This window comes from Vipera ursinii (genome assembly GCF_947247035.1).
Source record: "Vipera ursinii genome assembly, chromosome: 12".
NCBI lineage: Eukaryota > Metazoa > Chordata > Lepidosauria > Squamata > Viperidae > Vipera > Vipera ursinii.
Genome location: NC_139525.1, coordinates 8,683,730 through 8,804,997, shown reverse-complemented (window position 1 = coordinate 8,804,997; position 121,268 = coordinate 8,683,730). Strand labels below are relative to the sequence as shown.

Sequence of the window (121,268 nt, the reverse complement as noted above, 5' to 3'; positions counted from 1 at the left end):
TAGGTGGCTAGCTTGTGGCTTAGTCTGACACAGCATCTCATGCCAGCACAGTCAGGGAGCACACATCTGGTTAAATGGACCACCAGTACACCTTTGACCACAAATGGACCACAGGTACCAGCATGGGCTTTGAGGGGATCACCACAAAGCCCATGCTGGCTTTTGTGCAGCAGTCCTCCACTTAACGGCCACAATTGGGAATGGAATTTCCATTGCGGTCAGACTATGTGCTTTGCTTAACAAGTGTTGTGAAATTATGTCTAATTTTACAACAGTTGTTAAGCAAAGAGCATCATCGTTAACCAAACGCTGCTTCCCCCTGGGTGGGGTTTGGGTTTTTTTGCGGGAAACTGGCAAAAAAGGTAAGAAATTGCAATTCTGCGGCCTCGGGACGCTGCAAGCTGGTTGCCAAGCACCCAAATTGCGATCAAATGACTGGTCCAACAGTCGGGTGTGAGTGCAGGTTATAGATCACATTTCCCAAGGCCATTTTATAACTGAATCACCGTTAAAACGGTCGTAAGTTGAGAACTACCCATATGCTAGAGGCTGCCTTTCAAAAGTGGGCTTGGCCCTTAATTCCCCCCCACACACACTTTCCCTTTCATTTTGTGGTTTAGTTAAATAAGTGTGTTACTTTTCAGGGGTGGGATTGTCATAGCCACTGGCCCTACATGGTTGTTGTCGTCTCCTTTGCCATCCTTCCAAACAGAAGGTTTAAACGGGTGATTTAAATCTGTAGCCAGACAGATTGCAAGTGATCCTTGACTCCAATGTCTCGTCCCCCCTCTCTGCCCCCCCACCCCGTCTAAATCTGTTCAGACCTCTGATAAATCTACTGCAGCTGGCTACTCAAAAGCCTGATGACCACACCGCCTCCCCCCCCCTTACTTGTTCCTGTCTCATCCACCAGGAATTATCTCGACTGAAAAATGGACGTTGACCTAATTGCTTACATCTCACCCAGATCCATTTGGGGCAGTCTCTCTCTCTCTCTCTCTCTCTCTCTCTCTCTCTCCCTCCCTCCCTCCCTCCCTCCCTCTCTCTCTCTCTCTCTCTCTCTCTCTTCCCCCCCTTGCTTTGATCTGGGGGTAGCCCTGCCTGGCGGTCACTGCTGCTGTTGAATTGCAAGGGCAGAAATGTTGTGCTCAGTTGTGGCCGTAAATTGAGGACTACCTATAGTTTTAAATCGCCCAACGATTTCAGAGGATTAGATCCAAAAAGGGTTGGATCTGCTCATCGGTCAGAGGAGGGAGACTCTGGAAAGAGTGCAGAGAAGAGCTACAAAGATGATCAGGGGATTGGAGGCTAAAACATATAAAGAGCGGTTGCTGGAACTGGGGATGTCTAGTTTAGCGAAGAGAAGGACGAGGGGGGACAGGATAGCAACCTTCCAATATCTCGGGGGTTGCCCCAGAAAAGGGGGAGTCAAGCTATTCTCCAAAGCCCCTGAAGGCGGGACAAGAAGCAAAATGGACGGGAACTAACCCAAAAGGGAAAGGCAGCTGGGAAGCTTCACTTTACCAATGCGCTACGGGTAGTCCTGAATTTACGACCACAACTTTAGCCCAAAATTTCTGGTTCCTAAGCAAAAACGGTTAAGTGAGTTTTGTCCCATTTCACGATCATTCTTGCCACGGTTATTAAGCGAATAGTTTAATAACTAGACTGGAAGGCTGGACTAGAAGACCTCCAAGGTCCCTTCCAGCTCTATTCCGATTGAATCACTGCGGTTGTTAAGTTAGTCACCCGGTTGTTAAGTGAATCCGGCTTCCCTATTGACTTTGCTTGTCAGAAGGTCGCAAAAGGGGATCACGGGACCGCAGGGAACGCGGCGGCCGTCGTAGGTATGAACCGGTTGCCAAGCATCGCGTGATCGTGGGAGTGCGACGACGGTCATACGAAAATCGGTCACTGAACTTTTTCTCAACGCTGTCATAACTTCCAACGGTCGCTGAATGGACGCTTTAACTCGAGGACCACCTCTGGAGGGAGCGTGATGCGAATCCGAGCAAGCTGGCTAGCGCATGGCTTAATGCACTGAACGGGAAGCTGTTGCCCCTTGCCCCACTCTTCCGCCGAAGAGCAGTTCCGAGGTAGACTGTTGCAAGCTAGGGAAGCTCCCCTCATCTAAACAGCCCTAATAATAGCCCGCAATACAGGGGCCGACTTCGTCTCTTCCAGAGGTTGAGAGTTGCAACACATCCAGCCCCAAGCATCAATCCTCATCTGGACGGTATATGGTGGTTGAAAAAGGATGGGACTGGGTCCCACGCACCTTATGACTGGGTATGGCTCTTTCCTCCCCCCACGTGCAAGGAAGATACCCCCAAACACCGTTTTGTTCTACCTGCCCGAAGGTATTTTAGAATTAAAGGTTCCATTTTTTTCTGGATTCGGGGTTTTTTTTCCCTTTCTATGCCACCTTTCCTGCAGGAGAAGCCGGCCTCAACTTCTCAACGGAACTGGCCCGGCTAAGGCTGGGCCAGAGGCTGTATCCCCCAGGGCTCTAACCACTACACCACCCGGCCTCTCCCAAGATCGGGATTTCCGGAGCCCGTGACGTCGCTTCCAAGTTTTTTCCCCCTCGCCTTCGCCCAGGCGGGCTCTATTGCGCCGGAGCTCCAAATGCGGAGCTCGCCTTTGGCACCGTCGCGGCCCGGAGCGAGCCAAAGGCGGCGGCCGCGGCTCCGGCCTCTTCCCCCGCTTGCTTTTCAACGGTGCCGGGAGCCGAGCGGGGCTTTCGGCGTCACGAGCCTCCTTCCTTCCCCGGTGCGAAGACCGGAGCGGCGGGCGCCCTGCAGCCGGCGACGACGGAGGCAGAGGCCAGCGGGCCGGCCAGGAGGCGAGTGGCCGGAGCGGCGCCTTTCGCGCCGGCCGGCCTACTTTCCGCCAGCCAGGTGGGGCTGCCCAACGCCGCCGAGCAGCGCCGGGGAAGCGAGAGGCGGCCAGCGCTGGCTCCCGGGCCAAGCCGAAGGACGCGCCTCCACGACTTATTAGGGACATTCGCCCGACACGCGTCTCCCCAACCCGGGTCTCTGCCTTCACACGTGCACTCTCGTCCAGCCAAGCGGCCTCTTGGCTGCTGCAAAGGAAAAAGGGAGTGTGTGTGGGGGGGTGGGGGTGAAACCCGCGTTCTGGACGCCAGCTTTGCAACGCGCGGGGAGGGTAGTGGTGGTAATGGTGATCAAAGTGACCGTTCCGAAGACCATCTCTCTCTCTCTCTCTCTCTCTCCCTTGCCCGAAGGGGTCTCCTCCCACTGGGTGGTCAGAAAGCCGTGCGAATCAGCTCTCCGCCCCCGCCCCCCCATCTCCCCTCCCCCGGTTCTTCCTGTCTTCAGGCCTGGCCTGGCCGCTTCCTCGATTATACACGTGTCTGGGGAGGAAAAGGCTTCCAACGTGCACGTGCAGGCGCGGATCGCCAGAGCTTGGCGCCAACACGCAAGGGGAGGGAAGTTTTCCACCCGCCGGGTGGGCTTAACCCCCGCTCGGGGAGATTCCCCGGAGCGTCTGAAGAGCGTTACGGCCACTTCCGGGATGAGGCTGTCGGAGGCGAGGAAATCGCAACAGCCCTCGTGCGTCGAGCAGGCTCGGTCTGGGTGGGGAGCCGAACACGCGTCGGTTTCCTCCCAGGCCGGCTCGGCTCCCTTAGCGGCGGCGGCGGCGTCTCCAGCAGGTCGAGCGAGCCGCTCATCCGCCTTTGGAATCTGGCGGCCTCTTTCTTGTCCCGCGAGCGCTTAGCGAGCGAATGTCGAACGTGTGAAAGCAACCCCGGTTCTCTAAATAGGGTCAAACTCCGGAATGGGGGGGGGGGAATGGAAACCAAACCTCATTTGGCGACGAGTGTCCCAAATCGGGACGATCGACGTGCATGAAACGCCTGTGTTTTCCAAGGATGATTATGGCGTGGCTGGCTGCTTTGAAATTGCTGGAGCAGGGTAGGATGTAAATATTCATGCGTATGTAAATAAATCAGCTAATAAATAAATGAAAACCGAGCAAGCAGATGGAAGGGTTTGGGATTTTTTTTTAAATTTATTTTTTTTAAAGAGCTGCATCGAAGAGCCCTTCCTGTCTCATAAACTCATCCGTGGCCCCAATCGGTTGTGTGAACTGAGAAAAAAAAGATGTTAGAACTGCTTGTGAGCTTGGTAGATCTTCTGTACCTGCCTAGACAGATACAGGTTGTCTGGGAGGAGGCAACTAATAAATAAAAGCAAGGGCTGAGTACTTCTGGCCTTGTCATATTGGGGGGTGTTGCATGCTGGCACCGCCCCACTTCAACCAGTAAGGCGTTCCCCGGAGAATATTCTGTCTGGACTCTGCCATCTATCTACCTGTTTTCTAACTTCTTTGCAAAATATTTCCAAGCAAAGCAAGCCTCTTTTAAGAAAATGGCTTTGGAGTTGCTGTTGTTTAAAAAAAGAGAAAAAAAGTGGTTTGTCGCTGCTTTAGAAGAAGAAACACACATGCCTAACACATATACGCTGCTTATTTCTGCTGGTTATGACCACAAGGGGAAAAATAATTCTGTCTGCAACATATTTTAGAGGCTAGTCCAGATAGAACACCAAATCATCCTTGTTGCTATAAAGGTCTGGACCTGGAAATTATGAATGAGAGAATCTGGAAGTTTCTCTCTGGATAAATTAGCCTTCCCCTCCCCCCCTCCCCCCAAATTGTGCCTGCTTGAAGAAGGACAGTGAATGCTCAAGTTAGGGGGTATTAAGGTCCTCCTTAGATCTTATTTCCTGTGCCTCTGACGGCTTGAGAACTGATGATGGCTTTCTAAAACGCCTCTTTTCTAACTGGACGCCTTTCCTCGTTTGCAGCCAAAATAGCCACGGATGGCAGCCATCTTCCCAGGTACTCTGGAAACACTTATTTAAGTCTTTCGGACTTAAATCTGTTTAATCTCCTGGAGCGTTGGCCTCGCTTTTCAACGTTCTCCAGTTCAAGGTCTGTGACAATTGAGGAAGGTGATAACTAGGGCCAAACACACCTGGGAGGCCATTGGCTAGAGGAGACGGTATTGAACTGAATACTTGATTAGACGCACAAGGAATTTGTCTCCCGGTACAAAAGCACTCCGTGCGCACGCAAAGCAACAGAATAATCATTGTTATTGTTGATCATCGCACAGTCAGCCAGATGTTCAGATGGGCTTTGGCATTTTTGTCTACCTATCGAGCCCCTACCAAGGACCCGGGATAGGCAGATCCGGAGGTTTGGGGTATTACAGATATCGTCACAGGATGGAAGCTGTTGCTAGTAAGGCCGCCTTTTGCAATTGACACGTGGTGAATTTGTCAATGCCAATGGTGTTCCAGTGGTGCTCCAGGTGTATTATTATTATTATTATTATTATTATTATTATTATTATTATTATTATTATTATTATTATTATTCATTGCACAGTCAGCCAGATGTTCAGACTGGCATTGGCATTTTTGTCTTCCTACCTTACCAAGGACCTGGGATAGGCAGATGTGGGTGTTTGATGGTATCACAGATATCGTCGCAGGATGGAAGCAGTTCCTAGTAAGGCCGCCTTTTGCAATTGACTAATGGCGAATTTGTCAATGCCAGTTGTGTTCAAGTGGTGCTCCAGTTGTTTTGGGATATTATTATCATTATCATTATTTTACTTCATTACAAACCAAAGATATCCTTGGTCATGATTTCTGACTCCAAAAACCATATGTAAAATCTTCCCCAATCTTCCCTTAGGCTAAAATAATTGAGAGTCATCCACAATCTGAAGAAGATTGAATACAGACTTTCCAACTGTGAGATTCTTAGCCTGGAGTAGGGGCCATAATTCCAGCCGTTATAGGCCAGATGTTTTTAGCAAGTAGTGCTTTGAAGAGGGAATAGTCCTATCAGAGTCCAGATTCTTCTTTCTTAACTTCTCCATGAGCACATGAAGTTCTAGCTGCAGACCTGTCCATCTAGTAGTTCATCATCAGCCACATTAATCTTCTCCAGGTTGGTGTGTAGGAACTTTTCGACTCCCAGGCAAAGAGACAGGATGTGCAGATTTATTTATTTTTGATCAATATAACAACCATGTGAGATGGGCACAGCTGAGAACAAGTGGGCCAAATCACTCAGAAAGCTCCATACTCAGGTAGAGATCTGAATCTGCATCTCCCTTAATCACTACACTGTATTGGTTCTGCAGACCTACACTGCAAGGAGGGCTAGTCGCTTCTTCTGATCTTGCCTTTATTACCCCCTCAACTGGAAGGCAATGCAACCCACAATGGATAACTGGTCTTGTAGGATTCAGCCTGCAAAAGAGGAGCAAGACGCCACTTGCATTTTAGGATAAATTTCTCTGAACTTTTAGGGAAAGATAGAACAAATCCTTCTCTAGACAAGATGGGCAGCACATAAATCTAATGAATAAATTCAATAAGGGAAGCATTTTTGCAGAAAAGTATCTTCCGCAATATACTTTTTAAGAGACTCCTGAGAGCTCTCCATGGATTATGGTTGCGTCTCTGGAGTTTCCTGCATTGGACGGAAAGGCTGTGATGCTTACAAGATCGCCTTGGATATAGATTCTACAGAACTGATCTGCCTTCCATGATTCTATTAGATCATGTTGCGTGCTAATCATGCCTGCTAGTGAGGCTGCAGAAATATTTCAAAAGCAAGGTGTTTGGAGTTGTGTAAATTTATTTTTATTTATTTTTAAATTTATTTGTCTTCTCAAAACTCCTGCCGGGTCTGATGCACATAATTTCAGTGGGGAAAGCAACCACTGTTTATAAAACCTTTCTTTTTAAAAAAAATATACTTTGCATGAAAGTAGTCATAATCAGTAAACCAAATTCAGGATTCCCCTGCTAAATGAATTTTGCACATTTTGCAGATGTGATACAAAGCTAAATGGCTTATCAAAACCACGGAATGAATCATTCTGAGGCTGGATTACATGTTGTGGGTCTTAAGGAACTGAAATTCAACAGATGCTGTTTTTAACCTAGTGGCAACACTTTCAAGACAACACCAGTTGAATTTCTCTCTCTCTCTGGCCACAGCTAAAGGCCCAGCCCTCTGACCTCCTGTGAGAACAGCTGAAGATATATATTGTGGTCCCTCAATAGATAAAAGGTGTCTTTGCATAGGTTCCCAACAACCCTGTTTAGTTATAACCCCGATTATCCTGATCAACTCACCTTGGCCAAGGCTGTGCACCTTGCTGTGTGAAATTAATCTTCTGCGCCTAAGGATGCTGTTTATGTGGCACTTGGACGTTCAGTCAGATTTTCTCAATTATTGCATACTCTTGCAGGTAGGCAGGATGCTCACCTGCAGAATCACCTGTCATTTAGCTGCTAAAGCAAGAATGGGCAGTCTTGAACCCTTAGGTTGCTCAAAGTCCCCATGCTAACTGCAGAATCTTTCTGCAAGTCATCTGTTCATCTATCCGACATCTTTCCATTCCTTAATACCTGCTGTGTTGAAGGTATTAAGGAAGGAAAAATGGACACCAAGTGTCCAAAAGAAGGGGGTGGGAAGGAGATGTGAAGGAGAAAGGAGGTTTGAATCCATTTGACTCCAGCCTCACCCACTGCTTGCTTCAGCACGGCTCATGGATACAGACGTGTGCCCCCTCCCCATAATTAATCCAGGAAGGAATGGCCTGAACCGGACCAGGTTGCCCCCTTTTCAAGAAGGAGGACCCATAGCTGTAAACTGGTGGTGTGTGAAGCCCCTTTTCTGCACTAGGGACATCCCTGGTTGTGTGGTGATTACGAACGTTTGCAGAATGGTGGTTATGGGTGGCCACGATTTGATTGTTGGCATCCCAAGCAGGCCAAGAATGCTCTTCGGTATCTCGCAAGGTGGCTTGGCCAAGGAGATGCTGACACAGAGAAGACAACCTGGAAAAGGTGGCTGTAACTCAAAGCCCACCCTGGTTCCCTCTTGGGTGCCACCAGTGTGTGTGTTTGTGTGTGTGAGGGGGGGGAGGAGTTTCGTTTTTTAAAAGGCCTTTCCTTCCCAGAGATTTCAACTTCTGACAGTGTTAGCCCATCCTTCCGGACTTGTCACCTCGCGTTCCTCCGAGAATGCCTTCCCACGGCCTTGGGTCTTCAAAGTAGCCTTTCACTCCGCCCTCCCGCCTCCCCCTTTGAATCTTGGTGCGGGCGGGGGGAAGGGAGTCAATTTAAAATGAGGGACTCTCCCTTTTTAAATCTGCATTTCCAAAGCCGAGGCGACAGGGGGGGGGGGGGGGACGGTGGATCAAGCTTGCTTGTCCTGGAGCCCAGCTGAGCAAAAAGATCCCTGGCCAGGAAGGGAGGCGTCCCTTGCCGGGGACGATGGGCGCGGTAGTCCAACGCCTCTTTAAAAGAGCACCGGCTGGGCGGAAGGCCACCTCGAAGCGCTCCTCTGGCGGGGGGGGGGGGCCGCAGGAAAGGCTGGCCGTCTCCACGCTCCTCTTCTTCTTCTTCTTCTTCTTCTTCTTCTTCTTCTTCTTCTTCTTCTTCTTCTTCTTCTTCTTCTTCTTCTTCTTCTTCTTCTTCTTCTTCTTCTTCTTCTTCGTCTTCGTCTTCTTCGTCTTCGTCTTCGTCTTCGTCTTCGTCTTCGTCTTCGTCTTCGTCTTCTTCTTCTTCTTCTTCTTCTTCTTCTTCTTCTTCTTCTCCTCCTCCTTCTCCTTCTTCTTCTTCTTCTCCTCCTTCTCCTTCTTCTTCTTCTTCTCCTCCTTCTCCTTCTCCTTCTCCTCCTTCTCCTTCTCCTTCTCCTCCTCCTCCTCCTCCTCCTCCTCCCCTTCCCCTCCCGCAGCGGTGTAACTTGAGAACTAGCGCCTTGGATCCCCTTCGGCTCTGTCCGGCCGTCCTTTTGTTCCCTACCCTGGGCTCCAGGAGCGGCAGCCGAACCGGGCGCCCACCCACCCACCCCCGGGGCTCGGGAGAACTTCGCAGGCTGGCCGGGCGACCCTGGGGAGGGGGGGGCGGAGAGAGAGCCCCGGCCAGGCTCGCCGCCTCCAGCCGGAGCCGGCCGTGCAGCCCAGCCCAGCCTCTCCGGTGGCAGCTGCCCCCGCGGCTCTTCTCGGCCTCCCGAGGGGGGGGGGGGACGTCAAAGGCCCCGCGGCTCTTTCCCCCCCCCGCGCCCTCCTTTCACACGTTGCCTCGGTCCGCAGACCCCTCCCCGGCCGTCGTCCCCCGATCTCCCACAATCCTTTCTCGGAAAGCCAATCGCGCGGAGCTTGCTTGCGTACAAGGCTGCCCCAAACTCCGCCTCCTTCCCGCTTCGTGCTCCGAGCCTTACTGGCGTCCGGGATGCCGCCGAGCCCGGCGGAGCTCGCCCCAGGGGCGCCTTCCCGTGTCAGCGGCGGGCCAGCCTGAGAGGACACGTGTCGGAGCCTCCGCTCGCCCTGCGCCGCGCCAGGTAGAAGCCCCGCTCGACCGCCTCCGCCCGCCCGCCTGCTCGCTCGCTCCGCGGGCATCGGCTGGGCTGGGGACCCCGCTCGGCGTCCTCCCGAGCAAGCCGAGGCAACTTTGCGGGGTTGGACGGGGCGGGGGACGGGAAGGCAGGAGGAAAAGTTTCCGGGCACGGGGGGCGCAAAGCAGAGCCGAGCGATCCAACCCTCTCGTCCCGCGTTCGCGCTAAGCCGGGCTTTTCTCAAGCCGGGCTTTGGTGGGGAAGGTAGTCGTGACCCGCGGAGCCCCCGGCCGGGGCTGCGGTTTTGCTAGCCCCCCGCGGGGAGCTTTGAGTTCACACAAACGATACGGCCAAGCCGAAGCGCGTTACGTTTCTTGGGGCGCCGTCTTAGAGGGCTCCCCCCCCCCCGCCCCAGCCCTAGTCTGGATCGCTTGAGTGGGCTTTAGCTGAGCTTCAACCCGACGGGCTGGAGAAATGAGGTGGTGCCTTCTAATTATATACCGTAGCAGGATCTGATATGCCTGCCCACTGGAAAGTAAAACTCGCTAAGCTTAATGAGATGCATTTTTTTTTTTAAAAAAAAAAGTGTGTGTGTGTTCGGACTGCAGCCTGCCAGGGCAAGCCTGGCAGGGTTGTTGTTGTTGTTGTTGTTGTTGTTTTTTACAAGAGAATAAGCCCCCTTGGACTCTCCCCGTTTTAACCTGGGGCGGGGTGCTGGGCAAACCAAAGGCGTTTGGATGCCAGGTCATGTTATGCGCAGAGTGGCCCTCTTTCCTTTCATTCCCTTTACAAGCCTTTCTCTCTGGCCTGGCTGGGAGAAGCGTGCTTGGGTTTTCGTTCCTGTCTCTGGGAATGCAGGGCTCAGAAAACTGTGCTGGAGAGGGATGGATTTGAGAGAGAGAGAGAGAGAGAGAGACAGACAGACAGACAGACAGACAGACAGACAGACAGACAGACATCCCAGCGGGAGGGAAGCAAAACCTGTCAGGGTCGGCCAGCTTTCACAGATTCTGCTTCAAAGGCTTTCGCCGAGGCAAAGGGGGCTTCTCGGCAAAAATCGAGCCCCGGCAAGTGAGTTGGGGGGAACCACACTGAGAAGGCCCCCCCGGCCCTGCCGATGTGCTGTCCGTTATGAGAGACAGCTGGAATCAAACCTGGCAATTTGGATGCATGGTAAAATTCGGCTTCCTTGCTTCCCCAAGGTGTGTGTGTGTGTGTTTGGGGGGGGGGGGGTCCTCAGTCAGTAGACCGAGATCGACAGAATACACAATCACAGAGTTGGAAGGGACCTTGGAAATTTTCTACTCCAGCCCCCTGCTCAGGCAGGAGACCCTATACCATTCCACACCGCCAAGGTTGGAGCAAAGCACAGCTTCTGGAGGCCAGCCGCTCCACTGTTTAATTGTTCTCACCGTCAGGAAGTTTCTCCTAAAGTTCTAGGTTGGGTCTCTCCTTGATTTCTTTCCGTTACTTCTTGTCCTGCCTTCAGATGCTTTGGAAAATAGGTCAACTCCCCCTTCTCTGTGACAGCCCCTCAAATATTGGAAGAGAGACTCGTGGACTTCAACTCCCAGAATTCCTGAGCCAGCTGGCTGAGGAATTCTGGGAGTTGAAATCCACGAGTCATAAAAGAGCCAAGGTTGCCTACCTCTGGACTAGTCCCTTCTCTTTGTTAGACTAGACCAGGGGTAGGCAACCTCGGCTCTTTTATGACTCGTGGGACTTCAACTCCCAGAATTCCTGAGCCAGCCAAGCTGGCTCAGGAATTCTGGGAGTTGAAGTCCATGAGTCATAAAAGAGCCGAGGTTGCCTACCTCTGGACTAGACATATCTGGTTCCTGCAACCGTTCATCATATACACTTGTGGGAGTAGTGCTGAGAAATTGGTTCAGGTCGTGGGTAGGCAGCAGAAGCAACAGGGCCAGGCATGGGGGTTTCTGGGCCAGGTGTAATGCCCTCTTCCCTCATACATGCATGACCAGAGCCACCCAGTTAATTTCTCCTTTAATAATAGCCAGCAGCATCCATTGCTGAAATGGCCGTCATAATAAATGAAACAGCCATTGGCTTCCGGTTCAAAGCAATCTGCTGCCTGGCTGTGCCTCATTTTCCCCAATGGTAAAGCTAGCCAGGAGAGAAAAGGGTTATTTATCCCAGATTATTTAAATCAGAGGGGCCCAACCTTTTGGGCACCAGGGACTGGTTCCATGGAGAGACGTTTTTCTGCGGACCGGAGACGGTGTCGTTTTGTCTGCTGCCTGCATCCCACAGATGGGGCTTTGCTTGTTTGTGTGGACCGGTTGCTGGCATGCCGGGGGTTGGGGACCCCTGATTTAAATCACCTGTTCACCACTAAAACAGAAATGTTAGCCGAGCAGATCGCATACCTGAGTTTTGTCTCCCTACACAAGCCGGCAATTCATCTTCTTCTTCTTTACAATCTTCTTCGCTCACTCAGGTGGGTGATGCCACTGACTGCTAGTGAGCTGAAACACGCCTGCGGAGGTAGCGCCTTGCACGGACCGGACCGGGATAAATCACCTGGGGAAATTGTGCATCATCATAATTGTAAGTACCAATGAAGGGCGTTCAAAAGGTGAAGGAATGTTGGGAAGAGAGGTCTGGAAAACGGGGTTTAGGAGAAGTTAGACCGTGTGTCTCAGTAGGATCCTGGCCTCTGCGTGGAGATCTGTAATGGATTGAAGCATCTCAGCTGCAAGGAAGCATGGCTGGAACTTTTAACGCGTTTCTATCATCTCTGCTGCTCAGAGCAGTGTTGCTCAACCTTGGCAACTTTCAGATGTGTGGACTTCAAGTCCCAGAATTGCCTACCCAGCCATGCTGGCTTAGAGATTCATGCCAGTTCTGTTTTTCTGGGCCAAACCCATTTGGTGATTGAGGTTTGGAGTTCAAATCCCTAACTACCTAATTCTACTCCTAGCTCAGGTGTATAGTTCCAATCCTGCCCTTCAGCCAGACTACACAACTTCCCAAGATTGGAAGACATAAAATTAGAGAAGGACTATTAGAGACTTTTTATTAACCAACGGAGGAAACAGTAGTTAAAATATCATGAACGGGTTTACCAGATGTCGGCATTTATTTATAGGGATAAAAGTAACACTTGTACATTAAAATCCTCCTCTCTCCAATATTCAGGGGGGAAATTAGCCAAACAAACCAATAAAATAAATAAATGAATAAATAAATAAATAAATGCAACAGTTTTCAGTCCAAGGCTGCTTTGCCTAAATGTGACAATTAACCACCTCTCCACTGAAAATGGGGGAAAAATTAAAGTACTGATGAATTCCCCCCCTCCTCCATGGAGATATGATTTCTATTTGGGTCTTCTTTAGCACTCTACACTTTCATAAACCTGTGACCTCCAGACATGGTGGATTACAACTCCCATCACCCCAGACAGTATGGTGGAAGGGGAGAATGGTTGCTGAAGTCCAACTTATCTTATGGGCCAGGTGATGTTGTGTAGGTCTCTGGTCCATAATCTTTAGCATTTGTTCAAACTCATCAAAATAATTGCTTCTATCCAGGAATGTCTTTTCCCATTTAATGTTTTTTCTTAATGGCTTAGTTGCAATCTCCATAGTGTAGTTTCAGCCATTATTAATATTTGCTACATGTTACTTTTTATTTTGGAAATAAAAACAATAAGAATCTTGTTTTTTAAAAAACAAAACTTCCAATAGTGGCAGGTGCTTCTTTATAATATTAAAGTAAGAATTTAGAACAGGGCAACCCCGAATAGAATAGAATAGAATAGAATAGAATAGAATAGAATAGAATAGAATAGAATAGAATAGAATAGAATAGAATAGAATAGAATAGAATAGACCTTGGAGGTCTTCTAGTCTGGCCCCCTGCTCAAGCAGAAGAACCTATACCATCTCAGTCAAATGATTGTCCAGTCTCTTCTTAAAAATCTCCAGTGATGGATCGCCCACGACTTCTGGAGGCAAGCTGTTCCACTGGTTGATTGTCCTCACTCTCATGAAGTTTCTCCTTAATTCCAGGTTGCTTCTCTCCTTGATCAGTTTCCAACCATTGTTTCTCGTCCTTCCCTCTGGTGCTCTGGTGAACAAAGTGACCCCCTCTTCCTTGTGGCAGCCCCTCAGATACTGGAATACTGCTGTCATGTCTCCCCTATTATTTCTTTTCTTTAGACTAGCGGCTAGCCAAACCCAAGTCCCGCAGCCGTTCTTCATATGTTTTAGCCTCCAGGCCTTTGATCATCATAGTTGCTCTTCTCTGAATTTTTTCCAAACTCTCAACATCTTTTTTCTGATATGGTGACCAAAATTGGCTGTAGTATTCCAGGTGTGGTCTTACTAGGGTTTTATAAAGCGGTACTAATGCTAAAGAGGTTCTTATCTATTGTACTTTCTTACAACATGCAGGCTCCTATTTGCCATAAGAATAAATTCACAAATTCAGTTGGAAATCTTATTCTGGTTGAAAAAGCATTTCCCTATTCACTAGGCAGCAGAGAGAATTTGAAAGAATCAGGTTTTTTCTGAACATGAAAAATGGTTTCCTTGTACAGAGGTAGCACTATGTCTCTAACATGCACGCTGGGGCAATATTTTCTTAAGTCAACTCAAACTTTACACAAACCTTTCATGATCAAACAAGCAAAGCAGAATCAATCTCTGGTACGAAGCATAATTATTTTTTTCTTTTTAGCCCTCTTATTGAGAATGACCTTTTTCAGTGTGTAATTTCCTTCTCAGCAATTGGTAAACCTGCCAAATGAAGAGTGTCTGTCTCCCCACAGTATGCTGGCCTATGTGGTTAATTAAACCATGGTTTATCGAACAAACCCAATTGCTTGGATTTGCAACATGCAGTAAACAAGAAAGTAACAATATTGGGCAGATTTGCCCGGTGAGGTGCAAAATAGCTTACCATATTTTAACATGTTGTGCGAAACTAATCCCAGCGTAAGTATGGAATTCCAGATTCAAGTTCCCACTTTATTTTGGGGCTCTTCCAGCTGCTGTTTCTCCCCCCCAGGTTTATATCCAGAGTGGCTGTTGTGGGAATACCGAATAAGAAAATCATTGCAAATCCCACATTCATATCCAAGAGGAAACACGTTTTATAAACATCGTGTGTCTTTATTTAAAATGTCAGGGATCACATTGGCAAGGTGTAACCCAGCTCCCATTTTTTAAAATATGAGGAATTAATTCAAACTTATTCCTTGGAAATCAAAGCATCTTTGAATAATGTTAAAACTTTTGCTGAAGTGGGTGGTCTGGGACTTCATCTGGCCTTCAGGAGAAGAAAAATGGTTAATTAATTTGTCCTGCAGAGTGGCAGAAACATAATACCCTCAAGGCTGGGGACTTGCAGCTCTGCTGAATTTTGAAATCACCTGAAAGATACCCAGATGATGAAGATGGTCTTCAATATTATTCCTAGTTTTTGACTTTATATTATGTGCATTCTTTGGCTCTGATTCTGCCGCCCCCCCCCAATCTCTTTCATTTCTAAAAAAAAAAAACACACCAAACCCTGTTACGGTACCATGGGCAATTTTCTAGAGTCAACCAGTGTTTCTCAACATTGACAACTTGAAGATGTGTGAACTTTTAACTCCCAGAATTTCTGGGAGTTGAAGTCCACCCATCTGCAAGTTGCCAAGAGAAAGAAACGCTTGTCTAGAATCTGCTGCTAAATATTAAAGCCCGCTTTTAGAACAGTCTGATCTGACTGGTGTTCAATTGCTGTTTTCTTGTAGCAAGATTTAGGGGTTGGGAGATTTCCCTCTGTCTAAATCAGGGGTGTCAAACTCAATTTCATGGAGGGCCGCATCAGCATTGCGGTTGCCCTCAGGGGGCCGGGTGGGTGTGGCCTGGGTGGGCGTGGCCTACTGGGTGGGCGTGGCTAGAGTGCGTATGGCCTGCTGGGTGGGTGTGGTCAGCTCTACATCTTTTGCATCAAGGGTGCCTATGGGGGCCTGGGCAGGAGTGGGACAGATCTGAGGGTCTCTGGCAGGAGGAGGGTCTCTGGGCCAGGGCCAGGCAGTGGGGGCCGTTCCCTCACTGTTTCCAGGATGGCTTCGCGGGCCACATGAAACCACTTCGCGGGCTGGATCCGGCCCCCGGGCCTTGTGTTTGACATGTCTGGTCTAAATGTTAAAGTGGGGGCACTTTGTTTTCTAAACATGCTTTTCTCAGTTTGAGTTTAAGACGCTTCGATTTAACTCTTTAAAAAGCCGCTTGGAGAGGCCCATGAGGCATGCTCTGTGGCATTCTTGCCCTTCGTGCAATTTTAACCTTTTTTGGGGGGGGCTGGGCTTTCATTTTGCATGACGGAAGACCGCAAGCGGAGTCGGCAACCAAATTAATGAAATAGGAACTTTAGCTCCTGTTTCAGTAGATCACGATTCTCATCTCGTTTCTAGCTTCCCCCCCCCCCCCCGCTCTGATTTTGGTCTTATACGATATTGCAAGAAGGAACCGCCGCAAAATATTGCTGTATAGATGTAGCACCTGCGTACCATTTGACTGAAACGGTGAATTGAGACTCACGTGAATTGAGCGTGCCTTCTCGTTATGTGAGGTTTAAGTTCCCATATCCTTTTGTTCTTCCTTTCTGCCCCATATCATCAGCCAGATTCTATGACGACTGGACATCCTCGTTTTTTATTACTTTTACGACTGGCTTTTATGACTATTTTATAACTTTAGGGCTAGCAAAGAGAGCCAGTTTGATGTTGTGGTTAAGGCGTCGGGCTAGAAAACAGGAGACTGTGAATTCTAGTCCTGTCTTAGGCACAGAGCCAACTGGATGACCCTGGGCCAGTCTCTCTCTCTCAGCCCTAGGAAGGAGGCAATGGCAAACCCACTTCTGAAATCTCGCCAAGAAAACAGCAGTGACTGGTGCAGGCAATCTCCATGAGTTAACCTTGACATGGAGACACCCCAAACAATTTATTCTTAGGGGGGGGTTCTACTTCTTTTATTATTTCTGTTATTTCTGAAGCCATCTCCTGTTCTCAGCAAAATGATTGTCCTTCTTTGCCATTCTTTCAAGTTACAGGGAACTATGCTTGAACTTCACAAATAAAATAATAGTGGAATCTGTCCTTCTGACACTTCCGTCCTATTCTTCCTGCAAGGAATCAAAGCAGCTGTCGTGGACCTGTTCATCTGTCTTCATTCACACACAACATCTTTGTCCTAGATTCACTTTATCATGCCAAGCTGTGACATGTCTCGTTTCATCTTAGCATGTTGTAAGAACTCAGCCATTTTATAAACCGTATTTATAAATCAAGCCCTTTGGGACTGATTTATAAATGATTGTTTTTGAAGTCCACTTGTTTAAAGAAAAATCTTCTGTCTTTTAATATATCTAATGCCAGAATCTCTTATTAGATGCTATCTAAAATATATGCAGGGACGTGGTGGCTGAGTGGGTTAGGACGCTGAGCTTGTCGATCAGAAGGCTGGCAGTTTGGCGGGTCGAATCCTGAGTGCTGCGTAACAGAGTGAGCGCCTGTTACTCGTCCCAGCTTCTGCCCACCTAGCAGTTCGAAAGCACGTAAAAATGCAAGTAGAAAAATAGGGACCACTACGGTGGGAAGGTAACAGCGTTCCGTGCGCCTTTGGCGTCCAGTCATGCTGGCCACATGACCACGGAGACGTCCTCGGACAAGCGCTGGCTCTTCGGCTTTGAAACGGAGATGAGCACTGGCCCCTAGAGTTGGAAACGACTAGCACACACGTGCGGGGGAACCTTTACCTTTACCTAAAATATATGCTGATGCACAAAGTTCCTCCAGAAGGATAGAAGAGAAAAATTATTTTTTCCAAGCAGATAAAGTTAAGAGCACATGAAAGATCTTGGCAAGGAGGTCTAGAACTGACACAGTTTAAATTTGGGATATGAGCAAAAATGACGGGATTTCCTCCAATGTACATTTGCTTCTGCTTTTCCTTTAAATGGAAAAACAAAAAAAAACCTTTATATTATTGGAAGCCCAAAGCAGGTATCCATTAGCTTGGTGATGTAGGCAGAGGTTGCCAGAGCTCCAGATAATAGCATGAAAACAAAAAAAATTGTGGCGTCCTTGAGGGCACGTTCTTAGTTTGTCAGAAGGGATGCTTTTCACCTTTCCCACAGTATAAAAGAAATATTTTGGCTCTCCAGACACAAGTATTCTCCTCTCTACTGGTTGCGTATTTTCTTTTCAGCGTCAGAGAAAGTTCCTGGAAGCATAATCTTGCTTTCAAGCTGAGAAAAATTTACTCTGCTTCTTTATAGCCCACAGTAAGATGGGACATGTACCAAATTTGGCTGGTCCCTTGAAATTAACATATTAACAGAGTTGGAAGGAACCTTGGAGGTCTTCTAGTCCAACCCCCTGATCAAGCAGGAAACCCTGTACCCTTCCAGACAAAGGGTTGTCCAATCTCTTCCAGTATTTGAGGGGCTGCCATAAAAGAAGAGGTGGTCACGTTATTCATCAAAGAACCAGAGGGCAGGACAAGAAACAATGTGTTGGAGACTGATCAAAGAGAGCAGCAACCTGGAATTAAGGAGAAACTTCCTACAGTGAGGACAATTAACCAGTGGAACAGCTTTGCCTCCAGAAATCACTGGAGATTTTTAAGAAGGGGCTAGACAGTCACTTGTCCAAAATGGTATAGGTACTCCTGCTTGAGCAGGGGGCTGGACTAGAAGACCTCCAATGTCCCTTCCTATTCTATTCTATTCTATTCTATTCTATTCTATTCTATTCTATTCTATTCTATTCTATTCTATTCTATTCTATTCTATTCTATTCTATTCTTATTTCCTGTTTCTGTTATTCTATTCTATTCTATTCTATTCTATTCTATTCTATTCTATTCTATTTCCTGTTTCTGTTATTCTATTCTATTCTATTCTATTTCCTGTTTCTGTTATTCTATTCTATTCTATTCTATTCTATTCTATTCTATTCTATTCTATTCTATTCTATTATTTCCTGTTTCTGCTATTCTATTCTATTCTATTCTATTCTATTCTATTCTATTCTATTCTATTCTATTCTATTCTTATTTCCTGTTTCTGTTATTCTATTCTATTCTATTCTATTCTATTCTATTCTATTCTATTCTATTCTATTCTATTCTATTCTATTCTATTCTATTCTATTTCCTGTTTCTGTTATTCTATTCTATTCTATTCTATTCTATTCTATTCTATTCTATTCTATTCTATTCTATTCTATTCTATTCTATTTCCTGTTTCTGTTATTCTATTCTATTCTATTCTATTTCCTGTTTCTGTTTATTCTATTCTATTCTATTCTATTCTATTCTATTCTATTCTATTCTATTCTATTCTATTCTATTATTTCCTGTTTCTGCTATTCTATTCTATTCTATTCTATTCTATTCTATTCTATTCTATTCTATTCTATTCTATTCTATTCTATTTCCTGTTTCTGTTATTCTATTCTATTCTATTCTATTCTATTCTATTCTATTCTATTCTATTCTATTCTATTCTATTCTATTATTTCCTGTTTCTGTTATTCTATTCTATTCTATTCTATTCTATTCTATTCTATTCTATTCTATTCTATTTCCTGTTTCTGTTATTCTATTCTATTCTATTCTATTCTATTCTATTCTATTCTATTCTATTCTATTCTTATTCTATTCTTATTCTATTCTATTATTTCCTGTTTCTGCTATTCTATTCTATTCTATTCTATTCTATTCTATTCTATTCTATTCTATTCTATTCTATTCTATTCTATTCTATTCTATTCTATTCTATTCTATTCTATTCTATTTCCTGTTTCTGTTATCCTATCCTATCCTATCCTATTCTATGTGAAACACCTACAGCCTCTGAAGGCAAGCTGTTTTGTTGATTAATTGTTGCAACTGTCAGGAAATTTCTCCTTAGTTCTAGATTGCCCCTCCCCTTGATTCACTTCTATCCGTTTCTTCTTGTCAATTGAGCAAATCCAGATGTGATTTAATACTTGGATGGAAGACCAAGAGGAAATCCTTCAGTTATAGCTCAACTGGGAAGTCCAAACAGACAAGACAGACATAGATACACACACAAACCCCCGTCCTGGAAGAAGACACTTCCTATTCTTAACCAAGTAGCTTTGCCTGGATGTAACTGCGTAATCACCATGAGTCACACTGGAGTCATTTTTACTAACTGGTTACAAGAAGCTCTGGAAGGAGGACAGGCTATAAGTATGGAGTTCATATTACAGGTAGTCCTCGACTGACGGCCACAACGGAGCCCACAATTTTCTGTTGTTAAGTGTGACATTTCTTAAGTGAGTTTTGCTCCATTTTGCGACTTTCCTTGCCACGTTTGTTAAGTGAATCGCTGCAGTTCACAAGTTAGTCATCTAACTGGTTGATAAATCAACCTTGGCTTCCTCCCGTTGACTTTGCTTATCGGGTCACAAAAGGTGATCACGTGATCTTGGGATGCAGCGACGGCCATAAAGATGAAACCGTTCCCAAGCCCGCTGGCTGAGGAATTCTGGGAGTTGAAGTCCACAAGTCATAAAAGGAAGGGCCAGGTTTGAAGACCCCTGCGCTAAACGAACTGTTGTAAGTCAAGGACTGCCTGTGTTTGAAAGAGGAGTGGGGGAAGCATTTGAGGAGAACGGCAACGCCTCTCTTTCCCATTTCAGCTTTGGACGGAGGCTTTGAGAGGCTTTCCGCTTCGCTGGGTTTGAACCCAGGAGCTCAAATCGGCTATCCCCATCGGGATCGAGATGGGTTCTTCCGCTTGGAATAGATCCCCTGGAATAGATCCCCTGTGGTTCCTCAGGGAGTGCTCAACTGGCTCAGGAGGGGCGAAAGTCTTTGGCTGCTCAAGCTCAGGATGCTGCGGAGGCCATGTTGCTAGCCAGCCTTAGGGAAGCAGGCACTGGAGGATGACTTCAGAAATGGGGCGGCAGGAACCCAGCGCATGTCAGAACACGCAGGAGAGCGAGGGACACCTGCAGCGAAGAGCTCCAGCTAGGGCTGATCCCCTGGAGAATGCCAGCCGCTTGCGGTGCCCTCTCTCAGATCACTCCATTCGAGTTGCCTCTTTCTTTTCCTTTCCCTTTCCTTTCCTTTCTTTCTCTTTCCTTTCTTTTCTTCTTTTCCTTTTTTCCTTTCCTCTTTTCCTCTTTTTCTTTTCTTTTCCTTTCCTTTCTTTTCCTCTTTTTTCTTTTCTTTTCCTTTCTTATCCTTTTGCTTTCCTTTCCTTTCCTTTCCTTTCTTTTTATAAAAAAGGTGTCATCTGTTCATTTTCTACTCCGTAGATTGAGCTCTCATTAGGCATTTCAAGTCCCCCCCCCCCCCTCTCTCTCTCTCTCTCTCTCTCTCTCTCTCTCTCTCTGCACACCCCCCGCCCGCCCTTTAGAGAAGCACAACCTGGGTCCTTCGTGTGACTTGAAAACTGACTTCCACCTGTCCGCCGTAGCATCGAGGCCACACTTTCCAACAGTTGTTATGGGGGAACATATTTTAAATGGACAAGTGGAGACTGCAGGTAGTTCTCGATGTACCACAATTGAGCCCCAAATTTCTGTTGCTAAGTGAGGCAGCTGTTGAGTTTTGCTCCATTTTACGACCTTTCTTGCCACCAGTTGTTAAGTGAGCCATTGCATTTGTTAAATTAGTAACACGGCTGTTAAATGAATCTGGCTTCCCCCCCCCCCCCATGACTTTGCTGTTCAGAAGGTCACAAAAGGGGATCCACGTGACCTCGGGACACTGCCACCGTCATAAATACGAGGCAGCCGTCAAGCATATGAATTTCGATCACGTGGCCCTGGGGATGCTGCAGCGGTCTTCAGGGTGAAAAACGGCCGCAGGTCATTTTTTTCCAGTGCCGTTGTAACTTTGGAACAGTCATTAAATGAACTGTTGTTAAGTCAAGGATTACCTGGACTGTAAGCATATTAACCAGATGAAATTTAGCTGTAAATGTGTAACATTGATTGTGGCTGCTGCCCTCATCCCAAACATTGCTTAACCTTCAGCCCGGAAGATTGCACATCCAGGACCCAAAGATAGTCCTCAACTTACGACAGGTTGCTTAGTCACCTTTATGAAGGACCTTCCCTGGGGTATTTATAATCCAGTTGTGAAGTTCTGGTGGTCACCCCCTCCGCGCAGTCACGTGACTGCATTTTGGGTGCTCAGCAACCAGCCTGTGTTTATGGTCATTTGCCCTGTCTTCGGGTCCCTTGAATGCATTTTATGTTTTTTTGCCGAAAACTGGCACTTACTTCCATACCAAAGAATTGTTTCGCCTAACAACTGGGGTGTCACCTAATGACCGCTGCAAAAGAAAGGTTGTCGCATGAGTCACCTGCTTTGTGTCTGTCATAGGCTGGCTCCATTGCATTCGTAAGTCAGTTGTAATTGTATTTCTGCAAAAAGTCAGACTTCCCCAGCTCGGCACCGCTTTGCACCTTGCGTGTGTGAACGGTTCCATCTTGGCAATAGGAGTCATACTTGCCTAATTGATTTTTTGCTGTTACCTTAAAGGATGATGGTCACAATGCACCGGAGGTTATGGGATTCAGATCCTTGCCATCCGGATCTCTGCCAACAAGGAACTGCAGAAAACCATTTCCCTTCCTTTCTCAAATGAACGGTACCCAAAGATGCTTTTTCCAAAAAGTAACTGGGCTTTCTTTCTTGTTTTCTCCCTTTGAAAATGTTTCGCTTCTCATCCAAGAAGCTTCTAGAACTGAAAAGGCTTCTTGGATGAGAAGCGAAATGTTTTTAAAGGGGGGAAAAAAAACCCAAGAGATTTCCACTTGCCTTTTGGGACAACTATGACCTGGATGATGGAGAATCTCCGCAGACTTTCAGAATTCACCTGTTTGAAATCTTGGTCTCCATCTCCCTGGCCTAGACTCTTGGAACCTGTGTAGCACTGTGGGAGAAACTCTTTGCACATGCTCAGAGGCACTTTTCAACTCAGATGAGCCTTAGCTCAAACTCAGCTAAAGGTTTCTTACCACAAACCATGCTGCTCCTCTCCTAAAGGAAATAGTTCTCCAAAATGTCCCTCCCCCAATTCTTTCTTGCTTCCAGCATGCAGAGCCAGATTCCAGCAGCCCTCAATTGGAGACTGACACACACACACAGATCCTTTTTTTTTTTGCCTTTGCGTAGACAGGCAAGGAGCGATGCGAAATGTATGCAGCTTTGTTCTCTGCAAGACTTCGCCTCCATGCCAGGAAGATGGTGCCTTGGTTATCCCGCAGGATAACTAAAAAGGCCGTAACTGGGGTCACACACCCCCAAGGCAGGAGAAGGGGGAAGAGGGAACTTTGTTTCCAACAACAAAAAACCCACAATGCTTTATAAGTCCGCTTCATCCAGTAGCCCTTGAACTGCGAAATTTAAGTGGCATTTTCTGATCAGCTAAAAGTATACATCATCACCAGCAACTCCCCTCTGCTCCAGGTCAGGAAAAGTGCTGCCCTTCGCCAGAATCTAAGAACTGGAAGTAAACCAGGCTAAATGTAAATTTAACAGAAACCCTCCCTTGAAACTCGAAAGAGGATGGGCTGGAATCACCCATGCCCAGTTCTAAAAAGATGCAAAATTTGGAAGAAAATGGTTCTTGATTACACGGTTATGCCGATCATTCAGATCTCTTACAGGGCTGGGTTCGTATCATGTGCTTTGTTAGATTTGGAACGGGTATGCGGTGGGTGAACCTGGTCAGTGGAGCTTGTTAAGCAAACCGTGGCTTGTTGGGATGTTGAACTGAGTTGATCTAATCACCTACCTGGCATCTGCTCTGCTGCCTTAAAAGATGGGCATCTGATGGGAGAAACAGTCTGCGTTTGCATACAGCCTCCCTGTCTGTTCGGCCCTTCTGGAATCGAAATCTAAATGAAAGGCAGGCTTATGAATTGAAAAGCAGTGCCATGGGTTGATAACCCGATCACCCTGCCTGCAAACTGCATGCGCTAATAATTGGATATTGCAGATAGTGAGCCAATGTAATTATTACATACCTGCTAGTTGGTTTTTTTTCTCCTGTCCCTGGCGTCTCCACTTTCAGAGGAAAACTAGGAAAATATTTTCCTGAAAGACCCACTGCCCATTTGGGCACCCTATCGGCCGAGAAACAGTCCTTTTTCAAATGCGTCTCCTACTCCGGATTATTATGATATATATCTTTCCAGAGGCTTTGCATCTTTACATTCTGTTAAAACCATCCGGTTGTCCTGTGTTTTTGGTCTAGATTTTTCCAGCCTCCTGAACCAATCCGGGCAGTGTGATAGGTGAACCAAATCGCCACGTTTTACCTGCTGCTTCTTTTCCAAGTAACGGTGAGTTAACCTTTTTAGCGATGGCAGTTCGTACCTTCAACAGTCCAGTGTGACCTTGTGTTTCTATGCTTTTCGCTTGTCGTCTGGATCCTGCAGTCATAGGAAGCGTCTACCTTAGATACTATGTGTGAGCTCTTAACCAAAGGATACCAGAATTCTGCTGCTGCCATCTGATCCATTGTGCCTATTCACACGTGCAAGCTGATGAGGGGGTGTCATAGATCTCAAGTCGAGTGTAAGATTTTCTCAGCTCAGAAAATCAATTGGAGTATGCCAGTGCAAGGATTTCTACCAAAGAATTCAGTTCTTAAGACACTTGCAGACCTGTCGCTGATGGAAGTTAAATGATCACCTTCCCAGAATCAGAACTATTATTCATCCAGGACACTTTTTAACAACCAGGTGACGTTGCTAATTGGGACCCCTCATTTTCTTTTGCTTGCAACTTATCCATCCTGAGCTGTTCTCACAAACTTAAGCGAGAGGCATACCAAATTGGGGTTTACGTGGGCTGGGCACTTAACAATTTCATTACCTATTGTCCAGTGGCAGAGTGGTCAGGTCTTTTAAAAAACATCTTTCAATGCAGCCAGGGTTTCCTGCATGGAATCTTGCAGACTCTCAGTGAGTAATACAAGTCCCAGGTTGGGATCACTAGGCCAAAACTGTGGACCTCAGATTCTTATATGAACCAGTCCATGCCATTGACTTAAGATTCGGTGCAATTGTGCACATAGTTCATTAACCGATATTATTGAATTAAATGGAATTGTTCGGATCCACATAAATTAATGGTATGGGTTGGATTCACCCAACAGGTTGATGCACAGACTAACCAATGGCAGTTTGGCCTAATAAATTGGGACTCAGTCCATTTTGTGTGTGGTGCAATCAAGGTGAGTTGGGTGTTGGTTTAACGTGTTGAGTTGATCCAGCTGGCTGTAGTCCGTAAACTAACAGTGTGTGTGTCTTAGTGCACTGGAAGTATCCAAACGGCTGTGGGTATATTGTTATAGAATACAAGTTAAAGAGGTTTTGCCTTAATGCACTGTGGGAATTGGGTCAGTCAGTACAAAGAACACAGGAGATATTCTTCACGGTAGGAATCCATAGATAATTAAGTACTTGACTCTTCTTGTGATTTGCAGTAATGGGAAGAAAAAGAAACATTTCTTCTAATAGTTTCGTGTCTATAGCTCTTACAACCACTTGGTGAGGTATATGAAACTACTTCCCTGCAAATGGCATAGGGAAGACAGCAGCAAAAAACGCTTTTGAGTTTTCATGATTCTCACTTTAGACTAAGTTTCTTCCCCCCTCTGTCGTGAATTCAGCCACGCGGTCTGTGAGCCACAGTTGATGGATGAGTGACATGCACAAGGCTGCCAGGGCCTGTTCGCTGGATCGTGGCTTAAAACAAGCCTCCGTCTAGCTAGCCCATGGTGTAAATCCAGATGATGTATGTGGGTGGCGGCCGGGGGGGGGGGGGCAGAAGGGATAGGATTTGGTGTGGAAGTAATCAACCTGTTCTCTGGGGCTTGGCATCGGACATCCCAATCCAACTTATTTAAGGAAGCTGAAAAACACAGTGAAGGGGATATGTCTGAATTGGCCATTCCCTGCCTAAACCAGCTGGCAGCCCACATCCAGGACCAGGAGTCGGAAGCCAGGACTTGCATTTTGACAGCCACGGTTGCTTAGTGCAGCGTTTCCCAACCTTTAGGAACTTGAAGATGCGTGGACTTCAACTCTCAGAATTCCCCAGCCAGCTATGCTGGCTGGGGAATTCTGGGAGTTGAAGTCCACGCATCTTCAAGTTCCTAAGGTTGGGAAACGCTGGCTTAGTGCTCTTTCTTCGGCTCCAGGAAGTAGTTCTGTGCTTTTGAAAGGAGCGGCAAGGAAAGCGTAAAAACCATTTTGAAGACCCCTGGTTCCTCCCCTCCCCTCCCGCCCCGTCCATTAGGAACCTCGACCCAGACTCCAGGTTGGGACTCTTCATGCAAAGCCTTCCCTGGATGGACCGTCTGAAGGGAACCCAGGTAGGATGCTTTCCGATCCAGGCCTGCTGGGTAGCTTAGCGATCTCTTCCTCCAGCACGCACTGCCGGGCTCCCCCCCCCCGCCCCCGCCCGTTACCGTTAAATGGCCGAGCCAGGGTCCCCGAAACCCTCCCCCCTCCCTCCCTCCCCGTTTAGAAAAAGTGCCGCGGGAGAGCGTGGCAGCCCGGGGGGGGGGTGTCCGCGATGTAACCCCCCTCCTTCTTGGTTTCAGGGCCCGCTGGAAGAAGGCAGGAGGCCGAGAAAGTCGCTCTCTTCGAGTCGCCACCGCCTGTAGGAAGTCACGCCGCGTCGAGGTGGTTGATCCGGCGGGGCGGGGAGCGGGAAGGACCGGGCACACACACACACACACACACACTTATATACACAACCCCCCCCCCCACACACACACACAGACACACCGCCGCCACCCCTTCCCCTCGCGCCAGCCTCGGGGCGGAATCGAGGCGGCAGGAAGAACGGCCGCGGGGCGGGCGAGGTCGAGGGGAGCCGCCGGTTGAAAAGCCCCGAGCATCGGCGCGGGGAGGGGGCGGGAAACGCAGCAGGAAAAAGGCGGAGGGCGCCCCCCCGCCCCGTCCTAGACGGTCGGCCAGCCGGAGCCCGAGGGCGGAGGGGGTGGGTGGGCGAGGGCAGGGGGCAAGACGCCGCCCGCGGTCGAGCTGGGCAGGCACCGTGGGGAGAGGGGGGGGGAGAGGAGGGTCCCAGCCCGGCCGAGGGGAGGGCCTTGGGCAGTGGCGAAGACGGGCCCAGGGGAGGGGAAGCCGGACTCGATCGCGGCCGAGACGGCCCACAAGGGGGGCCGGGCTGAGCAGGGCGGCGCGCCGCGGCGTGCTGGGGGCGCTCGGCTTCTGCTCTGCCGCCGCCGCCGCCGCCGCCGCCGCGAGTGGCAGCAGGCCGGGCCGGCGATCGGGGCCTTCGAAGCAACTTCTACGGTGCGGCGTGGCCGCCCTGCCCGGACGGCGTCGGGAGGAACGTGGCCGGCGAGGCGAGGCGGGCGACGGAAACGGCCGGCCGGCCGGCGGGGGGTCAGCCCGAGAGGCGATCCTCCGGCCGAGCTGGGGCGCCTCCCTCCGGCTGCATCCCCGAGAGGAGGCGACGGAAGGCGGTAAGCAGGCCAACCAACCGCTCCCTGGGGAGCGCCGCCGGTGCCGAGCAGGACTCGCGCCGCCTGGAAAGGGCAAGCCATTGGGAGGCAGCCAGGCTCGGGCAGCCGCGCTGCGCCACGGATCCGAGGGTGCGCCCAGACAACGCAGGTGCGGAGCGAAAACCGCGCGCAGCAGCTGCTGCTCCGGCCGGGCCTGGGGGGGGAGGGCGGCGGCAGCGGCGGGAGGGGGGGGAAAGGAAGCGACCTCGGGCCGCGCCAGGTAACGCCGACCCGGGGCTGCCTTGTCCGCGCAGGGCGAGCCCGCGGAGTGCCCGGCGGGCTCCCTCCGTCGGTGCAGCGGGACCTCCGCGCCGGGCTCGGCCGCCCTGCCCTGCGCCAGGCGCTGCGCTGCCGGAGCCCGCGCCGTCCCGTGGGCGAAGGCTCCGGGGCGCGCACCTGGCTGGCTCCTCGCCCGTTTGCCTGCCTGCTCGGCTGCCCTGCGCGCCCCCTCCCCATCTTTTTATTGCCGATCTGCAGCCTTCTCTTTTCACCCCCCACCCGCCCGTGCACGCTCCGGCCCCCTCCCGCTGCCTCCGCTCGGGTCCCGTGACCTTATCGATGGGGAGAAGCCGGCGCCCCGCTTAGGGATGGGTGCGCGACCCCCCCACCCGAGCTTTGCGCCGTGCGTGGGAACAGAGAACCCCCCCACCCCCGGGTCGGGGGGTCGCGCGGAGCCCGAGCGTCACGGCTGCCCCCAGCGCTGATCCCTCGACCCACCCCTTCTTATCGCTCCCTCCCCTCGGGTGGAGGACGGCCCCGCCCTTGCCCGGCCCCTCCCCCTCCCCGGGCAGGGCGCAAAGCCCCTCCTCTCTCCTCTGGCTTCCCCCCTTCTTTCCCTCGCCGGACTCGGCTGGCTCAGAATAACCCCCCCCTTCCCCTTCCCATACGGGCAGGGCCTGCCGCGGTGCAGCCTGGGAGCAGTAGTCCGCAGGGCAGGGCCGGGTGCGGTGTGGGCGTGGGGGGCCTCCGGGCGGCCGGACTACACTTCCCGGCAGGCCCTGCAGCGGCAGCAGCAGCGGCAGCAGCAGGACTCGGCAGCAGCCGTGCCTGGCTTTTCGTCCTCGCACTCTCCGGCTGCCAGTGCTGCCGCCGCCGCCGCGGCTGGAGAGCGAAGAGGAGCCGGCCAGCCCGCTCGCCCGCCGCGCCGTCCGGCCCTCCCGCTCCGGCTCCGCTCGGCTGGCTTCTCCGGGGCTCCACCCGGACGTCGCCGGTCCCTCGGAGGGGGCCCGCCCCGGGAGCAGGTGCGTCTGAACGCTCTCCGCCGCTTCCCTTCCTCAGGCCCGCCGCGCTCGCTCGCCCGCCCGCCCGCCTCCCCCCTCCGCGCCTCCGTCGCCATCGGGGAGGGAGAGGGGGGCCGCGGCGTGTGAGTGAGGTTTCCATGGAAACAGGGAGCGGGCCTTGGACCGCGGCCCTTTCCTCGCGCGCGGCCCCCCCGCCTCGTCTCACCCCCCCCCCTCCCGCCCGTCCGTCCGTCCGTCCTCCCGGCCGGGGAAGGTCCCGTGCAAGACCGACGGGCTGACAGCAGCGCCCGCGACTCTCGGAGGGGGGGGAGAATCGATCCCCGTCCGGGAGGAGTGCGGGGAGCCCCTTCCGTCCAGCAGGAAGCAGGTCGACTTTCCAGCGCGGAGGGGGGGGGGGAGAGCAGCTCTGCCCGGACGGCCCCCCCCCCCCTCGCCCGGCTCTGGCTTCCCTCGACGGGGCGGGCGCAGCGGCGATCCGGGAAGAGCCTCCCCCATCTCTCCCTCTTTGCCCCCCCCACCTCCAGTTTCTCTTCGCTGCCGCCTCCGGCACGTCGAAGGTGCGGAAAGGGGGGGCGGCATTTCTCCCCGGGGGCAGCTGCCCGGACCCAGGTCCTGCGGGGCACGAAGCGCCATCGGAGCCCTCTCCGTCCCTTCTCCTCCCTCCTTCCCAACCCCAGTCCGGGCAGCTTCTCCTCTGCCCCCGTCCCCCCCCCCCCCCAGGAGAGGAAGGAGCCGTCGGAAGGCCCGGGACCGTTTTCCTTTCGTTTCTGGGAGACTTGGCGGCTCGGGCCGAGGAGGGAGAGAAGGGAGGCTCGTTGCCTGGGCCGGCTTTCCCCTCCCTCCCCCCGCCCCCCCAATAGCAGAGACGAGGGCGATGCCCGCGACGGCCCCGAGGGAGCGGGCAGCCGGGCGGGGAGGCGGGCGGGCGAGCGAGCTGGAAGGCAGCGGTCGGTGCGCGCGGGCGGAGGCGGAGCCCATCGGGCCGGAGGCGATGCCGCCGAGCTCCGGCGCAGACCCTGAGCGGGGAGCGTGCGAGGCGGAGGGGAAGGAAGGAGGAGGAGGAGGAGGAGGAGGAGGAGGAGGAGGTGGTTCGCTCCTCCGGGGCCTCCGAGCAGGGCGGGCGAGGCAACTTTGGCTGGCTGGCTGGCTTGGCCGGCCCGGGATGGCCAGGGAGTTGGCGGGGGAGGGCCGCCTGGGCTGGCTGGCGGAGGAAGGTTGCAAGCTGGCCGGCTGCTTTGCGGGAAGAGGGTCCGTTGAGTCGAGGCCTGCCGGGGCTTTGAAAGGAAGCAGCGGGGGGGGGGGGGGAGGAGGAGGAGGAGGAGGAGGAAGCAGCGGCCCTCGGGGAGGGACTGCACAGCGGCGCAAAGGGACCGGGCGCTTGGCGAGTTGCAGAAGCGGCTGGCCGCGCCAGGCGGGGAGGAAAGGTCGGCTGCACGGGCCAGGCTGGAGCCGGAGGTCCCTCCCTGGCAGGTAGGCATTTTCCCTGCCTCCCAGATGCCAGCCTCCGGCTTGTTTACTGGCCTTCCTTGCCCTTCTGCCTGGAGAGCCACAGCCTGGTGGCAGAAGCCAGAGAAAGAAGGGGAGAAACGATGCTCCTTCTGCCAGCCCCCACCCACCACCCCCATCGCTGATGGCCGGAGGCATCCTGGCTTCTCGGGGACAAAGTCAGCCTTCCAAACCCAGAGGCCGGGGAAGGCTGGGGGCAGGTTTGATTTCTCCCCAGTTCTTCCAAAGGGTCTGGGAGAGAGGCTCCCTTCCTCTCTCACCCCCTTTCACCGCCTGTGTTTTTCGAAGCATGATGCTAATTTGCAGCTGCGACAGGTTTCCACAGTGAGGTTCCTGCAGATGGAGAAAGGGACACTAGCTGTGCCCGATTGCAGAGAGAGAGAGAGAGAGAGAGAGAGAGGCCTCGGAGGGCCCGAAAGTTTGTGTGGGGTACTTGCGGGGGAGGGGGGGCACTTTGTGAACGAGAGAAAGGAAACACCCCGCTGCATTTTCTTGGAGTAGGAAGCACGTTGAGCAGGACCTAGCTGGCGTGCAACTGCAAGTGAAGATCAGTCGTTGTGTACACACGGTTGTTGTTGCCTCCTTAGTAGGGAAGGATGGGCTGAACTGGGCAATTCTACCGCTGGAGAGGCCTTGCGGCTGTTAAGCCTGCCTTCCATGACATCTGGCAGATCCCTCGTCCTGCCGCCGCCGCCGTTGTGCTTGCTGAATCGGTTGTTTTCCGGAAGAGAAGTTGGCAACTTCCAAACCTTGGAAACTGGCTTTTTTTATTTGTTGTTATTATTATTATTATTGCAGCAACCTGCCTCGGCTTCTTAAATGTAAAGAGCAATCCGTGCCCTTTCCCCCTTGGTGAGGGCTATGCCTTAGCGCGACTTAAGCTCCCAGCACCCGCCTTTGTGAATCAGTAGAGGAAGTCACATCAGCACATAGGACTGCATTGTCTGCCTTTCGCGTATTCCTAAAGTTTTGGGAGCACGTCAGCTGCTCGATTTATTGCAGCGCTGTGACGACGTGATGTCGCTTTTTTTTCTGGGGGTGGGGAAGAAGGGGGGGCTCCTCTCTCCTTGAGGCTGGTTTATATGCAGCGTGTCTCTGCTTAAGAAATTGTAAATGAGGAATGAACTTGGCTTTAGTGACAGATCTGAAAACTTGCGAAGGACTGTCAGTCTCTAGCTTTCAGCTTGTGTTAAAAAGCTGAGGTATCGTCGATGTCATCTTTTTGGGGGCAGCCATTGAAATTCTCAAGCACCAAAGTATTTCCAGCGGGATCTTTTTCTTTCTCCTTTTAATTTAACATGCTAAAATGCGATTTATTTCCTTACTGAATTTCTAGGCTGCCCAGTTCCAGAATGGCTCGGGGCAGTTTCACAAAATGTAAAAATAAAAAAAAATTAAAACAAGCATTTTATGAAAAGAAAAAAAAAGACAACACTCGTTTGAAGAAACAAACAGCTCTCTGGAAGCACACAGTGCCTAGCAGATGCTCATTTTCATGCATTCAAAGAAAGAGTGTTGGATCGCTGGGAAGAAAATTCTATTCTTCTTGTTGGCTTAAGTTGTTCTTCAAGGGTATGTCCACACTGGCATGCAAGCTGACCTTCCTTTTGGAGACTGCTCCACAGATATCGTCCTACCTGAACTGAATGATCATTTTGGTTGACCTGTTCAGTACCTACCTGTAGTCCTTGACTTTCAACTACAGTGGAGCCCCAAATTTCTGTTGCTCAGTCAGACAGTTGTTAAGTGAATTTTGCCTCATCTTATGACCTTTCTTGTCACAGCTCTTAAGTGAATCGCCACAGTTGCTAAGTTAGCGATGGGGCTGTTAATGAATCTGGCTTCCTCCTTGACTTTGCTTGCCACTGCAACCATCCTAAAGGCATGTGCATTGCAGTGGCCAAACATCCAAATTTTGATCATGGGACTGGGGATGCTGCAGTGGTCATAAGTATGGGGGAAACAGTCATGAGTCATTTTTTTCAGGGCCATTGTAAGTTCGAACAGTCTCTAAACAAACCTGTAAGTCGAGGACCACCTGTGTCACATCCTGTTCATGTCGGTTCTTCCTTCCTTGCTTTGTTTTTCCCTGCCCTTATTGAGGCGAGACCCCCTTGACTTCTGAAGGAAGAGTAAGTGATATTTCTTCACCCACAAAAGGCCACTTGTCTGCCTCTGGAATCCGGGATCCAGAAGACTCAAGCGACATGTGTCAGGTCCTCCTCCACCTGTTTAGCCCGTTCAAAATTTGTCTGGATCCCTTTGATAACAAAGAATCCATGTCAGAATGTGCAAGAAGCCCCTAGGGGGGGAAAAAGCCCCTTTCTCCAAAATTTAGATCAGAGGCATCCACCCAGGTACTTGCAGATACCTTGCCTTGATTGTGAGTCCATAAGTCTTGTCCCTTGGTAGATATGCACGCATTGTTTAGTTGTGTGTGTGTATCCAATTGTGAAGTATAGGATTAAGCCTTTTAAAGATTTCATTATCCAATTTTCAGTAAACACCGCACATATTTGTGCGATAGTTGGGTTAAATACAGCAGGAGCATCTTGATGTTTGAAATAGGTGGCCTGCCAGACTCATTTTAGTCTGTTAGGATGTAGCTAAATGGAACTCAGCATTTGGAAATCTAGCCATGAATGTTGGGTTAGAAGTTTGTGATCTTTTGAACAATGCCTTCAAAAGCTTATCTAAGGATGAGGATTTGTTCGCAATTACCATTTGATCATATGCTGCCTTGACTTGAAGGTATTTGGAGACAAGAACACGAAATTGTCCCATTTCATCTTTCCGGGTTACTTAGAAAGATGCCCAAGATGTTTTGGGGGGCTGATCAAAGATGCCAAGCCCAGATGCCCAGCTATAATAATAATAATAATAATAATAATAATAATAATAATAATAATAATAATAATAATAATAAATTTGGAAGGGACCTTGGAGGCCATCTAGTCCAACCCCCTGCTCAGGCAGGAAACCCTATACCAGACAAATGGCTGTCCAGTCTCTTCTTAAAAACTTCCAGTGTTAGAGCATTCACAGCTTCTGGAGGCAGGTCGTTCCACTGGTTAATTGTTCTAACTGTCAGGAAGTTTCTCCTTAGTTCTAGGTTGCTTCTCTCCTTGATTAGCTTCCATCCGTTGCTTCTTGTCCTGCCTTCAGGCGCTTTGGAGAACAGCTTGACTCCCTCTTCTTTGGGGCAGCCCCTGAGATATTGGAACACTGCTCTCATGTCACCCCTAGTCCTTCTCTTCGTTAAACTAGACATACCCAATTCCAGCAACCGTTCCTTATATGTTTTAGCCTCCAGTCCCCTAATCATCTTTGTTGCTCTTCTCTGTACTCTTTCTAGAGTCTCAACATCTTTTTTACATCGTGGCGACCAAAACTGGGTGCAGCATTCCAAGTGTGGCCTTACCAAGGCATTGTAAAGTGGTATTAATACTTCATGTGATCTTGATTCTATCCCTCTGTTAATGCAGCCTAGCACTATCTTGGCTTTTTTGGCAGCTGCAGCACACGGCTGGCTCATATTGAAGTGATTGTCCACTAGGACTCTAAGATCCCTCCCACAGTTCCTACTATTGAGCAAGGTGCCACCTATACTATACCTGTGCATATAACTGTGGTTAGAACTCTTACAAATCCTCCAGGCCTAGATGACCCATTGAGTTCTTGCTAGTTCTTGGCAAGAATTCTGGCCTTACGGGCCTTTGCCTCCCTGTGGATTATTTCGCTTCGGAAGTGTGGACTTGTGGCCCACCGCAGTTGCGTTTGGAGCCCCCTCTTGAGGAAATGCTTGCTTTAAGAGCATCTTGCTGTTCTGTCAACAACTCACCCAGCCGTGTGGGGTTGCAGAACTGGACTTGGTTGCTCGGCTGGGTGAAATTGGGGCAGGGGGCCCGCTGGGCTATTTGTAGTGCTGTCTGGAATGTGGCTGTAGGAGTGGCTGTATTCAGCAACAACTGGCATGGTAGAGTTTAGGCAGTGTATATGGGCTATATGGGCCTTGGCTAATCCACCAGGAGGATCTTCTAGCCTAACGAGTTGGGAGATCAAAGGTGGAGAAGTTTTCTGGGCTGTGTAGGCATCTCCCCTCGCCCTTCAGACTTTGCTTTCAGACCTGGCGGGAGCAGCTGAAATTAGGTAAAGCGGAGATGTTTCTCCATTCGGCTTTGAAAAATCTATACGTCCATACTGTCTGCACCTCTCCCAGTCTTTCGGAAGAGGGTGGGCGTAATTGCTTTGCTGTGCAGCAAAGCTATCTCCACCTCCCATTCATTAGCCTCAGATAAGCCCATGTGGGGCTGTTGCCTTTCAGTTGGGACTTTGGCAGCCCTTCTTCCATTGAAGTCAGACCCGCGGCCAGCTAGCTCAAGAGCCTCGGTGCCCGCTTTCTCCACCCAGGTGGCTTCTCAGGAATTCTAGGCCCCTTTTCCTCCCTCGTCCCTCCCCACCTGGTGCACTGGGAAGCTCTCGGTTTGAAGTCTGAGCGGCACTTGCAACCCCTTGAAAGAATTTTGAACCAGAGCTTTGCTAAGAAGCATTGCCCTTCTTCGCTGAAGCCAGTCCCTCGCCTTGTTTTTATTTGTTTGTTTGTTTGCCTACCCTGTTTTAAACCTCACCTGTCTGTTCAGCCGGCATTATCCCTTCTGGTGATGTTTGTAAGACAGGCTTCCGGCAGGATGAACTGAACTGTGGCTTGGGAGTTTGTACAACAGGCAGGCTGGCTCCATATATCTGGCACGGCTAATATTGGGAGGCTAGCTAGCTTGTGGTTCCCTCTGTCCTGTCAAAGCAGGCTCTGAGTCACGCCTGGGTGTTCTTCCCCCTGCCTCTCTGGATCAACTACTTCAATCCCTTTTGTTCCTCCCGATCTCTTCCTTGCAAGCGTTTTGCACCAGAGACGTAGCTTAGGTGACGGGCTTGCAGATATTCTTAATAGAACGGCTCTGCCAGCTTACTGTCTAGACCAGGGGGTCTTCAAACCTGACTTGTGGACTTCAACTCCCAGAATTCCTCAGCCAGCCCTGAGGGCTCTGCCAGCTTACTGTCTAGACCAGGGGTCGGCAACCTCGGCTCTTTTATGACTCGTGGACTTCTACTCCCAGAATTCCTGAGCCAGCATAGCTGGCTCAGGAATTCTGGGAGTTGAAGTCCACGAGTCATAAAAGAGCCGAGGTTGCCGACCCCTGGTCTAGACCAGGGGTCTTCAAACCTGGCAACTTCAAGACTTGTGGACTTCAACTCCCAGAATTCCTCAGCCAGCCCTGAGGGCTCTGCCAGCTTACGGTCTAGACCAGGGGTCTTCAAACCTGGCAACTTCAAGACTTGTGGACTTCAACTCCCAGAATTCCTCAGCCAGCCCTGAGGGCTCTGCCAGCTTACGGTCTAGACCAGGGGTCTTCAAACCTGGCAACTTCAAGAGTTGTGGACTTCAACTCCCAGAATTCCTCAGCCAGCCCTGAGGGCTCTGCCAGCTTACGGTCTAGACCAGGGGTCTTCAAACCTGGCAACTTCAAGACTTGTGAACTTCAACTCCCAGAATTCCTCAGCCAGCCCTGAGGGCTCTGCCAGCTTACTGTCTAGACCAGGGGTCTTCAAACCTGGCAACTTCAAGACTTGTGGACTTCAACTCCCAGAATTCCTCAGCCAGCCCTGAAGGCTGGCTCAGGAATTCTGGGAGTTGAAGTCCACAAGTCTTAAAGTTGCCAAGCTTGAGGACCACCCCTGGTCTTAGACTGAAATGGGCAAGGAGAACACTGGGAAAGCCAACTTCCATTGATGATGAGGGATGAGTTAGATGCAGCCTGGTCTGGGGAAAGCCCCTGAAAAAATAAATAAGAAAAATGCACACGGACAACCAGCAAATAATCCTCTGGGTGTGTGTGTGTGTGTGTGTGTGTGTAAGTGTAATCCTGAAGTTCGTAGAATACAGAATTCTAGAGTTGGAAAGGACCTTGGAGGTCTTGGGGACCTTGGAGTCCCACCCACCCCTGCTCAACCCTGCAGGTGATGCTATACCATTCTGGATAACAGGTGGTCTAATTTTTTTTCTTAAAAACCATTTTCTTAAAAATTTCCGAAGGCAAGCCGTTCCACTGACGGGTTCTCATTGACAGAAAATTTCTCCTTCGTTCTAGGTTGGCTCCTCTCTTTAATGATCTTTCACCTATTATTTACGGTCCTGCCCTCAGGTGCTTGGGGAATAGATCGACCCCCTCCTCTCTGTGATGGCCCCTCCAATATTGGAAGGATTAGGTCACCCCTAGCTCTTCCCTCTACTTCTCTTTAGCTTCCCTTTCCTTTCCTTTCCTTTCCCTTCCCTTCCCTTCCCTTCCCTTCCCATCTCTTCCTTTCCTTTCCTTTCCTTTCCTTTCCTTTCCTTTCCTTTCCTTTCCTTTCCTTTCCTTTCCTTTCCTTTCCTTTCCTTTCCTTTCCTTTCCTTTCCTTTCCTCCTTTCCTTTCCTTTCCTTTCCTTTCCTTTCCTTTCCTTTCCTTTCCTTTCCGACTTCAGCTTTGGTTGAAGTCATCTTCTGCATCCTGAAATGAATCTGGCTGAAATCTCCCCAGCCTTGTTCTAACAGGAGAGGTGCCAACTCAAGGGGATTCCTTGCAAAAACCATGATTTGTTCAATTCAGGGGGTGATGTTGACCCTTGCAAAAGAATCAAGGAGTTGGTTCATCCCCCCTCCCCAAGAACAAAGATGTCTTAAACTCATCTTTCCTAGGTCCAAAGCACTTGAGCTCTTCTCTTCTCTTCTCTTCTCTTCTCTTCTCTTCTCTTCTCTTCTCTTCTCTTCTCTTCTCTTCTCTTCTCTTCTCTTCTCTTCTCTCCTCTCCTCTCCTCTCCTCTCCTCTCCTCTCCTCTCCTCTCCTCCCCTCCTCCCCTCCGTTTTTCATGTGGGCACCATCCATGCCTTCCTCCCTGAAAAGATTGGGCAAGGGACATCTGGCTCCTCTGACCTCTTGCTCAGCCATGTGACTGACCCCAGGAAAAGAGGAGGGTCCACAGGTGGTGGGCATTCCCCAGAGGGTCTCCCCCTCTCTCCCAGTTGCGACGAGAGCCTCCCTCTCGTTGGGGTGTCTTCTCAGCGGCCTTGGTCCTCTGCAAATTCCTTTGGGGGAGCCTCCGGGCTGGGCACCTCCCATTCCTGCTGCCCGCTTCCCAGGAAACTCCACCCCCCCACCCCGAGTCTTCTTTAAAACATGCCCTTGTGATGCCATAGCTTTGTGCACCCATGTGCACGCTCTCGGCTGTGTGCGTGTGTGTTCTTCCCTCTCGCCACGGCCCGCCCCCTTTCAGATGTTTGGATTCTGCTCAGCTTGGGAGGGCTGCTGCGCTGCTGCTGCTGCTTCTTTCGCAGCTTCCTGGGAACGCTTCTGTCTGGCTCATTCCCTGGGAGAAACGAAAGAAGAATGCGCTGCTGCTACCATCTCCGTTTTTGGTGCATGCCTTACTAACCCCAACGTGTCTCGGTGCAGCTGGTGAGGCGGCTTCCCTTTTCTGCTTCTAGCGGCCTCTCTTCTTTTCTTTTTTTTTTTTAGGGGGGGGTGTCTGCCAGGGATCCCGCCTTTTGCTGGCCCCCACCACCCCTCTCCAGGCTGTGGGTTAGGGTTCTGCTGGGGCTGGAGCTGTGCCTTCATCTGATGCTGTTCCCCTCTTCCTTCTGGTAAGACCTTGCCTTTCCACGGGGGCCTCGTGAAAGGACTGGGTCATGCGTCAGAGGGAGGGTCTGCCTCGGTTCGCCCTCCCCTCTCCCTGTTTTATTTCTATTTTTGAGGTTTCGTAGTGTCGACCCACCGGTCTCCGGAGGGGCAGAAGGGAGGGCCGAGGAGAGGATTCTCCTGTAAGGTCAGTTGGGCTAAAAGAGGGGTCTCCAAACGTGGCAGTCTTAAGCTGGCTGAGGAATTCTGGGAATTGGAAGTCCACAAGTCTTAAAAGTTGCCAACTTTGGACACACACACACACACACACACACACACACACACACACAGGTTAAAGGAATAGCTGGCCCAAAGCTACCACTGGGATGCCTTTCCCTGGGCCAGTAAAATAGACTGGTTTTCCTTCATTCTTTTATTTACCATAACAATACACACTTCACATCTGTTCCGAACTAATGAAGGAAACATGCCTGATGCTCTCTTTTGTCATTTGGTTTTCTTTTGTAGCAAAATCACCCCACTTATCCCAGCCTCTGCCCCCTTAGCTCCAAGCTGACATCCATAAACCGTCTCTAGCATTTCCCAGCCTGGCGCTCTCCAGACATGTTAAAACCCTCAATGCTGGTTATTCCCAGGCAGGGAAAAAGAAGTACATGTGAAGCCATGCCGGATGTCCCTGGGTCTGAATTCCTTGTGAGTCTTGAAGCAGTGCCAGCTCTCCGTCTCGGGAGAACCAAGTGGCTTTTAATCGGTTCCCAGAGCTGCTCCAAGTTGCAGATTTGACAGCTCAGATCTTGCACAGCTCAAATCTTCAGCTGCTCGGATAGTTTCTTCCCTGAAGTGAATTTCAGTTCAAGAATGTGCGGTCCAAATGCAATTCCTGATTTCCCTGGGCCTGTTTTAGCATTGGAAGAGCCGGGATGCCTTCAGTGTTTGGCTGCACTGCAGATAATCCCCGCCTTAATGACCACAACAGAGCCTCAAATTTCTGTTGTTAAGTGAGACATTTAAGTTGAGTTTTACCACCTTTCTTGCCACGGTCGTGAAGTGAATCGCGGAAGTTCTTTATAATCTGGCTTTCCCCGTTGACTCGGCTTGTCCAAAAAGCGGATCACGTGACCTTGAGACACAGCGACGGTCATAAATATGAGCCGGTCGCCAAGCATCTGAAGTTTGATCACGCAATCCTGGGGACGCTGCAACGGTCGTCCCTTGTGAAGAACGGTCCTACGTCACGTTTTTTCAGTGCCGCCGTAACTTTGAACAGTCGCTAAACCAACGGCTGTAAGCCGAGGACATCCCTGCATTTATATTTCTTCCCGGGCAGTTCACTTGTTTTGCTTCCAGCCTTCTCTGGGTGCAGAGCAGCGTCTCCGCCTAGCTGGCGGGGTGTTGCAAATGGGCTTCCCTTTGCTTTGGGAACTGCCGATCCAGCAGGCAGCAACGCTGGAATCCGAGCCCGACAACGGTGTGTGTTTATTTTGCCATTCCAGGCGGAGCCCCTGACTAAACCGGACGTGCTTGGTGTGGAGCGGTTGTCATGATCTCTGCGGCACCTCTGTACAGCGGGGTGCACAACTGGACGGGTGCCGAGCAGCTTCACACGTGCAGCCTCAACGAAGAAAGGTGGGGCCGGGCGTTCTGCAAAGCACTCGTTTCTCGTTTCTCTTCGGGGATGTTGCCTCCCGTGGCCTCCTCTCCTTCCCGCTGAATTCATCTGTGAATCAGGATCCCAGGGTCTGCGGCAACTCGCCCTGGGACAAGAGTTACACTAATAGCAAAGAAATAGCGGGGGGGGGGGGGGAAATAGAATCATTAAAGAAAGGATGCAGAAGGAGGGACAGAATGAAACGCGAATGGCACAAATTAAAATGATTTTAAATCATTAAATTGAATTGCTGGCCACGGTGAAGATGGCTGCATCGAGTTGTCCCATTCGGGAAATGCCAAATACTGTCAAGCTGCTTGCAAAATATTTGGGGTTTTTCGTTGACGTGTGTGCGCATTGGCCTTCTCAAGCAGAAGCTTTTTAAAACTGGTGGGCAATTAATTTTCCCAAGGAGCTGCATGAGAAACTGGGACTGCGTTGGAAGGCAAAACCAACAGGTCTGTGAAGGTGCGAAGGTGCACATGCACACATATAATGTAAATTGGGGGAAAAAATCCCGGTATAGTAGTCCTCAACTTACGACCACAAATGAGCTCAAAATTTCTGTTGTTAAGCGAATTTTGCCCCATTTTACGACCTTCCTTGCCCAGTTATTCAGTGAAATCACGGCAATTGTTACATTAGTAACATGGTTGTTAAGTGAATCTGGCTTCCCCATTGCTTGTCAGAAGGTCGTAAAAAGGAGATCACCTGATCCCGGGACACTGCCACTGTCATAAATATGAGTCAGATGCCAAGTGGCTGAATATTGATTACGTGGCCATGAGGATGTTGCAACAGTCACTAAGTGTGAAAAATGGTCTTAAAGTCACTTTTTTTCAGTCATGTCGTAACTTCAGATAGTCACTAAGTGAGCTATTGTAAGTTGAGGATTATTTGCAGCCACCCATCTCACTAAAAGCGACGACAATGGTTTTCGTCTGCTCTGTTTCTCTTTCGTTTCCCTTACTCTCACAGCAACCCTGCAATGTAGGCGAAGCTTCAGCTGCCTGGCTGAGTCAGGATTTGAACTAAGGCCACACACACACAGACACACCCCTACCTCCTTTGATGTTCCACCCCACAAGAATCATCACGCTTTAAAGTAACGTTTAATATTCCACTCTTCAAAATGCGTGAGCATCCCTGCCTTCCCAAACGCCTGTGCGCCCCGACAAAATAGCACTTCTAAAATTGGATCTAAACATTGGAAACCCCAAGTGGCCGTCGTGGAGGCTGCAGAAGCGCCAGAGTTTGCGGAAGGTAACTTTTGCGGAGGCAAAGGGAAGTTTTGTGCCTGTTTAAACTCTCCAGGGTGCGGCGAGCTTTTGAGGAATACGTTTCTTTATTTTATGACCCATTTTACAAGCCACATAAGCTCAGGCTGGCTGAAATGACTTTTGAAATGGCCTTCCCTAATCTGTAGCCATTCCCAATCTGGCACACCTTTCAGGAGCCTGAGAAAGTTGTTGGACGCTCTGGCTTAAGAACGGCTTTCTATTCAGAATGGTTTAGTATAAAGGAGGAGGAGGAGGACTGTGGGGTCCTTGGTGCTCTCTGAGCTTGGTGGTTTTCTTGCAGAGGTTTCATGACCCAACTAGGTTTCAATATCAAACCAGTGCACTGAGGATGTTACCTACCGGTAGATAGGTAACGAAACACCTGGAAGCTCAGAGAGCACCATGGACCCCACAGTCTCCATCTCCTCCTCCATTCTATAAATCATATTCCTTTCTAACACTGATGTTACCTATTTGGGTAACGAAACACCTGGAAGCTCAGAGAGCACCATGGACCCCACAGTCTCCATCTCCTCCTCCATTCTATAAATCATATTCCTTTCTAACACTGATGTTACCTATTTGGGTAACGAAACACCTGGAAGCTCAGAGAGCACCATGGACCCCACAGTCTCCATCTCCTCCTCCACCTCCTCCTCTCACAAAGCCCACTCCCTTGTAGCACTGATGATGTTCCCTAGTTGGGTGGTGAAACACCTGCAAGAAAAACACCCAGCTCAGAGGGCACCCAGGATCCCTCATTTCAATCCTGAGCTACAAATATTCTATCAGCCAGAGACTATTTCTTCCTGACTTGATCCCCTTTTAAGATAAGGCGGTTGAAAAGCTTGTGGCTCCGGATGCGGCTTCGGCCCCGGACATACTATACTACACCGGTCAGATCAGTGACTTCAGCCCCACCGCTCTGGATAATTTTTCCAGGTTTCTCTCTTCTTTTTCTTTCTCCCCCTCCCCCCACCGTAGGAGAGCCCCACTTTCTGATGAAGAATCTGACACCAGCAGTTCCCAGCACCTGGGCTCGCCTGAGTTCTGCAACAGTTTTTCCAAGGTGAGATGGTGGGTCGGGGAAGGAGGCTGGGAATGCTCAGAGAATGCCCTCTGCCCTCCTCTACCCGGAGGGGGCTGAACTGCCACGGTCCTCATCCTCTCTCGCCTTCCCAGGTGGAGATCATCACAGCAGTTTCGGGAAGCGGTGGGGGCGCCGAAGGGTTTGAACCGGAGGGCACCGTGGAGGAAGAACCCGGCCCCCAACTTCGGGAGCAGGCTCACGAGCCGGACGGTGCTCAGAAGGCCTTGAAGGGCAGCGATGCCAAGACTGGCAAGCTTCAAGAGCCAGAAGCGCCCCAGCCGGACAACGGCAATAGCCGCAGCCTGGACGGCCCGTGGCCCTCTGCTGGAGAGGCGAGGGAGGTGACCCCGTTTTGCCCCAAAACTCTGGAGAGTGAACAGATGGGAAAAGAGAAGGCTCTGCCAGCGCCTGGTGCCTCCGTCAACCCCATAACTGCTACCAGCACCAGCAGCTGCAGTACGGCGGCCCCGGCTCCCACCACCTGCACCCTGAAGAGCGTCTGTTTTTCGACCTCCCAGGCCCCCCCTATGCAAAAAATGTCCCTCTCTCTGCCCCCAGGAGCCACCGTCCTCGCCCCCAGCCAGCCCCTGGTTTACGTTCCTTCTCTTTCCAACACGCTGGGGGTCTCGCCCGCCCTTGCCCTCCCGGTCTTATCTTCCTTCCAACAAGACCCTTGCCTGCCCGGTCTTCACCCCTATCCGTACGCTTTCTCCGTGAGCAGACCCCTGGCTGCTGACCCCAAAGCGGCCTGTGTCGAGGCTGCTCAGTTAAGCTGCCCTCCATCTTCCGGAGAAAACAGTAGCACCCCTGCGACCCCAGGCTCGGGCCCTCCTGCCAACGGCCCAGAACTGGCCTCCAGCACCTCTGCCTTGGCAGGCCCCTGTGCCACCGCTGCCACTGTGCTGCCCCGCGTCCCTGAGCGTCTTGTGGCGGGGGTCCTGGCGTCCATCTCCCCGCTGAAGTCCCCCCCGCAGCTGGAACGTGAGATGGTCTCTTCCCCGGAATGCAGCGAGATGCCTCTGGATCTGTCCTCCAAGTCGAACCGCCAGAAGCTGCCTCCGCCAAGCCAGCGCAAGACGCCCCCCATGCCCGTGCTGACCCCGGTGCACCCCAGTGGCAAAGCTCTGCTCACGCCGGTCTTCTCCAAGAGCCAACGGGTGGCCCAGGCCGCCACCTCACCCTTTGTCATCTTCCCAGAGCTGCTGCGCAATGGGGAGCAGAGCACGTGGGTGAAGAACCCCACGGCCTTCATTGGCACCATCCCAGGCACCTACATGGGGGTGGCCAACCCAGTGCCAGCGTCGGTCTTGTTGAGCAAGGATTCCGGGGCCGACTTAAGCAGCAGGGACCCCCGCCATCTTCCGAAGCAGGAGCCCATCTGCATTATCGATCAGGGAGAGCCCCGGAGCGCCGGGCTACCTTCTGGGAAAAAAAGTGGGGCAGAGGGACAAGCCGGCTCCATGAGGCGCCCTCTGGCTGCCGCGTTATACTCTTCCAAAGAACTCTCCGTCTGGAATCCCAGCCAAGCAAACATTTACTCTCGGTGTTCGGTCAACAGGAAGCCTGCCAGCCCCCAACTCCTGCCCATCGGGTGGTCCCATTACCACCCGAGCACCCGGCTTTCCTTTGGCTTCTCAATGCCCCCTATTCGGGTCAGGCCCTCTAAGACCCCTGGCCCCAGTGAACCAGCTGTGTGCCCTGCTGGGCAGCTGGCAGAAGCTACCCTGGTGGTCCAGAAGCCCCCCGAAGCCCCCTCCCAGGGCAAGGGCTGTAAGGCAGCCCTGCCCAGCACTGAAAGCCCTTTGTGCGTCTCGCCAGCTCTCCAGGCCAGCCCCCCCGAGACAAAGGGCCTCGACCGACGAGAGGCGGGTTCGGCCGCCGAGAGCGCTCTGCCCCCACCCGAAGCTCTCCCGGAGGGTTGCGCCCACAAGCACTCCGGGGACTCCAAAGCGAAGAGCCCATTCTTGACTGCCCATCTGCCCCATGGCCTGCCCTTAGCTAGCCAGGCAAGCCTCCGGGTCACCACGGAGTCGGCCTCCCCTGCCGAGCAGCAGTGCCGAGAACGGCGAGGCGAGGCTTCCCGCGACCCACTGAGTGCCGAGATGCCCCCCTGCCCCGGGCATCAGGTCGACCTCAGCCGGATCAAGAAGGAGCAGGGGGAGCTTGAGCCCCCCTTTGCCTCGGCCACTTGCCTGCACGCGGGGTCCACCCTGAGGGACCCTCCGAAAGCCAAGCTCAAGGGGATGGCCCACATCAAGGTCGAGGGGGGCTTCCCGTGCAAATCTAAGCGGCACCACGAGGGGCCGGATCGGCCGGCCCACAAGAAGCCGAAGAGCCGCGCGGGAGAAGAACTGGGGCCTCCCTGCAAGGCGAGCAGCCAGAATCAGCACAGCCGCAAGGTGGGTGGCAGGGCTGGGCGCAAGAGGGGAGTCGGAGGCAGTGGGGTTGGGGGCCTGCAGGATGGACTGGGGGCGGGAGTGGGGGGAGAACAATGGCAGGGCCAGAAAGGAAACAGAAGTTCTTGGAAGTTTGGCACCGTTTTTTTCTTAAATGAAAAATGGACACAGTGCTCCTCGCTTGTTCGCCACGCAGCTGGGCTGATGTTTATAGTTCACCGTTCACGCTCAGCTCCTCTACGTTGGGCCATTTAGCCCGTCTTTCCAAGAAGGAGGATCCTCAGGCTGTGATTTAATTAACAGTGTACAGGTAGGCCTCGACTTACGAGCACAACTGAGTCCAGAATTTACGTTGCTGAGCGAGAAATTCGTTATGCAAGTTTTGGGACTTTCCTTGTCAGGTTTGTTAAGGGAATGACTGCAGTTGCCAAATTGGTAACCCCGTTGTTAAGTCAATCTGGATTCCCCCTCTGACTTTGCTGGTCAGAAGGTGGCAGAAAGGGATCACATGACCCCGGGACATTGCAACAGTCATAAGTACGAGCCGGTGGCCAGGCGTCTGAATTTTGATCACACGACCCTGGGGGATGCTGCAATGGTCATAAGTGTGAAAAACGGTCATAGGTTGCATGTTTCAGTGTCCGTTGTAAAATCAAACGGTCAGTAAGCGAACGTTCGTAAGTCAAGGACGGCCTGTATTGCCCTGAGGCGGCATGCAATTCTAAGCATGACCTTAGGGCCCTTGGGGAAGGGTGCCGCTGCGTTGTGCGAAGTTTATTTTATTTTTATTTAATTATTGAATTAGTTTTCTATACCGCCCTATTCCCGAAGGACCCAGGGCGGTTTACAGGGCAGCATATAAAAGACAATATAGAAAGATAATATAAAATTAAAATGAATTAAATTAATTAAAGCCCAACAATTAAAAACAATATTAAAAAGCCAAAACCCCTTCAGTCCAGGCCTGATAGATCGAAAAGCCAGGTTTTCAGGTCCCGGCGAAACGAACGCAGATCGGGGGCGGTCCGGAGTTCCACAGGTAAATCATTCCAAAGGGCAGGCGCTCCCACAGAAAATGCCCTCTCTCTGGGGATCACCCGACGGCACTCCCTAACCGGCGGCATCCTAAGGAGGCCCTCTCTATGGGAGCTCACAGGACGATGGGAAGTTGATGCTGGCAGCAAGTTGTGGGATTTCTGTACAGAATGGGAATGTATAGGTCGGGTAGGCAACCTTGGCTCTTTTATGACTCGTGGACTTCAACTCCCAGAATTCCTGAGCCAGCATGGCTCAGCTTGGAAACCCCTCTCTTTCCCCTCAGCGTAGCTGACTCATGAATTCTGGGAGTTGAAGTCCACCAGTCATAAAAGAGCCAAGGTTGCCTACCCCTGGTATAGGTAATCCTCAACTTAAAACTGTTTATTGACCGTTCAAAGTCACTACAGCATTTAACAACTGTGGCATCCCCCTGGTCACGTGAGCAAAATTCAAGCACTTGGCAGCTGGCTCATGTTTATGACGGTCACAGTGTCCCGCCATCCTGCGACCCCCTTTTGACGCCTTCTGATGAGCAAAGTCCATGGGGAAGCCAGATTATCACTTAACATCCATGTTGCTAACTTAGCACCTGCAGTCATTGACTTAACAACATGTGGCAAGGAAGATGGCAAAAGGAGGCAAAGCTCACTTCCCAACTGTCTCGCTTAGCGACAGAAATATTGGTCGTAAGCCGAGGACCACCTGTAGTTAAAGAACATCCGGGGTGCAAAAGAATTCAAACCGATTTAAAAACCCACAGAGCGAGGAACTTGCCCAGGCTCACAGCTGGCTGGTCTCTTCTGTTTGCACCCACAGTGGCGGAAGCATCACGGGCACCTTCACGAGGTGGCGGATGAGGGCCGGCTGGGCTGTCTGAAGGAGCGGGGGAACCTCCGTGCCAAGCGCAAACGCCGGAAGTTGTCCCCAGGCCACCGGGGGCACATCTGCAAGGAAGGTATGGGGGTCTCAAAAGCTGGGGAGTGGCCGTTCCTTCTCCTATCCAGGCCTGTCCCGTCCATCCGAGGAGCCCCTTGGAAGATCGAGCCAGCTTCTCCAGTAGATTGCTAGAGGGATCCCTTTGGGCACCCGGAGCTCTTTCTTGGGATTTTGGACGGGGCAGAGAATAACTGAACTTTCCAGGTGTGGTGTCGCCAAACGAAGCCCCCTCTCCAGTGGCCATTTCCTGAGACCTCTTGCACTTGTATTCATTTTTTTTAATTATTCCTTCAGCTTACGTGGAGAAGAAAGCCAAGAACAATTTCAGAGACTTCATCCCCATCGTGCTGAGCAGTCGGACACGCAGCCAGTCAGGTTGGTGGCTGACCCAGGAGATGCCCGGGTCAAAGGTCAAGGGATCCCTGGCGACTGTGGAGGAGAGGGAGAAGGGCAGGAGTAGGATTAGGATCCGACCACCCTGACTTGGGGGTTGGTGGAAGGCAACGTTTCGCTTCTCATCCAAGAAGCTGCTTCAGTTCTTCTTTCGCTTCTTGGATGAGGAGCAAAAGGTTTTTGAAGGGGGGAAAAAACAACCCAAGAAAGTTCAGTTGCCTTTTGGAAAAAGCAACTTTGGGACAACCACGACCTGGATGGCAGAGAATCTCCACAGAGATAGGGCCTTGCTTGGTCCCCTGGCAAAGCTACCAAACAAAACAGCCAGTAATGGGATTTAAGCTTGCCCTAAACCGTGGTTTGCTTAAGCATAGTCTGCTGGAGAAACTGCAGTAGTTGTGTTCACGCTTTACAAACCACAGCGGTTATGTTCCCACAAGACACTTGAGTCAAAACCAAGCAAGCGTCATTACAGTTGAGGATGATGTGCAAGCCAGAGAAGTAACTTGATTTGAGGGTCTTTCATTCTTAACTGGAGCACGCTGCCTTTTGAATTGGACATCCTTCCATAGGTTGGATTTCGAAAGAAACCATACATTTTTTTCTCCCTCACCCCCCCCCCCCAGGATTTTAGCCAATTTGTGCGTTTGGGAAGCATGATGGTACCAGAAGAAGAGAATTTTTGTAGCTCAAGGTTGAACTCCGCGCTTGGTTGTTTTCTTGCAGAGGCTTCATGACCCAACTAGGGAACACCATCCATCCTATAAGGGGTTTATGAAGAAGGGGGAGGAGGACTGTGGGGTCCTTGGTGCTCTCTGAGCTTGGTTGTTTCCTTGCAGACATTTCATGGTCCAAGTAGGTAACAACATCAGTGCGTTAAGGGCAGGGGGTTTACAAGTCACTTGTATATAAAGAAAGCAAACCCCTCTCCCTTCTAACACTGATGACGTTACCTAGTTGGGTAGTGAGATGTCTCCAAAGAAACAACCAAGCTCAGAACACCATGGACCCCACAGCCTTTCTCCTCCTCCTCCTCCTCCTCTCCTTCCCTGCACACCTCATTCCCTTCTAACACTGATAATGTTACCTAGTTGGGTAATGAAACGTCTGCAAGGAAACAACCAAGCTCGGGGAGCACTAACAATGCTGTTAGCCAAATAAAGCCGCCCCAGAGTGGAGGAGGGATGAAGCTCGCATCCTCTGGGTGTAGTGTGTGCTTCCAGTTTGACAGAGTTTTTCCTTTTCCCCACCCCACCCCCTGCAGGGAGCATGGGGGGCTCTTCCACCAGCATGCTAGGAGACTGTGACGGAGCCGGGCAGGAGATGCTGGAGGAGGCAAATGACGAAGATGAGGAGTTTTCCCCAAAGCATCACCGGCTACGCAAGTCCCACCGCCTCTCGCCTCACTCCGGCTGCAAGGAGCGCTCTCGGTCGGAAAGGGGCATTTTTCACCCGAGTAAGAATCAGGGACTGCTCTGGCCAGGAGAGGCCAGCAGGCAGGTGTGGAGCCGCAAGGAAGTCGAAGAGGAGAGCAGCCACGTCAAGAGGAAGAAACGGAGGCGGCAGAAAAGCTGGAAGTACCAAAGCGGGGAATATCTGATCGAAAGGGACAAAGGAGATCACTTGAGCTGCTGCCGCCATAAGAGACGGAAATCCAAAGCAGGTGAAGGGGTGGGCCACAGGGGGGGGGGTAGGCGGCCGTGCTCGTTTGCCCATCTGTGCTGGATTGCAGCTCCCATCGTCCCCGGCCTTCCAGCCTCTGGTCCGGCTGGCCAGTCGGAAGAAGAGGGCCAAGCAAGGGATGGTTGGCGGCTCCTAGCTCGCCGCCGGCTGGGGAAGGCACAAGCAGCGGCACAAAGGAGATTCTCTTGGCCAGCTGGAGAACAAAACCATCCACTTCCTGAATTGGCTAAGCTGTGCAGGAGATTGCAACACGCCTCCAGGCCTCAGCGCCCCAGAGATGCCCACCCCAGCTCCCTCTGCAGAGCCTCTCTGGAGGTCGATCTGCCTCAGCAGCCACCAAGGATTGAGGGGGGGCCCCTCCTCCTTCCCTCCCCTTCCCCCTCCACGTTGGAACATTTCATTCTGTCTCAGCCTCCTTCCTGCCGTTGAAAAGCGGCGGCGGCGGCAACAGGGTTTTTAGAAAGTTGAAAAAGAGTCCCCGTTTCCCCCCCCCCAACTCACTCTCTCTCCCTCCCTCCCTTGTGGCGTTGCTGTTCTTATTCTCCTTTTCAAACCGTGAGGATCTTGGGCAGGAGGGAGATGGCGGCTTTTACAGATCGGCTCAGGCAACCCAGGTCCGGGCTTCCGCAGGGCCTGGCTCTGCCGCTTTGCGCTCAGTCCGAAAATAGAAGCCCGCAGCCTCCCGGTTGGCAAGAGCCACCAGGGGGCAGGCTTCTCCCGCACAAGTTCCGCGACAGCCGCAGGCAGAAGAGGCTGCAGCGGGGGAGACAGAGAGGAAGGGCTGCGGGGATTCGGGGGGAGGGGGGGAGAGAGGGAATGGGGAAACGGGGATCCATGGAAGGTGCAAGCTTAGGAAGGTGGAAAATGGGCGGGATGACGTCCGTCTTCTTCATCTTCTGCGCGGGAGACAGATTCCTTGTGTGTCAATCACACCGGGCCAAATGAAGTATTCCGATTCTGATCCTGATTTCTGAAAAGTCCTCGAGGAACTTCTGGGTTGTAGTTTTTCCTCCTTTCTATTTTTTGCAGGGTGCTTTAGTCAGAAGGCAGAAGTTGCTTCCCCCCCCCCCCCCAGAATCCTTTGCTCCTGGGCCTTTACTTGAAGGGAGCATCCCTGTTTTCCCAGAACCCTTTGCTTTGGAATCACATTCCTTTTGCATTCGGTGAATGCAGACGTAAAAGTCTGAAATTTAGCCCTTGACCTACGTGTATGCTATAATTCAACCACTATTTGTGTGTGTGTGTGTGTGTGTGTATAGTATACCAAATGTAGGAGTGTAGATCACAGCACACGGTCAGGGTTCTTCCAAAGATTAGGATTTATTTCACGCCCAAAGTGGGCCGCTATACAAGTCAGCCGCTGAGCCCAAGGAGCAAATTTTCAAAAAAATAAGGCAGCCTGGCCTTTGTTTGCTGCTGTCGTTGCTCCCTTCCTTCTTTTTCTTGACCCTCCCTCTCTCTTTATGAGACAAATTTTGGAGGGCAGAACCTTTTCTTCGAGGGCACCTGTAACCTTTCTCTCTTTGTGGTCTGCCTGTAGACTTCCGGTACAGAAAGCACAAAAGCTCAACTCTGGGCAAAGGCTCTGAGCTCTGCTTGAGGAGCAGGCTCTCCCCGTCTCTCCAAGCCCACCTGGACTTCCAGAATGGCTTCCTGCTGGATCACTCCGACGTGGCTCCAATGCAAGAAGGGCTGGAGAAGCCTTCCGGGAAACGCAAGTGCAAAACCAAACACCTGTCAGGCATTTGCGAAGAGGGGAAGGTAAGGAGAGGTGTCTCTGGAGAGCCTCAGTCAGTCGTCTCCAGGCCATGCTTGTCCCAACGATGCTTTTTCGAAAGGCAACTGGACTTTCTTGGTTTTTGCTTAAAAGATCTTTCGCTTCTCATGCAAGAAGCTTCTTCAGTGCTGGCTGAAAAGTTTCAGAACTGAAGAAGCTTCTTGCATGAGAAGCGAAACGCCTCCACAACCTGTTTTCCTTGTTCCCTTCTGGGAGGAGGCGGCTTCGTGGTACCCGTAGCAGAACATCCAGATTCAGCCACAGTTTCATTCCATACAACATTGACCTTGTGAACTCTCAAGCTTCTTCCTTCTGTTATATATTCAAGATGGACAGTACTTAATATTTATTTGTTACGTATATGTAGGGGTGTGGGTCTGTACATATGCTGTATATAGTATGTTTTAGGTGTGCGTCATGTATGTGTTTCACTTTGAGAGCGGGCAACTAAATTTCATTTTTGAGGTGTGCCGTTGTGCCCACAGTAAAAAAAATGACAATAAAGATTTTTAAAAAAGCACCTTTGAGGTAAAGAGAGGTGTTGGGAGCGGGGCGGTCAGAGGGACCAAGTTGGGGATTGATATCCTTTGAAGGCTGTATTTATTCATTTGCTATATTTCTATATGGCTAGTCTTCCAAATACTTCAGGTTACTTTACCCTATAAATACAGAATAAAAACCATTCCAAAAGACAGCCAGTTTGGTCTAGTAGTGATTAAAGCATCAGGCTAGAAAGTGGGAGACCGTGAGTTCTAGTCCCACCATAGCCAGCTGGGTGACCATGGGCCAGTCTCTCTCTTTCTAAGCTACAGGATTGTGGTTGTGGAAAAATAGGAGGAGAAAGGCATGCTGGATATGTTTGCTGCCTTGATTATTTGTAAAAATAATAAAGGTGGCAAAGAAGAAAAGAGAAAGAAAGAAAGAGAGAGAGAGAGAAGAAAGAAAAAGAAAGAAAGAGAGACAGAAGGAAAGAAAAAATGAAAGAAGAAATATATATCAGAGCAATTAAGAATGTTAACTCAAGTTGTTATTTGCACATGGAAATTGGTTCTCTGAAATGCAGTGACCACTTAGCAAGGCACTGCAAGGAGGACAAGCAGCCTTGACGTACATTTATTTCAGGTTCATAATTTATTCTGCCTGTTACTATTGAGAAGGGATGGTTGGGCACACAAGGCAACATCCTGCTGTTCTTCCTCCGTGAAAGCAAGCCTCTTTTGACTTCTCTGCTCCAACCAAATTCCATGTCTTCCCGTGCCCAGGCCAAGTCCCGCTCTCCAAAGAAGTCCCGGGAGCACAGCCCCTTTGGCAAAGCTCGGCAGCACAACGTGGAGAGGGCCCCCGAGACCCCCGCAAGTCCGCCCGTGCCCCCCGAAGCTCGACGTCTGATCGTGAACAAAAACGCTGGGGAAACATTGCTGCAGAGAGCAGCCCGGCTTGGTTACAAGGTAGGCGCCATGGGGAGATGAAAGCCAACAAGGTGGCAGGGCAGCGTTTACAGGTAGTCCTCGACTTATAACCACTGAAAAAAGTGACTTGCAACTATTCCTCACACTTACGACCATTTCAACATTCCTACCGGTCCTGTGATCAAATTTGGGTGCTTGGCAACCAGCATGCGTTTACGACCGTCATAGCACCCTGAGGCCATTTGCAACTTTTCCGGCCAGTTTCTGACAAGTCACGTCGTATGCGGGAAGCTGGATTCGCTTAACAGCCACAGATTCACTTAACAACGGCAGCCATTTGCTTGACAACTGTGGCCAAAAAAAAAAACCCCTCATAAAATCGGGTGCAATTCACTTGACAGCCATCTAGCCAGGCCGTGGAAATTCTCATCCAGTTATGTCTTTGTGTTTAGCTGTTCAAATGGTGGGTCTTCCATTCCCAGGACGTGGTGATGTACTGCCTGCGGAAACCGAACAACGACGTCAACCACCGAGACAACGCCGGCTACACTGCTCTGCACGAGGCCTGCGCCCGGGGCTGGGTCGACATCCTGCAGATCTTGCTGGAACACGGCGCGAACGTGAACTGCAGTGCACAAGATGGCACCAGGCAAGTTGGCATCCTCCTGGGGGAAGCGGGGGAGGTGGGGAGGTTTTCATTCGTCGGATGGCACCTGAGATCCACGATTGCCACCTTTGAATCTGTAGAGCCCACCCTGGTTAAGCCTATTGAACTTGGGTAGCTGGGAGGAGGTTTTAGTTTGCCTCCAGACCCCTGGGTGAATTTGGTATAATCTGAGAGTGAACATCATCCACGTCTAATCCGTTGTACTGGCCCAATTCTGGAGAACCCATGTGACCGTCAAGGGCAGGAAATCAGGAATCCGGGCAGTTCAGATGAATATATAGGCTTATTGCATGCTAACGCTGTCTGTAAGAATCCGAACTACTAACCATCAAGGCAAACCTGGTGGTAAAACAGAGTCAAAGGAATTCGAGGGGGCAGGGGCTGGACTTAGATCTCTTGTGGGTGTGAAGGTAATTCGAGACGGATGACGTGCTTGACCCCCTCCCCTCGGGCTCAGCCTGGTCATCTCCTACAATGGCACAAAGTTTGCGAGATCGGAGCTTGGCTTGAGAAGACGCAGGTTCAAGTCCCCAGCCGGTCCTGAAGACTGCTGAAAGTCCTTGTTGACGCAAGGATACAGATGCTGCTTTGAATTCTTTTAAGGAACCGCAGGCCGTAGATGGAGCCAAATAAGTCAGCTTCGGAATTATTTCATCCCCAGAGTGTGAACAGTTTCTGCTGAATTGCACCTGCTTAGACTTGAGCTGGATATTTTTTTCTTTCTTTCCTTTATGACACAAACTTTTCAGCCTGTGTTTAGAAGTGGTGTACGCCTGGTTCCTCTGACTCTGGAGACGATGAATGAGAAAGTGTTTCCCAGCAAACCTCAGATCAGGCCACGATCCACGCATGTCACCTCCTTATGTGTAGAAGGAGAGCAACTCCTGTAACTGTTCTTCCTAACTAGCTATTGCTCTCCCCCTCCCCCAAGAGATGGACACGGCTGCTTGAATTCTGATTTCTAAGCCCTGCGTTGAATCTGTGTACAACACCTACTTTTCTCCCAATCCCAATTCATTGTCCTATTATTTTACTTCTGTTTACACTCCGTTCACTTTTCTTCCTTTTTATTATCGCAAACCACCTAGACCAGGGGTAGGCAACCTTGGCTCTTTTATGACTCGTGGACTTCAACTCCCAGAATTCCTGAGCCAGCCATGCTGAGGGGAAAGGGAGAAGTTTCCAAGCTGAGCCAGGCTGGCTCAGGAATTCTGGGAGTTGAAGTCCACGAGTCATAAAAGAGCCAAGGTTGCCTACCTCTGGCCTAGGCCTAGGCCGCTTTATAACTCGTGGACTTCAACTCCCAGAATTCCTGAGCCAGCCATGCTGAGGGGAAAGGCAGAGGTTTCCAAACTGAGCCAGGCTGGCTCAGGAATTCTGGGAGTTGAAGTCCAAGAGTCATAAAAGAGCCAGGGTTGCCTACCCCTGGCCTAGACTAACCTCACAGTGAGATAGGCGGCAAATAAATTTAACAAATAAACAAGTAAACATCCCTGCAACCCAGTATTTCTTAAGAATTCAGCAATTGCTCAATTACCAAAGACAGAATCACATCTCTTTCTTCAGTCAAGAGCAGGAGTCTCCCCTCTTGACAACTAAGACTCGTGGACTTCAGCTCCCAGAATTCCTCATGCTGGCTGGGGAATTCTGGGAGTTGAAATCCACAAGTCTTAAAAGTTGCCAAATTTAGAGAGCTCCCGTGTTAGAAGCAATGTTTAGAAAGGAGTTTTGCCAAAGGAGAACGAAAACCAAGAATATTCAGAATGTGAATTTCTTTCACGGTGTAAAAATGTTAGCCAGAGGGAACCAAGTTGCCGGTGATACTCCGCTACTTGTGCTACAAAAGAGGAGGTCTGCAAAATGTTTGAGCTGTTCTAAGGAGCGGAGGCCATGAAATTTATTTTAAAGTTTTCCCCTGCCACCAGGCCGGTACACGACGCAGTCGCAAACGACAACCTGAAGATTTTGTGGCTGCTTCTCTCCTATGGTGCTGACCCAACCCTGGCCACCTATTCGGGGCAGACGGCCTTGAAGTTGGCCAACAGCGAGGTGATGAAAAGCTTCTTGACTGGTGAGTTGCTTCCTCCTAAAAGCGAAACCCGTCGGTTTTTTTAGCTGTTTATTTATCCACCCTCCGTCCATCCATCCTCCCATCGGGATGGAGAAGGCACCCAGAGACTGCGTTGAAATGGAAAATCTATTTCAATTTTGTGGGAAGGATGACTGATTTCTAGGAGACGAACGCTTGGACTCTGAACTAGCTAGGACGTCTTGTTGTTTTTCTCTCCTAAGAAGGCCTGCGATGGGTTTGAACGCAAAATCTGCGCGGTGGGTTTTGCAGGAAAGCTTCTGGAGCAAGAAACATAAAATCCAGGAAGAAAGCAACTTGCAAAATTGTGCTGGATTTATCATGCCAGCCTGATTTTGTTTTGTTTTGGTTTTGTTTTAAAAATATATATATATAGCTATATTGCAGGGCTCTTTCCCATGGATGGATTCTCCATCCATGGTGGATTCTCGGATCAAGAGAATCCACCTCAGCTTGCTTCTTCCTGTATGGTCTTTCTTGTAGATTATCTCTTGGACCTGCAGGGGCGACTTGATGGGGACCCCCATTTTGCCTGGGATTTTTACAGCAGCTCGGTACTAGGTGAGTAGAACTAGCCCCTGCCTACTTTACCCTGTGGGCAACACAAGTAGTTGTGGTCTGTGTCAATTATCCTTGAGCAAGAGGAGAGGAAGCAAAGATGGGGTTCTCCCCTTTCCTTCCACGACTTCCTAATTGAGGTCGTTTCCTTTCCTTTCCTTCTTTCCTTTCTCCTTCCCTTACCTTACCTTTCCTTTCCTTTCTCCTTCCCTTCCCTTCCCTTCTTTTCTTTCTTCCTTTCCTTTCTCCTTCCCTTCTTCCCTTTCTTCCTTTCCCTTCCCTTCCCTTCCCTTCCCTTCCATTTCCTTACCCTTACCTTCTTTCCTTTCCTTCTTTCCTTTCTTCCTTTCCTTTCCCTTCTTTTCCTTTCCTTTCTCCTTCCCTTCTTCCCTTTCTTCCTTTCCCTTCCCTTCCCTTCCCTTCCCTTCCATTTCCTTACCCTTACCTTCTTTCCTTTCCTTCTTTCCTTTCTTCCTTTCCTTTCCCTTCTTTTCCTTTCCTTTTCCTTCTTTTCCTTTCCTTTCTCCTTCCCTTCTTCCCTTTCTTCCTTTCCCTTCCCTTCCCTTCCCTTCCCTTCCATTTCCTTACCCTTACCTTCTTTCCTTTCCTTCTTTCCTTTCTTCCTTTCCTTTCCCTTCTTTTCCTTTCCTTTCTTCCTTTCTCCTTCCTCTGTCTTCTGCATGCAGACTTCACTGTCCTGCAGAAACACAGATGGGGGCACCTGTGCAAAAATTTCTCTTCCTTCAGTTTCTTGAGCTTTTTTCTTTTTTCATTTACAGATGTTGTTACTAGTATTGCTAGTCGAATAGGAGACTATTCCTCAAGTCCCCCCACCACCACCACCGCAGGGGGGGAAAAAGGGGGGGGGTGTTGCTTGTCCACCCTGCAGCCAGAATTAGGGAATGAGTTGCTTTTCTTTTAAGCCAGCTTCAAAGCAATGTGAGCCTGTAATTTGGGCCCCGCCGGCTTCCTGCCACGGTTCTTGCCGATTCTCACCCTCTGCTTCTGCCTTGTCCGCCGTGGCGCTTCTGCTGCAGCCACTAAGAGTGGTAGTGGGCCAGGCATCTGCAGACTCGCTGCCTTCATCTCCCCCCCCCCCACCGTCCGGCTCTTTTTTTTTTCAGAGACGAAAGAGGAACTCAGCTGCGACCTTTTGCTCGACCCTCCTGGGGGCTCTGATCAGGACGAGGAGGAGTGGGACTCGGACCACTTAATGTTTGAGTTCTCGGAGAAGCCTCTGCTTCCCTGCTACAACCTGCAAGTTTCTGTCTCCCAAGGGTAAGTCTGGGGCACGAAGGTGGAGACGCACGCTCTGCTGGTTTGAAAGCGGAGCCGCGTCTAGCGAGGACGCTCCGGAAACAAAGAAGAGCCGCTGAGAGCATCTTTGGAGAAGGTCGCGTATTCGAGAGCCATTTCTCTCCCTCTGCCCGATTTCTGAGCTTTCGGGCAGAGCCGGTTGGGGCTTGCCAGCTGCTCTTGAGAGGGAAAAGGCTGCCGGGCAACCTGCTGTGGTAAATGACAGGCTGGCAAAAACCTGACACAAAAGAGTGGGATTGATTGGGGGTGGGCGACGGAGGCCCGTTCTTACGCACTGAGGGAAAGCGGTACAGCGATTCCCAAAGGCCTTTAGCGGGGCTTGGGGAGATTAAGGCAGGCAGGGCAAATCCACAGCCGGATCCAAGCTCTGAGTCTTACGCCCTTAGCCACAACCTGCACGTGTCTTTTGAACCTCGGACACCCGCCCACCCACCCCGTTCATTTAGCTTAGCCTGCCAGATGCATTTAACTTCCCGAATCTTCCAGCTGGCATCTCAATGAAGAGGAAAGACCAAGCCATAGCTGGGGAGAGGTGGGCCCCACCACCCCCAACAGGTGAAGTTGTGAAGGTAACAGCCTCAGTGTCATCTCAGAGGGAGCTTGGCAGCTGTTTGCTGTCTGCATTGGCAGGGTCAGAGATGGGAGACAAGGGGGGGCGGCTGAGGGGGGTCTAACAAAGTAGGCACCAAAGTCCCATAGTTCTCTGACGAAAGGATTTGCACGGTGAGCACTAGAAACACAGGTAGTCCTTGGCTTTACAGCAGTTCGTTTAAGAAATGTAAGAGTGGTGCTAAAAAGTAGTGCTAAAAAGAAACTAGACCGATGATCCTTTTTCACACGACGGTTGCACACACCCCGGTGGTCACCTGATCAAAATTCAGACGTTTGCCCGTCGACTCCCATTTATGACAGTTGCAGTGACCGGGGGACATGTGATCCCCTTTGGCGACCTTCTGCCAAGCAAAGTCACTGGGGAAGCCAGAGGCACGTAACCACCCTGTTACTAACTTAAAACAACCGCAGGGCTTCACTTAACGGCTGTGGCGAGAAAAATGAGGCAACGCTGACATAAGCACTGTCTCGCTTAGCAATAGAAATAATTGGGCTCCGTTGTGGTCGTAAGTCAAGGACTGCCTGTAAACAAAGGGGGTCCTCAGACTTGGCCACAGCCTGGCTGGGGAATTCTGGGCGTTGAAGTCCACAAGTCTTTAAAGCAGCCAAGTTTGAGGACCCCTGCTGAAACAACGAAGGGGACATCGTTCTTTGCCCCTTTGAAAGTGGATCCGAATCGCAACTCCCGACAAGGAGAGAGGAGGAAGCTTTTTCCTTGTCGGAGACATTGGGAGAAGATTCTGGAAGCAAAGGGCGGAGCCAGACCTCAGGGTATCTCTCCCTCCCTCCCCCAACCGGGGCCGCTGACCTCCATGTCCCTTTTGTCCCCTCGCCAGGCCCTGCAACTGGTTTCTCTTCTCGGAAGTCCTCAAGCGGCTGAAATTCTCCTCCCGCATCTTTCAAGCTCGCTTCCCGCACTTTGAGGTGACGACTCTGCCCCGAGCAGAGTTCCAGCACCAGATCTCGCTCAGCCAGGTCCTGGCTCCCGAAGAAAGCCAGCAACACGTGTCTCCCTCCGCGGCTCCGGGGGCCGTAGAGACGGTGGAGCTGGTGCGCTACCAGCCAGAGCTGGTCCGGTTGCTGGGCTCCGAAGTGGCGTTCGAAGCCTGGAGCAGCTGACGGGGGGGATCCGACAGGCCAGCCGGAGAAGCCCCCGCCACCGTCAGACTGCACCGCGAGGCAATAACGGACCAACGAGGCGGCCTTCTCCAGGCCAAGCTGGGGGTGGGGGGGCCCACACAGCCCTTCTATTGACTTGTGGCGGCTGGTTGCTCTCTTCCCGTTTTGCGTGGGGGGGGGAGGGCCAGGAGCTGACTCCTCTCTCGCCCTCCTCCCGGACTTGAAGTTTGCTACCCCCCCTTTCCTGCAGGCCTTGGTGGTTTTGAAGTGGAACCCGTCTCTTCCCCCCCCCTCCTCACTAAACCCTGTCCCCAAGTTCTTCCAGGGTATTTATTTAATTAGTATTTAATTTGTGGTGTTCCTTTTGAGTGGGGGTGGGGGAGGGGCAAGGGAGGGGATTTCTGCTAGGTCTGTATCACTGTGATTCTTGGGAAGAGTTGAGTTGCGAGAGAAGGAAGCGGAGGGGGGGGGTCGTCTTCCGGTAGCCGCCCCATCCCGGCTGGACCAGACCGCTGCTTCCCTCCCCTAACCTGGATTTCAAGGAAACGGGGGAGGAGGGAAGGATGGGGTGCCCCACACAGCATTCCTTCTTTCATTTGGAGGGACATTTCAGTTTCTGTTGGGGCAGGGGGGGGAATGATTCCCTCTTTGGCTGCCCTCCCCCTCTTTCCCCCCCCCCAAAAAAAGATTTGTTTCTTCTCTGCTGTTTTGGAGAGACGGACAGGGACTGAATTGGGATGGAGCCGAAGGAGTTTCAGTATTCCGGGCTAACTTTTTCTCCCTATTTTTATTTTTATTTTATTTAAAAAAAAAACCACAACTCTTCCCTTGGTTCCATCCGTGATCCAGCTAAGCCAGGCCGTGGAGAAGCAGCGCAGCCGGGGGCAGGAAAGGGGCACAGATGGTACAGTTTTAATGTACAGGTGCTAACCGAGGACTGGACAATCCATTTTACTGGCTTCTCCCCCTGTAAGGAGATGGGGTGTTTGGGTGCTTTTTCATTCTTTTGTGTTGCAGTTCACCTCATCCCACCCTCCCAGTTGGGGAAGCTGCATTTCCTTCTGCTTCTCTCTCTCTCTCTCTCCCCCCCCCCCGCCCCTCTTTTCCAAGGAGGCTGCCTCTTCAACAACCCCCCCCTTCCTGGTCCCTAATAAGCAAAATCATTCTGTTTTTCCCTCCCCTCCCTCTTTCTCATGTCGAGGCATCAGCCTTTGGGTGTTTATTCTGGCTGCTGGCTCCACCCTTTCTCTTGATTTGTTTTATTCTTGAACAATGCTTTGGTGTCAAAAACACTTCTGTACAGAAAAACCTGCATCAGGGCCCCCCAGTCTCCTGTGTCTCATTTTTGGGGCGCGGTGTGGTGTGGTGTGTCTTGCACGCAAAGTTTGGTCATAGAGCATGGCCTACCAGGCTACACGGCGATTCGGAAGGCAGAGGGTGGGCTGCGAATCCCCCTGGTGAACGGCAGCCTTCTGTAGCTTTATCCTGGCCACGGAGAAATTGGGGAAAGGGGTGTTCTCTCCTTGGTCAGAATTCAGCCTCCTTTCTCTCTACACCGGACATGTGGATCCGGCCCGCGAAGTGGTTTCATGCGGCCCGCGAAGCCATCCTGGAAACAGTGAGGGAACGTCCCCCACTGCCTTGGCCCTGGCCCAGAGACCCTCCTTCTGCCAGAGACCCTCAGATCTGTCCCACTCCTGCCCAGGCCCCCATAGGCACCCTTGAGGCGAACGATGTAGAGCTGGCCACGCCCACCCAGTAGGCCACGCCCACCCAGCCCCTTGAGGGCAACCGCCATGCTGATGTGGCCCTCAATGAAATTGAGTTTGACACCCCTGCTCTACACGCTGGTGTCGAGCCCGTCTGGGCTGGTAGGGAGGGGGGGGAGAGGAACGAGCAGGTCCTTTCGAGGGACTGGGCTGAATTTTGCTCTGTTTTGCAAACAGAGAAGGGTGGAAGGGAAATAAGTCAAAGGCAAACAGAAAGGTTGGTCAAGGAAAATGGGACCGATCCATGCTTCCAGCTTTCTTGCACAGGCAGCCTAAGCGACTTCCAGTCGGCGCCTTTTGATTCTGCCCTTCCCACCAGCCGAAGAGAATTGTAGTAAAAAAAAACCTTTGGGGGCTCCCGTTTAGAGCAGCCTTTAACTCTTGTGTTTCCTGCCTATTCTTTTAGAAGTGTCTACTCCACAAAGATCGGGAAATTCCAAGCCAGAGCAATCTGACAGCAGTTCTAACCATTTAAGCCAGGGCTCTCCCACTTTGGCAACTTTTAAGATTGGTGGACTTCAACTCCCAGAATTCCTCAGCCAGCCACCAGACTTAAAAGTTGCCAAGGTGAGTGACCCCCGATTTAAGCAATGCCAGAGAGCAGTCTCAGCTGCGGAGCTGCCATTTTTAAGACGCCCTGCCGAGACCCTTTGCATTCTTAAGAATCCAGACGTGCTAAGTCGGTTGAATTTACAATGTCCTGGCCACCTTTAAAATGTAAATATTAAGGGACCGCTGTAGAAGCAGCCTCAGCCAGATGAGAAAACTTCATTAAAACATTAGTCTTCTTTTGGTCTTAACAGATTTGACAAAAGGAAGGCAGGGGGAGGCGTTGTTTCTAGCCCAATCAGCCCATGCCACTGGAAATGTGCTCAACAGGAAGCCACAGAGGTGGCTTCAACCTAGCTTACTCCCTCAGCACATCAAAGGGTTTCTCCAGGACGGAAGGCAGAGGTCTCCAACCTTGGCAACTTTGTGGACTTCCAACTCCCAGAATTCCTCAGCCACAATTGTAGGAGTTGAAACCCACAAGTCTTGGAGACCCCTGCCCAAGAAGGCCATAGGTGGGAAAGTTGCCCTTGTGACTGCGCGTGGCTTACAGAAGTGGTTCCCCCTGTGGTTCTCATCAGCGCAGCGTTGTTGGTTGCCGCAATGCACATATGGGCAGATAGCACGGATAACCTCAGATATGTTGCTTTTAAGCGGGAGGCGCGTGTTCCCTCAACCTGTGCAAATTTTCCCTGTCGCTTTTTGATACTGAAAAACGAACCTCGTCTCGAGATGAATTTTCAGCATCTCGGCAGTACCAGGAAATTGTCCAAAATAAAAGTTCCTAGTTGGCATCTCTTACCTGCTACTCTGCCCTAAAAGGTCTCAGTAGCGGGGAAAGATTGTACACCTGGTTTTGATGAGCGCAAACCACTTAGCTGTAATCGCCGCACCGCTTAATGCCCAATTAAGAGCAAAGAAGTGGTAATCCAAGCCGGCTTGATCTTTGTAATAGCAAAGTTAATCTCATTTAATTCAGGGTGCAAAAAAGGGCCGGGAGCCCAATATTCACATTTGCCCAGAGTGGGAGGAAGACCCACAAACTGAGACCATACAGGCTGTGCCCCACTCTTGGCACTCCGCTTGCAAAATGCAATCCAGACTGCCCCACCAGACGTTCATTCTTCGTGGATGTTGAAAAGTTTGGCAACTTCGTTCAGGTCAGCGTGTTCTTCCCCGTCCTTGATAATCTGCAGGAGAAAAGGAAGCATTTTTCAGTAAAAGCCTTCGGCGGTAGGCCTCTCTCTCTCTGTTGGATCTGCTTCTGCCTCACCCGGCCAAAGACCGGTTAGAAGCTGGACCATCTGGTTATCGGCTGCTTCCTTTATCCGCGAAGGGCAAGAAACGAGAGAAGAAATACGCTGCACTTCGCTGTATCTCACTCGTCCTTCAAACTCTGCATTTTTAGAACAGTTTTAGGTTGCCTTACTACTCAAAATGGCTTTAGTTATGGATTCTTTGCCACTGAGGAATAGTGGAGTAAGGGCAGAGACAGGGTGAAGTCGGGGGGGGGGGGGGGAGAAAAGAATTAACCCAATCCATAATTATAAGGTCAAAGACTTGGTATTATGAGGTGGAAGAGGAATTTGCTACTGGAGCACTGTTCAGATGTTCACTAAAATAGTCTCTCCACTTCATCTGCAAACCCTACCTGCCAACATCTGTATTTCCCACTGCCAGCCTATCACAAGATTGGGCAAATATTTCATTCTCCCTTACCATCATCTCTAGGCTGGAGCTGACTTCCTTGGTCTATTACTATGCTCCGTTCAAATAAAGCAAATGGAGATTTTTGACCAAGCTAATAACCTCTATCCCAGTGGCTCCCAACCTTTTCTATATCCGACACCCCTAGAACGCTTCTGATATATTCTCGCACCCCTTACAAAAGTTCGAAATAACGGCAACGAACTACGTGCACACACTTGAAAATCAAGTTTTCACACCCCCTGGAATATCATCTCGCACCACCAAGGGGTGCAAGCACGCACGGTTGGCAATCCCGGCTCTATCCTGAGGACTAGAAATTTTCTACAATTGTGTCCGAATTTTACAGATTGCACGGACTAGTCCCTTCAGAAGTGGTTTGTCATTGCCTCTTTCCTAGGGCTAAGGGAAAGGGACTGGCCCAAGGTCACCCAGCTAGTTTTGTGCCTAAGGCGGGACTAGATCTTACCATCTTGCAGTTTCTAGTCTGATGCCTTAACTGTCTCTCTCTCTCTCTCTCACACACACACACACACACACATACACACACAGAGTAAATCAGCATGCTAAAGAACTCCAAACAAGAGTAAACTGAACCCATTCATGCTCCTCTTCCTCAAACCCAGCTGATCGTGTGCATGCACCCTCTTCCCAGAGCAGAGCCCGTGCAAGCTGACCTTCCGAGCGATTGGCATCCGGTTGAAGATGTTCCACAGAACGATTCCTACCACCACTTTATCCCGGAGGTAGAAAATTACTCCTTTCCCGTAATCCTCTCCCTGCTGTGGAGCTTGCGGAGCGGAAAGGGAGGCTGCTGAGACTCTGAGTTCCGAGGCTTCCATTTCAGTTTCACTCTCCGAACGGATTCCAGTTCCTAGGTGCAAGTCAGTCGGGGTCAACATTTGGCTCCTCGGAGGTCTTGGAGCCCCTTCCATCTCTCACCATATCGGGGAGGCCCTGTGCTTTCAAAAGAAAGCGGTTTCCCTTCCACCGAGTAGAAACAAGTCTCTTGCTCAGGCCTAGAGATGCCGCGGCTACGCCCCAAACCTAACGAAATCCCACTGACCGGAGTGTGTCCAGAGGACAGCGCTAAAGGCTGTAAGGGCCTCGGCAGGAATACCTACTGGCAACGGCTGACATAATTGGGCATATTCAGTCTGAAGATAAAACCAGGGTGACGGCAATGTTGAAGCACATAAAAAGTCAAATATGAAAAACCGTATGTGCAGGAGGCTGAGTGGCAGAACCTGGCGGTGGAGTTAAAAGAGGGCTCAGCCTAGAATCTTTATGTAGTCATAAGCAGACTTAAGTCTGACCCTTGAATTCCACTGATCCTTATCTAACTCCAAGCAAGGTGCTGACGGTTAATCAGGAAGATTCCTGTGCACAGGCACAGAGTATAGGCATAAATCAGTTTAACTGGACTTTCACGTGCGAACTTGGTCTTTAGTGCCCGAAAGGTGGCAAAAATTATTCACAGTGGCTTCCAAAGATAGGACTGGAAGTAGACATTGGCTGGGGACCGGGTTAAAATTCCTCATGGTGAGAAGATTAAGCCACAAAGGAAGAGATTGCTTTAGGATGGGTAGGCAACCTTGGCTCTTTTGAGACTCATGGACTTCAACGCCCAGAATTCCTGAGCCAGCATGGCTCAGCTTGGAAACCTCTCCCTTTCCCCTCAGCATGGCTGGCTCAGGAATTCTGGGAGTTGAAGTCCATGTCATAAAAGAGCCAAGGTTGCCTACCCCTGCTTTAGGAGATGGTAGCCTCTCTGCTGAGGGGGCTTCAACAAAAGTCGGATAACCATCTGCCTGAAATGGACTGGCAGGGTCAATGAGGTTCCCTCCCAATCCTTATGCTCCATGATTTGGGATTTGTGGGTTCATGCATGAAGGAAGGCTTACCCAAGGAAACCAGGATATGACCTACCCGGGTAGCCTGCTGCACACAATGGAGTACAACACCCATAGCACAATTTAGGAGTCTTAACCTGATTCCTCTGTGGCAGATTTTGGGGTGTCCCTTGCTGTCGCTTTAGCAAACACCCCAACGGTGGGCAAGCTGCTGTCCACAAGGCCAATAGCTTCGTATCCAACATCTGGACCCAGGTCGCTCCTAAAATGAAAGCAGGAGAGGATACAATGTTGGAATTAGCTTAGAAAGGGATGATGAAATAATGGGCATCTTGCTATTGACACCAAGGGAGGGGGTCTTGTTTTTGAACCTATGGACTTAAAATGAACATATCCTGGAACACCATCCTCTTTTGGTGCCACGAAAAAAGAAAAAAAAAACCTTCCACAGATACAGAAACACTCAAAATATTGATAGTTTTTTCTGACCATCTACTGACAAAAGGCAGGGGGGGACCAAAAGTCCAGATCACTGAAAAGTGAATCATTCAAGTATAATTAAGTTGATTAAACATAATTAATATGATTCCTTTGCTACGTTTAGTGTTTACAAGCGGAGCAGAGCCAGACAGAAACAAGACTGTCAAAGCGCATCCACTAGGGCAGGGGTAGGCAACCTCGGCTCTTTTATGACTCATGGACTTCAACTCCCAGAATTCCTGAGCCAGCTTGGCTGGCTCAGGAATTCTGGGAGTTGAAGTCCATGAGTCATAAAAGAGCCGAGGTTGCCTACCCCTGCACTAGGGCCTCTGGAATTCTTTCCAGCCTTTCACAGCTGTGGCCAGAGGTGTCTGCGTTTTCTTCCGTGCTGCCTGGGAAGCACATGTTAGGCTACATACATGTTCTGTTCTGGCTCGTGGGTCTAGGAAGGGAGGGGTGAAGTCACCAAATTGTGACCTGTTGCCCAGCTGCCTCCCCAGTGTGTAAGAAAGGACTGGTGATTTTTTTTTTCTGGACTTCTTTTTCTGCAGCCCTCGGCTGGATACAATCCCCCCTTTGAGTTCCCAGCTTTGGTAGCTTCTCTCTGCCACTATTACTTCCCTCTCTGCAGAGTATTCTCCTGCTGCCAGGCACCAGCCCGTCCGCATTGTTTTCCCCAACAATCCAATCCCTGGGACTGAAAGAGTGAAAAGGAATTAAAATTACCAAAACATGGATTGGTGCCAATATGGCTTTGAAGCTCCGGTCATATTTTCCCCTGCCAACCTTCCGCTCACGACCGCATGATCATGATGCTCCACTCGCCTCCTGCCTAACTTGATGTCATAAAAACACGCAGCATCTCCCGCCTGCATGGGGGGGGGGGGGAAAGAACAAGAAACGTGAGCCGTGACATTCAAGAGCAAAAATGCATTTTTCCCCCCCCCTCACTTTTAGCTTGCTGGGATGGCTTCACTTTGGGTTTTTTTTTCTTTTCTCCCCACTTGGGAAAAGGAGCAGAAGACCGACAAATTTATGGTGCAAGGATGGAGGACAGAAATCCTTTACAGCCATTTTTTCCCCTCTGCTGGCTTTGCTTGTTTGTAGGGGGCAACAGAGTGAGCGCCTGTTACGCGTCCCAGCTCCTGCCAACCTAGCAGTTCGAAAGCATGTAAAAATGCAAGTAGAAAAATAGGGACCACCACGGTGTGAAGGTAACAGCGTTCCGTGCGCCTTTGGCGTCCAGTCATGCCGGCCACATGACCACGGAGACGTCCTCGGACAAGCGCTGGCTCTTCGGCTTTGAAATGGAGATGAGCACCGGCCCCTAGAGTCGGAAACGACTAGCACGCATGTGCACGGGAACCTTTACCTTTACCTTTAGGGGGCAAATAGGAAAGGAGCACAGGCAATCCTCGACTTACAATTCATTTAGTGACCGTTCCAAGTTACAACGGTGCTGGAAAAAAAAAGGACTTATGACCACCGCAACATCCCCAGGGTTACCTGATCAAAATTCAGACGCTTGGCAACTGACTGCTACTTATGACGGTTGCCGTGTCCCGGGGTCACGTGATCCCCTTTGGTGATCTTCTGACGAGCAAAGTCAACAGGGAAGCCAGATTTACTTAACCGTGTTACCAAACAACTGCAGTGATTCACTTAGCAGCTGTGGCAAGAAAAGTCGTAAAATGGGGTAAAACTCACTCAACAACTGTCTGGCTTAGCGAGAGAAATTCTGGGATCCGTTGCGGTCATTAAGTCCAACGGCTAGCTATTGAAGCTTGACGGTGGATCTGAGAGGCTCCTACCAGATTCCCCCGACTGATCCACAGGCTTGTGGGTCTCTGGGATGCCATCCAGACTTACCACCCAGATATTGGAGCGGGCCTGCAGCTCAGCGTTAACTCTAAAGCCCCCGAAATCAGAATCCACCTCCAAGCCAGCTGACTTTGCCAGCTCCACGTTGGGCTCCAAGCCCACAGCTGCCACAACGTGGTCCGTCTCCACCTAAGCAGAAAAAAAAACCAGACATCACTGTTTGTACTACCCATTTCGAAGGGGATTTTACGACGCAACGAGAACAAAGAGACGTCTCTGCCCCGGGGGGGCAGGTTACCCGGCGGAACAATAGTAAGATACATGGAAGGTGACCGGAGAATATGAATTCCTGTCCATTTCACATGCTTGGGCCTGCGGAAGAGAGCCCTGTTCTCTAAGCTGGGTCCCTTTAGAAGTTTTACAGCTTCCTCAAAGACGCTGCAGAACAAGACCCCCCACCCCCACCGGAACTCCACGAATTTCACAGCAAATGGAATTAACAGAGCCTTGGTGGAGCAGTGGGCTAAGGCCTCCTTAAGTAACCCCAGCTGCCTGCAATTAGTGCAGGTTCGAGTCCCACCAGGCTCAAGGTTGACTCAGCCTTCCATCCTTCCCAGGTAGGTAAAATGAGGACCCAGATTGTTGGGGGCAATTAAGCTGACTTTGTAATAATGCCGCTTGGGGTGTGTGTGTGAAAGCCCTAATAAGCAGGCATATACATAGAATGAAGGCTACTGCTAAGCTTGTAAGCCGCCCTGAGTCTTCGGAGAAGGGCGGGATATAAATGGAATTAAAATAAATAAAATAAATAAAATAAATTTAACCCTAGAGAAATACGCAAGCCTTATTTTGCCTTACTCACTTTCCTTCCATCCTTCAACTGTATTAGCAGCCGATTCCCAGCTAAAGATACCGACTTCACAACGGCGTTGGGTATTACGTTGACTCCCTCTGAAAACGGAAAGGCAGAAGAAGTACAGTCTTAGGATTGATGAGAAGCAGGGTTGACATCGTCAACAACTGCAAGCTCTCTACAAGGAGAAACAGGGAGCCTTTGTGCTCTCCAGCTAGCGTGGCAGCAACGTCCAAGAGTCTGACTGTACCCAGCTCCTCCTAAGACGACAAAACGAAGACGGTTGGGCCTAACTCGCCCTTCATTTAATGCCACCAGTCATCAAAAGATACGTTGGCAGCTTACCCAATACATGTTTGCTTAGCAAAGAATAGTCAACCGTTCTTTTCCAGGGGCAAGACTTTTAGATTTTATTTTTTAAAATCTTTTGAGACATGCAGGAGCACAGACACGGTGCATTAAGGACATCTATGTGGGCAGACCCCCAATTTTTAGGTTTGCCATCTCGGTGCAGTGATTATTTCCCTTAGAAAACATTAGCTCAGGGGTCTTCAAACTTAGCCCTTTTATGTCTCGTGGACCAGCGTGCCACACTGGCTGAGGAATTCTGGGAGTTGAAGTCCACAAGTCATAAAAGGGCCAAATTTGAAGACCCCTGCATTAGCTGTCTATGCTAGGAAAACACAGAAGATATTTTACACACGGCATTGTGGTTCACTCTAGCCACCTTTGCTGTTTTCAACAGCTCTATTGCAGATGGAGCTGGAGGATTGCTATGGTCCACCGACTCTTAAGGTCTCCAGATGAAACCAGCCTGGAATCTTGGCTAAGCTTTCCAGAGATGACCTGTCACTCAGCGGGTAATGGAGAGCGCAAGGTGGTGGAGGCAACTCTTTACCAAGAGCAGAGAGCAGCTTCGAAAAGAAGGCCACGCCAGCTAAGCCCCCCGATTGCAAAAAAATAGCCCCCAGCAGTGCTAGAGCAGTAGTGGAAAACAGTGGTTGACAGTCTCACCTTGTTTGACTTTGTTGGTGGTCCAGTTGCTCAGATATTCAGGAAGGACTCTGCCCATGTTGCCATTCTCTGGGAACATTTGGATGACCTCAAGGCCCCTCGACTGCGCTGCAAAGGGAAGGGAGAGCTTAGGCTGCCTACTTGATTTTTCTGGAAATGATTCGTTCAGTCTGGAATTTGGGCGCCAGGGGCCTCTGTGGGCCCTGCAAACATGCCTGTTTTAAAAGATGGCCATTGATGGCTCCTTTCCAGTTTTCCTACTAGGCAGAAAGTGTTTTTTTTAATGGATTTTTTACTGTTTTTATTGTTATTGTATTTTAATTGGGCATTGTTTAATTTCTTTTTAATTTTTGTACTGTTATTTATACATGCCCTGTCAACCGCCCTGAGTCCTTCGGGAGAAGGGCGGTATACAAATTGAATAAATAAATAAATAAATAAATAAACCAGGAAAACAGCACATCTGTTTGTTCCTATTATTATTATTATTAATTATTATTATTATTATTAAACACAATCCTGACAATTCATAGAAAACAAGAAGAGCTGTCTTCATTAATATAACCCAGGGGTCAGCAACCTGAAACAGTGAAAGAGCCACTCGGAACCGGTTCCCTCACAAAAGGAAAAACTGGGAGCCGCAAAAAATGTGTGTGCATGCGCGTACATGCGCGCATGCGCAGAACAGGGTTTGGCTGAAGAGTGGAGCCAAGGCGAGATATGCACCTACCCTGCATATTTGAATTGATTGGTTGAACTTTTTTAGTCCCACTTTTTTTGGGGGGGGGGACTGCACATGGCAGAGGACTGGGAGCCGCAGGAGATGGCCGAAAGAGCCACATGCGGCTCCGGAGCCGCGGGTTGCAGACCTGTGATATAACCAATGTTCTACTGATAGATGTGTTGAAATTTCATGAGGTAAAAGTAGGATCTAGATACGTTTGAGGTTACTGGTTCCAATGTCTTAATAAAAGAAAACCTAACCACCACTTAAATTCAGGTCTTCCAACTGATATTTCACACTCACCTTTTCGCCCCAAAGCACAGGCCAACTCACTTCCTAGGAAGCCCCCACCAATAATAGTAATTGACTTGACTTCTCTGGAAATTTTCTCCAGCGAACGGAAATCTTCAATCTGCAATGAGATTGTGCAAATTTGTATTAGTTTTTCTTTTCCATTGTAATGTTTAATAAAATTCCTATTTTTTTAAAAAAAAACACAAGACCAGAAACTTGCCACAGAAACAAATTTGTCTTCTATAGTCGGAGACTCACTGAGACCTCTGAAAAACCTGCTGTTTATCCCAAGTTTTGGCTGAACATCGAATAGAAGAGTTGTATTTTTTTCTCTTGCCGCTCATTTAAATGCAGCGATCAGCCAAATAACATAGAAACGAAACAGAATCAACTAAATTTTAATAAGATTTTTTTTTTAAAAAAATCATCCAATACTCTGTTAATTATAGGCTTATCCAATTAAAGAGGTGGATGATCCCAAACAATAAAGGTACCTCCTCAGATTACCTTTCTGAACAGCGTGAGTCTTTTTTCCACCTCTTGACCTCCCTTCTCAAGCACGGAAAGATTCCTTGGAGAACCACCTAAGAACAGAAAGTAGAATAAACTTCCATCTGGACTAGTAAACTGGATCAAAGCTAGTAAACTAGATCAAAGCTCTCCAGGACTTGGGTCAGTTGGCCGTCACCCAAGAGCGTCTTTAGCAAATGGCGGTGAAACCGGAACAATTACACACAATGATGTCATCGCACAAATGTCACTATAGGAAATCTTCGGCTTTACCACCCGTTCGAGATGTCTCAAAGTGACGACAGCCTCGGAAAAAGGGACTCGCAACGTGAGGCCCCTTCGCACCCCTGCAGGGTCACGTGGTCGCAACTGAGGCAATTGGCCACCGGCTTGCACTACGCTGCTTGCAGCATCTCGTGGTCACCTCAAGTCGCGCTTGGCGACTTTCCTAGCTAGTTACCAGCAAACCGAGTCAATTGGGGAAGCTAGATTCATTAGCAATCCTGTGATTCTCTGAACGAACACAGCGGCTTGTTTAACAACCTTGCCAAAAAAATAAGTCATTTTAAAGTTGGGTCTGATCAGGTGACGACTCGCCTTACCACACACATTGACTTATGACAGAAATCACAGTCCCAGTTGTGGAGGATCATCTGTATGCATATAATAGCATTTGTCCCTATTGGGGTGCTCTTGATATCACACACCCCTTCTTCCCCCCTCAAAAGGGAAAGTCCTGCTGAACTGCAGTGCCTTAGACCAGGGGTCTTCAACCTTGGCAACTTTAACACTTGTGGACTTCAACTACCAGAATTCCTGGGAGTTGGTCAACAAGCCTCAAAGTTGCCACGGTTGAGGATTCCTGCCTTAGACCAGCAGCCCCCAACCTTTTGGGTACCATGGACCGGTTCCATGGAGAAAGGTTTTCCCGCAGATCGGAGGGGCCGTGGCTTTGCATGTTGACTGCATCCGGTGGGTGGGGCTTCGCTTGTTTGCGTGGCCTGGTTGATGGCATGCTGTGGCCCTGTGCCAGTCCATGGATGGGGGGTTGGGGACCCCCTGCTTTAGAAGCTCAAGTGGATGAGGAAATAAAGTCAGCCTAGCAGGCCCTCACCTGTAGCAATTAAGCATTTGTCATAGGAGATCTGCAGGTCGTTATCCAGCTTCACAATGTTGCCTCTGACATCCATGTGGACCACCTGCAAAGTCAAAGGCGTCTTGTGTGTTCAGAATCACTCTGGGCACCTCTGGTCCAATAAATCTAGGCATCCGAGTCGAAGCTGTAAAGAGCGTCAACCCCACCTCTATCGAAAACATTACGCTGGCAAAGTCGCGCCCACGCACAGCCATAACTGCTTTAGCTTTGACTGAATTATCGGGGGGGAGGGGGGTACCAGCTGCTGAGATTTATGCAAAATAGTCCAAGGTTCAGCACCAGGCCACCATGGCTTGCTCAAACGAATTCTGGTTTACAGCAAGCGCTGCTCTTTTTTCCCACCAAGTCGGAACAACGGCCCATGTGGATCGCGTTACTAGGGGATGGCCAGAAAGCATTTATTTATTTATTTATTTATTTACGGCACACTTTGAATGTTTTGGCTGTCCTGGCATCCGGAAAGAAGAATGAGTGGGGACAGAGGAAAAATCGGTTACAAACCAAAGGCAGCTGGAGCTAAGATTAACCGTTCTGATTCCCGTTCCACTCACCTTCCTTCCGCTGAGGACGGCAATTCCACCGTTCTCTACGAACATCAGGTCGCGCGGGGATGTGTAGAAAGACGGCGGCTGAAAGTACACGCTGCAGGAAGAGGGAGAGGAAGGAAGGTCAGCAAGGAGAAGGAAAGGAGGACTTTGAGAGGAACTGCCATGGCTTCCTTCAGGGAAGCTGAATGCTTCCTTGGGGTGCAGCTGTGTCTTCTCCGTGGACCCCTGGGTGAAGGTTTTAAACTTGGGCAGCCTCAGCTCACAGCCACAACTGAGCCCAAAATGTCCGTTGCTAAGTGAGACGCCGAAGGAGGTTTGGCCCCATTTTACAACTTTCCTTGCCACAGCTGTTAAGCGCATCGCGGCAGCGGTTAAGTTAGAAGCATGGCTGTGAAGTGAATCTGGCCTCCCCCCCCCCACCCACCACTGGGACACTGTGACCATCATCAATACGAAGCAGCTGCCAAGCATCCAAATTTTGATGATTTGACGCTGCAACGGTTAGGAGAAAAATGCTCATAAGTCACTTTTCATTGTAACTTCAAACGGTCGCTAAACGAGGGCTGCCTGCATCGTTTTTGATCGATGGGGGGGGGGGAGGGAAAAGCCAAAAGCCCACCTCCGCTCCTTGCCATTCCACTGCTTGAACCGCAGAGTTTCGGTGACATCCGCATCTTCCGAAAACCACAGCTCCTTGGAGAGAGGAGGGCGCATGTAGGGAAGTTCCGGGTCTTCAGACACAATCAGCACCTGAAGCGCAGGAACAGAGGGATGCACCACTCAGCGCCTCAACAGGCCACAGAAAAGCCACCAGGTAAAGAGGGAGAAATTCGGGGCGCTTACCTGAGCCCCAGGATCTCGAGCCCGGATGGATCGGGCAGCAGCAAATGCCGCGGTGCCTCCCCCGATCAGCAGGAAAGGAACGTGGGGTGGGACGTCTGGACGAGGACCTGCTGGCAAGGCTGCGTGCAACAGCAAGGCATAAAAAAAATATCCTGAACAAAACTTAATTCCTCACTTTCCAAAAAAAAAAAAAAAAAGGAAGGTATGAAAGAAAAGGAAGGAAGGAAGGAAGGAAGGAAGGAAGGAAGGAAGGAAGGAAGGAAGGAAGGAAGGAAGGAAGGAAGGCAGACTGAAATGTAGGAGCGCTGAGCCTTATTCTTTTCTTCCTGCTGCCAATGAGTTCCGTTCTAGGAAGCAGCTAAACATGCTTTTGTTTTGAAATAATGGGAAAAGTTCATTCAGCGGAGACTTCTGCTTCCTGAGTCAGCGGCATGGACAGCAGACTAATTGGCCAACAGCAGTGGCAAAACCCAGGGAAGATGGACGGGCAGGCAGGCTGGCAGGCAAGTGGCTCAACATATATGCACCAAATATGGGACACAACATGCACAAAACTGCAGTCAGACTTTCTCCATATCTACAAAAAATGCCCCTTGGATTTAACCGACATTGGATGAAGAGAATTCCTCCCCTCAAAATAGTTCATTAAAGCAGCGATTTAGCCCAATGACACATTTCCCCCCCCCCCCCGTGTGTGTATAATTCTTTTATCTTCTGACGACATTCTTAGTTTAGTAGCAACTTGTAAAGGGACTCTGAAAGGATCAAAGCCACGAAGCTGGGAGGCCCAATGAACTTACGCAATATTAGGCATTTCCCGAATTCCCCAGTGGGTCCAAAATCTCCCAAACGATCAGCTACCAATCCCACAGAAGCAAAATGTAAAATTCCCAACTGCCCTTTTTCCTCCCCCCCCCCACCTTTGCTGGATCAATCTTCATCACAGTGGAAAAAGAATTGTTTTGTTATCGCCAGGTCTTATAGGACAAAAAGGCTAAACTTAGTCGAGGTGGTGGGGGGACGCACCTTATCTTGCTTTTAAGGACTCTTGCTTACCTTTAGTGGCCGGGGAGGAACCATCGCCTTCTGAAAAGAGAGAATGTACCATTTGGTAGGATATCAAGGGCAGGTAGGTCCACAGGATGCATCTTACGACACAGAACATACAATTTGCTTGTTATTTACAGCTGTCTGGTGCAGCTGTTAAGTGCTGAGTCCTAATACCGTGATACTTGACTCCATTTCCTTTGCTGCCATGAAGAGTTTCTCTCCATTAGTTTCCTTCATTCCATGAGCTTCCCAGAGTTGCTCAACGGTGAGCTGGGTGGCATATAAATGGAATTCAATAAGGGGAAACCAATCTCCGTGCATCCCATGACTGCATCGAGATGAGCTGCACAACCACGTCTGAAACTTTTGCCTCACGTTCTTTCCTCAGGCTGTGAGTAAATTTAGCTTCCGTGTCTTCCAACATGTTTCTAGTCCTCTTTTGTTCTGATGCTTACAGTGCAGTGTGTTGCATTGCCAGGAGTTCGATCCTGACTGGCTCAAGGCTGACTCAGCCTTCGGTAAAATGAGGATCCGGGTTGTTGGGGGCAAATGTGCTGACTCGGTAAAGCGCTTGAGAGAGTGCTGTAAAGCACTGGGAAGCAGCAGATAAGTCTAAATACTATTGCTACGGTTGCTTTGTTTAGTATTTTAAGAACTTCAACATTTTGTCTTCTCTGATCCTCCAGTAAGTCCAGTCAGGGTCTATTGCTCCAATTTCTAAACCTACATTTCTGGACAACTAGGGCTAGCTTAAGATTTCCACTGAAATTTCCTGCATTCTCCAGGGCTTAAAAGCCAGTAAGAATTCTTCCTTAAAATAGAAAACCTACAGATCTTAGCTATAAAAAGACTGTCTGCCACAATTTGCCTCCTACCTAAAAGCGATTTCATCTGGCTATCCATACGTGCATTCCTCTCCGCACGGTCTACGTCTCGCTGCCGAGCCCTCTTCAAAATCACGTATGCCTGTACAACAAAAAGGTAACATTTTTCACAACCCCACAGGGGCACCGGGGAGCACCGTTTCCCCCCCCCCCCCAAATTTTGCATTTTGCTATAGCTTAGCTGAGCCTGCTTGCTATCCTATCGGCTAAAGCAGCAGCTGGGAAGACTTTCCTACAACTCTTGAGAAGCTGAGAGCTTCTTTCGGAAATAGCTAAATTGGACATCAGCAACTATCGAGTTGTGGGATCCAGGTTCATAAAACCAGAATCATTTTTTTATCTTTTTAATGCAACTGGAGAAATCCATGCTATGGTTTTAGGACACTGGACCATTTGGGATGGGGAGGAGTCCTTGCGGGTTTTACTTCACTAGTCTTTGCTGATTCCAGGGGACGGTGCTCGTCTGTTTCAAGGCCACTAAGCCAGCGCTGTCCGAAGACATTTCCACATTCACGTGGCCGGCGTGATGTCACGGAGCGCTGTTGCCTTCCCACCGAAGTGATACCTATTTATCTACTTGCGTTTGCATGCTTTCAAACAGCTTGACTGGCAAGAGCTGGGACAGGAGCTCACCCTCTCACGTGGCACTTGGGTCTCAAACCTGGATTGCTGGATTTCCAGCCAATGAGCCCAGCACCTTAACTACAGAGCCACCGCGCCGCTCATTTGGGATATGGCAGCAGAGGGGGTTTTTCCCCCAATCATTCCAATATTCCCAATTTGTCCTCAATATTTCTAACTTCCCGGGGGGGAGGGGGGGGGAAGAACCACGGGAAGCAAGATTACAGGCTAGGATAGCTACCTTGTTAAGAGCAGATTGGGTTCCTTTTCTTGCTCACCCAGAGGCTACTTAAAAAAAGGTAAAGGTTCCCCCGCACACGCATGCTAGTCGTTTCCGACTCTAGGGGGCGGTGCTCATCTCCATTTCAAAGCCGAAGAGCCAGCGCTTATCCGAGGACGTCTCCGTGGTCATGTGGCCGGCATGACTAGACGCCAAAGGCGCACGGAACACTGTTACCTTCCCGCCGTCGTGGTCCCTATTTTTCCACTTGCATTTTTACGTGCTTTCGAACTGCTAGGTTGGCAGAAGCTGGGACGAGTAACAGGCGCTCACTCTGCTACGCGGCACTCGGGATTCGACCCGATAAACTGCCGACCTTCTGATCGACAAGCTCAGCGTCCTAACCCACTGAGCCACCGCGTCCCATTTAGAGTCTACTTACATAGTACGCATTTCCAACTGCGAAGATGCTCAGTGCCACGGAGGTATAGAGAGTTTTGTTGTGCTGCCATGAATAATTGGAGGTGGTCATTTGTCTGCAGGGTTGTCTTTGTGAGGGAGGTTTCCATCGCTGAAAAAGGCCTGGAACCACAATTTATTAGGAAGGGAGGTTGTCAATAATGCACTTTTATTAAACCATTGATGAAGAGAAGGCCAAGCCTCCCACAAGAAGGCTTTGCTCCCATTACAGCCAGTTGACTGGCCAAAGATGACAGTGACTGACATCACAGGCATCCAGCATGCTGGCTGGGGAATTCTGGGAGTTGAAGTCCACAATTCTTGAAAGTATTCGAGGTTGAACACCCTTTTTTTTTTGAATCACTTAAAATTGGTCCCAAACACTGGCTGACAACGGTAGCCCTCTTTTCAGAAATATGGTCAGAATAAAAATTCACACATCCATTTTCATTCACTTCCGATTAATCTGTGCATCTATAAGTCACTAAATGTATTATGAAACAGACGGTCTCACGCCAGCAGGTCCAAAAGTGCTTAAGCTACAGTTCCCAGAATGCCATGTGCAAGCAGGAACACGCCATAGCACACCTCAGGTTCATGCTCTCTCCCAAATTTTTCACATGGTTAGAGTTTAGAATGTTTAGATTAACTGGTCTATTATGCTCAATGAAAACTAGAAAGAAGAACTTTAATTCTTTTGGGTTGCCTGCAAGAAGCAAAGTGCATAAGGTGGGCTAAAGAAACTGTTTAATGCAATGCAGGACGGCAATCTTCATGCTGGGTTCAGAGTTCTAATAAAACAGAATTTAGACAGGAGGAGCCTTTGACCCTCTTATTATTTTAATTATATTAATGTGGCTTCTTTAATACTTAAATGCTGCATTTCACCAATTTCTTGCTGGGTAACAGTTTTAACTTGGTAGCTTATTATTACAAGTAACAGCTTTATTATAACTTGTCCATATAAGACATAGAGGGAAAATAACTGAAATGGTTTTATATGCAATAGTAAGTTTTATCCATTTCTTTCTCAACTGGTGACACTTGGCAAACACACTGCTCTGGGAGATAGTAGTTTTAACTGTAAAATCTAAACACTTAGACATGTAAACCACATGTGCAACATTCCCTATGCACCGAGACTTAACTAAAGAGGCTCAGTATAACCGATGAGAACAAGCATTGATAGAATATACAACTCACAAATACCAACAAAGGCCTTTAAGGAATAAGCTTTAAAAACCCCAAACTACAATTACAAACAGCTTTGATGTCCCTTTAGGATCTCTGTTCTGAAACTTCTAAAGAAGTTTGGCTTCTATTGATTGGAAAACGCATTTTGCAAAGACGAGGCAGAGCAACAGCTGGAAGTTTTTAACAACCCCTGGATTTCAGTCCCAAAGGTGCTTTTTCAAAAGGCAACTGGACTTTCTTGGGTTTTTTTCCTTGAAAACATTTCGTTTTTCATTCAAGAAGCTTTTTGCAAGGGAAGCCAAATGTTTTCAAGGAAACCCCCCCCCCCAAGAAAGTCCACTTTGCCTTTTGGAAAAGCACCTTTGGGACAAACGTGACCGGGATGATTGAGAACCTCCCATAGACATTTAGCCATGAATTTCAGCCTAGGCGATCTAGCAAACAAGCCCAGCCTCTGGACAAAGCCTGGACGTTCACCTGACACTGACACACACACACACACACAAACACACACACAGAGGTTGTGCCAGGAGGCTCCTCCAACCTGTCGCCCTGCAGGGCTGCTGTCTCCCCTCCTCTGGGACAGCGTTCAGACGTCCCTTCGTCGCCATCCTCCCAAATGTAGGGAGGTCACAGCTCTTTCATCAAGTATTGGGGGAGGGGCCGTTGGGACATTGCTCGGAATGAGCAGTCACCTTAATTTTTGGAAAACATACAACTTGAGCCTTGGTGGAGCAGTGGGCTAATGCCTCCTTAAGTAACACCAGCTGCCTGCAATTAGTGCAGGTTCGAGTCCCACCAGGCTCAAGGTTGACTCAGCCTTCCATCCTTCCGAGGTAGGTAAAATGAGGACCCAGCTTGTTGGGGGCAATAAGCTGACTTTGTAATAATGCCGCTTGGGGGGGCGAAAGCCCTAATAAGCAGGCATATACATCGAATGAAGGCTATTGCTAAGCACATTGGTTTGTGCTTAAATTGTAAGCCGCCCTGAGTCTTCGGAGAAGGGCGGGATATAAACGGGATTAAAATTAAATTAAAATTACATTATTATTTTTTTTAAAAAGGGCGGTATATAAATCAAATAAGATCTAAATCTAAATCTAAATTTTACTTAAGGTCAGACCAGGACGTCCCGTTGTGCAAGGAGTCACACACACACCTGCAACCTGGCGCCCTCCGGGGCTGCTCCACTGCCCCCCCTCCGGCCATCCGCACAGCCCCCCCGCCCAAAGCGGGCTTCCCCCCCCCCCGCCGCCTTCCTCCAGCTTCCTCCCCGGGAAGGGCGCGGGATCGGCGGGGCGAAGCTGCCCCATCCGGACGGGCTCCCGCTTCCGTCCCTGCGCCCGTCCCGACCTTGGCGCCGAGCAGCCAGGCCCTTCAGCGGCTCCTGCGGAACTGGCGGCCACGGGAGGCTCGGCGCCCCTCTCGGGCTTCGCTCGGAGAGAGGAGCGCTAAAGACGGCGAGGGAGCTGCCGGGCTAGCGAATCCCCTCCCAGGGTGGGAAGGAGGGAAGGAGGGCGGGCGGGCGGGGGTCTTCCGCGGCTTCTGCCGCCCCTACCCGATTTCTCCCGCTCGTCCCCTCACCTGGCCCCGCCACAAAACGCGACCTTCGGCCCAGCACCTGCGCCACCCGCGCGCTGAGACGGCAGCGGAACATGACGGCCGGGGCTGCGGGCTCCCAGCGTGCTCCAGCGGCCACCCCCGGCTCGCCGTTCCCCGTCCCTCCAGGAGGACTTTTTTTTTTTCCCTTCTGCGCACGCGCATCGCCGCCTGTGGCCTGCGCACGCCCGGCCGCGCGCGCGACGCCCGGCTAGCGGCAGCGGACGTTCTAGGCCCTCGTACTCTACGCCCGGCGGGGGGCGGGGCGTGGCGAAGGGGCGTGGCTGGCTCGGGCTGCAGCCCGTTTGTCCTCCCGCGGCGATGCCGCCCGGCGCTTGGCCGAGCCCGGCGGAGGCTCCGCGCCGGAGTTCCTACGGGAGCTCTACGTCAGTGTTTCCCAACCTTAGGAACTTGAAGATGCGTGGACTTCAACTCCCAGAATTCCCCAGCCAGCTATGCTGGCTGGGGAATTCTGGGAGTTGAAGTCCACGCATCTTCAAGTTCCTAAGGTTGGGAAACGCTGCTCTACGTGAACGAGCCGCCCCACAACGCTCATCTCTCTCTCTACTCGGCGGTGCTGGCTGACGCTCTGCAGCGGCGCCGGGAGCTGCTGGGTTGCGAGGAAGCGCCGGGGAGTCGTGTGGACGAGAGTTCAGGGCTTTTGCAGACGCGTGTCTGTATTTGGAAGCAAGAGAGCAGTAGGGAGTCGGCTAGACACTCCTGGGTCAAAGGTAGACCGACGTGGATGAAGCCTTAGGGCAGCGTTTCCCAACCTTAGGAACTTGAAGATGCGTGGACTTCAACTCCCAGAATTCCCCAGCCAGCATAGCTGGCTGGGGAATTCTGGGAGTTGAAGTCCACGCATCTTCAAGTTCCTAAGGTTGGGAAACGCTGCCTTAGGGAACTTGGTAAGCGTGTTTGCTTGAAGCGCAGGGCTTGCAAAAATAGCATCCTTTCTAACAGATTTGATTTGTGCTTAGATTGTAAGCCGCCCTGAGTCTTTGGAGAAGGGCGGGATATAAATGGGATTAAAATAAATAAAAATAAAAATGAAAGAGCTGTAAATGGAGAAGCAAAGACCTCATTCTCCTTGGTCCACTTGGTAGAACGCAGTTGCAATGCAGCGTGTACAGTCCTGGGGCGTGGGCGGTGGTGAATTTTGGTGAAAAGAAAAAAGGACTTCAGATCATCAAGTCTGTCCTTTGCAATACTGTAATCCGATTGTAATTGAAGGCAAGGCTGATTGACAAACATCCATTCAGGACACCTTGCTGGTGCACTTTTGACATTTGGCCCTAAAAGGGCTGGGTTTTTGGGGGGGTGGGGGGGTGGAAGACATGTTTAATCTGGATTAAATTGATCGGAATGTGGAAGAAACTGATTCACCACTGATTTTGGTTTAGTGTGTGTTGTATGAATGGTTATGGTTTAGCATGTAATATGATCCCATCTGGTTATGTTGCATCAGTAAAAAAAAGGGGTCAAACAAACCTCAGCTTAATACGTCAAATAAACCTTTTTCAAATGCTCTGTAACTTCCCCAACTCTCCCAAAGAAACTGGTGAGTGGAGAATATTTTGTTAGAAATATCAAGCATTTATACAAGGAGAAAAAAAATCTCTGTAATGATTCATTTCATATGAACGAAACAACAGAGCTAAAGGGAGATACTAAAGTTAATTCTTTTGACAGTGGGATTAAAAGCCAAGTAGCCATTTTTTCCCCTACTGCTGTACAAGAGGCTTTTCTGTCCTTCGTATTCATAGATATTTATGTCTCCATCTTTATAGACGACAGAATGTAGAGGCTAAGAGAGAAAAACAATCCACAATTACTGCCACATCTTCTTGCACTGTAACATACCACAGGATTCTTTGTTCTTTCCACATGTTTTTATTACTTGACACTGCTTCTAAATATAACTGTGTCACTGTGAAAAGTTTTATGTTTAAAGTAAGGAAACTGCCACCAAATCTTTGATTGCAGTACTCAACTGATCTTCATGGCTGTTTCTGTATTCTGGAGTTATGTTCCCCATATTAATTGATTTATTTACCACTGTGAAGAGCCAGGGGAGATGAGTAATTGGATGTGGCTTTAGTCGATATTACTTCTGGTGCCGTCAAGCTCCTGGAAGAAGATTAGAAAGTCAACAAACCTGCAACTAGTAAGAGAATATATTAACTGATCAAATGCCAGTTTTACTTCCGTGTCTTTAGGTTTTTGAAAGCCATAAAATTCTTGGCTCTTGATTGTTTTTGCTCACAAGGAATGATAAAATTTCACCAAAAGTATTTGCCCGACAGCGGATAATTTGTACAGGCAGGTTCTTTAAACTTTTATTAAAAAGTCAGACATATAAATATTGTACAGAGGGAGATGGAGAAAAAAGAATAGGACAAATGAAATGGGATTTAAAAAAAAGATAAACATACGGCATTTGAAAACGATGGTTGTAAATTAATTGGTAACATAGCATGCAGAAATTAAATAATTCTACATGAACTTCCACAGGAGTAATCGCAGAGAAAGAAAATCCTTTGCCATTGAACGATTTGGATGAGGTGCTTGGCCTCTAATTGTTGGACATCCTTGACCTTTCTGAGCTCAATAAATGGCACATGCAGTATGGCAAAGCTCCAAAGCACTAAATATTTCACACCTAAATCCCTGGGTGTTAATTCTTCCAGAACCACTCCAAAGGTTGGTCCTCGTCCTATTACAGTTAGAGATCGCCAGTCCCTAGAAATTTGCATACTTAGTCTACAAAAGGCCATTTTAAGAGTTCCTCCTCTAAATATAAAAGCCAATCTGCTACAACTTCACTTTTACCTTAATAGTGGCGTGCCTTCATCTGGGCATCCATGCGCGCGTATCTCTCTGCACGGTCCACATCACGCTGTCGAGCCCTCCTCATAATTTCATATCCCTGTGTAACCAAAAAGGTAATATTTAACATAACAATATAGGGGGCGGGGTGGGGAACTCCCATTTTTCCAGGTTTTCATTTTGCTATAGCTAAAGTAGCTCTATTTTAGACATAAAAATATTTCAATCTCTTAACAAATAAGCAGTCATCAGATGGAGAAGAAAGCACAATAATTTCTATAAACAGAAACTGTTCTTAAGCTGTTTCAAACAGATGGCAAATTTATGATCTGAAAGGTAGAAATTTTTCCAGTGTGGTTGTGTGAACACGTGTTCATCCTCCATTCCCTTGCCTACGCAGAGTGTGATGGACAGTTCGAAAAAGTAATGGTCACTTTGGGTTTGCCAATCCATACCAATTTCTCTTAAGTTAAAAACAGTTTTGGGTTGAATGGCAACCACCAATAAACTGAGTTGGGATAAAGAAGCCTGCCATAAGCCTACAGCAATCCTGTAAAAATCTGCTTCCACCTGAGCTTGAGTTAGATGATGAGAATACAACTTCTTTGGTGGACAGGAAAAGGCCAGCGTCCACAAAACCATGCCATCACCTTCCAGACTCAGTCTGTGACATTCTCTAGGTGGCTGCCTCCATGAACACTCCTTGCATAATGGAGTAGCCCACTTGGATTCTCATTGCCAATGTCAGGGCCACAGCCAGCTGAGATTTCCAAAGTGCACAACACCAGAGTCTAAAAAGAATGAAAACTCGATTATTCTAGTGTCTCTGATATCTGGTTTCTGCAAACATCTAGGACTGCAAGTTGGTTTTTGTACACCAAATGGTGAGAAGGCATCATTTCATTTTCTGCATGTCTTCCAGGAAATTAATCGAAACGACGAGAGGAGAAAGTGTAAGTCTGAGCCAAGCCCACCCCTGGCTTCTTAGGTTTTAAGCTTCCTCTTAATATTCTGCAGAGAAACAGAGGCACCCATAGTAAGTAGGAGTACAGGTTATGGTAACCAGTGTGTTAGGTGAGACCGGATTTCTCTCAACTTACATAGTACCCATTTCCAGCTGCAAAGATGCTCAATGCCACGGTGGTATAGAGTGTTTTGTTGTACCGCCATGCAAGACTAGAGGTGGCCATTTGTCTGCAGGGTTGTCCTTCTGAGGGAGCCTTCCATTGCTGAAAGAGGCCTGGGAACACAATTTATGAGGAGGGAAGAGTGTCAGTGATGCACTTTAACAAGCCACAGGTGAGAACAAAGCCAGGCCGCCCGTGAGCAGACTCTGCTCCCATTACAACCAGTTGACAGGCCAGGTGACAGTGGTTGACACCACAGTGGTCGGATAGGCACCAGGTTATTCTGGGTAATATCTTCCTGTCTTTTAGTGTTCAGAAAAGTCAACGGTTCTGGACAGTAAGTAAAGCTTGGGGTCCTAAAGGAGAAGCTGCTGCCTAGATGGATTGATACACTAATAGAGGCGGCAGACACACAAACACAGCTTCCCCTCCAAACCCTCCTTTTTTTAGCTCACTTTAATTTTTGTAATTCTGATTCATTTTTATATTTACAGTCATTGTTGTACAGTATATCCTTTCATCCTGATGTAAGCCGCTCAGAGTCGCCTGAATCGCAAGATGGGCGGTAAATAAATCAATAGCGGCCCTCCGGTTAGATCTAGTAGGGGAGGCTCTTCCTATGTCCCCTTGATCAGAGGCTGCCAGCCAAACGTGCTTTTTCAGGCGCTGTCTCCCCTCCTCTGGGACAGCGTTCAGACGTCCCTTCTTCCCCATCCTCCCAAATTTAGGGAGGTCACAGCTCTTTCATCAAGTATTGGGGGAGGGACCATTAGGACGTTGCTCAGAATGAGCAGTCACCTTAATTTTTGGAAAACATACAATTTTAATTTGTTTTAAAATTAAAATTTAATTTTAAAGGTCAGACCAGGACGTCCCGTTGTGCAAGGAGTCACAAAAACACACACACACACACACACACACACACCTGCAACCTGGCGCCCTCCGGGGCTGCTCCACTGCCCCCCCCTCCGGCCATCCGCACAGCCCCCCCGCCCAAAGCGGGCTTCCCCCCCCCCCCGCCGCCTTCCTCCAGCTTCCTCCCCGGGAAGGGCGCGGGATCGGCGGGGCGAAGCTGCCCCGTCCGGACGGGCACCCGCTTCCGTCCCTGCGCCCGTCCCGACCTTGGCGCCGAGCAGCCAGGCCCTTCAGCGGCTCCTGCGGAACTGGCGGCCACGGGAGGCTTGGGAGGGTCCCTGCGTGGGGGGGGACGGGCGGTATAGAAATTAAATAAATAAATAAATAAATAAATCGGGCAATGAAAGAAGGGGAAGGGGCTCCCAGACGACCCCCCCCACACACACACACAGAGGGGAGGACACGGGGGGGGGGGTTGTCCAGGCCAGCGTTTCCCAACCTTAGGAACTTGAAGATGCGTGGACTTCAACTCCCAGAATTCCCCAGCCAGCTATGCTGGCTGGGGAATTCTGGGAGTTGAAGTCCACGCATCTTCAAGTTCCTAAGGTTGGGAAACACTATGCTGGCTGGGGAATTCTGGGAGTTGAAGTCCACGCATCTTCAAGTTCCTAAGGTTGGGAAACACTATGCTGGCTGGGGAATTCTGGGAGTTGAAGTCCACGCATCTTCAAGTTCCTAAGGTTGGGAAACACTATGCTGGCTGGGGAATTCTGGGAGTTGAAGTCCACGCATCTTCAAGTTCCTAAGGTTGGGAAACGCTGGTCCAGGCTTCCCCATAAGCCCCTCCCCCTGGACAAGCCCCACCCCCTCGATCCCTTTCCAGGTTTCTCTCCCCACCCCCGCCCCCGCCCGGCGAGGCTCCGCTCACCTGGGCCCTGCAGGAAACGCGACCTCGGGCCCACCGCCCGCAGCAGGGTGGCTCCCAAGCGGTAGCGGGACATGACGACGACGGCGGCGGCGGCGACGGCCCGCGCGAGCTCCGAAGCGGATCACCTCACCTTCCTTTCCTCACCGTCCGCTTCCAGGGACGGACCTCTCCCTCTCTTCTGCGCACGCGCGCCAACGCTCGCCCGCTTTGCCCTTGGGCGCGCGCGCCGCCGCGCCCGCGCCGCCGCCGCTCTAGGCATCCGCACTCCATCTTCCCCCGCTGGGATGGAGGGGCGGAGCCGTCGGAGCGGAGGGGCGGGGCCGTCCCGGGAGCCGCTGCCATGCCGGCGTGGAGCTCTCGCGCCGCGCGCGCTTTCCTCCGCCGGGCGCTTCCCCGGCGCTTGGCGGAGCCCGGCGGGGGTCTCCGGCGGAGTTCGTGCGGGTCCCGGCGGCGGCGGCTGCTCCTCTCCACGCCCATCTTCTACGTGAACGGCCCGCCCCACATCGGGCACCTCTACTCGGCCGTGCTGGCTGATGCTCTGCACCGGCACCGGGAGCTGCTGGGCTGCGAGGGAGGGCGGCTGGCTACAGGTCGGCACGGGGGAGCCGTGCGCACGAGGGTTTTAGGGGCTTTTGCAGACGCGTGTTCTATAGGGAGCCGTCTAGAAACTCCCGCGTGAAACTGGTGTTAACATGGAGGAAGCTTTAGGGCAGGGATCTTCAAACTTGGCTCTTTTATGACTTGCGGACTTCAACTCCCAGAGTTCCTCAGCTAGGCACGCTGGCTGAGGAATTCTGGGAGTTGAAGTCCACAAGCAGGGGTCTTCAAACTTGGCCCTTTTATGACTCGTGGACTTCAACTCCCAGAATTCCTCAGCCAGGCACGCTGGCTGAGGAATTCTGGGAGTTGAAGTCCACAAGCAGGGGTCTTCAAACTTGGCCCTTTTATGACTCGTGGACTTCAACTTCCAGAATTCCTCAGCCAGCTTTGCTGGCTGAGGAATTCTGGGAGTTGAAGTCCACAAGTCATAAAAGGGCCAAGTTTGAAGACCCCTGCTTTAGGGAATCCCAGTGTTTGCTTTCACGAGTGGAAGTGCGGGGCTTGCAAGGATAGAGAGGTTTCTTTCTAGCGAGGATGCCTGAAAGGTGCTATAAACGGAGAAGCCGGCACTTCATCCTTCTTTCCAGCAACCTATGGTCCAGGTGCGGTGTTTTTCAGCCTGGCCAACTTGGAAGATGTGCGGAGTGGGGAATTCTGGGAGTTGAAGTCCACTCAGCTTAATTGCCCAGGTTGAAAAACACAGAGCTAGCATAATATTATTGCAGTACAATGCATTATGTACAGTGTTGGAGTGGTGAATATTGGCCCAAAGAAAAGTGGGCAACAGATTATCATCTTCCTGTCCTTTGCAATAGTCCTGTTGTATATAGATGGAGGGTAGGTTGATTGATGAAAATCCATGCATGACTCTCTAACATTGCACCCCTGGTTTTTGATTAATTTGGACAGCAAAAATGTAATAGGGGGAGGGGGCTCTCTAAAGTTTTAGGAATGAATTTTTGCTGGAGGGAGTGATTTTTTTTATAAAAAAATAGAATACAAAACAAGCTTGCTTTTCCAGAGTGTCTCATTTCCCCCAGAAAATTGGCAAATATCTTTTTGTCACCTCACTTTTCTGATGAGCTTTTCCATCCTGGCTGATCACATTACATGTGAACAAAGCTGCTAGGATTTCTTCAATAAACCGTGCATTTGTGTGGAAAAACTCTCAAAGTTTTCATCCATTATAAGCTTCCACAACCTCTATAAAGATTCTGGAAGCAGTGTTTGCAGGAATGGCTGCGAATGCTTGCTGGGAATGAACGCATTTATGTGTTATTCAAATTTATATAGCTGCCCATCTCATCCTTATAAATCTTGGAGTAGCCCTGCCAGCACGGGGGTGGCAGGGGTTGGAGGAGGCTACCGCTCAGCTTCTTAATGGGTCCGGGTTACCTCGGGGACCACCTGCTGCCGGCGTCAACTCCCCTCCGCCCTGTGCGTTCCCACAGAGAGGGCCTCCTCAGGGTGCCTCCAGTCAGGGAATGCCGACTGGTGGCCCCCAGGGGGAGAGCCTTCTCTGTGGGCGCTCCGGCATTATGGAACCAACTGCCGGTGGAGCTCCGGATGGCATCAGACCTCCGAACTTTCCGTCGTGGCCTGAAGACCCACTTATTTGAATTAGCTGGTCTGGCCTGACGGGGGATTATGGGTTTTAAATTGTTGTTTTAGAATTGTATTATTGTTTTTAACTGGGCATTGGTTTAATCTTTTTTAACTTTTGTATTGTTATTTATATATGCCCTGTGAACCGCCCTGAGTCCCTAGGGAGAAGGGCGGTATACAAATTAAATAAAACCTAAACCTAAAACCTAACCAGTTCACTTGTCCTGTTTTCCTTGCCAGGAACGGATGAACACGGCTTGAAAATCCAGACAGCAGCGGCAGCCGCAGGTATTTCTCCGAAAGAGTTCTGTGACGGTGTGTCGGCCGAATTCCGGGAGCTCTTTACGCAGGCCGGCATCTCCTACACCCATTTTATCCGCACTACAGAGCTACGGCACCGGCAGGCTGTGGAGTTCTTCTGGGCTGCCTTGCACGATGGAGGCTGGCTGTATCAAGCCGACTACGAAGGATGGTATTGCACAGCAGAAGAGAGCTTCTTGGCAGCGTCTCAGTTGACAGAGTCTCCTGATGCCCAAGGGAACAAGCAGATGGTTTCCATAGAGAGCGGGCACCAGGTACAGTATGGTGAAGCCTGGCAAATTCTGTCGGGGGTTCAGTCACTCAGCTTGCTAGGCCTTCGCACGTGGTTTGGTCGTAGTTAGGTTTTGTGAATCCAGCTGTTCTAGGCTGTGCTTTTAACATTCAGCCAATAATATGCAAATGCCCAACAGTATCATATTGTGGTTATTTATTAATTAGATGTATTAATTTATTGGTAATTCATACCTAATACTCCTTCCTCCTCCTATTTACCCCCCAGTATCATCCCCTGTCAGGTGGGCTGGGTAATGGTCCAATACACTCAGCTGGCTTTCATGCCTAAGCTGAGACTAGAACTCACTTTCTCCTGGTTTCTAGGCCTACGCCTTAACCCAGGGATCTTCAAACTTGGCCCTTTTATGACTTGTGGACTTCAACTCCCAGAATTCCTCAGCCAGGCATGCTGGCTGAGGAATTCTGGGAGTTGAAGTCCACAAGTCATAAAAGGGCCAAGTTTGAAGACCTCTGCCTTAACCACTGCACCAAACTGTCTGTAATAATATAATGTGTCTCATGTCTACAGAACATTCCGATTGGAGAAGCTACCTCTAAATAATCTACAGAGTCTCTGTATTATTATATTATTATTGTTAGATGTTTATTTCAGTTACATATTATTATTATTTAAATTTATATACCGCCCTATTCCCATAGGACTCAGGGCGGTTTACAGGGAAAATTTAAAAAACATAGCATACAAAAATTAAAATCAGTTAAAACTATTAATTAAATTCCAGTCCCTGAAATTAAAACTAAAACCCAATTAAATTAAATTAAAACCCCTCAGTGTGGGCCAAACAGCTCTAAGAGCCAAGTTTTCAAGTCCCGGCGAAATGAGCGAAGGTCGGGGGCAGTCCTGAGTTCCGTGGGAAGTTGGTTCCATAGGGCCGGCGCGCCCACAGAGAACACCCTTCCCCTGGGAATAACCCGCCGGCATTCCTTAACCGGCGGTACCCTGAGAAGGCCCTCCCTGTGGGAGCGCACAGGACAATGGGAAGTTGGTGCCGGCAGCAGGTGTTCCCTTAGATAATCCGGACCCAAGCCATTTAGGGCTTTATAGGTCATTACCAGCATATACATATGTAGGTCAGCTCGAGGTGGTGAACTTTCCAAATACTCCCACTTCCTCTTTTTCCCACAACCGCCATGTGAGGTAGGTTGAGCTGAGAAAATGACAGGCTCAAAGTCACCCAGCTGGCTTTCAGCCTAAGGGAGGTCTAGAACTCAGTGTCTCCTGAATTCTAAGGTGACACCTTTGGCATCACGTCAGACTCATAAGCAAGGATCGCCAAAATAGAAAAGGGCAACAGCGAGAACAAAAGATGTAGCCCCAGAAAACTGGGGAAAAGCAGACTGAAGGCCCGGGATGCTGCTAGCTTTCTGAAGCTAAGAAGATGTGATCCTTGGTGGAAGGCAAGTTTTCTGATGCATGCATGCAGCCTTCAGCTGTAAAGAAGGAAAACTAGACATTAATATAAACGCTTGGGTAAATATATCTTGTTTTGGAGAGGTTGATGAAACCAGAAAAAAAACCTTGTGATAACTTCTCTCCTGCATCTTAGGTGCACTGGACCAGGGAGAAAAACTACATGTTCAAGCTGTCCAAGTTCCAGGAGCCATTGCAGCGATGGCTCTACAAGAATAAGGACGCCATAAGCCCTGAGCCCTCCTATCAGCAGGTCCTCCAGTGGCTGGAAGGGGACCTCCCGGATCTCTCCGTATCCCGTGACCGAAACCGGCTGCATTGGGGCATCCCTGTCCCTGGGGACTCGACACAAACCATCTATGTCTGGGTGGATGCTCTGGTGAACTACCTGACGGTTGTAGGTTACCCAGAAAAGCACCAGGCCTGGTGGCCTTCCGTTTGTCACGTTGTGGGCAAAGACATCCTCAAGTTCCACGCCATCTATTGGCCTGCCTTGCTGATGGCTGCAGGTCTGGAGCCCCCCCTGCGGATTTGGGTCCACTCTCATTGGACGGTACAAGGACAGAAGATGTCCAAGAGCCTGGGCAATGTCGTTGACCCGAAGGAGTGCTTCCGGCACTACACGGTGGATGGGATTCGGTATTTCCTGTTGAGACAGGGGGTCCCAGAGCGGGATTGTGATTACTACGACGAGAAGGTGATGAAGCTGCTCAACTCGGAGCTAGCCGACACCTTAGGGGGTCTCCTGAACCGGTGCACAGCCTCTGCCCTGAATCCCAGTGGGACTTACCCCATCTTCTCCGAAACCTGCTTCCCTAGGGATCTGGGGATTCAAAGTGGATCTGGCAAGGCCTTAGCAGAGGATTACAAGCTAGTGTCATTGGTCGAGAGCCTGCCTATGAAAGTGAGCGCCTCTTTTGATCACTTCCAGATCTACAAGGCTCTAGAATCCATTATGGAGTGCGTGAGGCAGACCAACGGCTTCATCCAGAGGCACAGGCCGTGGAAGCTGTGCCCGGAGGATCCCACAGAGCGACAGTGGCAAGGGACCATTCTCCATGTCACTCTGGAATGTCTTCGGGTATATGGGCTCTTGCTGCAGCCGGTGGTCCCAGCCATGGCTGACAAGCTTCTCTCAAGGTTGGGTGTTTCCCCTACTGAAAGATCTCTAAAGGACTTGAACTTCCTCCCTCGCTATCATGGCAGAACATGCCCCTTTGAAGGCAGAAAGCTCGGGCCGGATCCTGGTGTCCTGTTTCCCAGGCTGAACAAAATCTGAAGCCACCAATTGTACGGATTCTTAATTTTGTTTTAAAGAGAAGAAACACGGAACTAAGACTTCTGAGAGTGTGCAGTTGGGGTGAACCCAAAATAAGGAGGAAAGGCTTCATATGATACGCAGTTAACTCAGATCTCTGTGTTGTTGTTTTTTTAGCTTTCCATGTGGAGACTCCTTGTGGCGTTACATTTTTCTATTCTACTGTAATTTGCTTCTCAATGTGTCTTCTCAAGATCTATGGGATTAAGTAAATCAAGTAAAGAATGATTATTCTACTCTAAAACTGAAATAACCATGGGGAAGGAAAACAACCTTACAGGTGCACAGTGTTAAGGGTCGCATTTATTATTGTTTATATTTCACCACCCATTGCCAAGGCCTTTTAGCGTTGCAACAAACAGCACAGTTCTTTGTTGTTCCTAGAGATATTTTTTCTTTCTACACATGCATTGTTGCTTCGTACTCTTGCTTTTTTGTTCTGGAGTTACAGTCCCCATATTAAGTGCTTGATTTATTTATCACTTGGAAGAGCTGGAGAAAATGAACGGTAAAATGTGGTTTTAGGTGATATATTCCTATTGTGGTGCTGAAACTCCCGTAAGAAGATTTAAAGAGGCTGCAAAAGCTAAAATCAGAAAGAGTGATTTCGGCTGCCTTCTTATTGAGTGATGAAATGCCATTTTTACATGTGTGCCTTCAATTTATGGATGCTATAAAAGTCTTTACAGCAGCTAATTCTTGAAGCTGTAAGAGATGAAGTAGTTTTTTAATTTCTCCAGAAGGCAGTTTGCTGCCACTCATGTAATTAAACATTGGCATGCAAATAAGCACTGAACAGTACAAGCCTAACCACATTTATTCCACGATTTTAAATAGGAGCCATTTGCTCAAAGGTCTTTAAAACTGCAGTTTGAAATCTTACAAGTGAACTTCCCTGTACTTAAAAATAAACAAATTCTGAGATTAATGCAGTTTCAATGGGGCGAGTTCAGCAAGAATTGAGAATTAACCAACTAAGCCACACACTAAGGGCCAAAAGTGATAAATGTTTCCCCTCAATCCTTGGCGCTAATTTCCCAAGCATCTTTCCAAAAGATCCTATTAGGTTAATTTTTAATTGTCACGGAAGGGAAAACGTATGAAATTAACAGCCAGTAACTACATTAGGTATGGCTAATACATTTTTTTTGTAACATGCCAATGTGATTTTTCTCTAGCGTTACATCAGAGATCAAGTGTTCATTCATTTCTAACAGAATGTCACCTAAGTGTTGTTTTCAGGGTGTAATTCTCACAGTTCAGGACCAAGATCCCTTTTATAGCTGGGCCTAAAAACAGAAAATTGTGATTAAGGAAACACGTGCGCCCCATATTATTATCAGACACTGCTGCTTCTCTTAAGTAAAAATTCCTGGCTCTGTTCTTCTCACTCCTGAATAAATTGGGGGGGGGGGCAGTCTGGCCCCCAGATTTTGAACTTCTGCTCTTACCTGTTCAACGCAGGATTATAGTAGCCCCAAATAAGCATCCTTTCCCTTCTCCTACATTTTAGGAGCCTGCCCTCTTGATGTCCATGTCCCAATGAGCTTCTTATTCCAATATAGGTCATCCTTGACTTACAACCATTTGTTTAACTACTGAAGTTACAACAAAACGGAGTGGGGGGAAAAAGGGAATTGTGACCGGTCCTTGCTCTTAGGACTGTTGCGGCATCCTCATCATCAAAATTCTGACGCTTGACAACCGGCATGTATTTATAACAGTTGCACCATCCCCGGGTCACTTGATCATCATGTCTGACCTTCCCAGCCTGCTTCCAACCAGCAAAGTCATTGTGAGAAACGCGATTCCTTTAACCACTGCAGCGATTAGCTTTAAAACCTTGGCAAAAAAAATAAAAATAAATCTTAACATTGGACTGGAATCAGCAACTGCCTTGTCTAGCAATGGGGCCCATAATAGGAACAGAACAGAACAGAATAGAATGACAGAGTTGGAAGGGACCTTGGAGGCCTTCCAGTCTAACCCCTTGCTCAGGCAAGAAACCCTTTGCCATTTCAGACAAAACGGTTGTCCAATCAAGTCTGAGAAACCTCCAGTTTTGGAGCATCCACAACTTCTGGAGGTGAGTCATTCCGCTGATTAATTGTTCTAGCTGTCGGTGTCAGAATCCATTTATATCACATTTCATAAATGTATAGGTAGAACAATGTGCTTATTCTGGGGATTCTGCCATCTCTCCGAATGGGGGGGGGAGAGGATAGACTTAAGGCAATCTTCAAACAACAGGGGAATGGTTGAACTGGGGGAGGGAGGGGGAGACACACATCTGGATCGCATCTTCATTTACAACTGAAAAAGGAAGAAGCAATAACCATAAAACCAAGGAGAGTTTCCCTTTCCCACGGAAGGGCCTGACACCTAAGCAAATGATGAGAGCCTGACCAAATGGATGAGGGGAGGGGGGCTGAAAGGGGAATGCTTTATATGGGATTGAAATGTAACTTTGTTAGATTCCGTCTCGTATTGCCACAATCGATTCCATCCTAGTAAACATTTTCCTTTTGGACTAAACTTGCATCCAAGAGTTCTTATTGCCTAAGATGTGGATTGAGGTGGGTCCTGACAGTCGGGCAGGGCAATTTCTCTTTGGTTTTAGGTTGATTCTCTCCTTCCTTAAGTTTTCCTCCGCGGTTTCTTGTCCTGCCCTCTGGTGCTTCGGAGACTAGCTTTGAATTTGTGGCTGTTAAGTCGAGGACTACCTGTAGCGGACGACCCTTGGTAACCAGCGGCAGCCCCCTCCCCTCCTTTTAAAGCAGGGGTCTTCAAACTTGGCCCTTTTATGACTTGTGGACTTCAACTCCCAGAATTCCTCAGCCAGACAAGCTGGCTGAGGAATTCTGGGAGTTGGGGGTCTTCAAACTTGGCCCTTTTATGACTTGTGGACTTCAACTCCCAGAATTCCTCAGCCAGACAAGCTGGCTGAGGAATTCTGGGAGTTGGGGGTCTTCAAACTTGGCCCTTTTATGACTTGTGGACTTCAACTCCCAGAATTCCTCAGCCAGACAAGCTGGCTGAGGAATTCTGGGAGTTGGGGGTCTTCAAACTTGGCCCTTTTATGACTTGTGGACTTCAACTCCCAGAATTCCTCAGCCAGACAAGCTGGCTGAGGAATTCTGGGAGTTGGGGTCTTCAAACTTGGCCCTTTTATGACTTGTGGACTTCAACTCCCAGAATTCCTCAGCCAGACAAGCTGGCTGAGGAATTCTGGGAGTTGAAGTCCACAAGTCATAAAAAGGGCCAAGTTGGAAGACCCCGGTTTTAAAGCAACGGCACTCGTTCTGCATCCGCCCAGCCCAGCGCCCGTCTGAACGCCAGAAGGAAGCCGAGCTTGCGCAACGCCCTGCCTCGCTTTACACGGCTCCTCCGCCTTTGCAAAGCAGCCCCCCCGGCTTAGTCCGCCACCCGCGGCTCGGAGCCGGTGGAGGGCAGGAGAGGAGCGGGCAAAGGGGCCGCCCTCCAGCCCTCCCCGGCCCGCCCAGCATCTCCCCGTGCCGAGCGGCGCAGTTCCAGCTGCGGCCAGCTGTAGCTCCGCCTCGCCGGGCTGGGAAGCCGGGCTGGGCGGGCGCCCGACAGCCAATGGCCGCGCGAGCCCAGGGGCGGCTCCCGGGCCGGCGAAGCGAGGCTGCTCCGGCGGCGGCGGCTGGGTGGGAGCCCGCGGCTCGGCCGACCCTCCGTCATGCTGGCTGAGCCGGAGCAGCGGCGCTGGTGAGCCCCGCGCGGCCGTCCTCCTCCTCCTCCTCTTCCTCCTCCTCCTGCTCGCCCGCTCCGCCGGGATGGAGCTGGAGGCCTCGCTGGAGCAGTCGGTGCAGGCGCGCATCTTCAAGATCATCGTCATCGGGGACTCGAACGTGGGCAAGACCTGCCTGACGGTGCGCTTCTGCGGCGGCACCTTCCCCGCCAGCACCGAGGCCACCATCGGCGTGGACTTCAGGGAGAAGGCGGTGGAGATCGCCGGCGAGCACATCAAGGTAGCGGCGGGGCGGCGGGGCCCGCCGAGGCCGGCTGTCCCTTCTCCCCACCCATCTCTCTCCCCACCGGGCGGGAGCATCTTTCCCCGGTGGGCGCCGTCGGAGATGCTGGGCTGCCCGTTTAAGGAGGCCCTTCCTCCTCTTCGCCGGCCGCCGCTCGCTTTCGCGGCCGCTCTCGCTCGGCTCTGCATCCGTCGGAGGGGGCGGGCGGGGGTGGGGGGAATCCATCTGGAGGGCTTGAGGTTGGCGAGCCGTGGCTTCGTTGTCATCCACCCTACGAAGCCTTCGGGATATCGTCTGGTTAGCGGCCCAGAAACCGCGATGCGTAGATTTCCAGAAATATCTGGGGTTTGGGTTTAGAAGGTCGTGTGAATGCAGCCAGAGCGGGAGGGGGGGGGGGAATTTTGAGACAGAACGGGAGAGGCGAGGTGATCTCACTCTCTCAATGGCTGGAAGTTCTCCAGGAAGGATTTTTTTTATTTTATTTTTATTCCATTTATATCCCGCCCTTCTCCGAAGACTCAGGGCGGCTTACAAGCTTAGCAGTAGCCTTCATTCTATGTATATGACTGCTTGTTAGGGCTTTCACACACACACCCCAAGCGGCATTATTACAAAGTCAGCTTAATTGCCCCCAACAATCTGGGTCCTCATTTTAGATGGAAGGCTGAGTCAACCTTGATCACTCAAGGAGATGGTTTTCCCTGCCCTTGGCTGGTGGTGAGGTTTGCTGGCTTTGGAGCTACCTGCTGGGAGAGCTTTAAAGGTAGTTCCTGAGTTATCGGTGTGTTTATTGATATGCCTTGTTCCAGGAATACTCCCATTTCCCCCCACAACCTTGTGAGGTTGTGCAACCTGGGAAAGTGACTAGCTAGCCCAAAGTTACCTGTTGAGCTTCTGTGGCTGAGCCCGGAGTTGAATTTTAAACTAGCAACTTAACTTAAGCATTGCTCAGCACTGGTTTTCAGAATCAGGATCTTGTATAGTTGTTCAGTAAACCTTAATTAATCCTTCTAATACAATGTGTGGCTAATGCATCGTGAGGCTCTAGTCTGTTTTTCAGCTAAGTCATTGATTTCTTCTCTTCCACCCTGCCCCATTTCCTCCCCACAGCCCTGCCAAGTGGAAAGGGGGAGTGTGAAAACCACTGGCCTGAAGTCATCTACTGAATTGTGTGACTAATTAGGGATTCAAATGGCATTTTTCTGGTTTGGCCCTCTTTACAATGGTTTCCCCAGTTTAATATTTCTGGAACTGTTGTACCCCACCCAGTTATCAAGGGACCCAAATTTGCTAATTTCCACTGAGAAAATGCAATAAATTTGCGTGTGGTTTGTGTGTGTCTGTGTGTGTCTGTGTGTGTGTGTGTGTAGTGTGCATTATATATTTGCATATAATTATTAATATATTTTTGTCTTCCGTTCAAACGTGACCAATTCTCATAGACTTCCTAGACTGTTCCCTGCAATTTTCTTGGCAAGCGTTCTTAGAAAGTAGTTTGCCACTGCTTCCTAACTAGGGCTAAGAGAAAGTGACTGGCCAAAGGTCACCCAGCTGGTTTTGTGCCTAAGGCAGGATTAGAACTCACAATCTTCCAGCTTCCAGCCTGATGCCTTAACCACTACACCCAACTGCCTTTTTGTTTTGTACTATAATGTATGGTGGTTTGTTTTTTTTTTGAGGTTTTATTGACATGTTGGAGGAATAGACTATAATCTGACATGCTAATCCAATGTGGGTTGACAGATGTGATCGGTGTTAGTCTGGGGTATCCATCATGGCCTGTTCGCCTTGAGTGACCTTCTGGACATAAACACGTCTGACGGCATAGCCCACAATTTCGTTTACTCACACAAGCCCCCTCGCCTCATCAAAAGCCCCGATCATCGAAGGAAATATGTGGAAAAGGCCTTCATCCTTCAGCAGAGAGACAATGGCTAGATTAGGATGATATTAAAATACCTTTACACATATTAAGGAAAATCAAACTAACTGCCTCGAACATGCTTTGCATTTACATTGATTAGTTACTCAATGCTAGGACTGAGCACGGATTTCCAAGGTTGCCTTTGGGATAAATCAAAGCTTGAGCTGTCATACTTCATTCAACATAGATTGCTGTTTTGCCAGATCAGATGATTTATTTTATTTATTTTCATTCCATTTATATCCTGCCCTTCTCCGAAGACTCAGGGCGGCTTACAAGCTTAGCAGTAGCCTTCATTCTATGTATATGCCTGCTTATTAGGGCTTTCACACACACACCCCAAGCGGCATTATTACAAAGTCAGCTTAATTGCCCCCAACAATCTGGGTCCTCATTTTACCTACCTCGGAAGGATGGAAGGCTGAGTCAACCTTGAGCCTGGTGGGACTCGAACCTGATGATGATGATGAGGCATGGGCGAACCGATTCAGTAATGTTTGAATGCACTCATGATGAGGGCTTTATTTATCCCATTGGCAAAAATCTGATAAAAATGGGGCAAGGGGGTATTGGCAAAAAGGAAGAGAAATATGAGAACACCAAGATTACAAACCCATGTTTAACACAGGTACCATTGAGCGTCCTTCTGTTATGTTCTCTGTGGAGGAAAACAAGAGATGCTTAGGAAAAGCTTCATTGTTCTTCCACTTTACATCTTAGAGAGGTCATCTGTAAATTGTACCGCTTTGTTTATATCTGCTATATCCTGTCTAGCCAGCCAGAATTCTAGGGTGAATGGATAAATAAAGAGTCTGGAAGAGTTAGAAAGATACTTCATTGAAATAACTGCAGAAGGATGCAGGTTTTTGAATTGCCCTGAATTCTGGAAGAAACACAGATTCTGTAGTCTTCCATTGTTTCAGAAGTGGCAATAATCTTTAGTTCCTCCTTTTTAAAAAAACATGTTATTTTAAAAAGAGAGAGAACATTAAATGAATAGAAACCAACACAGAATAAGGAGAACAAAGAGAATGAAAGGGAAAAAATGCAGAAACAAAATATAAAAAAGAAATAGAAGCATCTGATTTCCTTTGCAGCAAATAGAAAATTTTCTCTTACTATATGATTACAAAAAAGCTAACTTTTTCTATTATCCAAACCACAACTCTTCAATGCATTTATTTCTGTTTCATGCAAAAAGTCCACATGGGGTTTCCAGTCAGTTATAAATGTGGATATTATCTTTTCTCTAATCAAAGATGTCGAATTAGCCATCTCTACAAGTTCCCTTATCTTCTCCAACCATTCCTCTATTGTGAATTGTGTCAAACCTTTCCACTTCTGAACATCTATCTTGCTGCAGTTGTCATATAGACAAAGTTCTATAATTTTTGCTCTAGCTGCCTGCCCACTTTTATTTCCTATTTGTACCATCAGACCCACATATTACTCAAAAAGTATATTCCTATATTTTAGACCTGGGTTATGGGAGCACATAAGCAAATCCACCATATTCTGGTTTGATCAGAGGGCTTGGTTCACAGGTCATGTGGAGGCAGGGGTTAGGGTCCATCCATGATATATAGCAGGGGTCCCCATCCGATATCAGGCTGTGGCATGCCAGCAACTGGTCTGCACAAACAAGCAAAGCCCCATCCGTGGGATGTAGGCAACACACAAAACCACACACACACTGGTCCACAGAAAAACCTCTTTCCACTGAACCGGTCCCTAGTGCCCAAAAGGTTGGGGACCTCTGATATATAGAATTTGCAAAATGTGATCTTAGCTTACTCTCTACCCTGTGTGGAAACGCATTCTATTTCTGTTTTGTTCCTGTTTCTTCTCTCTGTGTTGCACAGATGTGGATGAGAGCAAGATGACCTCACAGTATTCCTGCAGGAGGTGGGGGGTGGTTCCATGGAACACTGCTGCTTTTAACCTTTTGAGTATCCAGGAACTACCCCAGCCATCAGAGGGAGAGAGAAAAACAATCTTTCTTTGCCTTTGATTTCTTCCATTTATTTATTTATTTATTTTTGCAAAATGAGGGAGGTGTTTCTGGACAGAGAAGTATTTGATGATCTGCCTCCATCATCCAGTTGTAGGCCTGAGGCAATATTATTGTAAAATGTCTTTTAAGTAAAGAAAGGATTGAAGGATCTTCAGGAGATGGGAATAGACTTTAAGGAGTAGGCATAAGGCTGAGCCTTTTTTAAAATAATAATAATAATTACAGCTCAAAAATGCAAAGATAAATGAGTAATGCAAACTGAGAAAAATATAAGAAATAAAACAAAAAGAAAAATGCCAAAGGTTGAATATATTCTCTCCGATGAAGCCCTGTGTCCTTCCAAGATGTTTACTGTTCCTTTGTTTGATGGTCCAAAGTGGCTTCTCTCTCTGCCCCTTACCTGAAATTCTCTTTCAGTCCAAACTATTTTATCACCCTGTTTTGCTCTATGGTTAGTGCAATCTCACACACCCTCTGGGGACAAAAGATAGCGTTGTAGCCCCAAGGAGCTTCTGAGACCAGAATACAAAGGCCAGCTTGTGCAAAAGAGCCTTGGCTGGGGAAGGAATGAGATGAGGGGAGTGGCAGTCTCTGTTTGCTGAGCCAGGCTGTGCTGAGTTATGAAGATGGGGTCAATGCTGTCTCCAGAGTGTGCAAATCTCCATGTGCAAATCTGCTGTGGAGGTCCTCAAGTGAGAGTGAGCCTCTCCCATCCAAAACAAGAGTTGTCAGGAGAATAAAATGAACAAGGAGAAACATTTGCGTTATCCTCGAAAGAAGGGCATCAGTAGGTAGAGAGTCCTAAGCTTACAACCATTCACTTAATGACCGTTCAAAGTTACAACGGCACTGAGAAAAGTGAGTTTACGACTAGTCCTCATGCTTATGACTGTCACAGCATCCCCAGGGTCATGTGATCAAAATTCAAGCACTTGGCCACTGGCCTGTATTTACAGAGTTCCGATTTACACGATTGGCATTCGTGACCCTCCCCATTGACTTTTTACAAGCAGAGTCGATGGGAAATCCGGATTCTCTTAATGACTGTGTGATTCACTTAACCACGCTTAGCGAACATGGCAAAAAAGGTCGTAAAATTAGATGCGACTCACTTTACTTGGCAAATGGAAATTCCGGTCTCCATTGTGGTCATAAGCCGAGGACTCTGTAAATGCAAGGGCCAACGCCGTCAGTGTATCTGCCAGATTCCTGGCATCAGAAATGCATATTGCTGGTGCTTCTCTCTAGGACAGGGGTCTTCAAACTTGGCCCTTTTTTTAATGACTTGTGGACTTGACTCCCAGAATTCCTCAGCCAGCGTTTCTGGCTGAGGAATTCTGGGAGTTGAAGTCTACAGGTTATAAAAGGGCCAAATTTGAAGACCCCTGCTCTAGGACTTCTAGGGTTGCCGTTTGAAATGCCCCATTTCCTGGAACCAAGAATATATCCCGGTAAAGGGAATTATAGCAAGGGCAAATGGAAAAGAGTTGGGGATCCCGCAATGTAGCAAAGAACCCCTGGCTTAAAACTGGAAGAGGCAGGAAAGCTGTATCAATAGGCTTGCCAAGTGTTGTGCTCTCTTTTGCAGGTCCAGGTGTGGGACACAGCCGGTCAAGAGAGGTTCCGGAAGAGCATGGTGGAGCATTACTACCGCAACGTCCACGCTGTGGTGTTTGTCTATGATGTCACAAAAATGGCGTCCTTCCTCAACCTGAAAAACTGGATTGAGGAGTGCAACGGCCACGCGGTCCCAGCTCTCGTCCCCAAAGTGCTTGTGGGAAACAAGTGTGACTTGCGGGATCAAATCCAAGTCCCATCCAGCATGGCCCTGAAATTTGCCGATGCCCACAATATGCTTTTGTTTGAAACCTCCGCGAAGGACCCCAAAGAGAGTCAGAACGTGGAGTCTATTTTCATGTGTCTGGCCTGCCGGCTGAAGGCTCACAAGTCTCTGCTCTATCGGGACATGGAGAGGCAGCAAGGGAAGGGACAGAAAATAGAGCTGGCGCCGGCCTCTGGCAATAGGAATTCCTGTCCTTGCTGAAGGACAGTCTTGACCGTTGAACCGGGAGGGCTGGGCAGGTGGTTGTGTGTGCCTCAATAAACTGAATCAACGTTGGTCGTTTCCAGTGAATTCCATGTTGAATTAATAAACATTTGTATGGCTCACACTTGGTTTGGGTGTGGCTTTTTCTGTACCCTCCTCAGAAATCCATCACAGATAGTCCTCGAGTTTTGATTGTAATTGAGGGGTCCTTGCTGCTCTCTGAGCTTGTTTTCTTGTAAACGTTTCATTATCCAAACTAGGTAACATCATCAGCACTGATGATGTTATCTAGTTTGGGTAATAAAATGTCTGCAGGAAAATAACCAAGCTCAGAGAGCACCAAGGAGCCCTCATTTCAATCCTGAGCTACAAATTTTCTCCTTTATTTGATTGTAATTGAGTCTACAATTTCAGTCATAAGCTGTGACAGTCATAAAGTGGGTCAACATGGGACCATGCCCGATTTTATCACCTTGTTTGTGGCAGTCATTAAGCAAATGTGGCAGTCATGAAGTGTAAAATTCATTAATGAAAAAGAGTTGCGGTGGTGCAGTGGTTAGAATGCAGTGTTCCAGGTTAATTCTACCGACTGCCAGCAGTTCGATTTTGATTAGGACCCAGATTGTTGGGGGCAAAATGCTGACTCTGTTAACCACTTAGTGAGGGCTGTAAAGCACTAGGAAACAGTATATTAGTCTAGGTGCTATTGCTAAAATTGTTTGCTATGGGGTGGTTCGCTATGGGGCAGTTTTTGCTGGAAACCCTAAGTAAACACCAGTTTCCAACAAAACCGTAAATTGTGTTCACATGACTACAAGATGCTGCAAATGGCCGTAGATGTATGTCAGCTGTTGAGAGCCCCACATACTATCCCAGGGAGATGGAGGTGGCACAGACATTGTAACTTTAAAACCGGGTTGTAAGCCCTATTTTCTGTTGTAATTTTGAAGGGTAGCCAGTCATAAGTTAAGGGTCCTCGGTCCTGCTTCGTTTCCCTGGCTGGATTCACCTGATGATGACCTGGTTCACACTTGATGCTAAATCTTATTGTAGGTTTATTGAATGAACTGTGTTCAACTGGACTAGATGTAGCTTATCAATGAAAAACCACATCATGGCCTATGAATCCAGGCAGCAAAAACATAAGGAACATTTTGCTGACTGGTTGAAGGCTGAAGTTCAGTTAGTTGTTTTGCTTGCAAACAGTGATGCAGCATATGATGGGCAATAAGGATGTATGAAGTGGAAAACAGCTACATTTTGTGGCTTTGTGCTCCTTCCTTATGTCAAACCCATTAACAAAAGGTCTGTCCCTTTTTTAATCATCATGGTAAGATGATTGTCTAAGAGTGTTTATCAAAACTTGATTTACCAACAATAATCTTGGAGGAGAAATGTTGTCACATAAACTGTCTTTAGAGTGCTAGGAGACTAAGATCTTGACTCATCTTTATTATATGCATTGCTCATCTTATCAAGCTACGGTATTCCAGGCCCATTCTGTCTTCACTAATACACAAGTAGATCTGATATAGCTTAATTTTTTTTAATTGGCCAACTCAGGTGCTGCAGCTGGTCCGGTCCACCAAATACCTCTTCAGGAATCAGATTAGCAACCCAACTATTCCAACACTAAAAATTATTTGGCTCTTTCCCATGCCTTTTTATTATTATTATTTTGATGCCAACGTCTGGTTATCTTTTTAGAATGCATTGACGTTTGTCTCGAGAGCGTGCCTATTCTTTTTTAAAAAAAACATCAGGGCTAGTGGCCACATTCACATTGTTCAAGGTTTTAAGAATAGATGATGCATGGCAGGCAACGAATTCATAGGCAACACGTGATGCGCAATTAAGGTAAAGGTAAAGGTTCCCCCGCACATGCGTGCTAGTCGTTTCCGACTCTAGGGCCGGTGCTCATCTCCGTTTCAAAGCCGAAGAGCCAGCGCTTGTCCGAGGACGTCTCCGTGGTCATGTGGCCGGCATGACTAGACGCCAAAGGCGCACGGAACGCTGTTACCTTCCCACCGTAGTGCTCCCTATTTTTCTACTTGCATTTTTTACGTGCTTTCGAACTGCTAGGTTGGCAGAAGCTGGGACGAGTAACAGGCGCTCACTCTGCTATGCGGCACTCGGGATTCGACCCGCCAAACTGCCGACCTTCCGATCGACAAGCTCAGCGTCCTAACCCACTGAGCCACCGCGTCCCCTGCGCAATTAGAACCCCAAAAATGATTTTAGGAGCATTTGGACCGCGAATGCAATTCGTTTGCCAACTTCCAAGGCGAACTGCAGAACTTTCACCATCGATAAGCGTCCTAGATCGGCGACATCAGAATAACGTCTTTCCTTCCGCTTTGTGTTATTCTACCCATTTCTATCTCTATGGTTCCCCGCTGAACTTCAGAGGGGGAGAGGATAGGAGATGAAGCGGAAGGAAGGGAAAATCGCCAATCATTACAGCTCAGGAGACGCAGCCTATCGGAGAGAGGGAGAGGCGGGCTTACGCTTGCGCAGTACAGCGGGCTGTAAGGCCGCATGTGCAAATCCAGGAGGACGCTTTCAGGATGAAGTAAGCGGCAGTTGGATAATACGAAAGAATAGTATTAATAAATATTTTTATGGAGGCGGGAAAAGGGGGAGCAGGGCTTCTTTTGGGATAAATATTCAACTTCGGAACTACATTGTGAATAAAGCATGGAATCGATGAAATACTAATGCGGAAGAGTGTTTCTGGGCTTACACAGAGTGCGTTTTCATCTAGCAATATTTATCATTGCCATTTTTTCCCCGCTCCCCTTCTTAAAGCTAAGCCTTGAGCTGTTAGGAGGAGTACATTACCCTGTTGTGGGCTGGAAAAATTCAGGCCCCCTCTTTCAGCTTGACCACTCTTGCCGGCCTAGTGTGTGGACGTGGAGGGATACAATTTGTGTATGTAGCACAGATCTCTGGGATGAAGTTGGGATAAAATGAATCAACTTACAACAGTTCATTTAGTGACCGTTTGAAGTCAAATTGGCACTGTAAAAAGTGACTTATGACCATTTTTCACACTTATGACCATTGAAGCATCCCCGTGGTCATGTGAACAAAATTTGGATGCTCGGCAACTGGTTCATATTTATAACGACTGCAGTGTCCTGGGGGTCATGTGATCCTCTTTAGTGACCTTTTGACGAGCAAAAAATCAATGGGGAAGCCAGATTCACTTAACCATGGGACTAACTTAACAATGGCAATCGCTCACTTAAAACTTGCAAGAAAAGTCGTAAAATGGGGCAAAATTCACTTAACAAGTGTCTCACTTAGCAACAGAAATTTTGGGCTCAATTGTCGTAGGTTGAGGACTACCTGTGTAAGTAATTGTTGGGATCGCCACCTCTTGCTGGAAGATCGCTGTTTAAAAGGGTTAAGACTCATTGTTTTTATTCTTTCCTTCCATAGCCCATTAACCAAAGTGAAGCTGATCAATGAGCTGAATGAGCGTGAAGCAGAGCTGGGAGTGCAGGATAAGGTTTCCTGGCATGCAGAGTATAGTGGCAGTGCCTGGGTATTTGTGGGTGCGTAATATGCCTAGAGACATCTTACCATGTCACGCCCTTGTGGCGTCAAACTTATGATTTGTCATATAGCAAAATGGCTAAACATTTAATAATCCCTTCCCTTCTTTTCTCTTTCTAGGGGGATTGCCATATGAACTGACTGAAGGGGACATTATCTGTGTATTTTCACAGTAAGTAAGAACAATGAAAACTTAACTTCAGAGAATGAGGTGTCTCTCTGAGATTGCTTTGATGTTGCTTTTTCAATTAAAACCAAACTATAATGCAAATAATGGGAATAAAAGGTTAACTTGCGAATTAGCTTTAAACTTTTATAGTGAAATCACCTACATCTATTTGGAAGCAACTGCTTTGAATTGAATAATGCTTACTTCAAAAGAGTGCAGTGTAGTCTTGAAGTTTTACCAATAATTTTGTCAGCTCTTGTCTTTACCACAATACTGCCAAGGAGATGCTTTGCTATTATAGGCTTTACAGTGTAAATGTGATATTTCCTCTATTGGGTAAATCCATGGACACCATGTTTTTTAAAAAAGCTCTGAACAATAAAAATGTTTATTTTATTTAGCTAAACTGATGCCTTTAGTTTTTACTAAAAGCATCAGATTAGCTGAAACAAATATGAAAAAGATTTTAATTTTAAGTGTTTTGTTAGAGAAAACCCAAGCACTTTGGAACAGCATCTATTTCAGGGCAGTTTTCCCCCCCTGAGATTATTTGCTAAAGTAGTTGTTTAGAAAATACACTGCTTCAGGGAGGTTTATGAATACTTGCATGTACCTACTTGATTGAAAATGCTGGATGAGGTGTAATCTAGTAAAATGATTCTTAGTCTCAGTGTATGGAAAAGGGCTATAGTCTTTAAGCCCTACATCAACACTTGTATTTCTCAAAATTATCCCTGCTTGTTGCCATTTCCTTTTTTTTGTTCTTTACACCTAAGACTAAATACTGTCAACTTCCATTTTTCTGTTCAGGTATGGAGAAATTGTGAACATAAACTTGGTACGTGATAAAAAGACGGGGAAATCCAAAGGTTTCTGCTTCATTTGCTACGAAGATCAGCGAAGCACTATTCTCGCAGTTGATAACTTTAATGGGATAAAGGTTAGTTTAGCCGTTGAAGATCCTCTGGATATTTTGCTGCTCTGATTGGGCTGTGACCCAGTTTCACATAAAATATATATTTAAAAACACTAAGGCCTTTTATGAAAGAATGCAGTGAACCTATTTAGGACTTTATGGACATAGCAGAAAGGGAGCAGCAGGCAAAAAATCCTCTTTTCATATCAGCAAAAATAAAGCCTTTTTCATAATAATCCAAAGATTATCTCAGGCTTCACTGTGTCTTAAGCTAAAATCTTAATTGCTTCTATTTGATGGTTACCTGGTCATGTAGCTTCAGTGGGGGGGGGGGGGGAAACAATAGTTTCATAATGTTCATAATTTCATCATGTTTGCAGATAAAAGGAAGGACAATTCGTGTGGACCACGTGGCCAACTACCGCCCACCGAAAGATTCTGAGGACATTGATGAGATTACAAAGGCTGTCCGAGAGAAAGGCTGTGGTGTTAAAACTCCTCCTCAGAGTTCAGCTGAATCCTCAGAAGAAGATGAAATGGAAGTAAAAAGGCACAAGAAAGGTGATAAGTCTTTTTTTTTCTTTCTGTGGCCAGAATTATACAAATTGGAAAACTAATCACATTTGATCAAGTCACAGCTGACTTGGTTCACACAGTATGCTGTGCTACAATGTGCCTTATTTAAACTAGGCTGTTGTATGTTTCTATGCTGTATGCAAATCTCATTTTAAAGCTGAGGGAAGCTTCCAGATGTAGGAATACACAATGTATGCAGCATTTCGATAACATTCCCTGACCGACGGCACCGTGAGGAGGCCCTCTCTGTGGGAGCGCACAGGGCAATGGGAAGTTGACGCCGGCAAAAGGTGCTCCCGTAAATAACCCGGACCCATGCCATTTAGGGCTTTATAGGTCATCACCAGCACCTTGAATCTCACCCGGAAGACAACTGGAAGCCAATGCAGCTCGCGGAGCAGAGGTGTTACATGTTACATGTGGTATTTCAGACTCAGTTAACTGGAGTACTTTGAGAGAACCAAAAGAACTTTGGGATGGAAGAGAAAAGGCTGGTTTCCTATTTTTAAAGCTCTGTTGTGATATAAGATAAAATTCAGCATTGTTTCTCATTCTGAGCAAATGTAAGATGCCTGTATTTTAGCTCCTACGCTTTCCCAGCTAAAATTTGGGGAGTTGAAATTCACACATTTTAAAGTTGTGGAGACTGAGCAAAAATGAAATAGAAAGTGCTGGCCATTTTTGTTAGAGGAGGTACAATAAATATTAAGGGTTAACAGTCAACACTTCTAGGTAAGCAAGAGAAATACAGAATTAAAGAAAAATGGTCAGGCAGAGTGGGGCAAGACGGTTTTAGGAGCACTCCCTGTCAAACCGTTTAGAAAGAAAGTCGCATCCAATTTGAAAGCTAGGAAAGAGTTTCTGGAAAGATGGAATACCAGGAAATGCATAAAGGAGGCATAGAGAAGCATCTGAACGAGATATTTGTGGAAATCCTTTTCGATTTGCATTTCTTGTACTTTCAGAAAAAAAGAAGAAGAAGAAGAAGAAGAAAGAAAAGCGAGAGCATCGGAAGCGTCTGAAAGAGGAACCTGGTAGAGATGGGCTTTTCCCCAAATCCAAGATTAAAGTGGAAAAGGAGGATCCGGACTATGAACGCTATGCTGGCCCAAACCAGGAAACCTGGGGTAGCACATCTGGGCACCAGCACCAGAGTAGGATGCCACCAGGACAAGAGCTCATATACGAGAGTGGGGTAGAGCCATCTGGAGGCTCAGAAAGGGACCGATATGAGCGCAGAATGCCCCCCAGGGTGGAGAAGCAGAAGAAAACGGAGGCCATCCAAGATAGACAGCCCACATCAGAAAGCCGATCACGTGATCGCTCAAAAAACAGAGACAAGCCTTCCCGGGAGAAATCCCCAAATCGTTACTAACTCAACTGCTGCGTTCTCTCCTTGCGCGCAAGAAAGGGCAGCTGTAGCCTGTGCTGTCAGAACATTGGCTCGGTGAAACAGGCGGGGTGCGGGGGGGGGGCAGCGCAGCATTAAATTTTGGAATTGGAGGAAGAAACTCGGGTGCTGTTTGGAGCAGCGGTTTTTTCTCTCCGGAAAGGAAAACCACAAGAAACAAAATCAAGGTGCTATTTTGCCTACCCTTTTGCAGTAAAGGCCTGAATTCCAGAGGCAAAGCAGCCGTGTGACCCATTCTTCCCCCCCCCCCACACACACGCACGCACACTTCAAAATCTAGGCTTAATAAGTCCACTTTGAACGGTTGCCACGTCTGCAGCTTCACGTGCCAAATTCATTTCTGCTGTTTGCACTTTTTGCACTTATCCTCCTTAAGTTGCGGTATAGAGGTGCGATGGCTTAAAAGGAGAAGATCTGTGCTCTGGCAGTTTGAGTCGTACTTCCGTGCAGTGGGGTGAGTTCCCGTCACTTGCCTGTTGTCTCCTGCCAACCTAGCAGATCAAAAGCCCATAAAGGCAAGTAGATAATTAAGTGCCACTTCTGTGGGAAGGTAACAGCGTTCTGTGTTTTGCCGTTACGTTTTGCAGTGCAGCGTGATGTCATGCTGGCCACATGATGTCAAGAATGTCTTTGGGGAGCACGGGCTCAGTGGCTTGAAGAAAGACATATGAGCACCGCCTCCTAAAGTCTGCCACGACTAGCCAAGTTCCTATCTGCAGGAACACCTTTACCTTTGCTTCGTTGCAGTATAATTGTATGGCAAGGGAGGAGCAGTCTTTTTCAAGGCAGGGGCTGCATTCCCTTGGCTAAGCAATCAGGATATGCATATGCATATGAGGTTGATTGGAGCAAAGCTGAAACTTTGGTTCATGTCCTTTCTCATCGCATCAATTCATCCATTCATCCTCTCACTCACACACGCACCCATGCATCTAACACGGTTCCTCTCTTGTGGGTGTGCATCTGCCAGTTTGCATTCTCTCGCCCTCTCTTATTTTGGCCGGCTCCTTTTCTACTTTTATTTTGTTTTTCTTCCTTCAGGCACTATTTTTTTTTACTGGCAGTGGTGGAAAATGTACACAACACACTGTTTCTGTTTGCAGAGGCAGCTGATTTATTTTTTGTCCTGATAAGGGAGATGTGCCATTTGCAGCCTTATCGGGAGCAAAAGGCCCCATGGAGTGTGACTTAAGCCCTTATCACCACTAGCTAGGCTACTGAACATATTTTAGATGCACATGCTTTTGAATATTGATACAAAATGCAGCTAACCACCCCAGCATTGTGAGCATTGCATTGGCTTCCAGGTGCATTTCAAAGTGCTTATTGTAATTGATGAAACCCCTTTGACCCCAGATTTCTTCCAAGGCTGCCTTTATGTGAAATTCACTTGCTTTGGACCTTTCTCCCAAGGGGAGATACAAAGGTTAGGTGAGGTGGGAGCTCACCAATAATGTGTTTTTTGGGGGAGGGGGTTCTCACTTTGCAGAGCAGCCCCCCCCAGTGGCCTGGTTGATATTCACCTTGGCATCCTTGCAGTGTTATAGGTAATTAAGCAGAACTTTTCTAGTCTTTCAATAACTTGCTATGCACATTAGGGATGACAATGGTGAAGGTAATTGTTCATTGATCAGTGAACACTGCATCTTTGTACTATTTGATTGTTGTGCTGGTAAACTGTCATGAGCTGATCTGATGGTAGATGAATAGGCTGAGCAAAGGAAGTATGCAAACTTCTAGGTTGGGCACCTAAACAAAAGTGCCCAAGCCAAGGGCTGTATTTAGCCCCCCAAAGGCTTGTTGTAAGTCTTAAGGAGCTCTAAATTATCAAACTATAATTCTGAATATATGTCAGCGAGACATTTTTAAACATACAGACTAACTGTATGACTGTGTTATGTATTCATTATATTTTTAATTTTAAAAAAAATAGTGGAAAACATCCATGAATTTGTCTTGGCTTCCCGACCATTTTTTGGGAGTGGGCAAATGCATAAAGTAGAAATGCAACAAGGAACACACCTCTATGCTAAACCGTGAAGATCTGACATGTTTAATCAACACATGTTTTGGATAAAAAATATATCTTTGAATCCCGTTTCCCTCCCCTGCAGAGAAGAGATTAATATTTTATTAAGAACTCCCTTCTAACACCCATGTTACTCTGGGTTGGTTAATGAAAGGTCAACCCGGAGCTACCAATATTCTTTTCTGTCTTATTGGCAAGACGAGAAGGTGCATTTCTTCTCATCTTCCAACTAAAACGCTGTACCTCAAGACATTTCGCAAGGGGATGGCAAGCGCTGATAAACTGACAGGAGAGTGAGAAAGCCATCGAGGGCGATAATCCAAAATACGTTTGCAAATGACAGTTTACACAACCCATTTTCTGAGAGGCTGCACACTAGACTGATCCCTAAACTGATATAATGGCTTCACTTGCGAAGGAACACATCTGCTATATCAGGGGTAGGCAACCTTGGGTCTTTTATGACTCGTGGACTTCAACTCCCAGAATTCCTGAGCCAGCAAGCTGGCTCAGGAATTCTGGGAGTTGAAGTCCACGAGTCATAAAAGACCCAAGGTTGCCTACCCCTGTGCTAGATAGACCTTCAGCACTTGTGGATGCAGCCGGCCCTCCATTCTATCCCTAAGGCTGTACTTCCACTGGTGAATGCCCAACCAGGGGGAACCTGAAGAAGCAAGATTGTCCCTATTGCAGATGGGGGCGCCCTCTTGAGCTGCACACACACACACACACACACACGCACAAGATGGCTTCTGTGCATCTCCCGCAGGTCTCTTGTTCCCCCATTTGCGGGTGATGGAAAGGTGCCCTTGGCAAGATCAAAGCCTTCTCTTCCCGCTGGGCTCCGCCCCCTCCTCTTCAGCCCCGCCCCCTTGATCTTGAAGAGAACGCCTCGCCAGAGGAGGAGGGTGGGGCAGCGGCCCTCGCCCAGGCCAGACGTTTGGGCTCCGCCGCTCTCTCATTGGCTACTTTTAGCCCCAGCCCACCAGCACGTCCAATCGCAAGCCTCGAGATTCTCCTCCGCATTTTTCCCCAGCCCGCCGAGAGCGAAGCCCTTTTTTTTCCTTTTCTTGTTAATACTTTTGGCCTTTCCCGGCTGCCGTCCGGACCCAGCGCGAATCCTCTCCGGCCGGGGAAGAACCGAGGGAGCGCAGCTGGCGCGCAGAAAGAACGAAGGTGCACCGGGAAAGGGGGGAGGGGGCCCGCCGGCTCCCTTCCTCCACAGCCGCGATGTCGGCCCTCAGCTGGAAGCCGTTCGTCTACGGTGGATTGGCCTCGCTCGTGGCCGAATTCGGTGGGTGAGATGGAGAGGACAGGCAGGGCCGGGCGCGCATGCGCGGGTTCTCGGACGCTCCCCTTTCGAGTTACCGGGCAGTAGGCCACGCCCTTTCCCCGGCGCCTAGCAACGCCCCAGCCCGGCTCTACTGCGCGGCGACCCTGCCGCTCCGCCTCGGTCCGCGGAGACCTGGCGTGGAAGGGCAGGGGGGTCCGCTGGGCGGACAGGCCTTGGTCCAGCTCCCCGCCCTCCAGTCACTGTCCAGCAATTGACCTTGGGTGTCCAGTCCTTAGTTGGGAGAAGAGCACCGCAGCGCCGCAGTTCTCCCTGTGCAAATGCAAATGTGGCTCTTGGTTTTCACAGGATGATGATGATGATGATGATGATGATAACTTTATTGTCACTTTGAATGTACACCAATCGGATCTGACTTCGCCCTAAAATTTTCATCAGTCCTCGACTTACAACCACAAATTTGTCTTGCTGAGTTGTTAAGTGAGCTTTGCCCCGTTTTACGACCTTTCTTGCCAGAGTTGTTAAGTGAATCGCTGCAGATGTTAAGTTTGTAACTGTCAGAAGGTCGCAAAAGGTGGGTCGCGTGACCCCCCGAGAGGCTGTAACCGTCGTAAATATGAGTCAGTTGCCAAGCGTCTGAATTTTGATCGCCAGACCACTAGGAAGGCTGCAGTGGCCTTAAGTTGGAAAAACGGTCATAAGTCGCTTTTTCCATACTGCTGTTGTAACTTGGAACAGTCACTAAATGAACTGTGTAAGTCGAGGACTTAATCTGGAACGTAATCTGGAACAACTTCCCACCAGTAATTGTGGGTGCAGCAACGCTGAAGGTTTTTAAGAAAAGATTGGGCAACCATTTGTCTGAAATCATGCAGAGTTTCCTGCCTGAGCGGGTGGGTTGGACTAGAAGATCTCCAAGGTCCCTTCTAACTCTCTTCTGCTAAAATGTTAACTTACCTTTGCTAAGTAAAAAAAATGGGAGAGGCAGGGTGTGTTGCAGGTCTTCCCCACTGAGGAGGTCCATCTTGTGGGAACAAGAAAAAGGGTCTTCTCCATGATGGTTCCCTTTTTCTGCAACATCATCCCTGCAAAAATAAGATTTTCCCCACCCTGATGCTCTTTTGAAAGCTAAGCCATGAAAACGTTCTGCCAATGGACCTGGGCAGCAGGGAGATACAGAGCCCATTAAGCGATTGGCTCGGTTGTTGTCCACTGGGGTTTGTTGGGTTTTATATTTGGGGTTTTACTTCTGTAACCTATCCAGGATCGTTATGAGTGAATTGGGCAGCCATATATATTTTCTTAATAAATTAATAAGAGTGGTACCCACCGGACTTCTGAAAATCAGTTAGTCTGAGTCAGCACAAAGCCTAAGGTGGAATAACAAAGGTCCAAAAGTTACTTTGAAGCAGACTCCTTCATTGTTCCTCACCTATAGATAGAATCTTGCTAAACTAAAGCATTATTAACCTGCATCATTAAATATATACTCTCTTCTTCCCGACCAAAAACTTAACTGTCTCTTATTCCTCTGGACTCCCTGTTGGGAATCTGGCCTACATTTCACCACAAACACCCCTGGAGAATCCCCTGATGTTCTTTACAGCTCTTGGGGTGCTGGTACCGTGAAGAATTTTATTAGATCAAGATGGATAATTTGGCTAGCCTCAAACCCCCTTCGGCTCCAGGGGGGGAAAAGGCAGGCCTGTGACTGCTGTAGTCAGTCCCACAAATTGCGGAACAGCTAACATGTTAGAGCAGCCATTAGATCACTTCTTAAGTATCGCTGTGTGATTCAGCAGCTTCTTCTTTCCTAGGGACCTTCCCTGTGGATCTCACCAAAACACGACTTCAGGTCCAAGGTCAAAGCATTGATTCCCGTTTCCGAGAGATCAAATACCGGGGCATGTTCCATGCCTTGTTCCGCATCTCCAGAGAAGAAGGCGTTCTAGCATTATACTCTGGGTAAGTACAGCACCCCTCTGTTCCTCTCCTGTGTGCACAGCTTCTTTCCCTACCCTACAAAGCTGGTCCTTGACTTAACCACAGTTCATTTAGGGACCGTTCAAAGTTACCGCAGCACTGAAGAAAGTAACTCATGACCATTTTTCACGCTTATGACCATTGCAGAACCCCCATGGTCACATAATTTATATCGGGATGCTTGGCAACTGACTCCTATTTATGACGGTCGCCGTGTCCCGGAGTCAAGTGATCCCCTTTTCCAACCTTCTAACAAGCAAGGTCAATGGGAAAACCAGATTCACTTAACAACTGTGTTACTAATTTAACAACTGTAGTGATTCAGTGAGCAAACGTTACAGGATGGGTCAAAACTCACTTAACAAATGTCTCACTTAGCAACATAAATTTTGGGCTCAATTGTGGGCCTAAGTGGAGGACTCTCTGTACAGCAATGTGGTTGGGATCACATGACCCATGAGTTACTTGGTTCAGGATTGTTTGTTGTGGGGCTGGGCTAAATGAAGTGGGGGAGTGCTGCTGTTTTCCTACCTAGATCATTGTTCTTTGTGATTACAGCATTGCACCAGCATTATTAAGACAAGCATCTTACGGCACCATAAAGATTGGTATATACCAGAGTTTGAAACGACTTTTTGTGAACCGTTTAGAAGGTTGGTATGCAAAGGAAACATTGTGCATGTTTTTTTCCCATTTCACAAAGCTATGAAGTGTCAGATAGATTAACTAACTGATAATTAATCAGTCTGGCTGTGGCTCATCTGAGCTTCCTGGACTTTCAGATTCCCAAAGTGGGCAAAGAGAGAACTAAAAATGCAAAAGATGTCATAAAGATGGGATAGAAAATCACCTGTGTTCTATTAAGTGCTTTCTTACTATTTTTTTTTACCCCAAGAGAGTTTGAGTTTTTCTCTCCTTAAATCTTTACTTCTGATTCTTCCTACATCATTTTGAGATGTATTGTGCCTTATTTCATTGCACTTAGACCGCAAATAGTGTGCGTTATCAATCTTCATCAATAGCTGCTATGTGAGGCAGTTATGTAAGCCTACACAGATGTTTGTATTAGAGAGGACATGGATGCTTCTCTAGATGAAACAGATGTGATAAAGAGAAATGCTTGGTCACGGAGGGCAAAGTTGCTGCAGCAAGCAAAATTCAGGCCTTCATTCCACCCATTTCTTTCTATAGGTCAGGGGTGGGCAACCTTGGCTCTTTTATGACTCATCGGCCGCGCGAGTCATGATGGGGGTCCCCCGATACTCCCATGTAACACCTCTACTCCGCGAGCTGCATTGGCTTCCGGTTGCCCTTCGGGTGAGATTCAAGGTGCTGGTAATGACCTATAAAGCCCTAAATGGCTTGGGTCCGGGATATCTGAGGGAACACCTGCTGCCGGCATCAAGTTCCCTTCGTCCAGTGCGCTCCCACAGGGTGGGTCTTCTCAGGGTGCCGCCGGTAAGAGATTGCCGGCGGACGACACCCAGGGATAGGGCCTTCTCAGTGGGCGCGCCTGCCCTTTGGAACCAGCTGCCCGCGGAGCTTAGGACTGCCCCCGACCTCCGTTCATTCCGCCGGGACCTGAAGACCTGGCTCTTCGAGCTCTCTGGCCCAGGCTGAGAATTTTTAATTTTTAACTGGGGTTTTTATTTTCTCTCAGGGTTTCATTTAATCTTTTTTAATTGTTTTAACTTTTGTATGGATTTTCTTTTAAATACCCTGTAAACCGCCCTGAGTCCTTCGGGAAAGGGCGGTATATAAATCTAAATAAATAAATAAATAAATAAATAAATAAATAAATAAATAAATGAACTTCAACTCCCAGAATTCCTGAGTCAGCATAGCTAACTCAGGAATTCTGGGAGTTAAAGTCCATGAGTGATAAAAGAGCCGAGGTTGCCTACCCCTGCTATAGGTAGCCCTCGACTTACAATAGTTCATGTAGGGACCATTCAAAGTTACAACATCACTAAAAAAAGTGACTTAGAACCGTTTTTCACACTTACGACCATTGCAGCATCCCCATGGTCACTTGATCAAAATTTGAATGCTTGGCAAGTGATTCGTATTTACAGTGTCCCAAGATCATGTGATTGCCTTTCTGATAAGCGAAGTCAATGGGGAAGCCAGGTCCACTTAAGGACCACGTTACTAACTTGACAACGGCAGCGATTCGCTTAGCAGGGGTGGCGAGAAAGGCCATCAAATGGGGCAAAACTCGCTTTTTAACAACTCTCTCACTTCGCAACATAAATTTTGGGGCTCAATTATGGTCGTAAGTTGAGGACTACCTGTACTTGGTTTCCTCTTGATCCATTTTTTTTTTGACGTTTTCATAAATCCAGATCAAGTCTCTGGATGCACGGCGCTCCTATTTTCCTTATGGAAGATTAGAATCCAGTGCTTTTCTTCTTAAAACACACACACACATACACACATCTGAATGCAGTAATGTTGACGCTTGTTCCAAAATTCAAAACACGGGAATATCATGCTGATAAAAAAATAATAATCAGATGTTATGCTGCCCTGCCTGCCTTTTCATCGCCCACCGAGTTGCCTCTGCCTACACACTATCACACATGCTATGTTGTGGTCTCTGCTTACGGGAACTATGTCTTAAATGTTTGTTTTCCTGCAGGCCCTGGGCAGACAGTGACCCGGTCTCTTTGGAGATTGCTGCGGTCAGTACCCCTGCCCTTCTCAGCCTAACTTTGCTCTAACTCTTGGCTTTTCCTTTCTGAACTAATTCTCTAATCTCATTGGCTGGGTTTTGTTTTTTTTGTTCCAGTTCTCAGATTCTACTTAATCTCTATCAACAATCCTTTCTGCGTATACTTCCCAGGAAGCTTAAGGGATTGGGTGGCATTCCTTCAGAATCTTAACAATTCTGGGAAAAGCAAGGAAATTGGTAATCTAAAATTCGTAATCTAATCTCCCTGCTTTAGTTTTAACTGTCTGGAGAAAAAAATGGCTTTGATTGGAATCTTTGCAGTTTTACGATACATCCCTGACACCTTAGGCACAAGAAAGAGATAAATAAATTTATATATTTAAAAGAGAATGAAAATATATATTCTCTCATCTTTGCTTTTCCTTCCTGAAATCTACTCCTGTCGCTTTTTTCTTCTTGAGCAGAGTTTTGGGTTACATCCTGTCCTTCCTAATTGCAGATGAAACGTTATTGATCAATGTCATCTGCGGGGTGATTTCAGGGGTCATCTCCTCTACTCTGGCTAACCCAACAGATGTACTAAAGGTAAGAGGAGTCTTCCTTGCGGGATACATCTCACTGTCTGTACTCATTGCTGGTCTGTTGATGCTTCTTCTTTTTTTAAAACTTCCTGGCAGTTTTCAAATTCTGTAACTTGACGATTCTAACAGTCCCGCTCTATCAATAGATTGCAGCCCGTCCTTGACTTACGGCTAAAATGGTCGCTAGAATTTCCTTCATCAGCCATGATGTCGTAAGTCGAGGCATCCATGTAACCGACCCGGTTTTATGACCTTTTATGCAGCAGCCGTTAAGTGAGCCCCATGCATTCCTATGGATATTTTTGGCTGGGGAAAAAACTAGGTAGTGTCTGGCCAAAATATCGTAAATCATATCCTGTGACCATGGGATGCTGAAACCACCTGTAAAGGTGAGTTGGCTGCCAAGCACCTGAATTGCAGCTACGACGTGTGTGTGTGTGCGCGTGCGTGCGTGCTAGTGTGTACCTTTTGGGGGCGGAAATCTGTTCTAGCTTCAAACAGTGGCTAAGTGACTACAGGTAGTCCTTGACTTACGGCCACAATTGAGTCCAGCATTTCTGTTGCTAAGCGAGAAATCGGGTAAGTGAGCTCTGCCCCATTTTACGACCTTTCTTGCCACAGCGGTTAAGTGAATCACTGCAGTTGTTAAATTAGCAACCCGGTGAATCTGGCTTCCCCCATTGACTTTGCTTGTCAGGACATTGCCAAAGACGGATCACGTGACCCCAGGACACTGCGTCCGTGATAAATACATGAACCGGTTGTCAAGCATCTGAATGTAAATCACGTGACCACGGGGATGCTGCCAGGGTCATAAGTGTGAAAAACGGTCCTAAGTCGCTTTTTTTTTCCTCCCCAGTACCGCTGTAACTTTGAACGGTCACCAAATGAGTAAGTCGAGGACTACCTGTAGTTCCTATGCGAGGACTTTTCCTCTATCCTAAGGAATCCGCCTATTGTAACTTTTAGAGTAGGATCTTGCGGACTCGATCCAGCAGTGGAAAGGCTGCCGGTGGCCTTTCCCAATCTACGCTAGCGTTGGATTCTAGAAACTCGGATCTCTACCCAGCTAGGAAGCACCAGGGGGAATAAGGCAGGCTTAAAATAAAAAGATTATAGAGATGGCGGGATGCCGCGGTAGAAGCTTGGGTGACCCAACAAGGCCGGGAATGAACATTCATGCGTAGTTCCTTGGCCTCCGAGCAACCATGTTGGCTTGCATAGGTCCACGGGCTCTCTTCCTTTTCAGATTCGAATGCAAGCTCAGGGCAGCCTGTTTCAGGGAGGCATGATTGGGAGCTTCATCGACATCTACCAGCAAGAAGGCACGCGGGGCCTCTGGAGGGTAAGGGCCCCTTGGGTTGCCTCCCACTATCCGTGTGTTTTGCGGTTGCTTCCCAAGAAAAAGGGGGAGAAGGCATGTCTAAGACGGTTTTTTTCTTTTGGTTATATTCTGCCTTTCCTCGGGTAGTCCTCGATACCGTCTGAGCTTGGTGATTTCCTTGCAGGCGTTTTCATTACCAAACTAGGAAACATCATCCATGCTACAAGGGGGAGGGTTTGCAGGGCGGAGGAGGAGGAGGAGGGCTGTGGGGTCCTTTTTGCTCTCTGAGCTTGGTTGTGGTCTTGCAGGCGTTTTGTTACCCAACTAGGTGACATCATCAGTCCTCTGAGCACTCACAGTAGTGCTCAAAAGAATCACTGTCCCTTCAGTTCATTGTCACTTCAAGCCTGTGAGGTTGGTCGGTCTGAAAGAGAGTATTACTGCCTCAAACTTGGCCAGGGCCTTCCACTATTACGAGCTGCGGCGGCACAGTGGTTAGAATGCAGCATTGCAGGCTAACTCTGCCCCACTGCCAGGAGTTCGATCCTCACCGGCTCAAGGTTGACTCAGCCTTCCATCCTTCCGAGGTCGGTAAAATGAGGACCCAGATTGTTGGGGGCAATACGCTGACTGTGTAAACCGCTTAGAGGGCTGTAAAGCGCCAGGAAGCGGTATATAATTCTAAGTGCTACTGCAGGTGCTAAGTGCTATTAAGTGGAGACTTGAATCTGCTGTCCATCAGCTTAAACAATTTGTTGAATTTAAGGCTCAGCCCTTTAGGCAGATTTGACAACTGGTGGCTGATTCTAGAATTTTTAGTATCACAGTTGTGTCTGAAAGGAAGTTATAAACATGGTGGTAGCAGTCATAAAAATTATTTTTAAAAATGTTGGAAGAGAGATCTCTAGCAGTGAATAGTTTTAATCCTGTTCCTCAATTGAAATATCCTTTTTCACCAAAATCCCTTATTTTTAATTTTCAGGGACTAACCAGTAAGATCTTAATTCTCTAGAGCAGGGGTAGGCAACCTCGGCTCTTTTATGTCAGCAGGAATTCTGGGAGTTGAAGTCCATGAGTCATAAAAGAGCCGAAGTTGCTTACCCCTGCTCTAGAGGAACGAGAGTGGTAAAGCAAGTAAGCAAATAAACCAGAATAACCCATAGCAAATAAGAGGTTTTAATTTTTGGCATTAACATTTCTTAATGAAAGCAGGATTTTGCCAAAAGAGAAGTTGATTATTCAGATGTATAGATCAATCTTTTTAAAGCATATTGTAAGAATCTTGAGATCAGACCTAAGAGCCAGTGGACTGTGTTTTTTTTCCCCCTTTGAAAAATGAAGCAACCTGCCAACTTCAAAAGAGTTAAGGATGGGATGAATGGAACTTAGTAGGTCACTGATTGTGATGTCGTGGTTAAAGCCATTCTAACTATTGGTCTTTTCTCTGGCTAGGGTGTGGTTCCCACTGCTCAGCGAGCTGCTATTGTGGTAGGAGTTGAGTTACCGGTCTATGACATCACCAAGAAACACTTAATACTTTCAGGACTCATGGGGGACACAATTCTCACACATTTTATGTGAGTACCTGCTACTGTTCTGGTTGTTAACCTAAATGCATTCTTCTCAAATTGTGTTGGCTGTGGGCGTGGAGTAGTCAAGAGCTCACATTTTGGCACTGTGGTGTTTTTCCCTGTGATTTCTGGAGAGCGTGCATCCTTCCAGTGGGTGGAGACTGGCATTGCACTAAGCCACATTGTGCACTTGTTTAGTTTTGATTTAGTACGACATGTTAACCCAGGTACATAAACCAACATTTATGGCCCGATATTGTGTGTAATCCGTAGCTTGTAGCTTTTAAAACACAGCAAAAACAAAATGTGAACCTCGGTTAGAAATTGTAAGGAGCAAAGAGACTTAGCCCTGCTGCGTCAAACCCGTCTTCTGGTGAGGTGCCGGCATTACGGTTCTTAAAATTTTACATGAGTTGTGGAAAACCCAGAGGAAGATTTGGGTCATTCTGCTACACGCAATTAAAACCTGTGGGTTTCTTCACACGTTTTCTGCCAAGAATTGTACTAGGCCTGTTCCTGGAACCAGTGCCACCTAGAAGGAAGATATTCACAGTCTCTAGTTACTCTGCTGAAATCCACCTGCCTTTAAATGGTTTCTTCGATGCTTGTCTGTCCAGTTCCAGTTTTACCTGTGGACTGGCTGGTGCCGTAGCTTCCAACCCCGTGGATGTGGTTCGAACGCGCATGATGAATCAGCGGGCCATCGTGGGAAGCGTGGAGCTCTATAGGGGAACAATGGATGGCCTGGTAAAGGTAAGACATAGAGTGCACCCATTTTGAGGGAGTCAGGATAGTGTGGTGTAGTGGTTCAAGTGCTGGACTAATACCTGGTTCATTTCCACCCTAAGTCACGGAAATGCGTTGGTTGATTTTGTCCTCCTCCTCCTCCTCTACAGCCTATTTTTCTTGCTGAGGTGGGGGTGAAAATGGGGTGCTTTGAGCTCCTGATTAAAGGCAGTAAATATTAGTAAATATTGGGGACAGCACACAAAGTATGGACCAGGGTGTATTTTGAATGTGGTTTCTTATCGCCTTTGCAGACTTGGAAAAGCGAGGGCTTCTTTGCACTTTACAAAGGATTCTGGCCAAATTGGTTGAGACTTGGTCCCTGGAATATCATTGTATCCTTTCTGTCTGCAAAGCAGAGGCAGTATCACGGTGGGAAGGCTGGGGAATATTTTTGAAGCCATTATCGATCGTAGCCAAGACTTTTGTAGATAACGGCAAATTTCCTGCCAATACTGAATTTTAAGTTACCCGTTCTGATGTATGTGGTAGGAACCAGAAGAGTAAGTCATTTTTACTGAGCTAGCTGAGTGCGTGAACGTGCCTGTTAAACAACATTTGCTTTAAGTTAATTTGGATGGCTACATCAACTCTTGTGTTTACACAACGCTTTGAGTGATTAATCAGTCACGTTTGACTCACACAACTTGCTGAATCACAACAGCGAAGAAAGCTAGGGTCAAATTTAGGCAAAGGGAGCTTCTGAATTTTTAACTGATACGATTAAGGGCCAGTTTAGCCTTCCCGAACGATTTGTTCCGCAGAGACCTTTGAACAGTGCATTTTTCTTGGGAGCGTGCTGATGTAAACCGCACGTATGAATTTGTGAGTTGAATAATTCTACACACTTCAGGGGAGCAGAGAAGAGCAACTTGGTTATATTCTATCCTTATCAAATCCAGTTCCTGACTCTTTTAAGGCTTGGGAAAGACTCCTGCATAAGTGACTGGAGAACTCTGCCAAATTTATAAGGCACCTTCACACATTTATGATGCACTCAGGCTATTAGCTCATCTTTGGGTAGCTCTCCAGAGCTGTTCCTTCCACTGGAGCGATATAAAATATCCCTATTTCCTTATCACGGTTCGCCTGCGTTAGTGTCATGGAGATGATGATCAACTGTTATAATTCCAAATTGGGGCGGGGGGGGGGGAGAATCAGAGCTGTTAATTTGTGTATTGCTTTTAAATTTCCCTACTTTTGACACTAACATATTCCCTTGATTTCTGCAGTTCTAACCCTGTAAGTCTGCTTGGGCTCTTGGGCTCGTTGAAATGCAAAACTAGACATGTTACTTAGCTGGAAATGAGAGCCAGAGGAGGGAGGGAACGATTAGAAATTCCTCCTTTGAAAGCTATTTCTTTAACTCAGTGGCAGTTTTTTATCACCTATGAGCAGCTGAAGAGGCTCCCTTTTTAAGATGCCCATTCGGATTGGTAATCCAACTGACTTTCCTGCTCCCCTCCATTTCTGCATCTTCACGTATTTCCTTTTTTTTTTGTCTACATGGACTTTGTTTTACCCTCCATGTGCTGAGTGCTCAGTATTGGGAGGGTGGCTTCAGGGGAAGGGTAGAATGGGTCCACAAATGCAGTATTCAGAGCCCAGCGCATGTGCTTTCTCCCCCAAGGAAGACGATGGAACGTGGAGGGAGAGCACTTACGTCTGTGTTTGTATCTTCCATGAAGAGAGCTTTGAGTCAGAAATCCTTTTCACTGCCAGGCAATCCCCCTCCCTTTGGCTAATGCCAAAGGAAAAGGGGAAATAATGGGGGCTGCTGCAGTCCTCCTTCCAGTGTCATGTAACCCTATTAAAACTATTTATTGGAATCAAATCCTGTGATGTGCGTGTATGTATATATCTGCAACCCTCGTCTCTTCCCTCCCTGAGGTAGCTGACAAAGTGAGAAAGAGCCTGTGGCCTAGAGGTTAAAACAACTGCCTAACATGCAAAGCAGCCCAGGTTCAAATCTCAGAAGGGTGTGGCTGACTGATGAGAGCAAAGAAGCTTGAAATAGCTATATCAGTCTCCCTTTTAATTCTTTGTCAAAAGTCCAAATTTATTGAATATATCTGCAAGACTGCAACTATAACATTTTTCTTCAAATAGGGCAGGCGCCTACATGTTTAAATGACAGATCTTTCTTTGAAAGGAGGAAATAAGAATGGCCTGTCCAGCTACGTGATTTGTACACCTGCCAGGGTTAAATTAATGTTCCCCCGAATCCTGACTTGGTACCGTTGCAAACCACTTCAACTCTAGGGAAAGGATCACCCGGGTAATCCTCAAGATTCATCCAGTGAATTGTAGTTCCTGGTTGACTGCAGGATAACTCTCATGCTAAGACCGAAAAATCAGAAGGAGACTTGATTTTTAGCAACTCACAAATAGCTTGCGCCTTTTAATGAAATCTCTTAGTTGAAAAGATGGCATTGGACCCGAAGCCTGATTTTTGGCTACAATCAACATGGGTTCTCTCCTACAAAAAAAAAAAACTTACACTTCCCATCACCATTTAGCAGATAAAAATAGCTTTTTTAGGAACGGGGGTATCCAAGACATGGTACAGATGGAGATGTCCTTAGGAAAGGGGAATGAATCCTGATGATGCAAATCAACTACAGCAGGTGCATGACAACACAGTGGGCAATAAAAATAGCCACGCAGCAGGTGCCTGGGGAGAGGGGGTCTTACTATTATGAAAGAAAATAGAAGAGGGTTCAACCTTGATGGATTCTTCAGCCCTTAAGCAAGCAAAAACGTGTGTGACAGTTCTGTGCATAACCGAGATCTCCACAATATCAGTCACAAGCTAGCAAATGTATAGAACTGAATGATCCTCTTGACTTCCCTGATCCATCCGAAGTGGTTGGTGGAACTGGCATTGGAAGTTTTCCCAGTCACAACAGTCCTCCGCCCACACTGGTCAGATGGACTGGCATCTTCTTTGTCACGTTTTTGTGGCAACACGCCAACTGCTGTTGATGAGAGATCCGGCCTCACAGATGGGCATTTCAGTTCAATTCTCCCTAATGGGCTCCAACATATTTGCTAATATTCTTCCTTTTTGGGGTTTCTTCAGCATGGTTCACTCCTCCATATGTCTGTTTTTGAAAGGGCAAACACAATCAAAGGGCAATAAAAGTGATTCAACGGGTAATTTCTCGGAGCTCTGTTTGCGTATGCCAGACTTTCTTGGCATCACTGGCGCAATTAAACGCCGAGTGTTAATAAAGTTTGAATAAAGTCTCTCCTTAACAACAGCATCCCACAATATTTTTCGCTAGCCAATGGTTTGCTTACGGAGGGTGGTTGTTTATCACCTGGAAGGAATTAAAAAAAAATAGGCCATTAATTTTCCGCCCTGCTCTGTCTCTCCAAAGTTAAGATTACCTAGATCTGAGAGTTCTTTACAGGGATAACCAAATGATAATACTGCCAGAAAACCCTGTAAAGTAGAGGTCTCCAGCCTTGGCAGCTTTAACACATGTGGACTTCAATTCCTAGAATTCCCCAGCCAGCAGAATTCTGGGAGTTGAAGTCCACAAGTCTTAAAGTTGCCAAGGTTGGAGACCTCTGCTGTAAAGCATTGTTGCCTTTC

The 121,268-nt window shown here is 48.7% G+C and overlaps 7 protein-coding genes across 9 annotated transcripts; 5 read left to right on the top strand and 2 right to left on the bottom strand.

The window, feature by feature from the left end:
• The first annotated feature begins 26,683 nt into the window (after positions 1-26,683).
• BCORL1 (BCL6 corepressor like 1) lies at positions 26,684-58,701 on the top strand. Its single transcript, XM_083371825.1, has 14 exons — positions 26,684-26,910; positions 38,861-38,993; positions 41,280-41,364; positions 41,478-43,784; positions 45,636-45,774; positions 46,050-46,130; positions 47,413-47,811; positions 49,372-49,592; positions 50,871-51,056; positions 51,500-51,666; positions 53,610-53,755; positions 54,257-54,334; positions 55,456-55,609; positions 57,097-58,701. The coding sequence occupies exons 2-14, from the start codon at positions 38,908-38,910 to the stop codon at positions 57,377-57,379; spliced, it is 4,332 nt and encodes a 1,443-aa protein (XP_083227951.1). The 5' UTR covers positions 26,684-26,910; positions 38,861-38,907; the 3' UTR covers positions 57,380-58,701.
• A 1,935-nt stretch (positions 58,702-60,636) lies between these two features.
• Positions 60,637-77,692, bottom strand: AIFM1 (apoptosis inducing factor mitochondria associated 1). Its single transcript, XM_083371767.1, has 17 exons — positions 77,513-77,692; positions 74,718-74,857; positions 73,426-73,516; positions 72,557-72,586; positions 71,501-71,619; positions 71,277-71,407; positions 70,661-70,751; positions 70,068-70,152; positions 68,951-69,027; positions 68,453-68,561; positions 67,426-67,533; positions 66,421-66,509; positions 65,607-65,747; positions 64,464-64,606; positions 63,395-63,519; positions 62,082-62,278; positions 60,637-60,887 (listed from the first exon to the last, which is right to left on the bottom strand). The coding sequence occupies exons 1-17, from the start codon at positions 77,583-77,585 to the stop codon at positions 60,816-60,818; spliced, it is 1,821 nt and encodes a 606-aa protein (XP_083227893.1). The 5' UTR covers positions 77,586-77,692; the 3' UTR covers positions 60,637-60,815.
• A 1,715-nt stretch (positions 77,693-79,407) lies between these two features.
• Positions 79,408-83,482, bottom strand: LOC310646067 (uncharacterized protein). The gene is made up of 4 exons (XM_083372263.1): positions 83,267-83,482; positions 81,457-81,596; positions 80,360-80,456; positions 79,408-79,657 (listed from the first exon to the last, which is right to left on the bottom strand). Exons 1-3 carry the CDS (start codon positions 83,337-83,339, stop codon positions 80,361-80,363), a joined length of 309 nt encoding a protein of 102 aa, XP_083228389.1. The 5' UTR covers positions 83,340-83,482; the 3' UTR covers positions 79,408-79,657; position 80,360.
• Positions 83,483-83,588: 106 nt separating this feature from the next.
• On the top strand, positions 83,589-89,756 carry MARS2 (methionyl-tRNA synthetase 2, mitochondrial). The gene is made up of 3 exons (XM_083372011.1): positions 83,589-83,856; positions 85,712-86,046; positions 87,634-89,756. Exons 1-3 carry the CDS (start codon positions 83,607-83,609, stop codon positions 88,774-88,776), a joined length of 1,728 nt encoding a protein of 575 aa, XP_083228137.1. The 5' UTR covers positions 83,589-83,606; the 3' UTR covers positions 88,777-89,756.
• Positions 89,757-92,269: 2,513 nt separating this feature from the next.
• On the top strand, positions 92,270-98,917 carry RAB33A (RAB33A, member RAS oncogene family). The gene is made up of 2 exons (XM_083371954.1): positions 92,270-92,807; positions 98,337-98,917. The coding sequence occupies exons 1-2, from the start codon at positions 92,613-92,615 to the stop codon at positions 98,790-98,792; spliced, it is 651 nt and encodes a 216-aa protein (XP_083228080.1). The 5' UTR covers positions 92,270-92,612; the 3' UTR covers positions 98,793-98,917.
• Positions 98,918-101,309: 2,392 nt separating this feature from the next.
• On the top strand, positions 101,310-105,646 carry RBMX2 (RNA binding motif protein X-linked 2). 2 transcript variants are annotated; one of them, XM_083371890.1, is made up of 6 exons: positions 101,310-101,367; positions 102,240-102,355; positions 102,477-102,528; positions 103,336-103,465; positions 103,822-104,002; positions 104,983-105,646. In XM_083371890.1, the coding sequence occupies exons 1-6, from the start codon at positions 101,363-101,365 to the stop codon at positions 105,390-105,392; spliced, it is 894 nt and encodes a 297-aa protein (XP_083228016.1). In that variant the 5' UTR covers positions 101,310-101,362; the 3' UTR covers positions 105,393-105,646. The 2 variants fall into 2 exon arrangements, with proteins under 2 accessions (XP_083228016.1, XP_083228015.1); XM_083371889.1 differs by lacking the exon at positions 101,310-101,367 and having other exon boundaries at positions 102,013-102,355.
• Positions 105,647-108,527: 2,881 nt separating this feature from the next.
• On the top strand, positions 108,528-119,501 carry SLC25A14 (solute carrier family 25 member 14). 2 transcript variants are annotated; one of them, XM_083372173.1, is made up of 9 exons: positions 108,528-108,751; positions 110,566-110,713; positions 111,290-111,384; positions 113,905-113,990; positions 115,236-115,331; positions 116,763-116,887; positions 117,499-117,634; positions 117,922-118,002; positions 119,045-119,501. In XM_083372173.1, the coding sequence occupies exons 1-9, from the start codon at positions 108,688-108,690 to the stop codon at positions 119,084-119,086; spliced, it is 873 nt and encodes a 290-aa protein (XP_083228299.1). In that variant the 5' UTR covers positions 108,528-108,687; the 3' UTR covers positions 119,087-119,501. The 2 variants fall into 2 exon arrangements, with proteins under 2 accessions (XP_083228299.1, XP_083228300.1); XM_083372174.1 differs by lacking the exon at positions 108,528-108,751 and adding an exon at positions 109,220-109,322.
• Positions 119,502-121,268: the final 1,767 nt, after the last annotated feature.

Excerpts from the sequence above, each read along its gene's own strand:
- RBMX2 (XM_083371889.1), top strand. The coding sequence starts at position 102,028 with ATGGCAATCGCTCACTTAAAACTTGCAAGAAAAGTCGTAAAATGGGGC. Across the intron at positions 102,356-102,476 it reads CAGTGCCTGGGTATTTGTGG|GGGGATTGCCATATGAACTG; the intron begins GTGCGTAATATG and ends TTCTCTTTCTAG. Across the intron at positions 104,003-104,982 it reads AGTAAAAAGGCACAAGAAAG|AAAAAAAGAAGAAGAAGAAG; the intron begins GTGATAAGTCTT and ends TTGTACTTTCAG.
- AIFM1 (XM_083371767.1), bottom strand. The coding sequence starts at position 77,585 with ATGTTCCGCTGCCGTCTCAGCGCGCGGGTGGCGCAGGTGCTGGGCCGA. Across the intron at positions 71,408-71,500 it reads CTCGAGATCCTGGGGCTCAG|GTGCTGATTGTGTCTGAAGA; the intron begins GTAAGCGCCCCG and ends CCTGCGCTTCAG. Across the intron at positions 60,888-62,081 it reads GGATGCCAATCGCTCGGAAG|ATTATCAAGGACGGGGAAGA; the intron begins GTCAGCTTGCAC and ends TTTCTCCTGCAG.
- BCORL1 (XM_083371825.1), top strand. The coding sequence starts at position 38,908 with ATGATCTCTGCGGCACCTCTGTACAGCGGGGTGCACAACTGGACGGGT. Across the intron at positions 49,593-50,870 it reads GCATTTGCGAAGAGGGGAAG|GCCAAGTCCCGCTCTCCAAA; the intron begins GTAAGGAGAGGT and ends TCCCGTGCCCAG. Across the intron at positions 55,610-57,096 it reads CAAGTTTCTGTCTCCCAAGG|GCCCTGCAACTGGTTTCTCT; the intron begins GTAAGTCTGGGG and ends TCCCCTCGCCAG.
- MARS2 (XM_083372011.1), top strand. The coding sequence starts at position 83,607 with ATGCCGGCGTGGAGCTCTCGCGCCGCGCGCGCTTTCCTCCGCCGGGCG. Across the intron at positions 83,857-85,711 it reads GGGAGGGCGGCTGGCTACAG|GAACGGATGAACACGGCTTG; the intron begins GTCGGCACGGGG and ends TTTCCTTGCCAG. Across the intron at positions 86,047-87,633 it reads CCATAGAGAGCGGGCACCAG|GTGCACTGGACCAGGGAGAA; the intron begins GTACAGTATGGT and ends CCTGCATCTTAG.
- SLC25A14 (XM_083372173.1), top strand. The coding sequence starts at position 108,688 with ATGTCGGCCCTCAGCTGGAAGCCGTTCGTCTACGGTGGATTGGCCTCG. Across the intron at positions 110,714-111,289 it reads GTTCTAGCATTATACTCTGG|CATTGCACCAGCATTATTAA; the intron begins GTAAGTACAGCA and ends TTGTGATTACAG. Across the intron at positions 111,385-113,904 it reads TTTTGTGAACCGTTTAGAAG|ATGAAACGTTATTGATCAAT; the intron begins GTTGGTATGCAA and ends TCCTAATTGCAG.
- LOC310646067 (XM_083372263.1), bottom strand. The coding sequence starts at position 83,339 with ATGTCCCGCTACCGCTTGGGAGCCACCCTGCTGCGGGCGGTGGGCCCG. Across the intron at positions 81,597-83,266 it reads GCGTTTCCTGCAGGGCCCAG|GCCTCTTTCAGCAATGGAAG; the intron begins GTGAGCGGAGCC and ends TTGTGTTCCCAG. Across the intron at positions 80,457-81,456 it reads CAGCTGGAAATGGGTACTAT|GGATATGAAATTATGAGGAG; the intron begins GTAAGTTGAGAG and ends TTGGTTACACAG.
- RAB33A (XM_083371954.1), top strand. The coding sequence starts at position 92,613 with ATGGAGCTGGAGGCCTCGCTGGAGCAGTCGGTGCAGGCGCGCATCTTC. Across the intron at positions 92,808-98,336 it reads TCGCCGGCGAGCACATCAAG|GTCCAGGTGTGGGACACAGC; the intron begins GTAGCGGCGGGG and ends TCTCTTTTGCAG.